This window comes from Microchirus variegatus (assembly GCF_963457635.1).
Source record: "Microchirus variegatus genome assembly, chromosome: 1".
Taxonomy (NCBI): Eukaryota; Metazoa; Chordata; class Actinopteri; order Pleuronectiformes; family Soleidae; genus Microchirus; species Microchirus variegatus.
In genome coordinates this window covers 9,123,495-9,255,429 of record NC_139802.1, presented here as the reverse complement: position 1 = coordinate 9,255,429, position 131,935 = coordinate 9,123,495, and the positions used below count along the sequence as shown (strand labels likewise).

Sequence of the window (131,935 nt, the reverse complement as noted above, 5' to 3'; positions counted from 1 at the left end):
TCAACAAGTAGAATACACAAATGACATGTTCTTTACTTCTAAGTATAAGAGAAATTCATTGTTGAATGGCACAAAAAAGGTGAAGTAGCGATTTCTTCTACCTGTAAGAGGTCCTGTTGTTCCCGAAATGCTTCATAGCTAATTGTGCTCAGGGAGAGGTGGCCGATGAGAGTTTGAGTTTCTTCTAGCCAAGGTGAGACTTCAGCGAAGCTCTCTGAGAACTGGAGAAGAAGTGACTGAGCATGCTCTAGCTGCAGGACCACATGGGAATTAGTGGCTGAGGTGGTGTTGCATTGTTCCTGTAACACATCTATTGGGGTCTGTTTGGAGAGGGGGCCGTAAAACAATAAAGAGATTAGATTTGAATGAGTGACACCTTCATGACACAGTACAACGGTTGTTAAAGTCTTTACCTGGAGATCACCTGCTTCTCCTTCATCACTGTAAGTTAGCAGGATTTCAGCAATCTTCACCATCTTCTCAATGTTGAACCTGTGTTGGAGAATCTCAACAGCCAAAATCTGTCCGGGACATAATATGACAAATTACATTCACAGAGCACAAGTCACAAAATGAAAGAAATTACAGACCATCAAATGCAACATATTCATTAGCCACCAGTGTTTGTCCTGACCTTCTGCTCATACAGTTGTTCTGCTATGAGCTCTGGATCCAGTTTAATGGTTTTCAGCTTTTCAAGACCCAGTGCTGTGTTTTTGAACCAGGCCATCTCCTTCACGACCGCCTTTTCAAGCTAAGGAGGACATACCGTAATGTTAGCATATCAGCAATAACATCCGTACACCAGTGAGTTTGTTTTACATTTGAGGGTTGACCTATGTGGAGAAGGTAGCTGCAGTTACGTCACAAAACTCATTTACTCATAATAATTGGGGGGGGAAGAGAAAGAAATCAGCAAATACGATTCAAAGATTGATCAAATCAAAGTTTCAACATTACCCTCTGTCTTTCAGCTGCACATAGTACTGCATCCCCGGCATGAGTCTGTGCTCCTGCTGCCGCTAAGAGCTCCCTCTCAATGCGACCAAGCCACAGGTGGAGGTCTTCCTGGCTGGAGGTGCAACGACTAGAGGCCTCCACGGCCTGCTCCAGCCGCTGAAGCACATCCAGACTGCTCAGACTTAACACAGAGCAGCGAATACGCAGAGCATCCACCCCCTCCTGCACCTGCTGGGATTCCTCCTCTGAATTGAAGGAAACATCAGCATATGTAAGACCAAACCACTTTCAATCAAGGTGAGTCTGTGTTTTTACATTAAGGTAGTAGTGGTCTGGTCGACCCCTTTTACTAATTTAACTTATCTTGCAAATATTACCTGAAATTCCTTCCATCAGATCATGTCCACACTTTTGTATTTTCCCTAACTCCACGGTTTTGACTTGTATCTCTTCACAAATAGCCTAAGAAAATGAAAAAATATCACAGTTGCAAGTATTTAATCAAACAACAAAATGGACAAAGGGTCTTTAATCGAACAGCTTTCTAACCTTGGCACGATCTGTGGCCTCTGAGAGATGCAGCATCACTCTTTCTGCATTTCGTAGTTCAGCCAGAGACTGTTCCACAGATATGAGCCATTGCTGCAGGCCGTCTACTCCCTCCTGGAAGAGCTGTGCCCTGGGCAGAATGAGCTCCAGACTCGCCCTCCTATACCAGACAACAACATTCCCATTGACTGATGAGTAACTTTTGTATCGCACAAACTGAACAAAATGTGTCATGTGGACGTGTGGCATTGCCAGTAAAAGCAGTTGACCTTTGCTCTGCCTCCAGCTGCAAGGCCCCCCACTTCAGTTTGAGAGTGGAGAGCTTGACCTTTGCCTGCTCCCCCTCCTCTCCTGGGTGGGCCTCTATCAACCGGGGACCCTCGGACAACATAGAGTCCACACTATGCAGACGGTCTGTAAGGAGGCGCTGCAAGAGCTGAGAAACAAGACGACATGACTTGTTAAATCATCAATCAAGTCATAATTTGTCAAATTAATAAAATAATGAATTAATATAAATAAAAAGAGGTTTATCAGATGAGTATACACTATTGAATCTATTTAAATGAGCATTTAAAACAGAATTGACCTTCCTATTAGTCAAGTATAACAAAAGTAATCTATATTTGATGTTTAATTTGAGAAAAAATATAACAGCTATTTTTCAAAGCCTTGTATTCTGTCTGCATTTGTGTCAGTGTAGAGGACGCCCTGTCTTCTGTATCAAGCTCACATTGTCAGGAGTCAGGGAGGTTTCACCTGATCCGAGGAGCTCACAATGGGTGTGATTACAGCTGAAAGGTGAGAGACTTCCTTCTTTTTTTCCTACCCCCGGGGGAATGTTCACAATGACTCACTGTGGCCATGAATGCCACCCATTCTGACTGAGAAGCACTGAATTTATACTACAAAGGAACCAGTTGAGCATTTCCATGTCCTCGGCATACCTTTACATAGGTACACCTTTCAGGTGTATTCATCCTACTATAGCACTCAAAAACAATGAGGTGCAGTAATATTGCTGATAACACACCCTTTGTTCTTGGAGCTGTGCTTTTACCACTTTGACCTCTGACGATGGGGATTTCTGATTGGCCGTGAGCTCTTCTATTTCACCGATCCACGTGAGCAATGCATTCAGGCTTTGAAGAAAAGTCTCAGGGTCTGTTCCCACATCCCTCAAAGCCAAGGCAGATTTTGTTCCCTTGAGAAAGACCATCACACGAAAAAATTAGCTGAATTCTGCTTAAATGAAAGTATGAGAATGTTTTCAAGAGGCACAGGACCGGTTTTGCTGTTGATATGTTGATACACATGGACAAAAGAGGAATCAGTGAAACATACCCTCCATTTAACCAGGCTGGAATCCTGGTCTGAGCTTGAGTGTCCATTACTTTGGAGCTGCAAAGTAAAAACAGTCCACATATTGCATCATCGAAAAAGATTTTGCCACTGCACTGTAGAGAGGCAAAATAATGTTTACTTTTTTCATTTTTAAAAGATAGAGATGGAGAATAGAATGTCTGTTTTTGGTGAGGAGAGGAAAGAATGAAATGAATGTTTTGGGTGGTTGAAAGTTTGTGTTTTTATCAACCTCAGCGAGTTCCTCGGCCACTCCATTCAGGACTCTAACAGTTCTGGTGACTATGGGGTCTCCTCCTTTATTTCCCGATGGATATTCAGTCACTTCGACAATTTCAGTTACGACCGTCTCCGTCACCTCCGTCACCTCTGTAACTTCACGCGATGCTAAAGTCTTCCAGGACCATGGACTTCCTTCTCTGGAGTCTCTCCTCTGAAGGCTGGCCCTCCTCTCTGGAGTGTTCTTGTCCGGATACGCCAGTGGAGATCTGGAAAACTCCGGAAGCACTGTTCTCCTTGTTAATGTCCCGTTTCGGGATGTTTTAATTGGTGAAGGGCTACTGTGCCAGGCGTTATCAAGAGTACTGTTACTCCTGATTGTGGACGCTGGAGAGCTGCGGAGGGGTTTGTCAGAAATGGGCGTGTGAGTCTCCTCATCCCGCTTATAATCAATGTCCTCTGTCTTTTTCTCTCCATCCTTCTCTCCTTCCTTGTCCGTACCATCTCCGGACTTGTCTTTGACAGCCTCCTCGTGTTTAGCATCCCCATGCTGCTCTGGGGATTGCCACTCTCTTCGTCGCTGGTAACACTTCTTCAGGAAGTCCTCGTCTGACCTCACCTGCTTGGACTTCTGGCCCAGGCAGCTGGGCCGGCTAATGAGGTTACCCATAATCCTTCAGCCCAGAGGCTAGTGAGGTAGTAGGCGAGGTAAGGGCCCTCGGCCATACATGCAAGGGGGTCGCCAGCTACCTAAAATAAGACAAGGTGGCTCTGAGTCATCATCACATCAATCAATGCATATTGTGCAACATCAACAAAACGTTTTCTTTAAAACTTTGCTGCTTCAAAATCATTAACTGATGCTCCCTACAGCTAACAACGTCAGAAAACAGTCTCTATACCAACCAGTCTCTTACATCCTTTATTTCCTGTGCCAATTCTGTTCTTTTTCTTGACACTGACAGAGTGGAAAACTACAGCAGAGATACTTGGCCTGGATATTCTCCCATCCCTTTGTCTGCCAGACACATGGCTCCCTCTGTCTCAAATCACCAACTAAAATATTCAGAGTTTGGAAATCAATGTGACAGGCTTGTCGAAGGATCCCACTGTTTACCCTGGCACAAGAGAGCTGGTGGCAGACAGCCAGCCCCTGTCTTTAAATCAGCCTCAACCAGTCCAGGGAAAACTGTTAATGATCCGATTGAATATGACAGCCATAAAAACGCAGACATCACATCATTCCTCTGGGGTGACAATAATTGGGGAAGTAGAACCACAGAGTGGCATACAGCAATCATCTGTACACCTCAGTGCATTGTAAGATAATACAATCAAATTCATTGTATTTTTGTTATAATGTATTTTCCAGATTATTAAAGACTTCCCTCTGTGACTTCATTATTTTGGCAGATTGATTTAAGTTGAATGTAATTGTATTGGCACACAGAAGCTGAGGTGAGCCCATCAGATGATTGCAGCGGGGGTTCCCTGTTAAGATTGGGTCCTCCCTCTGAGTGGGGTTGGACTTGTCCATTCAGAAGTCTGAAGGTTGCTTAAGGACATGCTGGGTGACTAAAGATCTCTGGGGGGTTTCATGGGTCAACACATGGGATTTTATAGCCAAAATTGATGACGTATATTTATACTGCTCTACTGTTCTCTGCCTTTAAGCTATAGCAATATCACACACATCAGAATAAAATCTGATTAATTGCAGTTGCGATAAATCACACTCTAAGAATGACCTACTTTGATACGATGACTCCATGTGCATTAGGCTAGTGATTGCCTTCATCATGCAGTCAGGAGATTCACAGGGGAGTACACATTCAGATCAGGGAGTAGAGCCCAGACAAAGCCCCAGTACCGAGATCAATGATTACCCAGTTAGCTCAGATCACTGCCCAGCAGTCTCCTGAGGAGGGCATAGAGATTGTCTGTGGCCATGTCCACACGAGTTAACAATTCGAGAGAGAGAGAGGGCGTGTCGTGTCTGGTTACTGCATGTGCGGTCATTTACTAAATTACAAAGTCGTGACAGCAAATGCTGCACATGCATATTCTAACATACTGTATATTAGTTTAGTATATCTACCAGGTACCTAAAAGGTGAAGGCTGAATGTGTTTTTTTTTGCTCCAGCATTAAAGAACAAAACAATACCCTGACCTACATAATCTGCCATCATAAGCAAATCCAGCCTTGAGTCTACTGTATATCGGATATGCACCTTCCTAGAAGGATGATACTAGAAAGAGAACCAGGGAACTACACAACCACTCATCCTTTTAATGTATATGGGATGACCTAACCATCCCATCACTTAACCTAGTTTGAAATGGCCCTTAATTCAGCCCGGCCCCTTTCTCTGCTCTCTACGGTGATTTATGATACATGACTGAAGCCCATTTCCTGATGAATTTCATTATTACATTAACATAAGGGCTTTCCCATGGTGTGGGAAAACAAAGGCCTTATTTTTGTTTTTGTGGACAAACAACAATTATTATTGATTTATTTGTTAATCTAAATATATATTTTAAAAAAATAGACATGTTACTAATGAAATCTTGTTGAAGTGATGGAACTATTTGCATACGTAGCTCTTTATGGGTCAACCCTTTATTACTATAGCAGAACAATTAACATGAGTCACAACAGTAGAGACCCATGATGTCATAGCACTGGTGTGTCAGTCAGAAGAGAAGGACCTGTCGTAGTAATCACGGTAATGGTTCCTAATCAAGAAGGGCAGCTGTGCTTTCACCCATGAGACTCATAACATTTTAGGGAGTATATTGTACAAGGTCACATGTGCATCAATCTAACAATCCTCTAAACAAAGAACAAAGCATGTACTGTACATATAAATAATACTGGGATTATGGTGAATATAATATACAGTTTGTGAACGGGTTTGTCTTATAAGACGAATAATAATAATCTGAAATATTTAATGAAAAAGAAACATCTAAGAGACAATTTAGAAATGAGTCTAAATCCAAATCTACTCACATTAGAATGATCCATTCACACTGAAGTTATCTGCTCTGCATCCATTTCATTTCCTGTCCATTCACTATCACATGGCTCCCTAGATCAGTATCAGTAAAAGTCCAAAACCAAACTCTCTCTCTCTCTCTGTGTGTCCTGCCTGGGTTACTGGCGGTTTTTTGGCCGTTTGAAGGTTATGTGAACCACACTTACCCTGAAGCAGAGTTGAGAGCAACAGCATGAGTAAAGGAATTCAGCCAGTCCTCAATCACCATTCAAAAAGGGGAGGAAAAAAAAAGAAAAAGTCCAGCTTTGTTTGAGCATCCTTTGAACGGCCTCCCCGCTCCAACATCCCAACGTGAGGGCTCCTCACAAACACACACTTGCATAGTTCACTCATTCACACATGCTCGCATACAAACACTCTTTCTAAACACACTCACACACACACATGCCCTGATAACTCATGCTTTTTCCGTTGCCCAAAGTCACAGGCAAACAATGTCCTCCTCTCCCCTCACAGTGCACCCCACCCCTCCCCTCCTTTCCCCTCACATCACATCACTTCTCCTCCCACCAGCTCTGCTCCTCTCCCTTTCTTCTTTGTTGTGGGAGCTGTGATAGAGGAATTCCTCCCTTGTTAACGCCGCTGATGGGATAGTGTGCCCAGATGGAGACAATGTATTCCAACGGCTCAGTTGAACTCCCACAGTTGCCAGCCAAGAGCAGTTTCCACATGGAGGTCAGATTGTACCGGTTCCACCAGCACTGCTGCTGCTGCTGCTGCTGCTGCTGCTGCTGCTGCAGGTTGATCCTGTACCAGACAGCCAGGCGGCAAAGTGCCCCCTTTACCTTCCTTGGGCTTTTTTTTCTCTCACTCTCTCCCCCTCCTCATCCGACAAAGCCCCTCCTCTGGGTCTGATTGCGGCTTAGAAACTCCATGCTGCTTCTGCTTAAAAAATGGAGTAGGTGGGGGGCAAAGAAGGAGAGGTTTCTAAAGATCCCTGGGCTTTCCCCCCCCCCAACATTCACATGTTAAGTGACAGCTGCCTCAGCCCTTTCGCTCTCTCGGTGGTGAGGGAGAGAAGTGCAGGCTACAAAAGAAGGGACCCACACCCACTCTCTCTGCTACCCACCCTCTCACACACTTGCCACCATCCCCCTCGCAGTCCCCTCTCTCCCCATTCAGCGAGCCAGTGCAGCAGCCTCCACAACAGCAACAAAGACGCCTAATTACTGTAAAACATCTCAGATTACTTTTCAACTCTCTCCCAGCGTCGCAAACCCAGCACACAACAACAAAGAAGCAGGAAACAAACACAAAACAGAGAGCATTGGGAAGATAATACCGATTCCTTTCTCTGCTTCTGGCATGGGAAAGCAAAGGAAGGACCCCTATAGTGAAACTCTATCACACACACCATTTAAAAAAAAAAGTCACAACATTTGCCTTATACCAAGCCTACTGTATGCAAACATCACTGCAACAACAGTCGCGTGCATGTGCTTGTGTTTGAAATGAACCATGTGAACTCTTTTTCAGATAAGAGCGAAGGCATTGACGTAAAAACCAGAAACTACCTTTGACATGTTGTAATGTGGAGATGGAACCAAACTAACAAAGAAAAACATGGACACACAGTTCACTGTCTTACAATCAGTGTCTGTGCCCCAAAACCATGCTTTCATTCTTTATTCATTTCCTACTGTCCTTCTCCAGTCAGCCAAATAATGAACCGATCCACTGATCCACCAAATGCACACATTCATGTACAGTGAACACACACACACACTCTTCTCACTCTGTCACACACACACACACCTGCACCTACATCCGAGTCTGCAAGGTCATTCACCAGAGTGTTCAAGGACAGGTTACTGAATGAGAAAGTCTTTTCTTTAATCTCATCTGGTTTATACAGTATTTTCACATAATATCACATTAGCCTATAATGTATAATATTTCTAATAACTACAGATGTGGAGGGAATATTCACGTGCCTGCATGCCTATTGTAACGCAAGTATATTCTCATCATTTCCTCATAAACTATCATAAAATCAATAGCACTCTCTCTGGTGTAGATGGCCTAATGTGTTACACGTGGATGGAAATCTCTTTGAAGCCGTCTATGCAAACCTAGTTAATACAGTACGAGGTGAAGTGATTTATTATATTTAGGTGTAACTCATTTAATAATAAAGTACTTATTTCCAGTGCATTTTGAGTGAAACTCAAGCAGGCTGTTTGTCCATGGCATATATAAAATGACACGTAGTGATTTCTGATCTTATAGTCATTCGTATAGAGGATGGTTAGGTTCAGATTCAAAACTGACTTGATCATAAATTCAGGGGGAAAATCAAGGGTATATATGGTAAGTACATTATAAACTAGAAAAGCACTCGGAGAGCGCAGACCTCTGCCAAGGCAGCTCAGCCCCCCACAAAATAGCGATTAAAAATAGGGATAACATCTACAGATCACTCGAAAATTCGAGGAAGGATTTGGATGAAATTTTCAGGAAATGTCCACAATGTGACCAGGAACAAGCTATTAAATTCTGGGTGTGATCCATAGACGCTGCGCGCCGGCAGGGTGTATTTTGTAGGTACTGAGCTGCCTTGGCGGAGGTCTGCGCTCTCTGAGTGCTTTTCTAGTTTCGACTGCAGATTTCACGTCACTGACAGGATTTTTGTGAGCTTCTAGAGGAGCTTATGTCAGTTTGGTACAGACTGATACCAATTCGAATGCACATTGTTGACAATGTGACATTACACATTGTTAAAATATGCAAATACACACTGCTCGGACTCAAATCTAAAGACTATCTAATAGACACCGTAGCGTATAAGTCATTAAGTGATTAAGTTTAAGTTCTTGAACCAAGCATGCAACTCTCAACGCTCATCATCCAAAAACCTTCAATGAACCATGTAGAAGTGGTAAAAATTAGATGTTGAACCTGCCCTAAAGCTGCTTCAGAACATTTCCCTCCTCCAACCCTGATTTGTGCAAATAAGGATTTAAAACAAAGGTGGGTTGAAAAAAAAAAAAAGTACCTGTTGCTGTGACCAATGAGTGAGTGGATGAAGTGCATAGAATTACCTCTTTAAGATCAAGTTACTTAAACTCTGAGTACTTCAATGATGAAACAAGAACACCCCCCCCACCCCCGATCTTAAACTGTACCACAAATAACATCCTGCACTTTATCTCACATGCGCCACAGCAGATTTGCAGGGAAACACACATTATTAACACTCCCTACAACTGCATAACAAATGAAGCGCTAAAAGATTCACAAACTGGCAGATAGATGTTTATTCGCTTTACTCACAGAGATAATGTCTTTAGCTGTTTAATGAGCGAGTAGGGCCCACATTCCCGGTACGCTCTGAAAAGGAGCTGGCGGTGATGAGGCAACGCTTTGCCAGGAAGACATTGTTGCAGAAGCACAAACACCTGATCCCAGCTTTCATCGTCCTCCAGCCTCTTCTGTACTAATTGAGTGATTTTTGCCAAAGCCCACTCCTCTCCATTTCACAGTAGGTGCACATAGAGTCTAATCACAGCTCTTAAAAACAGACAACAGCTGATGGAGCTGGAGAGCAAACGGCACACTGAGCTATGCAGTGATACAACACGCTGCTACTGAGGGGTAAAATTTGTGGCTCATCTTTCCGTCAGCATTATTCGTCTAAAATGAATTAAATAACGCAGATGTTTTTTTAAAATGAATGTGATTTCAAATTTGTGCCCAATTAAACTTTAAATTTGATCAAAGATTCTCCGTGTCAAAGGAGCAGAGAAGAAAAAAGATGAATTTTCCAGGCTTGTTTTTCCCCTCCTCCGCCATCTCAACCTCTCTTGCAGCCTTCAAATTAAATAAGACCTCAATGGCTCCTCTACAGAACATGGTAATTAGCCCTCTTCATGAGAAATGAAGAAAAAGAAGGGGGTCTCTTTTCAGGGTCAGACCAGAAGCACCATTCAGTGTGCACACTGTCATTTATCACCAAAAGACGTTGCTTCCAAGAACAGTGGATGAAAGGATGATGGGCTCCCCTGTTGGGTTGCCCGGGCCCTGCTGAGCTGCCTGGAAACTGGAAATTACAGTCATGGGTGAGAGGAGGATTCAGCCACTTGGGGATAGAGGAGTTCAACCACATCATCAGCTCGGCTTTTGATTCAACTGCTCTCGGGAAGAAAGGATTTACAGCTGAAAGTCTACATTTTCCATTGAGTAAAGGAAGACGCGAGTAATAAAGAAAGAGGCCCCACACACTGCCATTAACATTGATTTATAGTGTGAATAATAATAATAAAAAACTCTTTTGAGAGAGATTACCTAAAGAGCTATAAGATGGAAATCAATTTAAACAAGAGACGATCGAGTGAGTGTGAGATTTAAATCTATATATTCACTCCTCGCAAACAAAACAAGCCCCATCCTTCCCCAAATGTTATGATGACATCATAGACTGGAGCTGCTGTTTGCTGGCTGTCAGAAACAGAGAGAGAAAAGACGGTGATCTCTCACCCCTGTTTCTCCGCCTGGTCAGGCCTGTGTGTACAAGGCTTATTTGGGATGCAGCATCTGTGACAGAGCCAGGGAAACCAGAGACGCTTAAAACACAGAGAGCTTTTATCAACAAGAATGTCATCAGCAGACAAGTGGGGGTGGAGGGGGACAAAAGAGGAACTTTTCACCTTAGTTTGACTGTCAAAGTGAAGAGATGTCTTTTTGACTCGTCACCAACATGACGTGCTGACGTGAACGTTTTTTTTGTTTTGTGGGACATTACCTCATCGTCCCATCGACAGAGCTCAAATTCCCCTTCATTATTCATGTGCCAAATGTGTTTATTTCACATGAATTAAAAAGCAGATGCCGCAGCGACAAAACATCCTAAATGAAAACGCGGCTATGAGGCTATGAGTTGACACAAGCGAGAAAAACAAAAGTCATCTTGAAGTTGATTTAAGTTCATGTAATTTTTTTTTTTTTTAAATGATCACTGACAAACTGCAAAAGATGAACATGGATATTATGACACAAAAACTATGTAACAGATATTAACCCTTTAACCCCAAAGTGTATCGATGTCGACGCGCCGGCACAAGCGCAATTTGCATTGCCGTAATTACGCGCCGGTTTGTGCTGTCGGAAAAATGTAATGCCAGTGGTTTCTGAAAAGCTGAGAAGTTGCACGTCAAAGCCAACGTTCGCTTATTGCATTCATTTCTTATGTCTTTGTCACTAAAAGAGGAGAGAGTTGGGAAAAACACCTGTACATTTCTATTTTTGGACATTGAGACATTCAACAAATGTGTTGTACTTTTCAAATTTCAATTTTAAAACGCAAAACCTGGTGTTTCGTGTACAATTTCTTCATATAACACTATTTTAACGTGCAGTAAATTGTAAAGAACTGGTGAATATTGAAAGTTATTCTGGGGAAAATAAAATAATAATGGTTAAAATAAGCACATTTTGGACATTGGGTTTGGTATTAAAGGGTTAATAGTGTAAAGCACATGAACAGGATCATTTATCACCGAAGCCCCACTGTGTGCCCAACACCGGAAATGACATCTTCAAAAATTAGAACTATAAATTAAATTAAGATTTTAGCTCTTATAGATGCCATTTGAGAAGTCATCACTATGTTGGTCAATATTGTTAATGTCTTTCATGCAAGAGTAACCCTGGAATTATCTGCATTTACACCATGATTGGATGAATTATTGATGAAATGTTTTCTTTGCTGCACATGTTACATTTAATCTTATACCAATTAATATTAATACATCCTAGACGACATACTGTTGCACATGGTAACTGTGTATAAAAAGTTATTACACATCTCACACTGACCTCAGCTCTGTTATTCCAGAATGTTTACTTGATGTATTTACCATTATGAGATTATTTTGTCTCATCATTTCTAAAACTGTGATATCTAATACTGTATGCTACTTTGCAAAATGTAAATTATGGGAAGTGTTTGACTTCTTACTCTCCTGAAATCACCAATAACATGATCATTTCCACTTTTACTTCATTTATCATATTCACCAAAAAACTGAGATTCATGTGTAAACACACATACGTTCCAGTGTTGATGGGGAAAAACTGGTTTAAGGTGTAAAGGGCATGTGTTAAGGAGCAGGTGTGTTACGCTCTCCTGTGTATTGTTGAAGAAGGTCTGTAAATATGGGGGGGCTGCTCAGGGATGTCCTCATTCTTGCCGCTAACTAACGAGTCCCTTAGGCCAAGACTGGGACCAGCAGTGCGGCAGACTAACAGCATTACCATGACAAAGGTCTGTGGTCGGATGCAGTATGATAAAGGCATGGTAGAGATGAAAAGACACCCCCTTATTTCACACACTCTCGCTGGGGGTCAGACTAAAGCTCTCCAAAGCGTTCAAGCTTTCATGACGTGATAAGACATGCCTGTGCATTTCACAAGTCAGTCCCCAAGGAAACAGGAAAAAAAGAATTTCAAGCAAGAATGCTTCGCGTTTTTAAATTTAACTGTTCAATAATCTCTTCTTGTTTGTACGGCGATCAACAGCTTCTGCAAAGGTCATATAGGTTCAAACATGCATCATATTCTGACATATTCTTCTATTTCGATCAGCTGACAGCTCCAACATTCACTTGCAGCAATTGAACACTAGTGTTATAATGTAACGTATTTGTACTTTACTTTATTTGTATTTCTAGCAACGTCTACTTTTACGAACTCCACTACATTTCCATTAAGTATCTTTGTTACTTGTTACTACACTCTTAGAAATAAGGGTTCCAAAAGGGTCCTGAGGTTCTACCTGGAACCATTTGCTTCTGAAAAACCCTTTCCCGAAGAAAGGGTTTTTCAAGGGTTCTTGGTAACACAAATGGTTCCAGTAAGAACCATTTTGATCCAGAGAACCCTTTAAAACCCCTTTCCTGAATAAAAGGTTTTAAAAGGGTTTTTGGTGGAATCCTCCAAAGGGTTCCAGGTGGAAAAAAGGGTTCTCCTATGAGGACAAGCCGAAGAACCTTATATGGTTCTACTTGGCATTTTATTTCTAAGGGTGTACCAAATAAAATCAGAAGAAGAAGAAGAGTTGGTAATGGCCTGTATTTATATAGAGCTTTTCTAGTCTTGATGAGCAATTTCACACTATAGTTATCACCCATTCACACATCTTTCATACCCATTCACGCACTGCAACATGGGGTTAAGTGTCTTGCTCAAGGACACAAACAGACTAGAAGAGCTAGGAATTGAACCTACAACCATTCAGTTGACAAGTAGTAGTAGTAAGGTACTTGTACTTTTACTCAAGTATCCCTTTTAGGTACTTTATACAAAGATGGGGAACACACACATTTTAATGCATCATAAACTATACATTAATTATCTTTAAAAATATCAAACATTCTTCATAATTTTTATTGTTGTTAACCCTAACATCTTATTGGAGACGGTTGAATTAAGTGCACTCGGCTAAATCAGTACTATCAGCGTCTTAAGTGCTTCATTACAGAGCTGCGTCATCATGTTAATGATGTGCGCTCGATTGGCCTTTAGGTAGCGCTGTGTAAGGAGAACATTCTTAATTAAAAGGAAGACTATCTAACTGCTAAATAATGCACAAACATCCCAAGATAAAACATCCAGTTTCTGTTTAATGAGCTATAATTAGCAGCAAAAAATAGACTGGAAACGAGAAGGAGAGCTTGCTAGCCCATATTAGCTGTGGTAATGCTAATGCTAGCTTGTTAAACATGTTGACCTTCAACGAATAAAAACACACGTAATGTTTGAATTAAGTGAAAACTAAATGTGTAAAAAAAACACCTGGCCAAAAAGGTAATTAGTATAGTGGGCTGTGACCTTTAGTGTGGCTAATAGTCCTTCTTTTTTCTACTCAAACAGGAAGAAAAAAAAAACCAGTCAGTCTTCACAAGTCCTTGTATAAACATTGATATTGTTGGTTGTTTGATAAAATCTACAGTTGTCTGAGATAAGAGCTTAAACTGTTGGATGTAAGTGCACCTCTCACCGTAAAGATCCTGCTTTTCTTTTCCCTTTTTTTTTGTCCCCTTTGCTTCTTCCTACCATCAGGCTCTAATGTCTTTTCAGTGTGTTCGCTCATGTGTACATCGGGCCTTCACTGCCAAGCACTTCTCTAGCCGGGGCTGTCCACACACACACACACACACACACACACACACACACACACACCAGGCACAATGGAGCACGATCCCCCAGCCCCACTGTTCCCCTGTGGCCTAAAGAGGTGTCCCTGCAGGAGTGCAGCAGGACCACCTTGGTATCCATCTGACTGAGCATGTCAAACTTTTCAAAGACCTCCACAGTCCTTGTCCTCAAAGCATTACAAAAACACTTGCCCAAAACACAGCATATTTAGAGAGCTGCTCATTCTACTTCCCAAACAATTACACTTGAACCAACCTTGATTCCAGTAATTTAGTTAACTAGTGCAGTGCCCGTAGAAAGTATGTATTCCTGTAGTGGGAGCTGAAGAATGCTTTCAGTTATGGTAATGCATGATTAGTAGTAGTAGTGGCTGACAGTCACAACAGCTAGCTACTCTAATGCTAATCGAAAATGAAAACATTTGCGTTGCGCCTAATGAGGTTGCACAGTGTTTGTATTATGTTAGCCGCTAGCTAGCTCACTAGCTCAGCTTTGGAAACAGGTTTGCCAAGTTAGCTGCAAAGCAGTAGCATGCTAATGCAAAATTAATATGTGCTCGCGTATTGGTGAATGGACACCGACGTTCGTCGTTTCAGTATAACACCATGTTCTGCGGTGAACCGTGTTAAAAAATGTCTCACCCATCCGTGAGGACAGCCTCTTCACTCCCACCTCCCCGCTCCAGACAGCGCAACTGCTGCTGACGAGCCGCTGCCTGCCTGGTGTAGCGTGATAAATCACTGAAAGTGCAGTGTGATAAATCAGCGAAAAAAAATATATTCCTCCAAAAAATTGAAAGCAAGGATGCATCATGGATCAGGCCATGCTCGACCCATATCCAAAATCTTATGACAATGTGACTCACGGTCATCGAGATATGCCTGTCACACGCAGACACACAGACGCAACTTGCTTTATAGATAGATGAGCTACAAAAAAATTCACTGGCTCCAAAAATATGATAGGATCCGCAAAAAAAATCAACATCTTAGCTTTGAGCTCCAGCCTCTCTGAGCTTCTAAGCATGACCATTGAGACCCATGATTTGATGATTTTTCCCCGGATTTATATGCATGTTCTGTAGACTTGACATGTTGCACAGATGGGAGGACGCGAGATGTGGTGAAACGGGGGAAAAAGACAATAGACAGACAGATAGACAGACAGTGGACACACTCAACTGACCCTGGGGTCTGGAGGAGGCAACCTCATCTCCATGCTCTTCAGCCACTCTCTCAGTGCTTTGATTTGATTCCTGAACTCACTCTGCCACTGACTCACGTCCTCCACATCCATCCTGAAATAGAGAGTGACAATTTTAAAAAACCACAAAAAAAAACAGTCAAAAGATATTATGTACAGCAACAGTAAATCTAATTTAGTGGAAAAAAATGTGTTATGTTCTCTTGCAATCTAATTTATAAATGTCCTCTAATTTAATTGATGCTTTTTGTCTGCACATGTGGGTGCTGTTATAGTATTTTGTTTATTGCTATGATTATGCGAGAACCACCATATCTTTTGGTGAGATTAAATTGGATTATGACCATCTGTGTGTCTTAATTTACTGAGTACATTGAAAGTGATGCAAGCTGTGCAACGGGAACTAGAATTGAATGTTTTTTACTTGAGTAAAATGACTGATCCCTTACTTACTGCAGTAGCAGGTAAAACATTGAACAATTTAATTAAAATATACAACCATAAAAAGATAATACAACAGGGGCTTCTGATTTGAAAACGTCTGCCGTACAAGTCATTAGGGAGGCATCTGCTCTCAATCTGCTGATCTGGAACATACAGTAGGTTTCTTGTGTTGGATGATTCACTCATGAGTCTCACACAATTCATAGCGCTGCCTTTGTGTTGTTGACAAGTACAACACAGTCTAAGCTGGGACAGTTGACCAGCTGTCGCCACAGACTTTTGGTGGCCGTTTTTGATCATGCAGCAAAAGTGACTTCAATAAATGCCGAGTATATATATTATAGTAGTAATTTATGCAACGTACAAAAATGATCATATCCATTTGCATACCCATATCTCTGATCTTGTGATGTAGGTGTTGGTGATCCAAACAAAGTGCTTTCGTTATCCTGAAAGATAAAGAAATTATCCTTTTTTTCCTCTCTTACTATTCGAATGTTTACAGGTTGAGGTGACACCGTTCATTCCTGTCGCCTAACGTGCTCAGTATATTGTCTACGAACTTACCTCACTGTCCAAGGCTTCATATGTGGGAACAGCAGAAGGGGGAAGGGTCAGATCTGAGTCGTCAGGGGAACTGAGAGAAGAATTCTGGCAGGCGAACGTCCTGTTGTCAGACTCCTTCAATTGTGGTATATAGAGCAAAAGTATGTACAGTAGCATTGTATAAAGGCACTAAATGCAAAGACTGGGTGATGATAAGGTGTTGCATGATGTATTTTAACCTATTTAACTGTGATTCTCAGTAATTATGTAATGTTTTAATCCTGATCAGACTTGGATTTTTTTCTGAAGGGAGATAAGTAACCACTAAAATGCATTGACCTCATTAATAATATTAATTTACTTGCCATCTTAAAGGCGAGTTCAGGTCAGTTTAATGCTGCCCTCATGTGGTCACATACAGTATTACTAATGCTGCTAATGATTGAACTCGTTTGCAAGTTCCAGGGTTTAGTTATCATCCCCACATCATCGGAGATAATAATATAAGACATAATATTGATGTTTTTCTCCTCTTAAATAACATCTTCTTAAACACTAATATATTGGAAAATCATGCCATCACGGGTAAAATGTGTATACAATATGACATTACTCTAAAATATGATCAAATTAGCAGCTCTACCAGTGCTGTGCTCTTTAAACATGGAAGTATAGCAAAAAAAAAGGACATTTTAATGATCTAACGTAACATGAGAAAATAAACATACTGGAAATGTCCTCATATACATCAGAATCAATATATGGATGACAAGAGGGCCTCTTCAGAGCATATTTATTTACAACAGTGTTATGTTCAAAACAATAAATCCACTCGTATCATTCAAAGCAAAAATCTGCCCCCAAAACAGTTAGTTTGTGATTTTTTTTTGTTGCTAATAATAAAGTTAGCACAGTCATCATCAGCGGTTGTCTTTATTTTACATCAACAGTTTCCCCAAAAATCCTTAGAAAAGTTAATGAAACATGCAAGGCAAATCTTTAATATTTCAAAAAAAATCTAATACAAATGTGAAAACAAAGAATAAGGATTCAAAGAGGTAAAAACACAGAAGCTGTGGAAAAATAACTAGAAGCAAAAATAAAGCTTAAAGCTGTTTGCATTTTTTCAGTTTGCAAAAGAACAATTTAATTTGATATAATACATAGATTCATGCAGTGTAGTGTTTCAAATGTGACAATAATCTCAACGTGTCTTTCATTCGTGCTTTGGCTGAACTTGAAGATAATGGGTGGACATAAGACTGGTGAAATGAAGATGTGCAGTTTATCCTTAATCAACTTAACTATTAGTATTCAAGTAATACATGAAAACAAAAATGAGTGAAATGTGTTCCTAAAAAGGCATCCCAAGATGATGTCAGGTGGACTCAGCCTCAGCTTTCTTCAAATGTGATGAGCAATGGAAATTATGGATTTACACAATTGCAGATCTAGAAACAAAAGAAAAATAGCTATGTATTAAAATCAAAATAAACATAAACAAGGCAGCCAAAACATGAAAAACAAATATCGCCAAACAAACAATAAAAAGCTATCTTCATCTTTTACAAATTAATAAAAAAAATGTTATTTATTTTCTCAAAAATGTAGACTTTACCTGTCCTCTTGCATGGTCGTGATGTGGACTCACAAATCCATCCAAGATGAGGGGACCATAAGCACTGGCCAACTGAGTATCTGTGCTCAGATGTTGTCTACTGGACTGAGGCAGCTGTGGGAAAACAAGAGACGAAGCAAGAGTAAACTACACTGACAAGGATTGTTGAACAGAAAAGGTTCATCATGACGGGGGATACATGGGATCATGGGATTGCATTACATGTACACGGCAGGATGAAAGAAGCAGAAAAAATACACACATAAATAAAACTTATTTCAACTTACAAGAACCAAAATAACAGGAGGATGGGTCTGTATGGGAGAGCAGGATCAAGTCTGACATCATCTTGGGATTTTTCAGGAACACTTGTTTGGTGGTGAAAATAAAGAATCCAAAAACTTGGTGTGTATGAATAAAAATAATAATAATAATAATAATGATAAAAATAAAATAAGCAAAAGTCCACTGAATATAGATGAATATAAAGCAATGACAGGAGTGAAAGTAACTCTGCATAATTATTATTCTGGCACTTCTTGTAGTGTCTCACACTGTAGTGTCTCACACTGTCTTTTTAACATAAAATCACGAATACACAAAAAAAGTAGTCTGTTTATATTCTATACAAACATTCCCGAAATTTGAAGGCATCTACGTTTTTTAATTTTAATTCTAGAATCTGTTAAAAAACAACTGAACAGAACTATGTTGACATACAGTATCTCATTACTTCTAAAAAAAAAAAGATAAAAATAGAAAATACTCTTGAATGTCAAAGGAAACGAGGAATACTGGAAAATATTTCTGTTTGACATACATACATTATATATTAGTTTCAGAAAGCTTAAGTATACAAATTTATTTTCAAAGTGTAAAACTATAGCCACTTAAAATCGCTGAAATTTCATGCTTTGCTCTAAAAGTAGAAGCTGACTTTGTCGTCAGTACTAAAATTAAATCTTTATTAATGCTTGGTTAGAGTATGTCTCTGTGAATGAAGCACATGTTTAGACATCTGCTGTATGAGAAAATCAATAAAAACTAGTGACCACATGCAGGGTAGAATAAATAAATTATATTTTCTTTGTTACTGTAACTATGTTTTTTTTCCTGTGAGAAATGCAGATGTAAAGCAACAATATGAATGAAACTTCATTCAGATTGTTGCTTCTTAGTGAAAGGTTGTTAGAAAGAGAAGGAGCTATTTAGAATCTGCGGCCATAGCTAGTTGAAGAAGACGTGAAGGTGGAGGATGAGAGGTTCATGCTGAAGCCGGTGCCAGCATCGATACTGCCTCTCCTTGAGCCTGTTCGGGATCCAGTTCTTGAGCCACTCCGGGAACCATAGGCAGATCCAGAGCCACTCACATTGTAGGGACTGTAAAGGCCTTTGCTGGATTGCGAGGAGGCCTCCAGAAGCCTTAGACTTGATCCTTCCTCAACCATACTTCTGTCCATGGCATCTTTGAAGGAGATTTTGAGCTTGGTTTTTGGACATGTTATGTATTTAGAGTAAGCACCGACATCTCTTAGTTTCTGGGCGGTGCGAGCATCAATTGTGCCCTTCTTGATGGCTTCGTCAATGCACACTCTCCCTTCGACGTCAGGCTCAATGAGTCCACCGGTCAGATACTGAACTTCAAGGAAACGCTGACCAGCCTCATAATATAACCAGCCCTTCTTCAGAGCCTGTGAGGCAGACATCTTTACTTTAGTTCTCGGGTCTTCAAATCCATTGAATGCTTTTTGAGCAAGGTTGAGGCGATCGACCATGACTTTGTCCACAAGACCTTTTTCTGTAGCCTCAGTGACCGGCAGCCTCTCTCCAGTTGTGGGATCAATTATTCCTCCTGTGCATGCCTGGGCCTCCAACAATCTTTGACCTGTGATATTATCCACCAGGTTTCTGTGCATTGCCTCTGTGATAGACACTTTCTCCAGTGTGTCAACGTCCAATATTCCTGCTATCGGGCCAGTCTCCTCTGATGGGTCATTCCATATTACTGCAGGTGCCTTGATGGAGGGTATAGGGCTCATGGGAGAGGAGTAAGAGGAACCAGCGGTGGAACCAAATGAGGAGGTTCGAGAACGGGATCCCCCTATATTTCCAGAAAGCTTGTCAGCGAATTCTGTGATGGACAGATTTCCAGATCGGTATGTATCAAGAGACTTCTGGTCAATGAGGCCACGTGCAAGAGCATCATCAACATCATACTGTCTCCCTGATCTCCTGTCAATGATGATGGATCTGACAGTACCATCAGAGGAAGTCATTGTAATCTCTTCCCATTCACACTCTTGCTCAGCAAGCTCCAAGTAGGTTTGATGGTCAATGAGTCCCTTCCTGTAGGCCTCATACACGGTCATTTCTTTGCCCGTCTCTGGATCTACAATGACAATTCTGCGTTTACGAACTGAGGATTTGGAGGAGGTCTTCCTTTCCCGCTTCTTGTCTTTCAATAGCAAGAGCACCAGGTCTGTGTCAGGATCGGTGATGCACCTTTCCATGAGCTGGAGGTACGTTAGGTTTTCCTCTGTGTTGGGATCAAAGAAACCTTTGGTGTCATCAGACGGATCTGTCAGGATCTCATTCATTTCCTCATCAAAGAAGCCACGTTTGTAGGCCACCTCCACTGGCACTCTGTGACTTTCCTCTGGGTCAATGATTCCACCAGTGGCAATCTGGGCTTCCAGAAGACGGATACCATGGTCTTTCAGAATGAGACCTTTTTTCATGGCCTGAAACAGGGAGATGGTCTTGCCCGAGTAAGGATCTCTATACCCTGTCACTGCACGCTCAGCAGAGAGAAGCTTGTCTTTAAATTCTGTTCCCACAATTCCCATTTTCACTGATTCATTGACAGTCAGTTTAAGATTTTTGATCGGATCAATGACATAACCGGTAGCTGCTTGAGCCTCAAGCAGCTCAAATGCAGTTCCTGGTCTAATCATGTTCTTTTTCATGGCCTGGTAAATTGATAGACGCTCCTTTGTGGACTCTAAAAACACACCAGCAATGCAGCTTGTGCCCTCGAGGTACTTTGACAGTCTCTTGCTCACCTCCTCCACTGTAAGAAGACCTTCGTTCAGTTGAGTGACCGTCTGCTGGTCAATAATTTGTGAGCTGATGAGTTCCTCCATTGTGATTTGTTTCCTCAGACCCTTGAAGGTCAGCCTCTTGTCTCCCAGGGAAAGGAGGCGCAATCCACCATCTAACTTGCATCTTTTTAGCAGTTCTGCATATGTTAATTTCTCCTCTGTGACAGGGTCAATGAAACCTTTAACATCTCCAGCCAGTCTCTCATTAGTTTCCTTGTTGATATAACCACGCTGAATGGCAATGTCTGCCGGCAGATGGAACTGGAACTCAGGATCAATAATGCCACCAGTGGCAGTTTGTGCCTCTAACATTTTCAGGGCATAATCCTCTGGAACAAGATCCTTTTTCATAGCTTGGAAAAGAGAGATGATTTTGGAACTGTATGGATCTTTATATCCTGTGACTGCTCTTTCAGCTGACAAAAGTTTGTCATGGATCTCAGGGCCAACAATGCCTTTCCTGACGGCTTCGTCCACAGTTAGTGTCTCATTCTGAACTGGATCAACAAGGAATCCTGTAGCAGCTTGTGCTTCTAGGAGGCTCATGGCTACTTCTGGTTTGAGGAAACCTCTCTTCATCGCTTGGTATATGCTTATCTTGGAGCTTGAGTCAGTTGTGACCCCAGCAACACAGCCAGTGCCATAGAGATACTGTTTCACATTGGTCATCTCCATAATGTCATGGATATTCCGCTTGCCCTGCTTAAGGAAGTTGTATGTCTCCAAGTCAATGATGCGGGCACTGTAGAGCTCCTCAATGGTTATTCTTCTACGTAATGTCATGTATGACAATGGGCTGTCATTTCTAACTATCTCTCTCTGCTCCATAATCTCAATAATAATGATGATCATCCTTTCTTTGGTGAGTTTACCAGAGCGATATTCATCCATAAGCTTCTGCCTTTCACTTTGTGGAATGAGATTTGAGTTCATGACATCCCAGAGGTTCAATGGTTTATCAGCAAGGCCCTCGATTGGAATATCAACTTGGGTATTGCACAGGTCACTCTGTGTTTGTTCCTCTGTGTAGAGATAGGTCTTCTCCACAATAGTTGGAGACTGGGGTTTGGAGAGTGGCAGAATGTACAGACCTGTTTCTGGATCTTTCTGACATTTGTCTTTGAGCTGCCTGTAGGTCACGTTCTCATCACTTTCTGGGTCTGAGAAAACCTTGTTTTCATCTGATGGTTCAGAAAGGGTCTTAGCAATTTCTTCGCTGAAAATGTTTCTGTCATATGCAACATCACTTGGGACACGATGGCTTTTTACAGGGTCAATGATACCTCCACTGACCATTTGTGCCTCTAACATTGGCATGGCTTGCTCCTTCAGGATGAGATCTTTCTGCACTGCTTCAAAGAGGGAGATTTTGCTGCCAGTAAATGGATCTTTATAACCAGTTACAGCTTTTTCTGCAGAGAGGAGTTTTTCATGTAGCTCTGGACCGACAAGGCCTGCTTTCACTGCCTCATCAACTGAGAGGCACTGGTTCTTCACTGGATCTACAATGAACCCAGTAGCAGCCTGAGCCTCGAGAAGTGAAAGACCTGTGTTGTGTCTGAGGAGCTTTTTCTTCATGGCCCGATAAATGCTCATTTTCTCTTTTGTTGGCTGAAGGAAGATACCAGCAACGCTATCAGATCCTTGAAGGTATTTATTGACCTTGGGATTCTCACTGACTTGGTTAGGTGTTGTTTTGCCTTGTTGAAGGAGCTCAAAGGTGGGTTTGTCAATGATTTTGGAATCATACAGAGAGGCTGCTGGGACAGGAGCTCTGAGTCCCTTAAAGCTGAACTGTTCTTTTTTCTTGGCCTCTTTCTCATCCACAACTGTGATAAAGATTTTGATTATCCTTTCAATTGTGATCTTTCCAGACCTGAATTGTCTGAGAAGGTCAAGCCTTTGTTCCTCAGTGAGATATTCAGAGTTGATGATTTCCCAGATGGTCATCTTTCTGCCTTTAAATGGTCCAGAGTCAAGCTCAACAGTTGCCTGAGCCATAGCCTCTTTTGCCTGAGCTTCTGTGTATGTTGGCTCCTCCTTTTCATTGATTGCTTCATCAGAAAGTGGAAGAAGCTGAAGACCAGTTTTCTTGTCAGTGACACATCTCTTGAAAAGCTGTGAGTAGGTGACATTTTCTTTAGTGTTGGGGTCAATGAAGCATTTAGTTTCATCAGTGGGATTGCTCAGAACCTGCTTCATTTCATCATCGAAATAATTTCTCTTGCAGGCAACATCATGTGAAATATGATAGCTTTTTACTGGATCAATGATGCCACCTGTGGTCATTTGGGCATCAAGCAATCGCACCCCTTGTTCCTTTGGTATAAGGTCTTTTTTCATAGCCTGAAACAGAGATACGGTCTTTCCAGTGTATGGATCTCTGTAACCTGTAACAGCTCTCTCTGCAGACAGAAGCTTTTCATGCAGCTCGGGACCAACAACACCTGCTTTGACAGCTTCATCAACAGTGTACTTCTGATTATGAACAGGGTCAACTACGTATCCTGTTCCTGCTTGGGCTTCAAGCATAACCAAGGCAGGCCCTGGCCTCATAACGTTCTTCTTCATAGCTTGGTAAAAGGACATTGTCTCCTTGGATGAGTCAACAACTACACCTGCAATGCAGTTCGTACCCTTCAGTGCTTTACGGACATGATCCTTTTCAGACACCTCTTTGACTGTCGCTTTTCCCTTCTGCAATTTGTTGAATAGGTCTTTATCAATGGTTTTGGATTCAAGAAGCTCAGCGGCAGGGACAGGTGCTCTGAGACCATCAAATGCAATTTCATTCTTCTTGTCTTTCTCCTCTGCCACAGTTATCACAATCCTAATGAGTTTTTCAATAGTGATTTTGCCTGTCTTGTATTGACGGAGAAGGTCCCTTTTCTGGTCCTCAGTGAAGTACTCTGAATTGATTATTTCCCAAATGGTGACGTTCTTTCCCTTGAATCTACCAAATGGAACAGACACCGCTGTTTTGCTGAACATATCCTTGGTCTCCTCCTCTGTGTACATACTTGAGCACTGAGCAGCCTTATCTGTAATTGGAAGGAGTAGCAGACCTGTGTCAGGGTCAGTGGTGCATCTTGCCATTAGCTCAGAATAGGTTAAAGGTTCCTGAGTGCTGGGGTCAAAGTATCCCTTTGTGTCATTTGTGGGGTTCTGCATGACCTTATTCATTTCTGCATCATACTGTCCCTGCTTGTAGGCTGTTTCATTTGGTACACGGTGACTATTGATAGGGTCGATGATGCCACCAGTTGCAAGCTGAGCCTCAAGGACTCTGATGGCATGATCGTGATCCATGAGACCCTTCTTCATAGCTTCAAACACAGAGATCTTCCCACCAGTGTATGGATCTTTGTAGCCGACAACGGCCCTCTCAGCTGAAAGCATTTTGTCATGTAATTCAGGGCCAATCAAGCCCTCTTTGACAGCCTCATTGACAGAGAATTTCTTGTTTTCAACAGGATCTAAAATAAAACCTGTGGCAGCCTGTGCCTCAAGAAGGACCAGAGCTGTGCCTGGAGTTATCTTTTTCTCTTGCGATGCTTGATAAATGGACATCTTTTGATTAGATGGTGTCAAAACACCAGCAATGCCATGCTTTCCTTTAAGAATTCTTCTTAGAGGTTCAGTTTCACCAAGCTCTTGCACAGTGGTTTTGCCTTTTTGTAAGTTATCAAATTCCTTCTTGGGTAAAAGACCAATGTCATGAAGTCTGCTTGCAGGTACTTTTTCACGAATGCCGTCAAAAGCCAATGGGTCTGGTTTCTCAACACTGTCTATCACATCACTGACATTCCTGCCATTGTAAACTGTATTTGTTGCCTCAACCATTGTTATAGTTTCTCTAGTTGGCTGGTCTTTCTGTGCTTCCTCAAGCTGATGCAGCTTGTCACGCAATTTCTGGTTCTCCTCTGCAAGAATCCTTTCCTGTTCTAATCTCTTATTTTCCAGTTCTTGCATTGCCTTTTGCTTGTTAAGCATCTCTGTCTCAGCCTCTTTCTGCTTATTTAGAGCTGCATCCATGTTAGCCTGGAGTTTCTTCTTCTCCTCCTCCATCTGCTGTCTCTGCCGTTCCTGTTCTTCCTTGAGAGCCTTGGCCTTTTTAACCTCTTCCTCAAACTGACTCTCAAGCTTCTTTTTCTCATCTTCAATGAGTTTCTCCTTCTTCAACAGCATTTCCTTCTCTGTGAGGAATGTCTGCTGGAGTACTGTTTTCTCGTGCTCCATTTGCTTTTGCTGTGCATCAGCAATCTGATAAAAAAAAACAAGAGAAAACACAAGTTAGAATATGATTTTGGCGTTGTCCACATATTTAAGTCTTTAAATATTTTATAATATATATAATATAAATATTAAATTTCTTAAATCTTTTTAAACTGTTTTTATTAATAGATAACAACTTTGACAATGCACTCTGCTTATGCAATATATACAAATATAAAAATTAAATAAACTTGCGTGATCTTAAATCAGTGTTTGACACACAATTCTAGTCTGCCTTCAGTTGGACAATTGAAGTTGACTGCTTGTATGTAAAGCGCATGGAATGATATATTTGAATTTTAAATATACCGATGACCTTCTGCACTAGTAAAATATTGTAGTTGTTCTAACACCTAGCTCTTGAAAAGCATTGAGAGTAGAGGTGCAACTAACGATTATTTTCGTCGATTATTTTCTCGATTAATCGATGAATCATTTGGTCCAGAAAATGTCAGAAAATGTTAAAAAACGTTGATCAGTGTTTGTCAAAGCTGGAAATTATGATGTTCTCGAAAGTCTCGTTTTGTCCACAAACCAAAATGATTCGGTTTGAATGATTTCTTTGTTATGTGGAGCAAAGAAACCAAGAAAATATTCACATTTAGGAAGCTAAAACAATCAGAAATCTTGTTTTAATAATGAAAAAATCTTCAAACCGATTATCATTTATCAAAATAGTTGCCAATTAATTTACTAATCGATTAACCGTTTCAGCTCTAATTGAGAGCCTCAAATAAATCAGCAAGACACAATGGGTTCTTTGTAAATATGAATACAAATAAATAGGACTGACAACGTCCCAAAGCACTACATCAGTCTACATACAAATGTATGCAAATTTAGATTAACGTTCATAATAATCATATGGGTACTCTTTTTCAACTTTCCCTAGTGCATTTTAATTATAAAGAATAAAATAGCAATCCACACCATTTTACTCTTATGATAATAACATGGAGACAATGTAATTCTGTTCTCTGCCACAAGGGGCAGAGAGGTAAGTCTCAGGATGGTTTTGTGAAAGAAACCACTATACATAGAAGTAATGACCTTTTGTTCAATTATGCATACAAGTGCGTGTCATGGTGATGTCAGATGGAGAGTCTGGTGACTCTGGGAAAAGGGTGTTGTCGAATGTTACACTTTTATGAAAACAAATATAAGAAACATAATTAATTTTGGCACTTTCAAAAAAATTTTTTTTAAATTCATGTAGTTTAATATGGCATTAATGTTGTGTTCCTTTATTTTGACCTAAACTCCAACCAGGTTGTTGAACTGAAAGAAATATGAAGCGTGTCTTAAAATGGGCAAACATTCCAGGATGTGAAGGCACATTCACGGTGTGATCTGCATGAGCACAGTGCACTGTAAATATTTACATTAAAATCATAATCAAAATCAAAGGTGATATCGTGATTAGTAAAATCAGAGAAGAGGATAGAGGAAATTGAAGAAAAGTGTGTTAGTTTACAGACAGAATTTACAATGACATAAGCTGCTCTGTTATGCCATTTTTGACACAATACCTCTTTAGACTTATTTTGAAGTTCTTCAGCCTCCTTTTTCAGTCTAGACTTCTCCTTTTCTAGGTCTGCGATAGATTTGCGTAAATCATCTGCCTCTTTGCTGGTATTAAGTCTGGCGACTTCCAGTTTTTCCACTACAGTAACTTTTTCTTTGGTGGCTATTTCAGTCTCATGAAGACGGGCAGCGATTGTATCAGCTTGTTTCTTGAATTTCTTCGCCTCCTCTTCAGCTTTGGCCTGGGCTTCACTGAGCTGAGAAACCTGAAGCTTGAGCTTTTCTGCTTCAGCTGTGATCTCTAATTGCCTTTTCCTCTCTGCTCCAAGTGATTTCTGGTACTCCTCCGTTTCTTCATCCAGGCGTTGCTGCATTAGTTGCTTATCCTCCAGCAGCCTTTGTGCCTGCTCCTGAGCCATGTCCTTTTGCTTTTGGAGCATTTCTGCCTCAGCTTTGAGTCTAGATGCCTCTTGTATGGCCTGCATTTTCTCTTTGAGCATTTTCTCTGCAAGAGCTCGCTGCTGAGTGAGGTCGTCCTCTGCGATCTGTCTTAACCGTGCAGCCTCTTGGGCTTCTACACTGACTCTAGCAGCATCTTCTGCAAGCTTTTTCATATTTACAGCTTCTTCTTCAAGGAATTTCTGTGTGTTATCTTTGTCTTTCTTGATAAGGCGCTGGTTTTCCTCTTCAATCCTGAGTTTCAGTTTGAGTAGTTCCTCCATCTGAACTTTAACTTTGAACAGCTCCTCCTCCACCTGGGCCCTTTGTTTGACAGCATCATCAACCTCATCCTTCAAGCGTTGCAGTTCGTCATCCAGGACAGATTTTTGATTATCAGTTTCATCTAGCTGAAGTTTAACCTTTGTCAGCTCTTGCTCCACTTGGAACTTTTGTTTTAACGTTTGCTCTGCCAATTTCTTGTGCTTTGTCATTTCAGAATCAGCTTGCTGCTTCTGCTTCAGTGCTGCGGCTTCTGCTTGTGCTCGTTTAGCAGCTTCAAATTCAGCCTCTTTCCTCAGCCTCTCTGCATCCTCCTGAGCTTGGGCTTGGTTTGCAGCTTCTTCCTCTGCAGCTGCTTTTTGCCTTTCTGCATCTTCTGCTTGTTGGCGAAGGAGGGCTGCTTCTCTCTCTGCCTTCTCTTTTGCAGCCTCGGCCTCTTTGGCAAGCTTTTTTGCTTTCTCATACTCTTCCTTAAACTTCTGTAGCGTGAGACTGTCTTCCTTTTGTTGAGCAAGGACACTTTGGACTTGCTGCTCAGCTGCACTGCACTTCAGGGATGCGTGTTGGGCTGCAACGATCTGATTTTCTGCTTCTTTGTCAGCTTCTTCTTTCTGCTTTCTGGCTTCTTCTGCTTTCTTTTTCAGACGGTCAAGCTCATCTTGGGCTGCCTTGCGTTGTCTGGCTGCCTCTTTCTCTGCAGCTGCAATCTTCTTAACCTTCTCCTCAGCTTCCTTCCTCCTCCTCTCCTCTTCAAGGGCCAGCATTCGCAGTTTCTCAGCCTCCTCCTCTGCTCGGAGCTTGCTTTGCTGAGTCTCCTCTGCAATGTTTTTCAGTTTGTTCAGTTCTAGCTCCAGATCAAGTTTTCCAGAAGAAGCCTTTTCAAAGTTGAGCTTAAGAATTCGTATTTCTTCTTCGACAATCCGCCTCTGTTTGAGGGTGTCATCCACAATGGCCTTTTGTCTTTCCATTTCATCCTCTGATGATTTTTTGAGTTGAATTATCTTCTCCTCTATTTCTTGCTTGTGCTGGTTTGCCTGGTCTTCAAGAGCTTTCCTCTGGTAAGTCTCATCCTCAGCTTGTCGCCGGAGTCTCTCATTTTCTGCCTCTTTTTCTTTAAGGGCAATTTCAGCCTCTGTTTTTAAACGAGTAGCATCACTGATGGCAGCCAGCTTCTCCTTGAGAATCCTCTCAGCCTCCGCTCTCTGACGAGCAGCCTCCTCCTCAGCAACTTGTCTCTGGTGCTTGGCCTCTTCTGCGATTGCGCGGAGCTTGCTTGCCTCATCAGCCAGGTCCTTCATCTTGGAGGCTTCAGCTTCAAGAAGTTGTTTGCTCTTTTCTGTGTTGGACATGGTCTCCTTCTCTGCTTTAGACTTGAGTTGAATGAGAATGTCCATTTCACTCCTCACTTTGGCCAGTTCGTCCTCCAGTAGTTTCCTTTGCTGTTGAGCTGCAATGACTTCATTCTTGAGGCGGTAAAGTTCATCTTCAAGGAGGGTTCGCTGTTGTTCTGCATTGTCAAAGTCTGCCCTAAGTCGAATCAGTTCTTGTTCTGCGGTGAGTTTCTGCTGAGCTGTGCTCTCGGCTATCTTTCTTTGCCTCTCAAGTTCATTCTCAGCCATATCTTTCTGCTTCAGGGCGGACTCTTCAGCTTTGGCTCTCTTCTTAGCCTCACGTTCGGCCTCCTCCTTTTGCTTCTCAGCATCTTCTTGAGTAAGGCTCTTTTTGTGAGCTTCTTCCTCAGCCTGGAGTCTCAGACGAAGAGCTTCATTAGCCTTCTGCCTCCATTTCTCAAGCTCTTTTTCTGCTTCTTCCCTGGCATTTTCTGCATCTTCCTGTTGTTTCTTGAGATGTGCTGCTTGTTGTTGCAGCTGAAGGACTGCACCATGCTCCTGTTTGAGTGATTCTTCTAACTTTGAGGTCTTTTCCTCAAATGACGTGTGTCTGCTGTGGAGCTCAGCAGCAGCACTCTTCTGTGCTGCCACATGGGCTACTTTGATTTGTCTTTCCTTTTCAATCTCGGCTTGCTTCACCTGCCTTTCGGCTTCCTCTGCCTGCCTTCTGAGATTTTCAAGGTCTTCCAGGGCTTTTTGCTTTTGCTTAGCAGCTTCTTTCTCTGCCTCAGATTTGATTTTGAGTTGCTCCTCTGCAATGTGCTTTTTCTGGGTTTCTTCATTGACTTGTTTGCGGAGTTTCTCAGCTTCCTCTTGGGCAGCCTTTCGGAGTTTCTCAGCCTCAGCTGCTCTATCGCGGAGTTGCTGGAGCTCAGATTCCGCAGTAGACTTTTGTTTCACTGTTGTTTCAAGTTGGATCCTAATAATTCGGATTTCTTCCTCAATCTTGGTCCTGCTTTGAAGCGCATCATCCACCTGTTGACTCTTGTCCTTGATCTGTTGTTCTGACAGGTTTTTCAGCTCATGTAGTTCCAGCTTGATGTTGTGTTTTTGTTTTTCTGCATCTACAGCAGCAATTTCTCTCCTGCTTACTTCTTCCTGCATTTTGAGCTTCAGCTCTTGAGCCTCTTTTTCAGCTTTGGCAATGGCCTTTGCATGAGCTGCAGCTAACTGCTTCTGTTTGTCTAACTCAGCCTGCATCTCGGCCATTTTTTTCTGTTCTTCCGCTTTGAGTTTCTCTGCAGCTTTCTGCATTAGTGGAAGCAAATGGTAAAGAAAGGATTATAATCAAGCATGATAGATTAAAAGTAACACTTTACATTAACCAGCTCACAACAGTGTGGATTAAAGTAGTGATTACTATTGTAATCACAGCCTAACCACACTGGAGCAATTTAATGTTCTGCATTACCCAGGCAATGTTAATGTTAAAATTAGCTCAAAGAACAATCAATGGATGCAAATTAGATGCACAATCATCAAAGTGATGTTAAATTCACAATGCAATTAAAACAATTCATGACAAGACAATTCAAGGAAAAGATGGCGGTGACGATGACGATGATGTATAGGATTAATGTATGGAAACAAAACGTCACTTCACAACACAGCAAGGAAATCATATGGCATGCAACTGTAGCTGTAGCACTAATGATAGTCAACTCAAATGTCGATCTTTGTTCTCAATCTTACTATATACCACAGTCAGAAACTTTACTTTCATGATTGTCTAATTTTGATGTGTATGTTATCGTAGATCATCTCTGTGCAAACAGCTTATTCTTCTCATAAAAACCCTACTGTTTTATGTTAAGAGTATTATTCACACCATTTATTTATTTTTCATCCCATGCACTGGGGGGTTCTTTAAATCACTTTTTTGCCACAGAATGGAATGGAATGTAAGCATAGTAGGTTCATACAATATAATTGCCAAGTTTAGAGCATTGTAAATAGGCTGACAATGCTTATGTAGAGTCAATAGTGACTGGGGGACACTATGGATGTTTGTAGTGAGGCTGCAGTGAAAGAAAAGTTGCATGCTATGAAAAGCAGTTCGAGACATACACAGATGTTAGGGTGACAGAGGGAATGGATGTACTACACAAAGTACTTGAAAGACTCTGAATATTTTACCTCTTTAATGCTCAAACATTTTAAGCATTCATCATGGCAAAGCACTGGCAAGCAGTTAAGAGAAGCAAAGGAACAAACAAAGCATTAGGGTTAGAATATAACAGAAAACTGTAAACTTGTGTTAATTGAAACCAAAAAAAAAAAGGAGTTGCTGAAGACCATGATAACCAGGCTGAACCAAAGAGTCCCTGTTCTGATTTTAAATTAGGAAAAAATAGAATGGGCAGTGGAATAAGAAAGAAAAGGAAAATTAAAGGAAAAACAAGTGAAAGAAAGAACCCCATGTTTAAACTCACCAATGGCACAATACACACAATGGATGGAAAGAGAGTTGCTTATGCATTTCTGTGCATACGCTGCGATGTATTTGATTTGGACATGTAGGGTCTTGATGGCAACTAAATAATAATTTATTTACATCACTCTATGTGATGGTTACAGTCAAACCTCATACATGATATTTGTGGCTACTTATTTTGTTTTGTACAGCAAACGAATGTTTTCATTTGCTCTCTTCTGTCCTCAAATGTTTGTTCAGCTACAGCATGCCAATGTTTCATGCATAACTAATGCAAAGGAACTGTTTGTCAACCGCACATTAATATAATGTCTGTGTGGGTGCATGCGTGCGTGTAAGACACACAGAGAGAGGTGTGTGCATGCATTTTGTGGTCTGCGATAAAAATCGTTTGTCGCTTGGTCAATATTTTGTTGGTTGGTTAGCTTAACGTTAGAGTTTAGTTTGTTTGGGATCCTCAGCCAGTTGTCACGCACCTCCTCGTCCTCCAAGCGGCGCTGTGTGTCAGTGATGAACTTGATGTACTGACTAGTCAGCGTCATCAGCTCGCTGTACCTGGTCCTCAGAGTTACATACTGATACAGGGAGAAACAAAAAGCTTTTACAAGTGTGTTATTGTCGGGCTCAATGCACTGTTTGACCAATGCACTATTAAATAAAAGTAACCTTTATCCAAATATAAACACTTTTTTAGAAACTGAAACAATATGATTTTAAGAAATCATACCTCCTGAATAATACTGTCAGAGGCAGAATCCATTTTGGTTTTCTTCATGGGAGAAGCGAGAGGCTCCATGTGAGCTCTGTAGGCGACCAACTGGAGTTCATAATCCTATTTGATGAAGAAACCGTCTCCAAACATCAGTGATGCCACAGACACTTTTACTTAACGTTCCCAATTACTCAAAAGCAATACTTACCTTGATGGTATCAATGTATGCTTTAGCATATTTTTGACACTCATCAACTTTGTCTTTGTTCATCTCAATCTCCTCCAGCAGTTTCTGTTTTTGAACAAATATATGTTTAAGTTTTTTTTTTTATGAGACTTCATAATTCCATGTAAAAAGCTTTTTAAACCATGCTCCAACATAACAAAATAACCAAAATCACACCTTCTCCTGGGCAAGCTGATCTTTCAGAGTTTTGCTGTCAGTGATGGACACAGCCTGGATCTTCTCCTGCCTTTGCTTCGCATCACCAATCCAGTGGATCAGCCAATCATAGCTCTCGCGATAGTAGCCAAGCTGACGGCCGAGCTGCTCTAGCTCCCTCTGTCGGAGGTCCATCTGGGTGAAGACAGCCTTCCAGCGGTCCTGAAGACTCGACAGAACCTGGCGATAGTGGTCCAGCTCGGCGTCGCGCTCGCTGTGTACGCGGGACATCTTGTTACTCACGACAGAGGCTTTTTTCAGCTCCTCCTCCAGGGAATCAAACACTGGCTGTTCATTCTCAGCTTCAACCCGCATTTTCTATGGGTTCAAACAAGATTAAGAGAAAAAGTCACAAGCCTGATCAAATTTATAATGAAAAACTAGGCTGAAAGAACAGTTCTTTGTGTATTTCATATGGAATCACTTCCTCTAAATGCATTAGTACGCAGTTTACCTTAAGCTTTGCTCTATAATTCTCAACTTCCTTGACATCATTGGGTACTGTGTGAACATCACGCAGGCAGTCCTCATACTGCTTGAGAACTCCCTCAGCCCCCTGTGTGTTGCGGATGACCATTTCCACTGTCTTCAGTCTGCGATGAGAAACAATAGTCAAATAAATAAGTATGACATTGGAACATGAGTGAAAATTCTCTTAAGCGCAGCAGAACTGTGGACTCACTTCTCAAGATAAACGGAGGAGAGCATATAGGCGTGATCCATCTTCTGCACAGTGATGTCAAGTTCTGAGCGCAGCATGGGAGCTGAGGCAGGCTGCTGAGGGGAGCATAAGACCTCCTCTGTCCTCTCAGTCACCTTGTCAAGGTCCTTCTTCAGGACCTCGAGCTCCACCTGGACTTTCTGTTCAGCAGAGGAAGACAGCGAGAGTTAACACTATGCAAAGAGACTGAGTGAGAACAGCCCAGATTCAAAAAGCAGCAGCAGAAAGAAGATGACACATTTCTTGCGTCCTCCATCCTAACTACAGTAAGATTCATTTACCTTCTGCTCTGTCGACTTCTGAACACATTCTTTCAGAGGCTCCTTATCCAAAGGTTTGCGTATGCGAGCCACAGTCCGAGCCTCGCAGTTCTCGATATTCAGACGCAGGTCTTTGATCTCAGACATGTAGTTCTTACACAGGGTCTCGTCTTGTTGACCTGTGCAGTGAACATGTGTATTTGATCAGATCAGAACAGAAACAGACAAAATCATTTTCAGCCTGCAGGTAAGCATGAAGGACCAGAGGGCCAGTAATGCAAACTTAGTGAAAAGATTGAAAGTAACTCAGATTTTTGTGCATTTGTAATTTAAACTTGTTTGTTTCAGTAAACATTCACATTTTCAGTCCAATGTTTCACTGCAGTGCATTGAAGCTTGACTGTACATGCAGTTGTTCATTTGTTGTGGCTGAAACACAAGCAGCTCCATGTGCGCCATAGATCTACAACAAATGGTAAACAAAGCAAGTAATCACGCTATAATTGATCATGTCGCTGCAAGACAAGAAGCAAAACATACTCTAAAACATACTCCAAAAGACACTGGTTCTATTCGGTGCAGATCTGCAAAAAAAAATGTCATGCTATCACACAAGATACTACTGTAAACACTTCTGGTATATCTCATCCAAGGCTTGAAAGCGTGTACACACAGTACAGTAGCTGGTGAGCTTTAGCTTTGACTAGCCTTACATCACTCACCTTTCAGCCTAACCATCATTTGTCCTGAAAGGTGAATTGACGCATTATGAAGTTGGTATAAATCCCTTGACATAACCAAGAATAATTTTCAAAAAGCATGTTTGGTGCTTAGAGAAGCTTTTTACCTTTCTCCATGGAGCGAAGCAGGCTGTTGAAATGCTGGGTCGACCTGTTGTAGTCGCCCTCAACCTTAATGCGGTCCTCGGGGCCAAAGAGCTCTGAGTCCTGGCTGTCGCGCATGAAGTCCTGGTAGTGCAGCTCCAGGTTCCTCATTATCAGCCTATATTCCTCTGGTTTCATGGTCTTTAACTGCACAGGATGGAGGGAAAATGGTTATGAAGCCAGGAACTTGAAGATACTATAATTTGATTGATTTAGTTATGTATTTGTGGTCATGGAGCCAGATTTCATTGAGAATCATGAAATATAGATACATTCTGTTTAGTGGTGTTAATACTCACCATGGAGATGTTCCAGGAACGTATCTGGGTATAGTCTCTCATCAGGTACTGCCATGACAGAAGGCTCTTCATGTCTATATGGAACATCTGCCACATGGTCACCATCTGCTGATGACCCCCATCCAGACTAGGCGAGGGCACAGAAACAAACAGCATAAGTATTACAGCTGTGGTGCTTAGCTTTTTTCATGTCCGTTACATCAAGAAATTGCCAAATAAGCTCATATAATTATCTTTATAAATATCGGCTCCACACAACTACAGTACAGCTACATTCCCATGGCACAAAGTGGATTTCACTGCTAAATAACTCCGGAGGGTGACAAAAATGACATACTGTAGCTTTACTAAATAAACTTTTATATTGAGATTTTGTACTATTTCTCTGAGAGGACAAAACACTTCACTTAATGGGTTACCAATCGGACATGTACTGTGTTTGCTGTCTGTTATAAAACAGAGTCACAAATCAAATTATCTGAGGCAGCAATTGTTATAAAACCACAAGACCACATATCAAAAAACTGTTCTTTTGGTGTCTTGGAAATTATTGGTGACTGAATCTGCTTTTTTTTTTTTTATGTGTTCTCACCTGGACACACTGTCCACAGCCTCCTTGTTGACTGGAGGTACAAGGAAGCAGACAGAGGGCACCACGGCCTCATGACCAGAGTGGTTCAGGACCTTCCACTTGAAGGGCTGGGAGTTGTTGAGGAGAGCACACTCATCTCCTTTATGGACAGTGATCTGAAACAGAATCCAAGTTCAGAGGCTTTAGCGGACTCATAGCTCACAGCTATGACCATTCGGGGCTGTCTGCATTCAGTAGGTTTTCTCACCTCCTGTTGCTTGAAGTCACAGACGGCCTGAATGGGCAGTTTGCCTTTGATGGGGGTGGTGGGGTTACGCGGCTTTAGCTGGATGATGGACTTGGCTCGCTTGTTCAGGCCGGTCACCATGGTCTTGAATTCATTCAGCTGCTCTCTCTCTTCCTGTAGAAAAGAAGTCAAGTCAACTTAATTAGAATAACAATATTTGAAGCCAACAGATAAAATATAACCAGGCCAATTATGCATTTTAATGATTAACACCAGGTTATTATATTATATACTATGAAGTTCATGACTGTAATCATACATAACTTACCATAGCATCCTGTAGTAGATCCTCCAGGCGTGTGGCTGTTGTAGAGCGATCACAGCTGTATTTCTTTTTCATGGTCTCTTGCATTTTCTTCATCTTGTCCTGAGCCTCTTTGACGTCAGTAAAGTACTGCAAGGATATGGAGAACAGGATATATGTTGATGCATGTTTCATTCAGGGCCATCGGATGTGTCCACTGATGTCTTTCTAAAGAATTCATACCTGATAGTAGGCTGTGTTTTCTTTGAGATGAGCCTCAATGCAGCAGCACAGCTGCAGGATCCAGCTCCACTGAGTCTGCAAGGCAGCTGTGAAGGCCTAATACGGATCATAAGGATAGGTTGAGGCATCACTCAGAAGGTTTTGTACTTTATGTAGATTTCAACTATCTAATGGGAGTTCAAGAGAGTAATTACCTCAACTGTCTTCTTGCCAGGATGTCCATCCCTGACAAGTTTGTCTCCCAAGGTCTGGATGTCATTGACCTTCTTCTCCCTAAGCTCCAGCTCTCGCATGAGACCCTGAAAAATTCACATGAAAAGTTCATTACAACCTAAATAAAATGTGTATGAATTAATGTGCTGACTAACTATTTATGAAAAAAGAAACACACAGAGTAGTTATCTTTTTTAGCAGTCATGTTGGAGTTTCTGTCACTCCAGTCAAAGTTGACCTCCTCCTCCTCTTTGTCATTCAACCACATTAGTTCCTTAGTGGAAGCGCTGACAAAGGCATGGAGTGAATCCAAGTTCCTCAGACGGGACTTGGAGGAGTTCTGAAAGAAAATAAACACCAAAAATTCACCAAATTATTAAAAAAACGAAATATTTATATTCAGCACAGTGAGAAACATTTCAATATTTCTCCCAAATCAATGAATGAAATATGGAATTATTCACCAGTAGTTTGCCATACTGAAGGTCCAGTTTACCCAGGTATTCTCTGTATGTGCCCTTACTGACAGGAGAGAGTTGGTTCTGCAGTGCATGAGAGATGCAACATGGTTACTTTAACATTTTTTTTAACTGTAAAATTAACACCACAGTGTGAGCTCTCATAGGGAGACTACCTCGTCTGCTTTAGCTCGCTCTATCTTGGATCGGAAGTCCTCCACGGTCTGATGCAGGCCTCTGTGGCTGCCGAGCTGGGACTCCACAGTAGGAAGATCAGATCCCCACTGAGATTCATCGATGCGCCGCTGATTCTCCTCTACCCAGGCCAGCAGGTCTTGAACGTAGCGCAGAGTCACATCGTCCAACTCGGGCCGTATCTTTGTGGTGGACTGCTGGGAGCTCACCAATTTGACCTGAGTGGTGGTCACAGTGGACTTCAGACGGAGGTTGTAGTCACTGCGCAGGTTCACCAGGCGCTCATGAATGCGGTACACCCTGTGGACATTAAAGACATCATCTTACTTTATGGACCAATACTCTGAACTGCATTGTATAAAATGGACACTATTAAAAGTTCAGTTAAATGTAATACAGGCAGCACCCACTTGCGGTACATTTCATCAGCCTGAGGGTGGCGCCCATCCTTAAGGATCTGCACATCATTGAAGAGGAGGCGGATCATTTTTTCTGCCTGGTCCAGCTCTCTTTCTACTTCTGCTGTGTGCTGAGGTGGTTTCCCTGCGTTCATCAGACGAATGTCCTAAAGAGAGAAGAGCCAAAAAGAAACCTTAACATTGAAAGGTTCATCTTTTTGTAGTAAGTAAAACAATGAAAAATAAATAAGTCAGGAAAAAAGTATTATATATTATATTTAGAAAAGTATTACATATCATACTTAGGTCTATATTTTCTAATCAATACCACTCACCGTCTGAAGCAGGGTCTCCAGGTGGCTGAGTTGGTCATTACACAATCCAGACTCCATCTGGACTTTACTGACAATCCTCTGCAGCCTCTCAAGTCTGGATTAAAAAAAAAAAAAAGTAGAACAGATAAGAATTATAGGCGTTTGTTATTCAACATTTTCAACTCCCTCCTTCCAAGACTATCTTGCGTCTTGAATCTTGAGCTGGCGACATATCAGTCAAAACACTTACAGACTTTTACGTTGTAGCAAATACTCTAATATGTAAGGGTCAGTCACAAAGGCCGTCTCTAACTGCACATTAGAGTTCCAGCTTGTGGAGAGATTGGTTCTCTCGTCTCACACTGCCATTATGTCCAATGGAAAAGCCTCAGAGTAGGATGAAAATGTCTCTGTTTCAGTCTGCTTATTCAGTCATTCCTATTCTCAGAGCCATAAACAAGGCTATTAGATGACTGAATAATCTTGTGACATGAGCCGCACAGCGTGCCAGGCATAACTCAACCGAAGTTCAGTAGAAAAACATATAAAGTATTTAATCAGACCTCATTATAACTCTCCAGTCCAATCGTGAATACAATTTTTCTCATTTTGATTTGATCAACTTCACAAAGCAAGAACTGTTTTTCCATCTTATTCTGCTTTAACTTTGAAGCTTTAGTTACAGTACACCACCAGCAGGTGGGGTGGTTCTCTAATACCAGAACTGACCATGAAAACGTGAAACAAAACACCACACATACAGAAGGAAGGTTATATCACAGTTACCAATGATAACAGATTTAGTCAATTTACTCTTCTATATTATTATTATTATTATTATTATTATTATTATTGTCCATACCTCTCAAACTCTGTCCTCAGCAGTCGCTCTCTCTCCAGGATGGCAACGTGGAGTCGACCCCATTCTTTCTCCACATCGATGGGATGGTAGCTTGGAGGGACCTTCACCTGACCTGCATGCACAGCACTCTGCAGCAAGGTGGAAGTATAACATACAGTATGAGTCATTCTCATCAGAAAAGGGCATTACAAATACAATATAATACAAAAGGGTGTAGAGATTGGGTCAGCTTGCCTCAAAGGACTGGTAGATGTGTTTAGACCTGTTCTTGTCGGTCTCTTTCACTGGCAGCTCTGTCTCTTTGAACTTCAAGAACTGGCGCCACAGAAGCTAAATGACAAAAAATACACATATAAATTAACAATTTAGATTTTCCTTTTTGTTCATTTGATGCTCTATCAATGAGTCAAATTTAAGCAACATCGAATGTCCTGCAAACCCTGAGGCAACATTTGAAGGCATCATTTATGCTTCCCCGTGACTGGTGTTAATTAAATTCAACTTAGAATAAATCAAATAACATCGTTGGAAGAAATTGCCTGGGAAAAGAATTTACTCAAAATAATTTATTCAACTGACTGGATGTAGGCTTTTTGACTGGTGTTTTAGGGAAGTGCTGATGCTGCTGATAATAAGACTTCAAAGACAACTGACCGCAAAAAAGGGGACAAAATAGAAGTCACGCTATGCTTTTATTCTGTAGCAGTGACAGGGAGTGGTAGGGTGGTTATTCATCTGAGGATTAGAGCAAAACATTATGTTCGTTTTGGCTGCTACCATTATGTTCAGCAAGTCTGTTCTTTGATCAAACAATGGACGGATGCAAAAAATCTTATATTATTAAAATCATTATTGACAACACCCACGACTGAGATGTAAATCTCAAAATCTTCATTCTAGAGGCATAATATTCACATAATATCATCACATCAGCTCACCTCGATCTCCTCATAGCTGGCGGGGAACTTTCTCTCCTCAAAGATCATGACATGGTGGCGCATCCACTGGAGCAGAAGAGTGACCAGCTCGTAGTATTCCTGCCAGCGCAACTCCAGCTCCTGCAGCCGACACAGCAGAAAAGATAGCTGATAGTTAAAAAACAAACAAACAGCAGAACTCTTTTTCCCTACTGCATTACCGTGTTTCGATTCACTCACACCACACACTAAACTCAATTATGGAGCAACAATATAAGTGTTGTGTGGAGTGGACGAGTAGCCAGAGAGCAGATAATGCATAGATGGTGAGAGTGGGAGAAACAAAATGTGTGCAGTTGTAGGCATGTCTTTAAAAATGATTAAAAAATATATACAATATATAATAATATTTTGGACTTCCGGTGGCGCGCGACACAGCATGACAGCTTAGAAACAGAGCTCCGGTACCAGCCTTTTAATTCCCCCTAATTCAAGCGTTTTTGCTCATTCAAATTGATACACACTGAATAAGAATGGATGGGGATAAAAGTAGGAAATGCGGATATGGGTTAAGGAACAACGCCGATCGGCAAATCGACAAAGAAGTCGCGGCTAGCGAAACTTTAGCAGGTCAAGATGGCGGCCCCGGAGAAGGCGATACTTTGGCCCTAATCCGTGTAGCCGTGGGCGAAGTCATGACCGCGGGGATGGCAGCGTTCCGTGCCGAATTGAAAAAAGACCTCTCCGACTTCCATGCCAGTTTTCGGGAGGACATTAAAAAACAAATGGAGGATTTTTCCACTGAAATAGATCGGAAAATGCAAGTTACGGAGGGCCAGATTGAGGGCGCGGTGAAACGCGTTGATGAGATGGAGGAAAACATGGCCGATATGGAAAGATGGGACATTGGAGTGAAGGACGCCCTCAACCAACTGCTTCGCGACCAACGAGCTCTGCGGGATAAAGTGTCTGATCTTGAGGGTCGCTCCAGGCGCAACAACGTTAGGATATATGGCGTCCCGGAGGACGCCGAAGGTACATCCGCTGTAACCTTCGTTGAAAACCTGATTAAGACCGAACTCGGAGACAGTCTGCCCTTAGATAGGGACCGTGACCTGGGTATAGAGCGCGCTCATCGCGCTCTGGCACCAAAACCGCCTGCAGGTGCCCCTCCACGCTCGATAGTGGTCCGGTTCCTCCGTTTTTCAGTGAAGGAGAAAGTTCTCCATACAGCTTGGAAAAAGGAACTGCGTGTCCAAAACAAACGAGTATTTTTTGACCATGATTATGCGACGGATGTGCTAAACAAGCGGAAGGAATATACACCCATCAAGAAGGCGCTGAAGGAGAGGGGAATACGCTTCCAGACACCACTAACCAGGATGCGCGTCTTCTTTGCAACGGGCACCGTCATGTACAACACTGCGGTGCATGCTGCGGAGGATCTGCGCAAGCGGGGATTTACCGTGGGAGAAGTTACTCGCGGGACCAAGAGTGCAGGTGTTACGGAGGAAACACTGGCCCAGCTGCTCCCTTGGGAAACAACGGAGACCCGTCGCGGCAGAGACAAGGACCGACACCAGAGGCAGATCCAGGAAAAACTAAAGGAGTACCGCAGGACGGAGTCGGGAGCAGCACAGGAGGACGGGTGAACGGTTTAACTGTCTTTTTTTTTTCATTATCGGATCTGACGGTGAGATAAGTCACTCGCATATTTTTATTTTATTTTTGCATGGTCTGCTTCTTTTTTTGTTATATATATAAACCCGAGGATTAAGGCTACCCTCTACAAGGATTAATAACATTTAAACCCCTGTCCAGCATTTTCTTTTGACTTAACAAATACACTGTACAAGGCTGATACCTACGGTGCGTACAGACAGAGAGCCACGAGACTTTCTTTCTTCTCTTTTTTCACACTTTTTGCTACAGAGGGGCCCCACCTTGTGGCCTGCTCCCCTCACTGTCGAGGTGACATGTCACCTTACTTGTTGGAAGCTCAGTTTGATGTTCTGTTTTATAGTTCTAGTTTTCTTGTTCTACTTTATTTTCTGTGTTTTGAGGTCTGGGATATTTCAAGTGCAATGTGCGGTGAATACACATAATGCAATACCAACACTATAACATACTGTCATTGAATGTAAATGGGCTGAATAATCCGATCAAAAGAAGTAAAATGATAACTAAATTAAAAAAGGAGAAGGTAAACATTGCATTTTGGCAAGAAACTCACCTTTCTGGTCCTGAACACGAAAAACTAAAAAAAATGGGCTTTAGGAACTCTTTTTACTCTTCATTTAAAAACGGAAAACGGAGGGGAGTTGCTGTACTAATTTCAAATTCGACCAGATTCGAATTTATATCCCAAATAAGTGATAAAGATGGTAGATTCATTCTCGTTAAAGGAAAAATAGATCAAAAAGAAGTGACCCTCTTTAATGTGTATGCCCCCCCTGGGAGTGATAAATCATTTTTCAGAAAGGTGTTTGATTTGATAGCCTCTGAAACATATGGGACTCTAATATGTGCCGGAGACTTTAACATGCTACTTAAACCCCTACTAGATACAACAAATAGAAAGAGAAAAAGTAACACTACTGAGAAATATATAAATAAAGTACTAAAAGACCTTGGACTGAATGATGTATGGCGGTTTGTGCATGGATCGGTCCCAGGCTACACTTTTTATTCTGCGCGACACTCAGTTCACTCTAGAATCGACTATTGCTTTATGTATGGTGGGGATTTACATAGAGTAAGGGATTGTAGAATGGGCCCGAGAGACCTCTCGGACCACTCTGGAATTTATCTGACGTTACACTTAGACAGTAAACAGCGCAAAACACTGTGGAGACTCAACACCGGTATGTTGAACGATCCTGCTTTTAGGAATTCAATAGTGTCTGATTTAAACTCATATTTACAGGATAATGATACCGGAGATGTGAATCCTAGTATTCTATGGGATGCAGCTAAAGCCGTTCTCAGGGGCAAAATCATAGCCAGGACATCAATGTTAAAAAAGATAAAAGCAACAAAATTATCAAAACTGCAGGAAGAATTAATAGATTTAGAGCGAACACAAATTGTCAATAAAGAGTCCAGTATCATAAATAAAATCAGAAATTTAAAGCAAGAAATAGATAAAATATTAAGCGAGGAAGTTGAGAAAAATATTAGATTTATGAAGCAAAGATATTACGATTCAGGCCCTAAAGCGACAAAGCTGTTAGCTTGGAGGCTCAGAAAACAACAAGCTGAAAATACAATCCACAAGATTAGAGACCCTGTTACAAAAAAGATTACTACTAGTATTGATGGTATACAAACGGCTTTTGAAAATTATTATACATCTTTATATTCTCAAAAAGAACATAGTAATGAAACGACTATACTTGAATTTTTAAACTCCCTAGACCTTCCTGTACTTGGTAAAGAAATTAATGATAAACTTGTCTCCCCAATAACAGTAGAAGAAATAGAAAAGGCTATTACAAGTCTTAATGCTAACAAGTCACCCGGTACCGATGGTTTCCCCCCAGAATGGTACAAATCCATAAAAGAACATCTGCTCCCTTTACTTGTAACCTGTTTCAATTATGTTTTAAAAGAAGGCTCTCTTCCCCCTTCTTGGAACGAGGCTTTTATATCAGTCATCCCTAAGGATGGAAAGGACAGGACGGAGTGTAGTAGCTTCAGACCTATTAGTGTTTTAAACACGGATTATAAACTTTACGCAACCATCCTAACCAAAAGAATGGAAACTGCAATGCCACTATTAATAGATGAAGACCAAACAGGTTTTATGAAAAATAGACAAACTCAGGACAACATTAGGAGAGCCTTGCATATTATTCAGCAAGTTAGGGAGGAAAATATTAGCTCAATGATCCTCAGTTTGGATGCTGAAAAAGCTTTCGATTCGGTTGGGTGGGAATTTCTCTATTTAGTGATGAACAGATTTGGCTTTAGTAAAGATTTCATACGCTGTATTCAAGCTCTTTATTCTTCTCCTACCGCAAGAGTAAAAGTCAACGGGAGTCTTTCCAACTCTATAACTTTGCAACGTGGCTGCAGGCAAGGCTGCCCAGCCAGCCCTAGTCTATTTAATTTGTTTATTGAACCTCTAGCTCAAGCAATTCGGCAGGAAGACGGACTGAAAGGCATATCCATGGAAGGTGAGGAGTACAAAGTAGGACTTTACGCAGACGACGTATTAGTCACAATCCTGGACCCGGACTCTGGCTTACCTATATTAATGAAAATGTTAGAAACATATGGGACACATTCAGGTTATGTTCTTAATGTACACAAAACCCAGGTCTTGACATTTAACTATACTCCTACGCAAGACTTTATTACAAGGTATAATTTTAATTGGAATTCAACTCATATAAATTACCTTGGAGTACGTCTACCTAAGGATCTCTCACAACTATTTGCTATTAATTATAATTCAGTTAATCAAAACATATACAATGACCTCACTAGATGGGCCCTCCTCCCTCTCGACTTTGGCAGTAGAATTAGATCAGTTAAAATGAATATTCTTCCCAGATTACTTTATCTTTTTTTATCGATTCCAGTAGAAATTCCCCAGAACCAATTTAGAGAATGGGATAGGCATATTTCTCGATTTATTTGGAATAAAAAGAAACCAAGGGTAAAATTCTCTACCCTCCAGCTGCCGGAGGAAAGGGGAGGCATGGCACTCCCATCCTTAAGAAAATATTATTTGTCAGCTCAGTTGAGGCCCTTGGTATATTGGTGTAACCCATCCTATGTTGCCAAATGGAAAACTATGGAGTTATCTTTAACGGATTCACCAATACAATCACTGCTTGGCTTTGTTGACGGGGAGAATGAAACTATACAAGTAAAGAATCAGTGGGTTAATCTATCACTAAAAGTATGGAGGGAAGTTGTTAAATGTTTTCAACTCCAAAGAGACATTAGACAGCTTAGATGGCCAGCCTACGACCCTGACTTCATACCAGCACTGCATGATCATAGGTATAGACAGTGGGTATATTATGGTGTTACTGCTATCTGTAAGACCACTGAAAAGGGCGGGTTTAAAAGCTTTACCAACCTATGTCAAACATACGGGCTGGGCGGACAAGACTTTTACAGATACTTGCAGCTTCGTGACTACTTTTGTAAAAAGATAAGAGGTGCTAATTTAAGAGAAATGCCAACTATTGTTCAAATATTTATTGATGCATATAATTCTGGGAACATCAAAGGTCTGATAAGCAAGTTGTATTGTGGTATCATATCTCTGAACAAGGACTCTACAGACTATGTGAAGGAACGATGGGAAAGAGAACTGAACATTGTAATAACTGAAGACATATGGCTGAATGCGTGGACAACACAGTTTTCCTCCACCAACTCCCGGACCTGGAGGGACTTCTGTTGGAAAAACCTGATTCGTTTTTTTATCACCCCGAAACAGAAGTCTAAACAAACTGGTACCCAGCTAGGCTGCTGGAGGGACTGTGGGGACATTATGGTCGATCATGCCCATGTCTTTTGGTCTTGCCCACTTATTCAGACTTTCTGGAAGGGAGTGGCATCGATTATTACAAAAACATTGGGCTTCAATATCAGTGTAACTTTCTTGTCTCTCTATCTTGGTTATTTCCCTAATAAGCTAAGTAAAGATGATGCATACCTCTTAAAGATTTTGCTGGCAGCAAGTAAAAAGGCCGTCACAAAGTGCTGGCTTCAGAAAAATGCCCCTACTGTTGGTCTCTTTGTCAACACTGTTGAGCAGTTGCATCTTTTGGAAAGAATGACTTACTCCATACGACTTCAAAAGGAGTTGGGTGAAAAGCGATGGAAAAAATGGTCCGTTTATTTAGCTAGTCAGACAGATTTGGTATAGACATTGCACCACAAGCGTTTTTCTTTTACGCCTTGGAGATAGGCGAGATTGCCATGATTAAGTGATTATCCCATGACCTCCTGTTTATTTTTATTTTTATTTTTTTGTGTACGTGTTTGCTGTTTCTGTTTCGTGTCCTACATTATTATTCTTTTTTTTTTTCCACAGTTTATATTGTTTGGATAATGTGAAAAAATACTTACAAATAAAAAGTTTCAAAAAAAAATATATAATAATATTTTTCATTTATTTTGGAACAAGACTATATTACATCTTAAAATGTTGGATTATTGTCTAGATTATCTCGATTATTGTCAGCAATAATAACAATGAGAGCCAAATAATCAGAGAAGAAGAAGAAGAAGAATATAAACTGTTATGTTTTCTTTCTATTAGATTAGTCATTTCTTCATTACACTAACAGGTGTCTTGAATAAAGTGAAGACTATTTCCTGTTTACTGTTTAATGGAAGCCGGTGCTACCTCACTGCTTTGGAACACGTTTAATTATTATTGCCACACACACACACACAAAATCTAGTTAGATGCCAGATGTGCCATTAGGCATAATAGACACGACCAGCATGTTTTACGTAAGGGGATTTGGTGTAACATATTGGCCAATCCCTTTGGCTTCACCGCAGGCCACACATTTCATGATACTTGGTTTCACAAGACTTTCATTTCTGAACCATCTGAACAATGGCAGGAAAAAAACAAACAAAAAACGTATTTGGGTATAAGCAGAGACACAATTCATAAAAGTGCTCACATGAGCTCTGCCATCGTGTACATCAGCCCCCCGTGGCATGGCATCGTACAAGGACGAGACATAGGTGATGATGGATTTCTCATCGGGGTGAGCGACGTCGACATCTGAAAGTACATGGTGAATTTGTTTGTTAATTTTTTTTTTTTTTTTCAATGTTGCAAATAAGAAATTACTCAGAAAAACTGACGCATAACACAACAAATCAAAATAAGGTCAATCGAAATATAGCCAAATACATCTCAGGCCGCTGCAGTTTAAGGTAAATTAAATATACCACATACACCAAAGAAATGATGTCCGTGAGTAAAATGAAGCATGTGTCAGTTAAAGTGTGTTTTTTTTGTGTGTTTTAAAAGTTACCCTCAGGATCCAGCAGGCGTGTCACTCCCAGGTCTTTCTCAGCCACATTGAAGGCCTGTTCCAGGTTCTCCACGTTGGTCTGTCGGTACACTCTGCCCATGTCGATGAGCCTGGGGCTATGAGAACACGAACACGTGATCAACAACACTGAATGCTGTCATCTTCCGACATGTCACAAATCTTTGCCATTAAAAATGAAAACTTACTCTACATTATATTAATTCATCAACTTTGTGCAGGCCTGCTCAGTTAATTGGTTCTTATGCTGCACATAATTGGCATCAGTGGACACGCTTTGTAAGCTGTAACAGAGCCCACCTGTCTGCTCGCCTTTTTTGTCCTCTGGGTATTTGACTCTTTGGCAGACATCATTTGGGAGTCATCTAAAGTTGAAATGCAATTTAAACCACCTAATATAATTACATATTTTTAATCTGCAGCCAGCCACAACTTGACTCCCAAAAACACAAGATTACATGTCTCCATAGTGCACAAAGTGCAACACAGAACCTCCGCTACTTAACACATACAAATGCATTATCACATTTACAAGTTTGTGTAATAAAAGTAAGAGCAGATTCATACATCTCTCTGAAGTATAAATAGCCTGCATTTTGTCCATAAACAGGAGAAGGCTCCACGGGCTTGATTTCCCTAACAAAGAAGTGCTTCGTTGGCTGAGGGGAGCCGATTGTGCTCTGGGACTCTTTTCCGTAAACTCCAGGAGACCCACACCCATGGCCCAGTTCGTCAGCAGTGGAGGTTGCACCTGAGCTTTGCGAACCCCACCCTGAGTCACAGGAGGATCCCTCTGATGGAATATCGTCACACAGCATAATCACACGTTTGTCCCCATTACTGACGGATCCTGACGTGCTGCGACTGAAGCCCACGCTTCCTTTCCTCTGTTTGGATTTCTTTCTTAAGCTGAGCATCTTAAAATCTGCCAGCGAGGCCTTGTCCAGTGGTACACAAAAATAAATAAATAAATAAATAAATAAAATTACAGGCTGAGTCGTTTATTTAAGCAGATCTTCTGATAGATGGATGGCCATATTAAAAATCCAATCCATTGTCCATCATCATGTGAAATTAATCCTTCAGCAGGGCTGCTGAGATGAAGACGACTCCTGGCCCTGCAGCCGATACATTACTTGCAAACTGATGTGTAGCCGTGTACATTTAAACTGCGACACAAAGCCTGGACACTGCGGAATTATGTGTTTGAGTGCATGTTCTGCGACTCAGCCCACACTTTTAATGTCACAGACATTCAGTATCACTGCTACAGTGCCGCCCACAAACCACACCCTAACATTCATGAGAGGCAGCATTAATTTGACTGCAGGTGGAAAAAAAAGAAGGTTTAAAGAAAAAGAAAAGTAGCTGGTATGTGCTCAGGTTTCAGAGAACTTGTCCCTGCAGGTATCCGAAATACAATGTGCAAAGTATTTTCGTTTTCTCTCATCCAGTACCACTTTTTCTCCGTTCTTTTCTTTTGTTGTAACACAGATAAAGAAAACCAGCCGAACCCAAATTGTTTTCAAAAGTCTTCCTGAGAAATAGATGCACGTTCGTTTCCCAGAAGACGACCACACAAAGCACTCCTTCACCACTAATTCTACTGTAAAGACACAAAACAGCTTTGGAGGAATTAGCATATTTAGTGTTCAGCCGTTGATACACCAGGTTTTACTTTTCAATGCCGAGTTCCTGACTATTTAATAAGCTAATACTTAATAGAGGATTTCTCATATTGACACGGCACAAAAAGATGTTCAGTATTAGTCATCGTCAGTGCCTGTCAGTGATATTCCTACCCTAAAGCCCTGAAACATAGAACTTAAGTGGCACCGAGACAGATTATCAGAGCAGCAGCAGCCAAGTCCAATAGGTCAAAAATGGGGAAATTAAAGCAAAAAACTATACTTTTTGGCCTGTATAGAATAATTAAAGCCTTGCTACATCAGTTTCAGCAAGGAAAGTGCATCTATAAAGAGGTTGTGCCCTGTAACTGCTTAAAGTAACTGTTTAAAGAATGTAATTATATATAAAATGCATTATAGCATTTGACATCATGTTCCTATTCCAATGCACTCCCTATTTAGAGTAGACGTGTGCTTTGTAGTATAGGACAAACCAGGATTCTGTTTCTCTCCCCTCACACTGATGTTACCCACGAAGGAACGTGACACACGAGCAACAAATGGTCAACACTTACTAGTGTTTGTGTATGACGGCGTTGAAGAGTTTGCCATCCCTCCAGCTGGTGGAGAAGTTGTCGCAGCGGATGCCCTGGTAGCCGTCAGTCATCCTCTGAGACCAGAGCAGCAGCTTCTCCTTGGCCGTCATGTCTTCTGACTGGCCGTTCACCTGGATGTCTGAGATCTGAGACCACACGTATGGACAGAGTGTGAGCAAAGAGCGGGACAGACAATCTGTAGCATGTACACCAAGGAAATGTGAAAGAAACTAGTCGATTAGTGGAAACCAAAAGATGTCATTTAAAGTGAATTTCTTGACACCAAAGATTAATTATACAACCAATTTAATACCATTATGATTTCTTGACTTCTTTCGGAGGAGCTGTGTATAAGTGAGCTGTGTGCTTATGAAGTTATTGGCAGACAATATGCAGCAGTAAGCAGCAGTATTTCTGTCTGGGAAAACACTGCTGTGGTTGTGGCATGAGGATTATATGTGGGAAAGATGAGTCACAGGCACTGGGTTTTTCTATTTTGTATGCAAGCAAATGTGTGCTCTTGTGTGTGTGTTTGTGTGCACGAGTACACTTTCTCTTCCTCCCATTTGAATTCAGCCTGTCAGCTCTTGGTGAGCACAGGAAATGCAGAAGCTGACCAGAGAGTATGGGGTGAGGCTTGTGAATGAAGCATGTCAACAATTTTCTTCAAAGTGGCCTGACACACCCCTTGTCCCCTTGGGAGTCGTATGGATTTTATTTCCGGTCTTTATTTGAGATATCCTTACTCATTTAATTCTTTCATTCGATTCATTTTGAGAGCATTTTAAGTAATGCTCTTCCTCAAATCCCTCTCCCTTTTTCTCAAATATATCCCTGCTGATGTTCTTTGATTCTAACCAACGTTGTTTGTTGCCACATTAAATTCATCAAATTAATTTAGGGTAATCCAATTTCAGGATGAGTGGGAAACTCTACACTCACCTTTGTTATCTCTGACTCACCATCATGCCCTACTCCTCTCTATTCTAAAGGAGTATAAAGACATTGAATAGGATCTTCACCAGGTCACCTAACCAAACTACACCATTCTTTGCTTTGTTTCCCCACACTGTATCTGAACATGAATCACGCAATAATAGTGGGAGAGGCTGGGCCTAGCGTCTGCCTGGTGACTCTTGGCATATGGGGATGTGGTTGTGAGTGTTGCATGTCAACATGATCTCCATTTGGTCTGACTCACCCTTCCCTAGGGAGTCAAGGTGGAGTTCCTTTCCTGTCTTTATTCAAGAGTGTGCACTTTCATTTTGAGAGCATTTTCTTTTTCATTTTTCTTCCAGATTCGGTAATTCCTGCCCCTTGTTTTCTCAAACAGAGCTTTGCTACGTGTGCACTCAGATAAGCTGTTGCTGCACAATGTACTGCAAACCCAAAATGAACGGTCACACACTTCTAAAGATAGGAAACAAACTCAGAGTGACTCATACTTACGGGTTCGGGACACTTGCCGGTGCTCAATTTCTTTATACTGTCATATCTGACACTCGAGGCTGTTAGTGTATTAAGATGTTATGATTCTAACACCTCTAGGAGCACAAGTCAAAATGATCCACCCATGATTAGAAAACGTCTTTTATAAGAAGAATTTTCGAAGAGCAGAGTCCACCGTGATCGTTCCAAGGAGACGTGAAATGGCAGCTGACAGGATCAGATCCCAGAGACAGGTATAAAGGGATAAATAAATAATGAAACACAACACTGACAGAGGAGGAGACCTGGAAGTGGAGGATGATGGTCCATATTAACCCCAGGGTCAGCTTCGGGTTTCCATCTGCTATGTCATCATTTCTGATGTTCACCAGCTTGACCTGAGGAAACAAAACGATTCCAGCTTCACCTAAACCCATACAATCTCATTTATCAGGTCATTATTTGAGGTTTCATTTCATAAGTCATACCTGCCGGTGTTTGAGGAAGTCCAGTGCTATCTGTACATTCTGCAGTTTGTGGAATCGCATTCGGCCTTTCTCTCTGGGCTGTGGAGGACAGAGGAGAGATCAAGAGGTGCCTAGTGAGACTTTAAAGGCGGAGATCAAGTAGTCATAGATGATCCATGTAACATCCTCGTGATGGTGTTGGCAGGGGGGGAGCATTCAAACACAACTGGAGAAAATAATTAAGGGAAATTAGGGGAAAACACAATTTTACAAACAATAAAAATGAATTGGAGACTCTCAGATAAAAAATGATAAAAAAGATTTACAATATTCTTGGGAAATAAATTGAAATAATAAGACATTTCTTTTCCAAAATGATGGTACGTCTTAGGTTTAGTCCTGTGAGAATTTGATGAGTTCATTAAACAGTTTATTATTGTAAACAGCAAGATTAGTTGTATAAAGCCAAATTAATTCAGATCAATAGAGCAAACAACATAAAGAGGAAATGTACATGCTGTGTATATATATATATAATATTTATATATTGTTTATGTGCAGCAGCAATATGGTGAAAAGCAAGCCTGTCAGTGAGGAAAAAAAAACAAGGAGGCTTGCAAAACAAATACCTCAACAGCACAGGTGAATCGTCAAAGAAATAATAGGATGACAATTATAAGTTACCACTCACCAACCGAACGCTCCTGACCATGTCTCTCTCCCTCGCCTAGCCCCCGGCAAGAGCGGGGGGGAGGCGAAGGTCAGACAGCAAAGAGGAGAACACACAGACGACGGTAAAAGGGAGGCAAACGGAGGCGAGAGAGAGAGGAAGAGGAAAGAAGATGCATAGATCAGAAAGGAGTACAGTGCACACCGGTCAAAGTGAGGTTTATGTATTAAGGCTATGGAGGCATTCAGATGATGTGCAGAGCTGGAGCGACGGGAGAGAGAGAGAGAGAGCGATGATCGTTCAGATCTGAGCCATGATTCTGATGTGTAATAAAAATGAATCAAATATGGTGCTCTACACACAGCAAAAGAGATCACAGACTAGAGAGCTCTTAGATCTTTGTTAAGCAAAGTTCAGCTCAGGCTGAGCCTCTGACTGTAATCTTGACGGTGATTAGTGAAGATTTATTGCCACACAATGAGATCACATTCCAGGTTAACTTCAGATAAGTGCAACTTATGTAACAGGTCAGGATTAGAGGTCGGTAAACAGCATGGTGATACTTACTAGTGTATCCCCGGACAGGACCTCCAACAGAGAGATCAGGTTATGTCCATCTCGAAGGTCTTCGTACAGGTCTGTCACATGTCGCTGTGCCTGCCAGGAAAAACAAAACCAAGAAGCAGATGTCACAAACATTCAAGATGAGGTTATATTACTTAGCACTTATCTTAAGACACCAGAGTTATTCAGACCAGTCACCCCTCTCTTTTTGAGTAGAATTGCTCTTTTGCAGCTGTCAACTAGAGGATTTTGGCACAGCCTGCTGGTGCATTCTATGACAGCCAAAGCATAAAATCTGCGTTTGACTTCTGCATCAAATATGGCTGTCTTAAAGTCATTGTGCTACAATTTATGTAGACAGAATGCTGCGCAGTTATTGTGAAAAGAATTGGCGTTGCAACCTACTTAAACACAACTTGGTGACACTTCGAACCAAATTAGGCGTCAAAAAAATGCAGGCTAAATTACAGGTTTTTATTTCAGGACCTTAAATTACAAGTGTCTGTTGTAAGATGCACTTTGTGTTGGTGTTCTAAATCAGTTATCCAGCTGTGTTACATAAGTTTTCAGTTCACGGGGTTCTCTGCACCAGTACAATTCTACACAGGTTAAGAATGCATAGCCGTGAGCAAGCCAAGCCTGACTCATACTCCAGTTGACATCCAGGACATGACAAGTGATAGATGGGACTAAAATCAGTAAAACAATCAGATCAATGAAGTGACAAAGGTGGTGAATGCAAAATCTGCTCAAAGCAGAGACATATTTATTTTAATGATTTGATTCTTGTGGTTTCATTAACTCATTAACTGACATTAACTAGCAGGAAGGTGTTGTGAGACAGGACAGGAGGAGAGGGTTGGAGGAACAGTTTCCATGCAAGTCAAACACTGATAAAACATGCGGCGCCGTTTAGTGCGGCTGCTGCTAGAAAATGGCGGTACCTACCTCTGCCCTCCGATGCTGTATGAAGGCGGATGATGGATGGGTGGGATGAGTAATGGAGAAGTGGAAAGAATGAAAGAAGAGGATAAGAGCAGCAATTAATGAATGTGAAGATAAGCACAAGGATTAGGATGGAATGGAGTATTGGATTATTTGACGACAAGTGTGATGACAAAAGGCAGAAACACTAAAGTGGCTTTCTTTTTTCTTTTTTTTTAGTATACCTGTCAAGAATCAGTACTGTTCTGTGTGTGTTTGGTCATGTGAGGGGAGGAGAAGGTAGAGGCCACGGCCCTCGAATGGAATGAGAGCTAATTTCCTCTTGCAAGTCCCAACAGTGACTTATTTATGTTGGCACGTACAGTATTTTCGACATTAGTTAGTCCAACATTTCATGCACACTTTCCTGCATGCAGAGTGAAGATGAGCACTGCCTGAAGGTAACAAAATAGTGACCACTAGAGGTCACTGTCTACACAATGGAAAGACTTCTACTGGCATGTTGTGGAATTGATGGGTTTGTTGCACATAGTGTAATTTTATGTCAGACATTGACTTATGCTTGTGTAGTTCTCACAATTGTATTCTTTAAAACAGATCCTGCACTCTGTCTCCTCAACAACCTTCTATTGCCAGTCCTCAATCACTACATATAGAAGAGGCTGTGGCTTTGCTGCACACAGTAAGCCCTCAGTGTTACAGCAGCAGAGAAGTGGGTAATAAAACTACAAATTGCACTCTCCCAGTCAAAGAGAGCAGCTCTGTAAACACTTCAAGGTGAAAATCATTAGTGCTCACATGGCTTCAGACCAGTCCCTCCTCATTGTCTGGGGAAGAGGGTGCTTAACATACCTACAGGTTTACGTCATGTTTACATCACCCTGAAGTCTGAAGGCCCTAATTTCATTGATACGTATAATCTGAGAACTAATTGCAGCAGTTGTATTTTTTAATCTCATGATTTGTAGTTTTTAGATAGGTACTTGGTAGGAAACAGATTTCTGCTGCGTAGCGGTACGATTTCTCTGTCTCGCACAATATAAAAAGATTTAGAGAGCAGGGGAAACCACTCTTAACGGCTCCATGTGGCTGCACCCAACCCATTGTTTGCCCCTGTCAAGCCAACCATTAAGTCATTAAACTAGTTTAACGTCAGTTTAACTTTAAAGGAGCACTCTTTAAATTCAGACTCGGTGTTAACATTTTCCCTGTCAAATGGGTCTACTACTTACAGAAGAAAGAAATCTATAAAAGCTAGAATTCATATTTTGAAAAAAAAGATTGGGATGAAGGGATTTCTGGTCTATTTTCTGCATGAAATGGAATTTAAATGATTGCTTTATTTAATTGTATTATTCAAAAATGTTTTCCATCACAGCCTGGTACTGTCACAGTGTGAGGTTTCCCTAGTATGATTTAAGTTCAATTTGAAAACAAACTCTAACGCTCAGATTATGCAAGGCATGATGAGAACAACTGTGGTTGGTGTGATTACTTGTGCAGCATTCCTGCATCAGCACACGCCTCTCAGTTTGAGACGGGAATGAATGCAGGTAGCCGCTGTTTTGACCCGGGAGAGTCTGTGCAGCACATGTGCTACCGTCAGCCTTAACCACCATGAGCTCTTGGCTGAGACTAGAATTTGCCTTTTTAGACGGAGCAAAGTGAGTCCAGATGTCGACGACTCACAATTCACAATGAACACTCAAGAGAAACAAGAGCGAGGAACTCCCCTATACGCTCTCATGCAGCGGTAGCCGAATATGTTAGCGCTGCACATCCATGGAAAGGAAAACACTCTTTGTGCTTTTTCCTCTTGTTCCATTTGTGGAGGGGGAAAAAAACATGAATGGCTCTGTGTCTGTGGAGTGAATATACAAATAATGTGGAAGCACTTAATGTCATGAGGCTATAAAAGTGTTGCTGCCAATGGGAGTTTTCTGGAAGAAAGGTGGCACAAGCAGGGCTATTTTTACTGCTTTGTAGGCAGAGTGCATTGTGTTGCGTGGTCATTTTTCACCCCTAATGGGGAACTCATGAGTGACTAGAATGGCCTGTTTGACTTTACCCTCATCCTGACCTGTTTACCTCCTTGAATGTGAGAAGCAAGCATTGGAGGCCTTTTCAGGGCTTCGCTTTAGAACAAACCGTGAGTGGACAAGTGCTGACGGACGGCTCATGCAGTCTCTGAGCTGACGACAGACGGGACTGCTGGTGAGCTTCACCATCATGTGAAACAATAGGTGACGTATTGCTAATGTATGTTTATGCGAGTGTGGGGCTGGGTGTAATTTCTGGAGAGACACTTTCAATGCACAGGTGAGGGATGGATTGCTTTTTACATAATGGTAGCCAGCTGTCTCCTAAAAAAAGTTGCACATCCTGGACCTCTGGGAGCTTGAAAGCCTAACTCCATGTTGTACAGTGAGCTCCTGATCCACTAACTCCTAAATCTACATCTTCTCCCTCTTGAATATTGTTTTGACTGCTATTCTTAGTATTAAACATGAGGCACACATGGAGCGTCTTGCCAAAAGAAACTCCAAATAAGCACAACTGTAATTACTGCATAGCCCCTGTATTTAATGCTAATGTATAGATCAATCACCTCTGTTGACACATGTACTGAGAACTCAAAATAGAATGTTGTGGTTGACTTTTGTGGACCACAAACAGGAACGTACACCTTTTCCAATTCTCTGTGGTTGTCAAGAAAGCAGGTAATTGCATGTTGGGAAAGCAAAAATTGTGCAAACTTATTAGCGGAGCTCTGTTTATTCTGCAGCACATGTACATTGACTGTAAGAAAATGAACCTGAAACACGACACTGAGGGCATGTGAAGGCAAGATAGTGAGCATCGATGCACCTTTTGAGTGCAATAAAAGAAGAGGCTAAGTATCGCAGGTTGAGGACAGGCCCTTACCTTTATCAAGTGCTTATTCACCCATTTTGTGAAGGTCTTCTTCTGTACTCGATCTCGTTCATCTGCAGGACAGAGAAAAAGGCAGCTGTTAGCGACATGCAAAGGGTAAGCAAATATTTGTGTACATTTAAGAAGTTAAATATGCAGTAGCTTCATTGAAAGTGGAAAATAAAAACAGGTGTTTTTTTTGTGACGGACAATTCACGCAGCAAACCCAGTTCCATGTTTCCTTTTTTATAAAAGCAGTAAACAAAAAGATACCAGACTTGGTTCAGTTCTGTAGGATACACAGGATTTATCACTGGGTGGAAAAACACCACCTGGCTGTGCATGCCTGCATCTGACACAGACTGTTGGCAGATGCAACACCCATTGTCTGGGAGACTAAGCACTTGGAAGGCCGTGTCTCACTCCAACACCTCTGCCACCTGTGCTCTTCGACAAAGGAATAAAGGATTCCATGACAAAAGCAACATGTAGTGTCAAAACACTCGGCATGATCACCGCAAGACGTGGCATAACTATTAGAGAGAGCAATTCCCCAACAAGAGACAACAAGCTCTTGGTGAAGGAACACGCCTACTGAGACAACAAACCCGCATACCTACTGCGATGTGTCCCTATTGGCGTCCAAGGCGAAAAAAACCATGAGGTGTGTCACGGGAACATTTAATGTAGACACAGTAGACGGATTGATGACTTTCCAGTTCTCTGATGTGAACTGATCGCAAAGTTGCGGTTTGTGGAGCACGCATTTTAAATTCACCGTCGCTGACTCACGCACGCCGTTTAATAATGAACCACGGATGAAAACACAAAGCTCTCGCCCCTTATCAGTTTGAAGGGTATGATTTAACTTTTTACTGTACAGTGACACACCCAGCGACGGAAAAGCAAAGGGCAGTGATTCAGCTTGGACATAAAATAGGCACCCACCGGCTATGTTTGTTTTTCTCAGGAAGAGGGTGTCAGCAATAACTTCTGCAATTAGGAATACATTTCCTTGGAAACCTTATACGGACACCAACAAACCTTTACCCTCCTAATTTATCATTTAAACCAATAGGGACTGAGCCTCACTTTGTGACCTCTATGTTCCATTTCCTGTTGAGGGGGTAGATGTCACACAGTGGAACCCCGATGACTGCTTAAACACGCATGAATGCGCACACACTGGGATGATTCACAGACTTCCTTGCAGACTAAAAGCAGTTTCCCATGAAAGCGGGAGTCTCCACGTTCTCATGTTCACACTCAACACAAACGCAAAAACTCGCACAGATACAGAGAGGTGTGGTGTTTATGGTCCACAAATGCCCGTAAGCTGATAGCAGGACAGGAAAGAAGTGTAAATGCAGTTTTTCATACTCCACTACTTTACAGCGGAGACATTTGTTTTTTTTGTAATGCAGGAGAAACAATACAATTTAAATTCTACTTTCATTTCAGTGAAGAAACTTAATATTTATATATATGCATGCTACATAAATACTGAGAATGGGCTTTTGCTGCCAGTTATAACATGAGTATCCTCCTTTAAGTGACTGTGTTGGCAAACACTGGACACTTCACTCCACACAGAAACACAGCAGGTCTGTCATTTTAAATCATGTTATAAAGCTTCAGATTAAGTCCCGACACTCAACGTGCAGGCAGACGACTTTACTGATATACATTACAAAGTCTTGCCATAAAAGTCTCCAGGCTCTTGCAGCCAAAAGTCTACAAACTCAATGTTGTCCAATGCTCAAATTACATTAAATGCTTCCTGGAAGAGCACTTCATTGTTGCCCTGCAGCTTCTCACACACATGGTATACGAACTAGGTTGTAATTAAGGTTTGCAATTAAGCTCGTCTCCATTCAACGCTGCTGTACTAGTACCTTTCCTGCCGTCTGTAGCCTTCAGCATCCCTTGGTAATAACCATCTTCTGTGTGCATCCTCTCTCTGCCCATGCTGTCAGAGGAGAAATTCCTGTACCTCTGCTGCGGGGACGTCATTGTCACGGCTTGACAGCACACAAAACAGTGTAATCCTGATGATACAAGCTTCCTTGGTTGTTTCCCCCTTTTCTGCTTTCCGCTCGTCTATCTGTCCCTCTGACCCTCGGTTTGTCCCCGAGTATGCAGTCCTGTGGCTACAGCTCAGCGCGTCACCAAACCTATGATTCCCTCCCTTCTTGCCTCTCTATCTCCTCACTCCCTCATCGGGTTCGGCTCTGCCCTTCTTTTCCTTTCCCTTTTCTTTTTTTTTTTTTTTCCTCTTACCCTATTCCTTTCATTAAAAATATGCTGCCTGTGGGCTATGAAGTCTGGGCCTGTCCATGTGTGTGTGTGATGTGCGAGAATGTATTTAGTGGGTGCCGGTGTGTGTGTGTGTGTGTGTGTGTGTGTGTGTGTGGAAGACATAGTGGGTTGAGCTCTGAACACACCCCTTCCTCTTGGAGTGTGGGACGAGGTAGGTGAAGGAGAGGCGGGGAAGGATGAGGTGTGGTAACTTGCATGTACAATCACTTAATCACTTCATTTGCGCAAGACAACGCGCGGACAAGCACACGCATACTGACTCAATAAAAAAATGTAAAAACATAAAAGTTAGTGCTTCATAATGTATTAAACAGCATTTAATGAATAATTTACAATGCACACCCAGGATGTTAGATAAGACTATCCTGTAAGAGCCTAAAAAGGTAAAAGGCTGTACAGATTCACACACATACACACAGGTACATACACGTCTCATTGTTAATCATCACAGCATTCCTCAGGCATTTCTCATTAAGAATTACTAACTAATGAAAAAAATAAATAAAAAAGATAGTTTTGGGAAGGGCAGCTCTCTACAGTAGATATCTGGCCACACCCAGACCATCACTGATTTTTCTGAGAAATACCACAGCTTGAAATTCATGTTTGAGTGCACACCATACATAGGTGAATGGCAATTTTAATAAATCATTCAGCTGTAATGAAAAAAAAAAAATAAATCAATGTTTCACACTGAAAACCTCAAGACCACATTGTTGAGTTCTGTTAGGTCTTGTCTCTTAAGCTCTCGATGGTGTTTTTACTTGAGCTCAAACACTTTTTGCAGCCACATTTACCTTTTTCTCAGCCTATTAATACATTTTCTGCTTTGTGTTGTTTAATCCAAATTAATTACTTTAATTTAATTGAATATGACTTCTCTCTTTCTAGGGTTCCCCACTAGGTTTTTTCTAGGTTTACTGACTGATCTGTTCTGAACTGTACAACACTGCACACCATTCACATTACGTGACACTTTTTTTTTATTAATCAGTATTTATTGAAAGCCTTTTGATTTATTTTAAATTTGTGGATACTGCTGGGATTTGTATTAAGTATCTATCTGATTTGGATGCTCCTGATGCAACCCTCCCATATATCCTGGCTTAAGACACCGGCAACCTTTCAGCACAAGCCAAGTTACCTTAACCTTTAAATAAAAATGCTCTGATGTATCTTGATGAGCAGTGAGTAAAGACTCAGGAGAATCAGCCGGCAACATAACTGTAAAGTTTGCTGTGGCTTATAAATAAGACACCACAGTGACAAAGTAGTGGCATAAGTGAGTGCATTTCTTTGCTCCTCCTCCTTTTATGGACGAAGTATGGCTTTAAAATTACTTATTACTTCGTGTCACTCTGCACATTCTAGTCTGACAGCCTGTATTTAATAACAGTTTATCAAAGGTATATTTTCATGTTTCTCCATAATGGTCCCACATACCACTAATATATCCTGGCTGCTTAGCCTGAGGGCAGGAGGTTGGGCATCATTCCCTAATTCAGTCATGCCGCTCCAGCCCCAGGAGGTGGCTCGGGGTTTGCCACTTTCCCCCCACCCCGACTGACACCAGTTTATCAGGCATCTAAAAGCACTTTTTCTTCCAGAGTACAGGGTTTTGAAAACCACCTGTATGAACACGCAGGTAGTTAATGTGTCAGTGTAAATGTGCTCTAGCGTGTGTGTGTGTGTGTGTGTGTGTGCATGTTGACTCATTTGAGCCACGTTAGCAAGTTTGGAGACACACCTTTGTAGTTCCGTACAGTGTCTCGGCAAGCAAAGGAATTAGGGAGTGGTATGAGGGAAGGCAATTAAAAGAGGAAAAGGTGTCATACATAATATTCATTCTTTTATACTTTTAGAGGCTTAAACTAACTATAATACGATGTTTGGCTTCAATGAATGAGAAAGTTCAAGCAATTATGCTTAGATTTGAGCATCATTCCCTGATGTAGAATGGAATAAACAAGCATATATGGTTATGTTTTATATATTATGTTATAAGACGTGTGGCATCTGAGATGCAGAGGCAAGTCGAGATGGTAAACTGAGAACTCCAGTGATGTACCAACACCCACGGTATCTGAGCTGCATCTCTCACCCACATGGGATACACTAGCAGGAAACCCCAAATGTGAACAGCCATAGGATGCAAGAAAGTGTGGAACATCTTAGTCATCAGACCTTTCCTCCAAAAAGGAGGCATATCATTAAGGTCTCAACATGCTTATTACTTTTCTCCCTCATCTGGCTTCATCAAAACCAGATGGGAGCACTATAGGGCTTTTTATATGAGCAGGGAGAGTGTGTGTGTGTGTGTGTGTGGGTGTGTGTGTGTGGAGGGGGTATTTTCTTTCTCAATGATAAGCTTGAGGTTTGAGCTGTTGTTTATGATGACAGGGATGATTTGCCGCATTATGAAGCAAAGCAGACACTTCGCTGCATCTAAAAGCAGAGAGAACACAGATTGAGGTCACATTGTGCATGGATCGGCCTGTGTGTTATTCATTGTGGAAATGATGCCAGCTACTGCACGGATGAAAGGTCCTTTTTGTCAGCCGCAAATGTAAAAAAACATTCTGCTGCGTTACATTTTGAGTGCACCATCCTGGTGCTTATTGCCCCACTTGACAGAGTTTACACACTCAAAATAGAGCAAGAGTGGAAGCATGTCAATGCAGACACGACATCTGACTTGGAGAGAATGGAGTGACAATTGCTGTTGCATGCTGCGTCGATTTAGCCCCACAACCACCTGTTGACATGCTGGGTATAAACAGAGAAAGTCAGTATGCAGGTGAATTAAACAGTTTAATCATGTTTAATTCAGGAGGTCAGTTCGGATCGGCATGTTTGGCTTCAAAAGAAACATTTCAAGGATTAGGATCTAATCATATTATTATTATCCGTGCTGAAAGTGCATGTTTGTGTTGTCATTACGAGCGTGTTAGCGTTCTGCTTAGACTAATGCCGAGGGTAAATACAGTCCTGCAGTGTGGCTAGAGCGGCTGTGGCCGCAGGCTCCTCTTCGCTGTGTTGCCAAACAGTCAATTGCCTCATTGTGAAAATGATGTGGAGTAATAGTCACACACAAATCTGTCCACTGACACAATGAGAGAGTTCGTGTCAGTGGTTCTGAAGACTATATTCCAGGAAATGATTTGTATCAGAGAGAGAGTGAGAGAATGATGGTTTTGTCCGTTACAACTGGAGTCTGTGATTTTCATCGACAAGATTGCAGGCCGAGAATTTACAGGATATTTAATGGTCGTAAAGCCTTAAGCAATTAGTGTAATGTGGACTCTGTCCTTTACAATCAATGTGTGAATACTAAACAAACGTAAAGTTACATAAGCTGACGCAGGACATCATAACTGCATCATTGTATATGATGGACAATGACATTTTAAGTTGTTGAGGGCTACAAATGTGGATTAATGAGACTCCTAACGAATGCAAACAAATCAGAAATGAATGGAATTCTAACAGATTAGGTTTCCTCTCCTCTATTTCCACCCCTTTTTTTTATCATCACTACTCAACCGCCCGCCTGTTTTTTCCTCAATCAATGAGGTTTACTGCAGTAACTGGCCATCGCAGCTCAGGGGGAAAGGAATGCTGATAAAACTAGGAGCAGTTCTAAACACACCCAAGATTACCAACTCAATGAAGAGGAGGAGGAGACGGGAGGAGAAGAAGGAGAGGCAGGGCAAGGTAGCTGAATCATAGCACAGACGAGATCCAATTTCATATGTATGAGAAATTAAAAATTAAAACAACAACACACAGGAGGCTAAATGTCTTAATGCTCACTCTAATCACAGGGATGCTTTTGTTTTCATTGCTTTGCCGTGATGCATTATACAGTTTCAATTCAATTCAATTCAATTCAATTTCAACAGTGATCTGCAGCCGTACGGCCCACTGTAGCTGAGCTGTAGACGTCAAAATTAGATCTGACGATGAAGCTGAAAACCCAATTTAACTCGGACTCAACGAGCCACGGCAGCTGGAGTTTTAAATAAAGCTCAGTGCCCGAGTGGCAAGAGTGTCTGTGGAAAAAATCCCACATCTGAGGATTGTTCATGTTTAATTTGCCGATGTCTAATGGGGACACAAATAAATGAGGAAGTTGAACTGACACAGCGGAGTATATTTAAAAGGGAATGTGGCTCCCTCTGCAGGTGAGAGCAGTGAGATGACTCAAAGAAAGTGCAGTGCAGAGAAACACTTGCATGCAGTCAACTGTAAAGTGAGTGTGTAATTAAAAAGGCAAAAGTTATTAGGATGCGAGTGCTGAGGTGGTTTTTCTCAGTGGTTTTCTAAATATAAAGTGTAGGTCAAGAACAGGACTGTGATTGGATCACGGTTTTTAATTATCATATGGAAAATGGCTGTTTCAAAGCTATAAATCTAGCTCTGCCAAGACTAAGGCTTTGGTTACGACCAACAACTTTTCCCTGCTTCATTTCACAGTGAATTAAACTCACTTTTCTTTTTTTCTTTGTCACTCATTACTGTGCTGTTTACTACTGATGTTATTCTCTTTTTGGATGTGTACAAAAACAAATAAATACATCAGATAAACGCCTATACTAACGCCTTAGGCTATAAAATATTTGCTAAATAACCAGAGAAAAGCAGAGAAAAATGGCAATTATTTAAAATTAAGGCTGCAAGTACCAGTGAAACTGCAATCCACTGCTTACTTCATGAGTTCTTCTACCTACTATGCCTTTAAGTTCTGTCCTAGCAACAATCCAAACTTATATTTTATTCAATTCAGAGAAGTTTAAGTATAAAAAAGTCATCTTTATGACTAAGTCTGAATCACAGTGTGTACAGAATAGGTTTCTGTGTTTCCCTGGCGATCTATTAATCAGTTACTATTGCATGCGGTATTTCCATACTCTATCTGAGCCTCGGCAGTTTCCAAACACCCACGAAAATGTGGAAAAAAGGGGAACATGAGGGACGTTTCTATGACAACGGGTATAAAAACGACAACACCATGTGCTTCAGCGGTAGCTGTGGCTGACTCTTACTCACAGACGACGTATTTTTAGACACAAAGAAGAAGGATTCTCCACAGACTGAAAGACGGACGTAGAAAGGAAAACACCATCCTTCACCCACCTCACTCCACTGTAACTGTAACTGAAGGCAAAGCAATAACACTGCTTGGCCACTAGATGGTGGAAGAATACAATCATGCCTGATGACATGCCATGTGGATTTTGCAACTGAGGCACTGTGCAATCAGACTTTTAAAACAAAACATCAGTGAAAGTGGACTAATTAAGCGATTTAACTTTAGTCAATTATTCATATTATATACGTAAGATCCACTTATTTAACAAGAGGTTCTGTAGTAACATATTATTATGTTATTAAATGTGTTTTTTTCAGGAGTTGGTTGTTTAGGCAACTAGACGAGATTTCCCCTCCCATCCAAGACGCTTCTGTAACACAAATTACAGGTTGCCGTGATAAATTACATTTGAGACGTTGTAAACGCAGTAGATAATTATATGTGAGGCATTGATCTTCAGGTATAGGGTAATATTCCATTTACAGCCTCACACTATCATTGCGGTAGTATAGACACATCTACTACATTTACCCATTTATTTCAGCAGGACATTATTATAAGATTTTACTTTTTTACAGTAACCCAAAAACAATCATCTATCAATTGTAATCTCTAGTAAATCTAGTGTTTTTTTTTTATTTGACACGGTATAGTATCATCAGGCACACTTTCAATGCAGCGCTTCCTTCCATCATAATGCAGGTGTGTCAAGGTAGTTGAGGATGGTCTTAACATATGCATTGCGTGAGATAATTACTTATTTTACTACAGATTTCATTGCTACAGCAGGAGCTGGAGGCAAAAATAGCTGCACATGTCCAGTCTCTCATGACTCAGTAGTAACAACCACATGCTTTGCTGTAAACACCACATACTTGTCTTTACCCACTCCACACGTCTCCACTCACCTGCACAACACATTTTACTGTACAGATATTTCAACCTTTATTCATAAGACCTCATTCCATTCAAATAATTCCCTGTCTTGTATTTCCACAATGAAGCCATGACAGTTCGGATGTGCACTATAAGATCCACTGGTGACCCTGCGCTCCGGACACACCGGTGTCAGCTGGTATAAGGAGACTTAAAAAAAGAAACAGGAACCACTTTTTGGAAGATGAAAGCCGGACAGTTTTCTCTGGCCCTCCATTTATGGACAAAACAGAAGGTAGCAAACCGGTAATCCCACTTCATTTGCGTATCATCGTTCATCGCAGACTTTTTGATCTTTCATTCATTTAAGGCATGAGTACCATGTTACTAGATCCACAAAGAAGGACCACTTTGCTAATGAATGCACAGTAATATACAAAACTCAACCTGAGTGCACTGTCCTTATGTGAATACACATCATCGTTGCTTGACATTTTGTCCCGAGGAGGTGTCACTGTTGTCAACAACAGACACTAGTTTTCGTAAATTTAGAGTATTCATTTTAGAGGTCAGAGATTAATGGTTTAATGTCTGTTCAAACGAAGGAGTACATTTCAGCTGACACTCAGCCACCCACACCCACACACACACCTACCGTCACCTGTCAACTTCAGGGCATAATGATTTAAGACGGGGCACAGCTGAGCAGTTCCTTCAGGTCACATTTAAAAGGGAAAGTGACCTATAGATGTCGTGTTCTCTTTTTACAGCACTCTGACCCCTGACATAGGAAGCTCTCCGATGTGTCACGTACTACACTGGCCGTAAACACTGACAGAGCAGCATTTTATTCATTAATTTTTATCGATCGAAACTATTGTTGCCGACCCCAGAAATGAAGACGCCTTACTGGTGAAATGTCTTCAAAAACAAATCCAGTTGCCTTTATCTGCACTCTTGAAGATCTGAAATAAACTTACTCAACACATGTATACTCATATGAAAAGTAAGTGGATTAAAAAAAGCACTTTATAGCAACATTTTCTATGATAACCACCTAACACATTCATAATTATTGATCAATCCAATAATCTTTAACTCCATCCACAGGTAACAAAATGTACTTTCAATGGGGCCAGACTGCTTCTACAGCACGTTTCCAGAGTTTTTACTGAGCTTCCTCCAGCTTTGTTACTGTTGTAGCAAAGCATATTTCTTTCTCCATGACCTCTGAGGAAAGAAGCTGAACTCAAATAAACAGTGTCAAGAAAAACGAGAAAAAGAAGTGACATGCAACCCTTATAGCCACATGTTTTCAATTTTACATGTGCTGCATACAAAGGCCTTAGCCATAAACTTTAGGTAAACTGCTGATGTCACTGTTTACTATATGGACCGTATGGAACATATGGAGTGCCAAGAAGAAAATGGATGGATATTTCACGTCCCAGAGGTACATGAATGTACATTAACATGAGCTCTATATGAAAAGCCTACATGTGTTCCATGTGGATTTTTGTTACTTGCTATTGTAACAGCAGAACTGGATCCAAAAGAACTTGACGGGTTTCTCAGGGAGCCTCTGAGACAGAAGTCCACTGTTTATGTTATGACTCATGCCTACTGGTTCAGCAGAGGCACAGGCAATTTAGACTAATGGAAACAAATACACACACACACACACACACACACTCACTCATATAATGGCGTACAGTAAGGGGAAGCTCTGGAGTGGAATTCTGATTGTGGCTGTTTCCAGGAAGAACACTGGCCTTTCCACAAACGTGGCCAAAGCCACAGTCAGAACCAAACCACAGTGGCCCACACAGCCCAACAAGCATCTCCAAATCTTTTGCATCAAATTCGTTTTGCATCAACAAAAGTGGCAACCGGTCATGAATATGAACCATGTTGCAACCAGGCACATACAAGCAGTCCATCACACTGGTGTCCATGTGCTTTGCTGTATGTTCCTCTAAATGGGATCATCATTTACAAACTGTACATCATGTTCTAGTGAAGACCATTAAACTCTAGTGATTAAGACCATAAATTCCCCTGGAAAATGGTTTATGACATCATAAATCAAGTGAGAAGTAGGCTCATTCTTCCACAAACTTCCGTGCAAACTGACTTCTTTTTTCACCCGCTTTAGCTAATCCAATTTTTGTTCCTGGTTGGCTACTTTGGTCAAACCTTATGCAAAAACCAGACAGGAAGCTACACTTTCACAGCATTGTAAAACAAATCCATTCATTCATTTTCTACCGCTTTATCCTCCACATGAGGGTCGTGGGGCCAATCCCAGCTGACATGGGCCAAAATTACAATTCTTAGCCTAGCTCCTGTAAAACAAAGACAGAGCATGAGCCTTTTATAGCTAAAAGAGACACCTGTTTTGAGCTCTGTGCCTTAGAATAACAGTAATAAACATTCTTTACTGACCAATTATTCCTAAAAAAAGAATGTAACTTCCTATCAACAGGTGGCTCAAAAAAGACGAGCACATTTATCAGTGAACACAAATGCCTTGCTCCACAGTATCTACAGTCTGACCAGGCCACGCCCCATTTCCTCATGATCTGGGTTTGGTTTGGAGAGAATGTTAAAATCCATGTTCCCACCTCAGCATGTGCCGCACACACGACACTTAATCTACAGCCTACAGTGTTTTCCGACATAGATAAAATCCCCATGGTCTCAGTGCTGTCATAAGTGACAGGTCAAGCTGAGGAGCAAGTGAATGAACTGTGAGCTGTCATCGGGCAGAAATGACAGCAGTGGACGAGGGGAACAGTTAAGACCAGAAATCCCCATGAAGAGCACATAAGCAGGGGCAGCAGCTGCATTTAAGTCTGAGGCATTTAAATAAATTATAGGAGCATGCAGGACATTCATATCTGTGTCACGGAAACAGTTAATGTGTATTTAAAAAAAATACATTTTAATCTTAGGATATAGTTCCAATTGGTTGCTCTAGATTTTCCTACAGGACTCTTTTTATCTTTACAAATATCTAAGGTGTCCAAGGTTATGCTTTCATTAGAGGATAATCTTGAGGAAATCTTTACACATGAATTAGTTTTTTCATGCTTAGTGCTGGTTCTAGATTAGATTATGTTAAAGAGTTAAAATTCAACTCCTGATAACAATTACAGTTAACCCTGAATACACTGTAGAGACGATAGCATCATGAACATTTGCACATTTCCTGGCAATTCATCCACATATGCAAATGTGCTGCAACTGACACGAGAGCGCGTGAGGCTAAAAAAGACAAAGTGAGGGACTAAGAACCTCCAGTGTTTATTACAAAACATCACAGGATCAGACGGCTTACAGTTTATCTGCTGTATTAGAGGGCACAGTCTGCTGGGATTTCTTTGTGTAGCGTACCGATGTATTATTTCTTCAGCGTAAATCCAGGATGAAGTCATCACGGTGTTGCATATTGAACACGCACGTGTATTCATGGCTATTGTATTTGGGCATCTGCTGTTTAAAATGGCTTTCAGCTGGTTCAGAGCCAAGCTTTGCCTCAGACCTGGCATCTGTACTAGGTCAGTGCCGTGATACTGTCAATCTTACAAAGTGTGTTAGCACAAGTAAGATGAGAAGAGACACTGGGTCACCCTCAAGCAACAACACACACACACACACACACACACACACACACACACACACACACACACACACACACACACACACACACACACACACACACACACACACACACACACACACACACACACACACACACACACACACACACACACACACACACACACACACACACACACACACACACACACACACACACACACACACACACAAAAATCTTTCAAGTTTGGGAGGGACCTGACAGAGCCATTGTTCTTCATCCATCTCAAACAATAGGAAAATATTAACGCTCAACTGGGTGGAGTCTGCACTGGTTGATATCTTTGCACAATCGCTGTAGCATGAGCCAAATCAAAGGCATTCCCACGAACATCACTAGAAGGCCTGGTGGCTTCTTCAACCTATCACGTAGCACGACAACTGACAGCTTCAGCATTTACACATGAACGTGACTAATGCAGAGGGTAAACATGGCACATTTGAAGCTATGGGTAAGTAATATGAACTATTCAGGTCAGTGTTTAGTATAGTTAGCACATGTAAGCCACAAGACAAACAGACATTAATGACAAGCCAACAGGTTAAATTCCTGTTCGACAGGCAGACGAAGATAAGCAGCAGACACAACCCACTGCTTTATGACTGCAAGTAGTAGGTGTTACTCTCCTTGCTTTTTCTAAACCTAATCTGCAGCTCATTTACCTCGCCATTTGTGTTTTCGCAAGTGCCAAAATATAATCAAAGAGACAAAGTGCCCCAAAACCACCAGGGTGGGGGAGAGTAGGTGCTGGGGCTTAAAGGCATTTGTTAGGCCAGAGAGACATAAGGTAGAGGAGATTAGGGGATGATGATTCTGGGCCACTGCGACAGGTGGGACTTCTCTCTGAGGGGAGGTGTGGGACAGCATGAGCGTGCGGGGGCATGCATGGCAGCAGGGACATTTTAAAAAAAGGACGCCCTGGGCAGGAATTCCTGCTGTTTTCCCCACCCGACGGCTATTACTGAAAGTCTTATTCTGGTCAGCTTTTCCTGATTGTTCAGCTGTTTTCTGACCTTACTGTTACAAGCCGGACTTTACTGCACTTATGTACTATACTGTCTAGGGTTAGCGGCATGGGCTGTTTTACAATGCTTTGCAGCTCCAACTGAAACTTTATTTTGTTTTTTCCTCACATCCCAAAATACAAGACCAAATAATACTATCAATACTTCCATATCCAAATAAAGGTGACTACTATTTCCAAGTGTTGCCCACCACAGGTGTTTTCCTTCTTATCTGGTGACCCGTTGTGACTAATTTCATCTCATTTAAATAGCGACTTTATGGTATCTGGCGTGAAGATGGTCTTAGTAAGTGTATTCCTATCAGATAACAGAAATGAGCCAAGCCCAATAAAGCAGTGACAGCCATTAATATTCCTATAACCAGTCCAGCCCGTTTCTTATTTGTTTATTCTGCCTTGCAAGGACTTCAAAATCTCTATTGAATATGTTTTTTATCGTATCAAATCAAATTACTAAGCTGATGGCACAAGAACTAAAACTGTAATGCAAACCACAATTTGCTTCATTTTGACAAATAACATTACATTGACATTGTACAGACCAATGACAATTCTGCTTTCAGAGCACTCTGTTCATCCATGACACACACACTTTTTTTTGAATAAAATGCACTCTTTACAAGTTGCCCCCACTTGTTGACAGTCGTCAGATGTCAGACAGGAAAGACACCTCTTTTAGGTGACAAGGGGTGGGTCAAAGGGAAATGACATTTCCCCCAATGCCCTCACCCACTTCAATCCACATGCCATCAAATAAAGGAAAATACAGGACACAGCCAAACTCAGTCATAACTCAAGTCAGTCATACTGTGGACTGGGTTAAATATGGAACACAATCTGTGCTGCAGTGGCCGTTGGTTAAATGTGAACGTGCGTGACTGTCTGTGTTGTGTTTGAGTGAGTATGTGTGCGCTCCCCAACTGGGAGCGCGACAAGAGCCCACACGGTGGGTTTGCCAAAAAAACCTGACAAGGAGCCAGGCAGACAAACACAGTTAGACATCGACAGACAGACACACACACCACAGCAAACCCCACTCTGTAGACCTACCAGGTATGATCTTCATTTAAGAGACGGTACAGGGAGGAAGATGAGAATGAGGGCGAAGGAGAAGAGAGCTGGACAGAGGGGGAATGAGGAGGACGGGAGAGGGTCCTGTTTGTTTGCTCTGGACTGCCTCGTTTCTCCCCTGGGTTGAATTTTGACAGGCTGCGCCTGCTGCTTGGATCTGTCAGCCAGCTCTCCCTTGGCAAAGGGAGGAGGGACAACAAGCAGGGGCGAGGGGCTCAAGGGGCCCGGGGAGGGTGTGGGTGACTAGAAGTGGTGGGGAGGGCAGGAGCTGAAAGGTTATAAATATCCACCAGAGCCAGATGATCACACACAGTCACAGTTAGAAACTGATAGAAGTGCTCTGGTGGGCCACTTGGCCGCACTCGTCCCTAGAGACATCCCCTCATCACAGACACAAGCAGACCCCCCCCCCCTCTCTCTTTGATGATGGTGCTGGTAGGTTTATTCTCTGGCATTATGTCACATCTCTCAGTCAGAAAACAGGTCTCCTGTTTCTGAATCCTCTGAGCTACAACATGATTTACACTTGCTATTTTCATCATTTCATCCACACTCAGAAAAGCTGACTCATCCCCCAATACACCAGATGAAGCAAGGTTTGCTAAATGATGATTAAACATCTTATATATAATCTTTTTTAATGGTCACTCGAACATTTTAATACTGTTGTCGTTTGAATGTCATCTGATTGTACTGGATCCAATATGACACCAGCTAAAATGAGATGCTTACTCAATTTATTAACTTCTAATAAGATGGGCTTAACTGGATATTCTCATTGGTATTATGGAAAAAGTACAGGTGAGAACATAAAGTAGACATAAATAGGAATGAAGTGATTTAATCTGAAAACTGAGAACCCACCCTGATGAGATATTTACTCAAATCCAATTGCCTCAAACTAAACGTCCATCACCAAATACAAAATGAGTGATGACTGCAGCTTCCACTTTGCATCCCCTATTGGTTTAGGGATAACGACAATGCACAACATTCTCTAAATATAGTAACTTTGAATATATATACACACGGCTTCATCAACTGTTGTGCTGACAACTGGCTCCATTTCTTGGTAATGCTAAAAGCCATTCCACTCCGTGTCTGGAGAGCACGCAACATGGACTGTATGGATGGACATGATATGTGAAATTAAGACAGCCATACTGAGAAACCATGGGGAGGATTTACAGAGGAATGCAGCAGGGAAAACCTCCTTGTGCATCCTGCCTCCATGAACCTTTCCACTCAACAGGCACCTCATGCACACATCATTCATGTCAGAACACACAGCCCAAAAGGTATTCAAAGCTCGTGTCCACAGAGGAATACTCCCACTAGCACAATCTACTCCTAAATACTGCAGAAGCTCCATTTTGTAAACAATGTTTTTTTTAAAAGTAATCTTGATTTAGTAGGTGGTAAAGTGTCTCTTGAGAAATTATGCCATAATAAAGGTGAAAACCGAAAGGCTAAACACTTGAAATAACTTTAAAATGAGGATAAATACACCCTACCAAATATTGAAACGCTGGAAGCTTTAAAATAATAACAACAAAAATACTCAAAACTACAAAATTGAATTCAGAGCCTGCAATAAAAGCCAAAGTGTGCCTTGGGAAATGACTAATGTCATAACCATGCTGGCCAAACTCTCAATGTGTTCCACATGTTATCAGTCGTTCTGTTCCCAGGGTTTGGTCGACAATTATAGAGTTTCTTTTCCATCTTCATTCAAGAATTTGTGCATTTTTTTAATTTTGAGTGAATCATTTGCAGACTTTAGAATGGGTTCCATGCCCTGCAACATTGCAAATGTGCTGTGCACCTGCTCAACGCTGTGAGAACAAAACTGTTATTAAGCAAATATACTTGTTGCTTCACAAATGTCCATATCTTTAAATTCTAGTCTGTTTCCACGTGCTCAAAGTGCTGCTGTACACTCCCAAAACGTATGCTACCACATTTTGTGCTCATGGTCTTGGAATTTTTTTAATGACTTTAAAAATTCCCCTACCAATAGAATGGAACATCGGACAACGACCAATGAAAGTTCCTCACTTCCTCACTGTGGGTGTGTCCATTTCTTCTAAGTTTGCGCTTTATGGGCGGTAACTGCAGAACCTGATTTGGTGGATCAGTTGCCAGTATGGAATGTAATTTATTACAGTAACAGTGTTGTGATTTTCTTCACATTCACACGCCATGTTTATGGCATGAAGGTACATAAATTAACTGTTTTCTTATTAATGCCTACTACTTGTTTTTTACTTGACCGTCATCTAGTCAACTCACAGCTTTACTGTTTGTTAAATGTGTATCTTATTCAGCATTCATTGAAATTCCAATAAACAAAAACAACAAAAAAATAAAGGATGCTGTAAGTAAAGCAATCACATGAGTGATATTTCACTGTTGGACGTCATATGTGTCACATGGGTTCTGGACTGTTACATTGATGTTCAGCGTTTGCTAATTATATTTTAACAGGCAGACATTAAATCTGATATCAAACACGGCAGTCGCCAACATGGCAATACAAACTGCCAACTAAACTGTATCTGTTAGAAGATCAGAGTCAAGTGGATTATGGGAAAGGGTTTTGCTTTGGTTGCTCATTACACTGTGTCATGACCGACTTGTCTTCGTCGCCAAAGACAAGTTTTGAACTGTTTACTTGGAGATGACAACTGCAGTCATACTGTGTTTATTGTGAAAAGGTTTCTTTGACGTGAGTCAGTTGATACTTAAGGTCTGACACATGACAGTGAAAAACTAGAAGTGATTTCACAAGTGGAGGGAGCAGTAAAAGATAGGACATGCAAGGTTGTTTGTTTACTCGGCGCAAAACACTACTGGTGGACGGCAGCAGAAGCAACAGCAACGGCAGATTTTTCAGCAGCCAACTCACAACACAAGCCATTGATTGAAATCATAACTTCTGAACATCTAGTCTGTTCGCAAATTCTTTTCTTTCTCTACTCAAAAAGGTCAGACTCGTAATTCAAGCCCTCAGACTTGAGAATGGTCAGAGTGAGTCATGACATCAAAATGATGTGCCACCATAATGAAAGGCACAGAGCTGCAGCATATACTGTAGCTGTTCATTTAGCCAATCACGCAAGAATGCACAGGCACGATTTCAGAGATCAAATCATGGAGGACCTCAGTGGTATGTCTGGGACGGGCTTTAGTCTAATTTGCCCTGGTGCCACGTGTGGGCATTGTTTAAAAAGCTTCTCAACCATGTCCAGGTCTTTGGCATCTGTCATTCAACAACCAAAAAATCCAAAAAGTCACAAAATCTCAAAGTAGATCAAAGGCAACATCCATGTGCAAGTTAGTTTTTCACATACTTTCCCTTACTTCTCTGTTCCAAGCCAGTGATTAATAACAGAAAACCAGAAAGTGTAGCAGCTTAAAAGTACTTCTCAACTAAGACTGCTGCACAGCTATTTAATTAGGTAACATGCCATGAATACCACACTCTGTGAAATAACAGCAATAAAACACAATAACTGTAAATACCAGTTTGAACGAACACTGCTCATCGCTTTGTACAACCCGCCTCACGCAAAGCTTCAAAATCATAGTTTTTTGTCTATGGTGTGATCTGAAAAACACATTTTTTTGAGTTGTATCCAAACACATTGATCGACTGTTGCATTGGAGCATTGTGTCAATGTAAAAGATGCCAGTGGTGGAAAATGGACAGCAGATGTCAGCAGTGGGTCAGCAAATACTGTGGTCTTTAGATGGCACTGCTGTGTCCTTATCTGCTAACTTGCATATGTTGTTGTAGCATATATGTGTGTGAGTCATACTCACACTTTAATCTCACTGAAAAAGAGGCTTGTTTTTTCAAATGAGAGTCACAGATTGTGTAAAGGAATGAAGGTTGCAAATTCAATCCAGATATGCTGTCACATGTGAAACCAAACAAACACACCCATAGAGTTGTGAGCAAGCTTTTCCAACTTTCTGACTCTGTCCATTGCTCACACCCACAACAGACAACACCCATGTGAATTCCCTGCTATAAACCCTGACAGGGATTAGAGAAATGAGCATGTTAGCCAAAATAACAACTTTTTTTTTTCACTTGGCAAAATTGTGAAATATTTGCATTCATCCAAAATTTGAAGTCACATGAACATGCTTAGGCATCATGATTTAATGTGAGTAATGCCAGTTTCACTTCAACAGCACCAACCACAGCATCACATGGTACCCTTTTTTCCTGGACATTTTACAACTGTTATTTTCCAGATCCAGCACAGAAACACTGCATTCAGTGCTGCATACACATTGCCTACATAACTCAGATATCCTACGCATACCATCACATCATGGTATGCTAGGGACTTGCTTATCTCACATAGTCTGGAGAAAAGAACAACCACAGAAGATGAACTGATGCCAAGAACACAGTATTATTGGAGAAAAGAGGAGAAATGCTCCCAACAGCACCACACCTCCCTCTTTTAGTCAGTCAGGCTTTAACTCATGCACAACTATCTCTGCAGGGAACAGGCGAGGCTGGATCTCAGAAAACAGCCCCACCTTGTTGGAATGACTACAGGTCTGTTTAATCACATTTGGCCATTTAGAGAGTGCACAGCTGAACTTATTACCCAACAAAGCATGAATTCTCCCACCCAAAATAAGTCTGATTTGCAGGTCTGATTTTCTCAGAAGAATAAGTACTACTGATGCATTGGAATTGTGGAAAAATAAAGTTAAGGGTTTAATTGGTAGTTTTTAGTTTTTTAGTTTTTTTTAAAGCAAAACCTCCACCTGTAACCATCTGTGGAGGAGGAATCTATGTCACAATGGCAGTGTAAAATCTACCAGTGCATTACTGGGTGAGCTGTGGCAGTGTCACCGATACCTCATCTATTTTAACACACAGATAATTAAATCACAGCGACATCCCAATGGACGCTTCTCACCATCACACTAAGACTCTTCCTAAAGAGAGACCAGTTCACATCACAAAATCGGAGCTGGGCTCTGTAACATGCAACTTAAAGCCATAAACTGTAATCAAATCACCCCAAATAATACTTTGCAAGAGGAGTCGAGGATAATTACAGAATGGGAACTTTCTTTGGAACATGAAATACAATAAGTGGCTAAGCACATGACAATGTAGAAGTGTATTAATAGAGCAGTTCCCAAAAAGCCTACCAAAGACCTCCCATACTTCAGAGAAAGGTGGGGACCTAGGTACATGAGGAACTACATCACGTGCACAGAGAGACAAGGGCATGGCAGGAAGTGGGTTCACTTGCACACATTTAGACAAACCTTCAATGAAGTTAGGCCATGACTTCTCCTCTGGTGCCTCCAGTGAGTGGTCCCAGTCCTCATCAGGTGAGGCTCCTCGCACCTTGGTCGGCGTAGCCTCAAGCAGAAGTGCCCGCTCTATGGCAATCTCTTCCAAAACATCCAGGTCCAGTTCCTCTTCTTCCTCCTCGGGTTGTACAGGTGGTGGGGGTGACGCCCCCTCAGCTGCTTGCGGACTGAGAAGCTGCCTCACCTCAACAACCTCCTCTACCACTACAATTTTCTTCCTCATGGCGGCCTCGTCAATGTCAGGGCTTACAGACTCACAGGTGTCACCTAGCTGAGGTTGGTCAGGCTGAGCAGCTGCGGGTGTGTCAGTGGCAGAGGGTGTGTCCTCTTCCAAGTCCCTCTTCTTCTCTTCCTTCTGCTTTACGGCCTCAGAAACAGAGAGCCTTTCCTCTGTGCTGCGCTCTGCTGCCTGACTGGCTAAATGTTGTGCAACTCTGGGAGGCTCCTCTTGCTTGACTAGTGGGCTGGCCTGTGTCTGAGCTACAGCTGCCTCTGCTGTTGCTGCTGACGCTAATTCTCTGGCTGCTGGTGCTTCCCTCGCAGTGCAGGATGTTTTTGCTTTCGGAACCTCCCGCTTGATTTTTTCTGCACAGAGCAGTGCTGGCTCCTCCTCCCCTTTGTCTGCTGGGGCCTCAGAGAGCACAGCTGCTGCCTGCCTGACTTCCTTACTGCACATTCTTTCAGGAGTCATCTTTAAAGAAACATTCATTTCAGTCAGGGCAGAGGCAGTGACAGGGCTGTCTTTAGCTTTGGCCTCGGGCATTGATGTAACGACAGTGGCCGGCAGTGCTTCTGCTTCAGGCGAAAGGACAGGCATTGTGTTTATGGTCTCTGTATCTGGTGTTTTTGCCTTCTTTTTTCCTTTCCCTTTCTTCTTACCCTTTGAAGATTCCTCTGCACCTTTCTCTGTGCTTACTGGAGATTTAGTCTCAACTGTGGCTTGATGCGACTGTGGGGCAGAGATTTTCTTTTCAGGTTTGGAACTTTCTTGTATAATCTCAACTTGAGTTATTTTTTGAACGGTCACTGTTTCAACACTTTTAACATGCACTTCCCCCGACCTTGCTGGCTCCATGTGGAACAAATTAGCATTTAACTCGCCTTTAGTGCACAATGGTCCCTGGGTGGTTTTGACAGTGCTTTCTGCAACCTTCTCCTTTGCCTGTAGCTCACCCAAACTCACCACTGGGGGCACTGCAGGGTTCTGATCAACTGCAGGACATTCTTGTTCAGAAATAATCTCAGATTGTTTTGGGACTTCCTCCTTTGGCTTCTCAACCAGTTGCTTAGAGATTTCTATTATTTGTGGCCCCTCTCCATTCATTTTAACCACAGACTTGTGTTTCTCTACAGATAATGCCCCCTCAGTTTTAACACTGTTAGACTCAGTTAAAGTCTCTGAAGTATTCATTGGTTGGACGACAATTTCTGTCACCTCCTTCAGGGGGTTGTCTTTAGGATTTTTTTCTTTCTCAGCCTTTGCATCCAGTGCTTCCTCAGCGTTGACACTCATGGGTGTTTCACATGGGGATTTATTTTTCTTTCTTTTTGATTTAGAGCTTGCTTCAGCCACTTGTTTGATTTCCTTGGGATCATGTGCCAACACTTTAGGGATCTCTTCCAGCACCATAATTTCATCTTTTGGGATGTGAGAGATGACCTTCACGTCAGTTTTCTCCTGTTTTGTAATGATCTCTTTTACTGTGGCTTCCACCTCGACGTCGTCAACATTTGCCATAGATGATGGAAGAGTTGACGTACTAATTGTACTTGTGACTTCAAGTAACGAGAGCTCAGTCAGTGTAGTAGTTTTCAGCACTTCAACAGCTTCAGTCTTAATTGAGAGATTATCTGAGGATGGAGTGGTGTTCGTGGCTTCATGAGTCACTTTAAATTCTGAGATCTCATTTGCTTTATAAGTGGACACTACTGGCTTGCTGGTGATACTGACAGGTGGAGATGTTGTGGTTTCTAGAGTATCAGATCCTCCTCTGGCCATTTTCTTGGTCATGTCATGATCAATTTTTGTTTCAATCCGAGTATTCATTTCTGTGGGTCGAATAGATTCCACTTTCACCTTTGCCTTCTGTCCCTTTTCTTCCTTGACATCTTTATCTGCAGGTCTTGTAATCACAGATGTGGTGATGACAGTATCAGTAAGAACTCTTGAAGTTTTCTGAGCAGATAGCTGTTCAGTATCTGTCTGAGGCTTCACATCATCAGTTGGGGTTTCAACTGTAGTTTTCATCTCGGATTGAACTGCATGCATCATCTTTGTTGTGGTCACTTCTTTTGCACGTTTACCAGCAGGCTTTGTGATGACAGTAGTAGCAATGGCAGTGTCATGTGGAAGATTGGTTGTTTCCTGAGCAGCAGCCACTGTGACAATGGTTTGGGGTGTTACAATTGCTGCTTCAGCTTCAACCTCAGATTTAATTGGACCCACAATCATTCTTTTTGTCTTTTCTTCTTTGACGACTGTAGCAGGAAGCATTGTGGTGGGTGAACTGCTTTTGCTCATTTCTCTAGACCTAAATGAAGATTTCTCATTGGAGACAGTGAGCTCCTTTGTTTTAAGCGTAAAGGGTTCAGATGGAATCTTCGATGTTGCAACACCTGTAGCCTCAGTGACAGCAGGCACACTTAATGGCATTGCTGCTTTGGAGGACAAGGATGTCTGTGCTACATCATGTTTCAAAGCTGCTGTCTGACCTGAGACAGAACTTGGTACCTTTTCCTTCTGGACCTCAAACACTCTTCTCTCATATGATGTTGTTACAGGCTTTTCACTGCTCATGTCAAGTTGCTGACGAGAGACTCTTTTCACTCTACTCTCCTCCACCATTGCAGCTTCACTTCTGAAATTCCTCCCTTTGCGGAAGAGAGGCTGGTCCTCCCCTTCCCATGATGCTTTTGGCTTGGCTGGTTCTGCAGCCAGCTGACGACCCCTGAACCTGGGGGTCCTATCAGAGTAACTTTCCTTTTCCCCAGGGCCCATCATCTTATGGCGGTAGCCCTGACGCTCAACAAGTGCCTCCTGCCTCTCTTCACCCCTTTGTCCAGGCTTGGGTACATAAGATGTAGGACCTTTCACAGACTGGACCCGTGCAGCCTGGTGAGCAATGGCTAGAGTGGTGGCTGGCTTCCTCACCCTTTGCAGGGGCACAGGTACAATCTCAGGGGGCAAATGGAGGTATTCACGCAGGCAAACAATGCCCTCATTGGTCAGGTACCAGTAGAAGTGCCTCCAGGCAAATGTCTCCTTTACATAGCCCCTGGACTTAAGAGAGCCCATAGCACGGATTACCTGTAGATTGCTGACACTAGGTACCTCGGGGTGCTTGATCTGAGGCCTCTTGTCCTTCTTGGCCACCATAACACCATCTCGAAACAGGACCTCATAGATAGCCCTTAAGTCCTGCAGGGGCATCAGCATTCCAGCAACCATGGTGCTGTGTTAAAGAGTAATCTATCAAAGTAAAAACGAAAATGCAAAATAGGGAAAAAAAATTATAAAATGTCTTCTGTGAAAGAATCCAGGGACAAAACCAGCTGTCACGTGTCTCTCAATTCAATTAGAAAAAAAAGAAGGAAAGAACAAATCCTTGGGATCGTTTTTCTTACTTCCTTTTCCTTGTTTCCTCCTTTGGATATCTGGCAGAAAAAGAATAGTCCTTTGTGAAATCTAACTCAAACAAAGACAGAAGTGTCCTGTCACCCCTGCATTCAGCGTGGCTGGGAATGAACAGTCTCCGCTCTGGCAATGGCAATGACAGAATGGAAGTGAGGCAGCGTGTGAGAGAGTGAGGGAGAGCGAGAAAGAGAGTGAGGCACACTTTTCAGTCCGGCTCCTCCCACCTTCTCTCTCAATTTCTTAGAGAAAAAAAAACTGGCATGGAAAAAAATTCTCACTAAAGTAAATAGTACAGCAGGAAGTAGGACGCAATGAGAAAAAAAAAGAGATTGGAATAAAAAAAGAGTTAGACTCGGTGAATAGTGACAGCCGACATATGAATGAGTCTGTGCACATGTTCTGCAAATCTGTAACTTTTACAGAAACACCCACCCACACACGAACGTACACACCTCCTATATAGTACACATAACTCTATAAACACATCGGCTTAAACACACCCTTCGGCAAGTCACACAAACCGGCCCAAATGAATGGACTTTTCTAAACAGAGATTAGTTACTGTGCAAGGAAGAACAGCCGGGCGCTAAGCAGATACGTCACTCTTGCGGTGGCACAACTCGCTGGGCGTCCATGTAGGTTGTCGAGTACAAGGTGTCTAGTTTTACACATTTCTCGATCAGATATCACTGAAGAGCTTTTACTCCACACACACTGGGTGTGGTTATATCTGCAGATATCATGTCACACACGTCTTTGACTGTGTAAAGTATAGTCTGGTGACATTTGAAGAACAAATTATAGGTTATGAATCATCATAAAGTGTATTTTTGGTCACTTTTAACAGAGTCCTTTTTTACAAATGATGTACCAGGCAGGATATGAAAAGACAAGAGCGTCATCACAAACTTGTTGTTTGGTGCAACCCATGCCGACTTAATCCAGCATAAATAATATAATGTTTGATGCTATTCATATCTGTGTTTGTTTGGAGTCTCCAGGCCACCAAGAGAAGGAAGCTACGTAGACTAATAAGGGTTTCTCATTGCAGTTCATTATTATAGTGATGCAACAGGTTGTAAAGCTCCCTAAACATGTGTTGCTACTTCAGGCTGCTAACATTAGGGCTTCATCTCTCAACTTAGCCGAGAAACAAGAATCTCCCCTGCACAACTATATAAAGAGCTGTGCATTATAGCTAACCTTTTCAGCCCTCTGAGGAACATATCAGATTTCTGTCCCAAGATCACTTCTCTCTTCAGTACATCTGTCTCCCGTTCGTCTTTCTGTGTCAGTCAGAGTCTCCTCTAATGGTCAGTTCAGCGAAAGCCCAGTCGGGAGGAAAACTGGCCATTGTTGGGTAGAGAAAGGGAGCACGTGTTCCCTCGCATAAATGAAAAGACAAGAATACACAGAGGAGTTAGGAGTACGCATACAGCACTCTACTGGAACATGGTCATCCAGTTGTGACATTACAGTGCCAGAAAATGGGGCAGCAATTCAATTATTATGCATTTCCCCTGCAGTTTGAAACCACACACACTATTACACATCCAAACACTGTCTCAAAACTGTTTTCCTTTCACCATGGCAACAGTAAAATAGAGTGAGCCAGGACTGAGAAAGACAATTATCCTCTTACAGGGCTATAGTGGAGTAGTGGGACATAAATCTGTTGTCCTGGACACCTGCACTACACCATTAATCAAGACACTGTAATCTGAAACAGAACTACTGGAACATAGTAAGGCTTTTATCAACAATTATGCAAGAGAACATTTACTGTGTGAATTATTAAATATATAGTGTAATATTTAAATAATTAAAATAATAAAAGTGATACACAATGACAATTAAATATAATAGTACAGTTAATTCCGTTTTTGGCAATTACTGTAGAATCCTCCCTGTCTTTTACTAATGCTGTCATGAAAACAATTCACTTACATCTGCAGTCTAGTCAACCTAGGACATGATTGCCCCAGGACATATCAGTATGAACTCCACCCATGGCAGAAATTCACTAAAGCACACCTCAACACCATAATGTTTTATTATCTTAAGCAGTACAGGTGAAGTTAATGATTGGGATGGAGGGAGTTTTGAGACGGCAAGAGAGAACAAAGGGATTCTCAGGTTCTTTGTGCAAGAAAGGCATTCCTTTGTATTGCGAAACGAGGGTTTCATCATTGAGCGTTATGTACGCGCATGTGTGTATCTGTAAGTGTGATAAAGTCACAATCAGGTTCAGAAACATTTTTATAATTCATCCTATTGAGCCAATTCAACCAGGCAACAACTATTATTTTAACAAATAAAACAAATATATTGTTAAAGTGTCCATACACCAATTGTTAACAAAAAAACCCTCTTTATTCCAACAGCTGGTGTGCCAACAGTTTTTGCCATTTATCAGAGAAATACTACATCCATTAGTCTAAGTCTGACAAATCCCTGACATGAAAGTGGTGTCTCTCTGTGCAGGTTTGAGATAATGTTTGCAAGTTAAATAATTATAAATAGACTCTCAAAAGGTAGCAGGATTTACAATCGTTATCAAATCTAACTTTGTTCAGACTTAAGACAGACACTGCTGCATTATGCGATCAAGTGAAGCAATGTATTCGAGAAAAAGGAACTTTGAGAAGTGTCTGAATACTTTTCTTGTCAGGAGTTCCTGCTTCAAAGTTTTAGACCTCCACATATCCCAGAATAAACTTGTCACCACCAACTCACGGTGGCTGGTGAGTGACCCACTATACAGTATACTGTAGGTCTACTACTCTGAACACGAGCCCTCTATTCTATATCACATACAGTATAAGCCACTCTATCTACTGTACTTCCAGAGATAGAAAAGGTCAGCAAGGCCCTTGTTACTCTTGTAATCTACAATACGTCCTTACTAGTGGTTACGGAAGTCAAATGTGTGCCAAAACTATATAAGACAAGTGTCAAGTGATGATGTCTCTGCTAAAGCAATATTTATAATTGTGATATTTGAGCAACTTTTCATGTGAGAAAATTCAAAGAAAAATAGTTCCTCTTCTTGTTTGAATACTAAAACTTCAACACGCAAAGCTATGTATTTGAAAGGCAAATAAGGTCTTTTCTGTGCTACAAATCATGACTCGCACATTTGAATTTGTGACTAATCATTCTGCAATGTGCAAGGGCTCCCCATTATATCTGGACCAATCTATATTTGGGCCTCTTCACCAGCGACAGTCATGGCAGAAAATGAATTGTATTTTTGGGTTGTGCTTCCTTCTCGTTCGCGTTTCCTTGAAAGACTAATGTGGCACAACAAGTATTTAGTTTAACTTCATTAGTATGTGCTGGTCCAAGGTGAAGGACAGTACAACCTCACAAAACCTGTTTTTGGCCATACTTCCAAGAAGTCATGTACCAAACTAACTATGACAAAACACAATAGATGCATTCATATAGTTACTATGTACATATATGAGTCTTGACAGGCATGGATGTAAAGTTCAACTCGACGGGTTGGTGGCGAAATACAACTGAGAGGTGATAATTCAAGTTATTTGTGGAGCTGTGTACAGTCAGGATAGAGATGACCCCTCACCACAGGTGACAGCTGTGTCCCTGAAAGAGCTGATGCATGTTTTTTTTTTTTAATTATAGACTCTCTGTAGTAAACAAATTGATCACACATTATATTTTTGAATAGAGGTGGAATTCCAAAACCATACCGTTTCAAACATTCATGGTCTCCAGTGGATGAAATCTACTGCTCTAACACCACTGTTTTGTTTTAAGTGTGTTGTCCTGATAATTGTTGCGTAGATGCGATTAAATAAGTTACATATTTGTCGTTCATCATTTAAATTTAAAGTCTAAACAGTCAGGATGACGTATGTATATTGTACAACTTTGCATTTTCAGGGGCTATATAAACAAACTTTGCACACTAGGCTTTTGTAACATGCTGTCTAATGGCATATGATGGTCACCACCCTCACTGAACCCTTACAACAACATTGGCAGTTATCACTTCAGCATCGACAGAGTCAATTAGAGCTCAAGCAGAGAGATCAAGTGGATTTTGAAATGCAAGAAGGATGAAGCTGCATATGGATTAACCCCACTTGTGTTGCTGAGGTCTCTGGACAGTCCGTGTGCAACTGTGATGATCTAGTGGGGTCCAAAACCACCAACCTGTGCACATATAGAAAGAGTCGAAATAGTTTGGGAACAGCTATAAGTAGAAATGGTTCCATGTGCTGAAAACTGTACCATGAAGGAGCGTGCAAAACCACAAATTAGCAGCAGACAAGGAGGCCCTGTATGTGAGGAGCTATAGCGAGCAGAGAGAGAGAGTCAGATGTGTCTTTGGCATGTATCACTTTAGCTACAAAAATAAATAACTGGAGAACAGAGGTAAACAATGGGCAATTCAGAGCAGAACAAAGAATTATTGTTTTTCTCCTTTCAGAGACATGAGGCAAGAACAATAGACAATATTCTGAAATCAATCAAGACACTGGAAACTGTTCCCGTTTCGTTTTGCCAACATGAAATTGTCTTGCCCCATAAATATCTGGAGTTATATAAGACTTGTTAAAGGCAACTGAGGAATAAAAAAAAGTTGTAACTTTGTGCAAAGGTTTGTGCAAATAATTACAGTTTATTTTAAGGAATGATTGAGCAACATCACAAGCATAACAGTCGATTGTGTGGGTAGAGGAAGAAATGCCAGCTCCTGGCTTCTCTCTCACCAATATATGCATGAATCCACATGGAAAATCTATAAACTGCTGTGTGCTGGGGTAAAAAAATGACAGGCAACTCCTTGTGTTCTCACATCCCGGAGTCACAGATTACACTGACTTCTCCTTTTCCATAGTGGAAAGAAATGATTTCACAGATGCAACCCCTTTGCCCTACTTAGTGGGTAAAAAGAAGATGAATTGCCCAAAAAGACTTCTTAGATATTGCCACTCTAACAAGCTTTCCGTCACTGTGTTTCAAACATCACAATGGTCTGACAGCCCCTTAAACGTGGACAGAAGCATGAGGGAGCCAGACTGAAACCAGGAGCAGTTTAGTACTGTGACAGATTTCCTATGTCCTGTGCACCGCAAACAGCCCAGACAATGGAAACTTTCCCTTACTAACGCAGGATGCTAAAGACCTTAAAACTGCAACTTTTTTCACATCTATCCAGCACTTCAAGAAGAGTGCTGGATATTTCCTTCTGCATAACATTGTGCAAGATGGAATATATTATTGTCATCCCGACATAAAAATGAAAGAAAACAAGTTTTGGTGGTTCATTCTGCAAAGCTGCCATTGGCAACAAAACCTCAATGTGGTGCAAACAAGTTCCAGCAGTGAAATCTGAACAGAAAATTTGAACCAGCCCTCCACACTGTTAGTCTAGCAGGATTGCCAAGTCAGTCAAATGGCAGCCAGGGATCGGAATCAGCATGCAAGAGACGTATTGCACCATTTAGGTGTATGAAAGGTAGACGTACTGTTGCACAAGAGAGATCCATGACATGCACAACTCCTTCAACTCAGTCGACCAAAAATGGGAACACTGATTTGTTGCCTGTAGGAGGCCGCACCTCTTTATGTCATACATGTACAACCCTCAAACAAAGCAGAGAACTTACCTTTTTTTGGGCTAAGCCAGAACCGATCTCCAAGTGGATCACCACTGTCCATGCTGCTTTGATATAACATGTTATAAAAAAAAGGCCTGAGCAGCTCCACCAAAAAACGCAACACCTCCCTTATGCTTTCAGTCAGAACCTCACTGCGACTTGGTCATTTCACCCTTGTAAAACCCACAGCAAGATGGGGCAAAAGAGAACAAGACAAGGAGTGGAGGGGTACATTCAGGGTGGGGAGGGTCTTTTTTGAGAAAAAAAGAACAAGGGGATCTTTTCATCACTGGCCCATAAATGCAGAGAAACATCTACACTATAAATCTGAGGGCCCTGCCAGGCTGAACACATCCTCTCTGCTGCCCTGGATACCCTGCCTCATGTCTCACACATCCGAGAGAGTCCAAGCTTTATTTTCCGGCAACACAGAGATACACACTGGACGCCTTGTTTGAGCAATCTCACAAATTACAGCCGCAGAGTATGAGTGAGATGAGGGCTGGACGTGGGAAGAAAAGAAGACAAGAAAACTAGATCGAGAAAGACACAAAACAAAGAGACTAGAGCCAGGCGGCGAGATGCACCATCAAAGCAATCCAAAATACGCCCAAAACAAACTGCAGTTCAGTCCCTTTGCATACTTACTCTGTGGTTTACGGAGAACAATTAGGTCTTTTGTAGGTCAATAAAAAGCAGTGAGTAAATCTGCAGTCACATACAGTAGAATGAACCCAAAGGAGAAACAGCCCAAACATGTCGAGCTCCAATGGCAATTCCATTTCTGTGTGCAAACAACCAACAGGTGTTACAATATTTGCCGAGCTGAAGTACAGGTAACAATTAATGCTAGTTTAAGTCTAACCAGGGTTAGAAAGCAGGAGTGCACTGGGCTTCAGGCTAACGTGTATAGGGCACTAAACCTGTCAAAATATACCAAGACATTTTGATTTATTTGGGCCCTTTTACTTGATCTTGAATATCAAGGATTTCAGCTCAGACCCACTGATATAATAATATAAAATAAAGGCTTTGAAATTATCACACTTTTACTGAGAAAATTGTAATCTATTTTTTAGATTTGATGTACGATACGCATGCTTTTTGTAATTAATATGTGTATTTAGTATATTACAGTAAGTCAAATAATATTTTTTGTTCTTTTGAAGCAATACATATCCTTCCATCCATGCATGACTAGGTGAAAGACAGCAATACGTCTTTATTTCATACATTTTAATAGTATCTAGTATTGTACGGACAACCATCATTCAAGCATGTTATTGCAGTCACAGAAAAAGTTCTATAAATATTTACCTGTAGTTTGTGAATTGATACACAAAATAATATTTGCCATGACAAAGGAGATATAAATTCTCAACCTATGAGGATGGTGAACTTTATGAATCACTCTTCATTATGGAATTTGACCTTCACAAAATGGAGCCACAGTCTGGTTGGTGTGAACAGTATAAAATGGCGGTAGGGAGTGCAAGGTGTGGTGGTGCCAACTAAAAGGGACCAGAGTGCTAGCGCCACACACAGCCTGGTGAGTGGACGAGCTCATGTTAGTATAAAAGGAGGGAGGTAAAAAAAAAGAGAGAGAGGTAGTGCTTCCCATTGTGAAAGCATGCCCTCAAACAATATAAAAGTCATGTTTTTAAAAAAAACAAAAAAACAAAAGAAAAGAAAACTAAACTGACTTCTGAATATTTGCTCCATGAGTCAGTGTCTGCAGGCCCCATTATGGGTGTGGCCATGCTGGACTTTGGTTGCTGTAGCAACACAGCCCACATGTTAGGCAAATACCATGTGCTGTCCACGGTTGAGGTCCCAAGGAACGCGGGTCTGCTGCCACTGCCGTTGTTGCTGGGGGCAACAGGCTCAAACAACAAACCTGGACACAGGATCCAGAATCTGGCCTTCCTGTCTTGCCGTGTGGATTTGAATTGTAACCTGAAGAGGGTGTGCTTTATTTTTAGACGGGCATTACTGACTTTCAACCTCTGATACATTACAAACAAATAACACAGGTGTCTTTGTGTGTATATGCACACACACACACACACATTCACACACATAGAGAGAGGTGATTTATCATCATCTCTCCCATAAAACTGGTCCATCTGGAGAGCATGAATCGGCCGCATTCTTTCTTCCCTCAGAGCGAAAGAGAAAGAGGAAAGACATCTGACAGAATGAGCTGCTCCTTTCACAAAAGACAGACTTGCAGCAAATGTGTTCAAGTGCTTGGTGCTGAGTAAAGAAAAGGCCTATTCTCCCCTCAGCATTTAATACCAGACACAGACAGCCAGTGACTCATCAGTATTATTAATTCTGCAATTTTCATGAACTGGCTGTGACTGAGTGGAACCACCCACAAGATGGTTCTTGTTAAAGTCTGATATGCAGGAAAGAGGCAGAACAGCTGGAGCAGTGTGACATTTTCTTTTTTTTTTCTGCATTTCTTTGGAGCGTGAAGTGTGTGTTTATCTGAAGCAAAAAAAACACACAAAAAAAACACGACACTTTAACGACACTTCCTCAAATCATTCATTCCACTGAAAGGTGAGGACAGAGCACTACCCCCATATGTGCAAACAAACAGGCATGGAGTCAGATTCAGGTTATGTCTTGCTCTACATGCTGTCTTTGCTTTGTGTTCATAAGATACTATACACTGCGTGTCACATTATAGGACTTCAGCGGTGCCCTGGTTGTCTGGACAAAATAGTTCTGCAGTAGATTATAAATACCGACACACAAAATAAATCCGACATGTAATTTCATGCAGCAATATAAGGATAAAGAAAACTCATAGACAGGAATGCATGTCCTAAAACAACGCAGGGCATGATACAGAAATATTTTGTATACAGAGCCTCACCCAGTGGGTGGAGAGAGATATGAGAATGTATTACTATCTCATACTAAAATATGAGATAGTACATATATATGGCTTACATACATATATGGCTTTTATTAGTTTTAGAGTCCAAGACATAAATGGTGGGTAATAACACCATCATCAGGAGTTACTCCACTGCTGGAGTAATAAAACATCAGGTGATCATTGTTAGACTGCTCCAAGTACAATTCACTGGAAGCAATAAATGCTTGACCACTAAAGAGAAAAAACAGCTCATGTTATTTCAAACAGGCTTTTCATAGACAGCACGTTCACCATCCAAGTGTCCCAACTGCTACAGGAGATGGGATTTCACTTTACTCTGTACTTCGCTCTGGATTGGCTCCACATCCTGTTTTCCACTGTGACACCTTTCCACTAAACCCTCGGCTTTGAACAATGGCCAGATTTCCCTTCCCGAAGTGTAATAAAAACCAGCGAGCAGGTTCCTGCTCCAACAGTGAACAATGCCGTAGATTCATTCACAGCACATGAGTGCAGACACACAAAAGTCAAGAAGAAGTCCAATACGAAATCCTAGAGCGATAACAATCACTTTGCCCTTTAGGGCATATGGTCACTGACACAGCAGCAGAGTGACTTCAGCTAGCAGGCTCTCGGGTTACTGACGACTCTCAAGAGGTGCTTAATGTTTTTGCAGCTTCTCTTCTCATGATGTAGTTCTGCAGCGTTCAAAAGGTGTGGGCCTGCTTTGGTTGCTGGCACCGAAGGAAACTGCAAGAACAGTACACCCCTGTGGCAAAACCGAAGCTTGCAAGTGTTTCTTTAAGATACGCAGGAGAGAAATTATTCATAATAAAAGAGTATCAAATGCTGGCCTGGCGTTTGAAGAGAAACGCTAACCAGCTCAGTCACCTTGAACAATTAGCTACCTCTCTTTGTGAGGCTGCCAGAGAAGCCACGTGAGATGTCATTAGATCTTAGGAGAAGTAATTACTCAGGCCTCAGGTGACGAAACGTGAGCCGGCGTGCAGTGAAGCCCACACGAGCACGACAGTTGACATCATCCGTGCTAGTCACCTGCAGAAATGCAAATGTTAAGAAACAACAACACATACTATCGCGATACGACACTGAACTCATAATCTCAGGACGACATAGTCTCTGATAAGAAATGTGTGCTGATGCATTTACCACTCAGCTATTACCAGACATTTCTAAAGCATAACGCGCCAAATGCATGGCAGACATTCACGTCCTTGTCACATGTTGACAGTGTTAAACCAATACCGAGTATCACGTTGGCTCATACGCTGGAAACAACACAAGTTTTTCTACTGTTTTCACACTGACCGACCACACACACACACACACACTCACAAATGCGTTCCTGACATTTTTACTTTGCAAGAGAACATCAGAGGAACTGAAGCATCATTGTTTGCCCCTGCCATGCTAGTCGTCAGTCACGCCCACATACTCGCCAATATCAGATTGTATTTCTCCCTACTGACAACTTTCAAATTATAGTTTATATACAGCTGATATCTCCACACGTGCAGACGTCTAAAACTCTCTGTAACGGTTAAAACACACCGAGATCGGTCACTAAATACAGCTGCTTCTGAAGCAAAGTGAGTGGAGTGACCTGTTTTGTTCAGGCCAGGCTACACCTAGGTGTTACAGCTCCTTTGTGGGTTTATCAGAGTGGGTGTAAAACATTCCAGATGGACTTCAGAGATAAAATGATGGCCTAGAAGGGCAGGCCCTGACCCCCAACATAAAACCTTTCTGTGTGAAAGTTTGTCATTCAGCAAATCCATCCGTGAAGCAGAGCAACAAATACATCGTTGAAACATGTGTGACACTTTGACTGATTTGGTTTCCAGTACAAACACAGTCACAGAGAGTTAATCAGCACGGTTGTGACAACTCGAGAACAGAAAAGTGTTCAATTCACGCAACACAAAAGCACAGAAGAAGAAGAAGGAGGAAAGGAAGAACTTCAGCCACAAAATAAACATCACAAATGTCATCCCATCAGTCATGATGAAGAACTAAATGCCTGTTTCCTGTGTGTAATTGCATTCCCATGATCATACAGTTGGGATTAATTTAATCCGAGTACTTATGGGCTGAGAACTTCAGATGTTCCACACCATCCTTTGACATCAAGGAAACCACAGAATAGACGAAATGTGACTCACCTAAGAGAAGGAAAAAACACAAAGAGGAACAAAGTTTTAGTGTAATTAAAAAAATACATTTTCAGAAGAACATTGGTATTACATAAAAAAACGGGCACAACTCATGCTGCAGTAACTGAAATCACTAAAACACAGAGAAAAAGATGAAGCAGCGTCTCATGTGTGTTGCATTCTGAATAAATATCTGACATGTGCAAACACTTTAGTTTAATGACTCGAGTGTTCTCTCCAAAACGCCAGTGCACTGAGGTTTCAGCGGGTGTACTCCGTTGAACACAAGGTTAACTGGCTAATATCACCACCTACTGGACAAACTGAGAACAAATCACAATATAATGCAATCAAGCACATGACTGAGGACTGCTGCTATGCATTACAAAGCTATTTAAAGTTACGTATGCTTTTATTACGTATCAGGCAGCAGGTATGTGGTAAATATAGACCCCTGGCATTTGGGTGAGGGTTAAGAGTTGGAAGGTTACTTGTACTTGTGTTTCGTACAGTTTTAAACACCTACTTCCTTTAATATATAGAATATAGTCCACTGCAGATAATGTATTTACACCACTAAAAAGATTATGAATAAAAACAACGGAGATTATGATTTTATGATACTATAAAATTATCATATTTATACAATGCAGGACTTGTATTGGAGTATACAGCACTTAACATTATTTGCGGGTTTTGCAGCCACAAAAACAAATAGTTCCCGATTACTTCATTATCATATTTATCATTTTATGTAGTTATTAGGTCGACAAAGTAAACAGAATCTGGTCCGAGCGTCAGGATGTGCACAACTCCCTTCAATAGCACCACTGTCCCAGATGAAATTCCAGACTTCAAACTGTATCTTCTATAACGGGATCATCCCACCACCCTGCTCTCCACAGCCACCACCCACATCGCTGGACAGACCCCCATTGAGCGCCCGTACAGTCCCCAGTGCATGTGGGCTACATACATGAATACCGGCCTGTTTCTCATGTATCACTAACACTGTGCTTAAATCATCACCTCATGACATCAGTGATCAGGGAAGTAGCTGCCATCTAAAACAGGACGCATCTATTGAAATGGTTTTCAACAGCTGACTATCACACAGTGTTTATGGTGAATATTTGACATCATACAATAAAAGTTGTTGTTGACGTGGGAATAATAACATTTTAATGGGTTGGTTTAAAGGCTTCATAGATTTACATTGCACATTCTTTTATAAATGTCTGTGTCTTCTTTACAGCTTCACAGACAGATTAAATCTAGGGATGCAGCTCAGAACTTTAATTAATTTCTTAAGACATTGATTAATTGATAAAACTGACGATATCAGTCACTGTTTTATGAGATTTATTTGCCCTTTTTTCTCAAAACACTTAAAATTTGCTGCAGATTAATTGTCTGTTTCACTTAATTGCTCACCCAATATCATTATTAAGAAAAAATATAGTATATTCATTGAACATGACAGCATTAAATCTTGTTGAGGTGAGGTTAATGGCAGCAAATGAATGAGAAGGAAGTGACAACACAGAGTGATTTGTAAAACTATAAAAAGTAATGTCCTGGACAACTTTTTATGATATCATCACATTTCTAGGTAGCCTGTTTCTATGAATAAAGTAGTGCAGCATAGTGCATAATTAGAATGTGACACACACACAGGGAGAGAGAGAGACACTATATATTAAACACAGAAAACAGGATGCGAGGGGAACGCAGTCACACTTTTATTTGGAACATCCCATCATCATCACATTTCCTGAATGGTTTACTACCGCATAGTGACGATAAAAATAACGTACGCCATTGACACGATACTATACCTAATACAGACACAGGACACAAGTTGAAGTCTTGGAAACAATCTTTGACAAATGAATCCTACTGATGTCCAGGATTGATTCCAAGAAGAAGTCAGTGAGATGTGTTTTACATCTCTAGAAAAAAAACTTTTTGTAAGGTGGGATATAAATAAAAGGAGCAGGTGATCGATAAATTGATATTGACTGTCTGGACGATACAAGCTGAAGACACATCTACAGCCACTGGCTGGTGTTTTTGCAATAACTATAATGAATGTTACTGGGTTTCTTTATACAACCACATCAATCTGATGCTATTTCAGTTTTATTTCTTCCACATTTCATGTCATTAATTGTTACATTATACTATAAAACACACCAGCAGTAGATCCACGAAGCATCGCCAGAGAACTTTAAACGCTACCTTTGCAAAAAGAAAGAAGTTGAAGCAGTAACGCCTCCACATGATACTATTCTGGGTCAGAGCATGACAACCACATAGTACATCTTTGTTTCTCTGTAGCACCCTAGTGACACTTGAATGTGACTTAATCATAGTAAGTACAGTAGACAGTCATGATTAATGGCACTGTGAGTCCTGCTGCTGCAGGGGGAAACTTGTTGCACAGTACAAAGCATTCAAGTGACCTTGACCACAAAAATCTGATCAATTTATCCTTGAATCCGAATATGTCAGATTTCCCTCAATGTATTTCAGTAAAAGTATGTTTATATTGACCTAAAACGCCTGACCACCAACAGTTATACTGCTGAAATTTATGAGAAAATTGAATATTTTCTTTCAAATTGTTCCTGGGATATTGTATTTACATAGTCAAACTCAACCGCAAAGTAATCTAAATGTGATGCTTTTCAGGAATTCACTGAAGTTTGAAAATCTTGCTCTTCAAATAGGAAATGGGTTTTGTTTATCGACAGACTCCAAAACTATAAAATATTTACGATTCTGATCTTTTTTTTGACAGTCAATATGCAAAAAGGATGAGTCGTTCCAATTACGTATCATATCACACTTGCAATATCTGTCAAAAGAAAATCACAATATTATTTTTTGACCAAATGTGAGGTCATGAAGACTCATGTGCTTTGGCCACTGAAATGTATACAGATTATCAACAAATTCCAAGTGAACTTTTGTACAAGATGTTCTTGAGATATTACATGGACAATAATGAGACGGATGGACTCGGAAACAAACTGCCTCCAGTCACAGCTCTAGACATAAAAAAATGCACACTGTTTTACTGACATTCCTGCTTTAAACACAGTTAACAGGCCCTCTTGGGTCTGTGTCCTGAGCTCACCTCTGCAAATGACTGTTCGGCTGCCAACTAGGGGTAGTGAGAGGAACCTGCTTCTGTTAAATAGCAGCAATATCCAAACACATATTTGAAAAATATGGGCAGCAAACACACACACACACACAAAGTGGAACACTTCTCCCTCTGTAGGAGGTCTTCCTTGAATCGTGCCGCAGCCTGATAGAAGCTCAGTGGGGACTTTTCCTTCAGTAATCCCAGAAAAGTATAAATTGAGACAATCTCTCCCTTTGTGGGCTCTGGATTGAGAGTCACCTGCATGGCAGCAGAGCGTGCACACAGGCTGCTGAAACAAGGACATAAAGTGGCAAATTAAGCTTGAGAGTGACAAGGAGGTGGTAAATCTGCACAGGACCAGGTGGCCACAGTCAGGATTCATTTACTCCTCAGTAATACCGCTGAAGGTTTAATTCATCTTTATGAGACCAGTTACAGCTGGAACTTCTGTGGCTGTACAAACAATATGTAGTCATACATCATATGAGTAGTTCCAGTAGGTCTGTGTGGTTTTAGCGCTGGACTTGAAAAATAAGTTGTCTCACTTAGGGCAGGGTGATATAGCCAAAAATGGTGTAAAACATGTATTAATATTGATAATTATGGTGATTAATGTAAAAAAAGAAGACCTACTGGAAGAAAAAGAAAACCACAAGGCATCTCGATATACAACTTTTGTTATGTGCTACTGAAGAAGAATAATATCAGATAATTATTGTAGAAGGCGATATACAACTGAAGATTGGCTTAAAATGCAAGACTTGAGATGGGGTCTTTTGCAAGGATGATGGAGGACAACTTGTGTTTAGATCGATGCGCGTGCAAAGTACAAGCTTTCATTAAATCAGTGGATCTGGCGGTGAGGTCAGATGTAAACAAATGACCAAATGACAGATGCTGCAGTGCAAGCAAAGCACCGCCAACTTTGTTAAAGGTAAGTATTAAACAGAGGATTCATGTGCAGAGAAAATAAATGCCTAACTAGTCACCGCCCATATATGTATATGTATATATATACACATGTATACATACATATATACACGTGTGTATATATGCATATATATACACACACACACAGTATATACACATACAGCCAAGCAAGCTAGAACATATTCCTCTGTCAAGTAATACTATCTGACGTCCGACAGCACGTTTTTTGTGGAAAAGTTCGTGAACTAATGCATCCGGCACTGATACGACGGGTTGAGTTACATCACCTCTCCTTGAAAAGAATAAAGCAAACTACAGACAATAGAGAAATAACATGTTCTGAGTGTAGGTATGAGGACAACAAACCTATAGTCCCTTCCATTAGTCTACGCACACAATCATTAGCAGCTTTAAAATGTGTGTTCCTTACAAGCACAGACAAGAAAAGCAAATAGACTACACAAGCTGAGTGACACTGTGGGAAAGAAGAAAAAAAAAAACATTATACAGCCACTGTTGAGAAAAGTTCTTCTTTCCCAAGTGTTTGTAGCTTTGCAGTAACCACTCCTTTAGCTAATAACCCTTTATGTAAAATGGTAGAAGACTCTCAGATTGTACAATGTTTGGATAATAAAAACAACTCATATCTTTACTCTTTATCTGATTTAATTATATTATATTCATTGTTAATTAATTGTTTTTCTCTTGGCTCTTCAATCTCCAACAAGGTGAGTCTGTAATCCTATCGGGGGCAGTCCTTTCAGAGAAAAGACTTCCCATGCATCCCCTCAGGCTTTGAACATATTCGGCTTTACGGCAATCCATTCATTATAGTTGCACAATGTCATAGCTGCTGGATAACTCAACACTATCAAATGTCAATACACACTGCTGCTCAATTTATTCTGACAATGTGACATTACTACACATTACTCCGATGCAGGTAAACACTGATGTGGGAGATGTTTCGCCATAAACTGGTTAAAAAGTCTGGTTTCAACACACATTATCTGGTGTTCTGTGCAGTTTTGTACCGATTCTGATCTCTGCGACAAGTTAATTACAGTCAACAAAAGCCAAAGTGTTCTTCAGAGATTTTCCACACACCCCACACACAATGCATTTACCGCTATTACAAATGCATTTTTTCCCCACTCTATCAGTGGAAAATCTATTCATATATAACATAAAGGAAACACTGAGAAAAAAAACTAAATCTGTTCCACAATAAAGCCCCACATTGATGCAAAAATCCTGTAAATCCAGTGTTGCCACATAAAACAATCCTCTGACTATCACGTTACGGTACCTACAAATGTTCAGATTGATCAAAAAATTTCAAGAGATAACTGTCCGTCAATGTTAGGGCAAAATCGGCCAAATTTAGTCTTACAGGCAGCTGCTGATTCCGACAGACAGACAACTGCAGTGTGCTTGTTGCTGTGTTTGTGTGTTACAGTGCGACCCATGTGCAGTCCCTCCCTCAACAATGTCCTCTCCGCCTGCTCTCCACCTGTATCACTTTACCTTGGCTCCACTACCTTGCTCCTGTCTCTCTCTCCTGTTTTAGTGGCACTTCTCTTTCAGTTGTGCACAACAGAGCGTCCTACCTTTGGTGGAATAGTAGTACTCCATGGTGAAAGTCTGCAGCAGAGTCCGAGAGTCCAACAAGAGACACAAACTCCCTCTTTCTCCTTTTAGATCTCAGTGTGTCTCAGCAGATCTTTGACTTTCTCTGTGTTCTTTCTCCGCTCTCACTTTCAAACACGTCACGTCAGCGTAGATCAACAGAAAGGGAGCCCCCCCCCTTTACAGGTCAGAGCCGCCCTCCATAGCAATACCTCTGTTACTCTGTGTGTGTGTGCGCGCACACATTAAAGTGTTTGCAAAAGAGCTAACATTTCAGAGCGACAACAAAGGCAAACAAGGGCGTCGCGTTAAAGGACACAAAGAACACGAGTGAAAGGCAAAAAAATTAAATCTGGCACAAACATGTTTCTGTAGTGAATGACAAAATAATTGCAGCCAAATTAGAGCATTCATGACGTTAAGTGTCAGGGTTTTCATGCAGCTGCGTGTGAAGTATCGTGATGACATGTCAGGGGAAGTAATGTAAAAGTCTCGTGCTGTGCAGAGGAAAAAAAATACTTTCAGGCTACGTCTGAAAGTGACAGCAGTCATTTTGTGATAAAAGAGACAAGAAGACCACAGAGTCAGTGCGGCATTCAAATGCACTGGAACTGAGCCACACACTGAGGACTGAGTGAGTCTTTGTGTGGATATATATTGTGTGGAAATAGAGGAGGAGGATGTGTTGTCTGAGTTGTGTAATGTACTATAAAGTGAGGGTGTGTACGCCTGCAACTGTCAATGTTTTATGTGTATGCAATCGCTTATCAGGTCCTCTAACTATGCTTAAAGCAGGTTTGTTATATTGAATCTGGTGTTTGTGGATGCATAAACACTTCCTAACATTTCCACTTAAGCATTTACACTTTTATCCAAAGCGACTTAGAGTCTTGGAAAGAAATCCATTATATAGGAACAGTGGACTGACAGAGGGTGAGAGTGCAGAAGTGGATCAGTGCAGGGGAGGGGGGTAAGGTAAGTGCTCGGAACACTAGCTGTTAAACACTTCTAATGATTTATAACCAACATGTAGCTTAAATAGATCCGTAATACAAGTGTCTAACTGAAAGTGCTCTATGCAAAGGATTAATGATTAACACATTAACACTTAAATTGCACCACACATATTAACCCAACCTGAAGATATCAAGTGGACCCTGGGGAGGTGACTGGCATAAGGCCTGAGGATAAAGCTTCAGTTACAAGTGGCTGCCACTTAAAGTTATAACTCATTCTGTTAAAAGAACCTAATGGCACTTTCTTTTTATCTTTTCAGCTACTTATAGCGCTGCATTGTAACACCTATGTTAGGTCTTTTAAAGAGCCCTTGCTTTTTAGTACTTGCTAACAAACCTGCTAATCATTGATCATCATCCCTCCCTTTCTCAACTGTTTTACCTTTAACTCACCTTTCTTCCAATCCATCGCATTACTCCTCATTCAGTTTGAACCTGTAGACTACGGGCCAATTCCAATTCCTATCTTAACCCTCAATCTTATCCCTCAAGCTCAACCCTTAATCTTAACTGGCCCTCAAAACCAAGTGTCGAGAGTTATTTTGTCACTTAGAAATGGGACACCCCTTAAATGCAGATACGTCTTCAAACTGTAGGGGGCAGAATAACGCGAAAGCTGCGTCCAGTCTGTCAACTCCAAAAAAGAAGAAAAAGAACACATTTACGTCACAATTATTTATTACGATCCGTATGTCAGTCAAGTTATTAGGTTGTCAGTTAGTTATAAGATGATAATCATACAAATACCACAACCACGGACATATTCAGCTGACGGTTAGCGCACACCACGGCTTATTGAAAAGTAAACGATAGCAAACAAATTTTTCTGAGAATCGGGACAGCACTTACACTAGCGGGAGCGCGCATTTTTGAAATTGAGGGTTAAGCAAGGAATTGGAATTCACGTATTATTTCTCATTACAATTTCATAGTATAACCCGACAAAACGTTATTAAAATAGGATTAATTCAAGGATTGCATTAAGATATGTAAGAATGACATGGCCACCATACAAAAATGCCACCTGTATTTAAAACTAAAACTCAGAAAAAACAATTATCCACACCACCAAATATAGTATTTTCTTTTTAAAGTGCTGGACAGGTTCAGGACCCAGATTTTCACCTTTTGACCAAACAATTAAAATGAGGGTGTGTGAGCAAAGCCCTTGTGTGCCCTGATCACATTTTCCACCAGGGAGACACACCAAGTCATGTCACATATGCTGAGCTGTGGCTCACCCTTACTATAATGTGTAAGGTATTTCCCCATGGGCCTCCCCAGCACCAAAATAGCTCAACAGAGAGGGGAAACTACCGATGATGCATTTCCCTGCAGGGATATAAGGATAATTATGTCGCAGGAATGTCCTGAATTGTGTACACACTGCTTAAGGCATTGTGGGGACGGGTGTGGGATCAGATGCGATGAAGAGTCCGTGACAAAGAAAGCTGATGTGTCAAGTTACTTAAGTGAGGATGATAAAAGTTTTGGACAAATTGTCAAAATGGTAGAGATTACAAATTATGGATTAAGTGGTGATGAACCACAGCTGTAACACTGCTGACAGATTAATAAACAGCCAAATCTTTTCTTATAACTCCCACAGAGTTAAATACGAGGAAATGCTTTTGGGAAAAAAACAGAAAGGCCATTCCACAAGTCAACAATAACAAGTGTCCCGTCTCACAGACCACACAGAGAACTGTGTCCGTGCCAATCGCTGTTTTTCTATCTCATACTAGAACATTAAAATCATCCAAGGTCAGAGTGTTAAGTAGGTGAGAGTCCATATAATGTCTGGTGGGACTGAAGGTGGTGAAATATGGAGAAGAAATTATTATTATTATAGTCCAAGTTTTGTTTAGTTTTATCAAGTTAAGAAGTTGTTGTACCTAATTTATTTTTAAAAAGCTAAGAAACTTTTAGAATGAAACAATTCGTCCATTATAATCAAATTATACAGCACTATGAAAACATTGTTCATGAATATTCTACATTTAAGCAATAATATCACCAGTAATATGGCAAACAGTGTCCTGCAGCTCAACCATTTTTTTTTTTTTTATCAAAAAGACAGAAGTATTTCACATCATGTTTCGAGATCAGTTTACATTCCAGCTGTCTAAAATTATCCACAAGAACCACCATTATGTCAGACGGTCAACAGAGGAAGCTCATTATTCAGCTTGGCATTCCTGGATTACCAATCAGGGAGAATGTTTGAGTCACTTGTATTTACTTTGAGTGGTTTGTTGATAATGTAAAAAAAAAAAAGTAAATCCAAACAAAAACTCAAGACAGACAAGTGAATGCTTCTGAGGACTGGTCAATGAGTCACTTCCCATCTGGGATAACATCTAGTTTAAGAAGCTGCTGTTTTGTATTCAGTCTCTGTGACCAGACGACCCGTGGGATAATATACCACAGGTTAGATTTTCCCATGCATAGAAGCAAACACTTTTATGACTGCTGCACATCGTTCCTTTAAGTTCAGAGTCCACGAGCAGCAGTTCTTTGTCAAACTACAAAAAAATCAAACTGTCCTCCCCAAATATCTTTCATGTTTTCTAATAAACTTGAGACCTGAGTCTCATCTCACTCCTCTGACACATAAGCGTTTGTCCAACAGTTTGTTTCCTTTTTAGGCCTGTTTTGGCAGCTGGTTGTCTCTGACCAAACATGCATTCATTTGAATTTTATCCACGCTACAACAAGTCGACATATCTCATCCAAATGAGTATGGCACACCACTGCAGTATAGTTTATGTTCCATGTATCAACATTCTGCATGAAGGAGAGTTCAACTTCCCGACAATTTCAAAACCCTCATTTAAAAATGTCTTTCCTTCCTGTCATTGTGCTCCCCATTTCTTGAGCTCTTTCAGCAGGATTCGGGACATTAAAATGGATCCACTACAGCAGCAAGACACGACAGTAGTATCTGAAAATGGCGTAATTTCAGTACTAAAGACTCTCAAACTAATAGAAAAATACATTCATAAAAAGTTATCACAGAAACTATCACAGATTATACAGTGTTGCATGCAGCTCAGTAAAATATAGTAGTTATTATCACTATTAAGACTATTACAGTGGAAATACAAAAATGACTTTGAGTTACTTGTTACTGGATCAGTTTTGGGACCGAGTGCTGCTAAAACATGCAACACAAAATGTAAGTTTATGATTATGAGGCATATTAAGTTTACCGTTTAGCAGGGGTGAGAATCACATGGTACCTCAACACAGGATGCACAGTCCACGATGCCAATAATATCACAATTCAACGATTCTGTGATAATCAATGTATTGCAAGACGATGATATAGCGATACATCAGGATATCTCACAGAAGAAAACAAAGCGTCAGTGAAAAATTCAATTAAAAAAAAGCAGGATTTCTCTACAGCATAGAGAACAAAGTGCATAAAGTCTATGTATTGAACGTGGATGGGGCAAATCTGGCAGATGGAACGGTTGGAAAGTCGAGCCATAATGTGTGGAAGCCGTTCAACTAGGCACTCATCATGAATCTGGAGGTCATATGACAGGATTTAAAACATTTTTTTAGACATAACCCTCACCTATGGGATCATAAGAGGTATATCTCTAGCCATGGTGAACAGAACTGAGTGATGACTGGATGGAAAATTACACAGCAAGAAAGAAAAATGCACAGTTTTTTCAGAATTCCATAACCTCCTCTCATGTAACAACAAACTGGCCTCAGAACTGCAAAGTACCACACCGACAGGGTTAGGGTTAGGGTTAAACACATACTGAGCATATACTGTAGTACCTCTCACTCTGCTGTAAAATGAGTGATGCATTCAGGAACCGAACAGTGGCGTCTCGTCATGGCAGCAAACACAGGCCTCAAACTGTCCTGAATGCAAAAAAAAAAAAAGTGTGTTCCCCTGTAATCAGCAAACTGGAGATAAAAGAACCAGCCAGTGTGTTACTGGCACTGCTTATTGTTCACATGAATGCACCGTGATGGCAACACAGCAAGTGGCACTTCAAAGAGAGCTCATTTCATGCTGATCTGTAAACATCAACACAAGAAGACACGACTACGAAATATAATATCCACTCATAACACCTGTGTTCATAACATTTTACAATTCTTTTTTTGTGGTTTGAATGTGAGATGTGACATTAAAAGACCTTCATCACTGTCGGGTTACAAAGACAGTCGTCTCTTACATGTTTGAGGTAAACTGCCAGGCTGGAAAACATTCAAATGTGCATGACACTCACTCATTACACAATAACCTGGAAGCCCCCGTGCCATACCCTCTGTTTAACTTACATCACTCCAGACATGACAAATAGCACAGTGTGTCCCCTTTGCCACTGATTCTATTGGTCAGGAAACAGTGGTGCAGCAAAGTATGACAGAAGGAAACCGAGTGCACGTAAGCGGCTCTTCAGGTCGGAAATGGCGATAGAGGGGCTGGAATTCTTTGGCCAGTGGCGCAGAAACAGGGGAAATGAAGGCAGGAAGACATAGGCATAGTGTCTGTGTAAGCGGTTACGACCACAATACCTACAAACAGGTCAGGGAATTCCCTGTTACTCTGATTAGGGAGGGATGTTGTGTACACACTGTGTGTGACTGACAACGGCAACTCAAAGAACAGGAAAGGCCATGCCTGAAAGCAAAAAATAATGACGTTTTACAATCATAAAAGAAGATGAGGGAGCCTGAAATCTGTCATCGCGCTCCCAACAGTCAGAAAAGTTTTTTTTCCAAATAATTCAGCTATTGCAATAGAGACACATTTACAGTCCCAGCAACATTTCCTCCACAGCAAAAGTTATTTCATTCAGACAATAGCGAGGAAATTGCACACACACGCACAAGGGCCACGCCCTGTGTCCTCCCATCACTGTGTTAAAGATGACCTGAAGGGCCCTCAAGCTCCTATCGAGGTCCTATATGATGAGGTTATATTTGTAGTCACTGAGATACATGTGGCAGGAACAAACACATTCTTCAGTGTGTCATTGGCCAGATGTATATCGGTTTGCTGAAATAAATAAAGGTGAATCTTTATAAAACCCATATTGGTAAAATGCCATCTTATCGTCATAATATAATATCCATAGCATCAGTCGTGCTCTTCTTTCCTTGCGCAGCCTTATTACCTTCTCATCCCCAAAGCCTGCACTTCCTTTGGTCGCTCATCTTTCAATTTTCTACTCTCTTCTTTTAAAAACTTAGTCAGGGCAACAGTGCACGACTGCTGCTTCTGCATTTAACATTTATCTATTTTCACAATGAATGGTTTAATATTGTTTTGTTGTTGTTGTATCCCTCTTTCTTTGTTTGTTGTTTCTGCCCTGTTTCTATGCTGCCTCTTGGCCAGGTCATTATTGTAAATGAGAACTAGTTCTCAGTTGACTTAGGTCAAATAAATACATTAACTACAAATGCTCCAATTTCTAGCATTGGTGGGGTTTTTTTCATGGCTTATGTATGAAATATATATAAATAAAGTTATAAATGTAGGTTTAAATTAATAAACCTAGTCCTGTTCAGTAATAGATAGGTGCTGAGTGATGTAGGATGTAGTAGGATGCTCCAGCTCATCTCCAAATGTGCACAGCAGCTGTCTGTGGATATATGTGACAAGGTAAAACGTCAAAATGCCTCTGGGGTTTTAAGTTATAGCTGCAGATCTCCCCTGAGGAAGAGCAACTGATACAGAAACCATTAGATGATGAGACACAGGGAGCTAATGAGAGAGTGTAGACTGTGTAAATCTGACAGGCCTTGCACACATAGCATGTGCACTGACACGCACTGTTAGAAGCATGTGATATTATGTCGCTAAAATCCTTCAAATTCAATTCAAGATATCTGATGAATGAGTGTGTCCCCACACTGAAGTCGCTCGTAGGCCTCGTCTAACTTTTGCACCGTGGTGAGATCCAATATATAGTTTCCTTTTAGTGTTACTGTGTGAAGAATCACATGCACCAGGAAAAACCAAAGTGTCAGACACTTTATTTTGAGACACTGCTGAACCTCGATGCTATCATCTCTAGCATTGTGATGAGAAATGGTGTCCAGCATCTCCCACTATCTGCTAATTCTTTAACTCTGGGATTCAAAATCATGCATGAGTACACTCCACAAGAAAAAAACAAGCTGGCAGGCATCTGTGTGTTAAGTCAGGGTGATCATGAAAATCTATATGACCACCACTTTGCTCTGAACCATTATTCTACCCTGACAGCCACTGCTGTCACCTTATCCACATCCATAATGGTGGGGGAGTGGCATCATGGTACCATCAGATAACTATACATCCTTCCGTTGTCCTTTTAGGGGTCTTATTTGCAAGTCTTGTGATTAATTGATTGACAATTAATCAAATTAGTAGAGCCTAAAGTGACTTAAACAAATGTTCTGTGTCTGATCAACAGCAAATTTTTATGCAAATATATATATGTATCCAAGAGATAAAGTTGTTATCAATTATACATTATCAGAGAGAAAGGTTGGTCTGTGTGAGCAGTCTTTGGTATTGTAGTTTTCTAGTATTACATTGTACTGTATTTGGACATAAGATACATAGGACACAATCCTGGCAAACTGTACAGTATGTCTAGGCTAAAAGCTGTCAAAAAAACATGCCAACTCATACCAGTTACACCTATTAGCTGTGTTTACAATAAACTCTTTTGACATCTGTGGTCATCGCATTCTACCTTCTCATTAATATCAGTATAACTGGACTAACACGCATAAGTTGCTCTAAGAGGTCAAAGCTGACAGGCTGAAAAATACAATGCAAAAACTAAATGATGTCAACAACATGTCAGTCATCTTCCCCATTTTATGTGATAATGAAGGGAATATGTGTTGTCACACACCTGCTGACACACAGTTACAGGTAAGTCAAGGTAGAGCTGCCCATGCATTACCTGCTATACCACATCTGACTTTAGCTGAGACGACATGATGTGAAACTTTGCATGGAGTGTTTGCATGGCAAATGCGAGATCAGCGCATACATGAGTGAACTATGAGTAGCCCTTTATAGTTTGGCATATTTGAAGCACTCACTTCTACTTACTACTTACTTCTAATCAGTCAATCGTCAGTATTTGTGTCTTCAGAAGAAACAGGACATAATGAGAGTGATACGGTTTCTTTTAAAAACCTCACACAGGTAGGAGAGAGAAGTCCAACACAGAGGTGAAAGGAGCTTCTTCTCTGCTTCTATCCACAGTTAAGTTCAACTTAAAAGTTATCTTTCATTTTGGAACAATAATCCAGAAGCGACGTGTCTACTCTGAGATGGGGATGTGGTGAGCTTCTGCTGCTTCTCAAAACAATACCAGAGTGTGACACCCCTCCCTGTCTGCCTTCCCACAGAGACACAACAACATAACAACCTGCCCCCCTTCATTCTTTCTTGTCCGGCCAGTTCATTTCATGCGAATTCCACATTATGCACAGTCAAGAACACACAAAAATCAGAATGAAGAAATACCTTTCAGAGATGCTATCTCATTTTGAATAGACCTGCAGGTGTCCATTGTGAGTTCCTGGCCTCCGTTTGAAGACTAATAAGTGAATGTGGTAAATATTGATGAGGATTGAAAACTCCCCTTTTTCCCCTTTGGCACAAGTGATGACAGCTCTAATTCTGAGTAGATTTCTCTGTCTGATGTGTTTTAAAGAATGAAAGTCTGCTCCATCTCTCTCTGGTCGCTTTCCTTCTGTCCCTGCTACTGTAAGTCCACTGACCAGGACGCTGCACTGTTTTGGTTCCTGTGGCACACCATGTGCGCACACACACACAAACCTACTTCCTTTCAGTCACACACACACACAAACATTTTGTATGTAGGAATCTGAACTCTCCTCCCTTGGCCCCTCCTCTTCTTCCTCTACCGCCTTTCTCAGTCAGTCACTGCACCTTTACCTTAGCCAATCGCAGAGGTCAACAGCTGCTAGAACCCAGCCCTTCGGGATAAAAAGTGGATTAGCTATCAATCACTCCACTCGACGGGCAAGACATCAGGAAGGAATTTGTGGAGGATACAGATAAACAGGAAGCAGAGGATGGAAGAAAGTTATATTGATTTGTTGAGCTTGTGTGTGTGTGCATGTGCAAGCAGAGCACGCCCTGCTTGAGACTCCTACTCTCGCATTCCGACCACAAACAACTCCTGCTGTCCAATTTCTAACCAAACTAGCCAAGTAATAATAAAAATGAACATATTCATCACAGCAGTCACTTTGACGAAGCAATGCATTCATGAAAAAATACCCACAAGTGACAATGCTGTCAATGTTGCTAGAAAGTGTCAAAAATATATCTAACAAAAAACACACATTTTTAAATGATGTCACAAAGCTTTTGTTATTAAGGTTCAATAAAGGTTTAGGCCCCTAATTATTTGGTTAGGCTCAAGGAAATATTATGGCCTGGGTTGAAATACACATTTATTTACAATAACTCAATGCCGGCCACATGGGGGCAGCAGAAACGGACTGTCCACACCATTGGTATTTTTTTTAATCAGTTTTTATGACAAATGTGTTCGTAAGGAAGTGCTAATTTACACATCCATCAGAGAGAGAGGGTCATGTTTCAAATTACACCGCAGGCTGCGTCGTGAGTTTAATCAGGTCTACGTCTATGACAGCTCTTGCTCTGCTTTGGTCTCCACCGACTACTCCAAGGGAAATAGCTGTAGCTGTAACAGCCAAATGCTTCACCATGTTCCCTCATGTGGCTCAAACACAAATCTTCTACAGCAATAAGACTCTTCATAATATAAAGTTATCAATTTTTTTTTTTATTTATAATAATTAAAAATAACAGACACATGTAGTTCAGCCATTCAACAAATTATCCTTTGTGTGACTATTCTTAGAAAACCAATGCTTCCTTTGTACGAAGTGTCAAAGCCCTGCCTGTTCATTGACGTACAGTCTGCAGTCAAAGCCAAAGAAAATTAATTAAACTGTGCCAAATCAAAATCTACCAGACTACATGATGGTAAATCAATGCATCCAGTAATGTTTTTGTTTCCTCTTCAGTCTCAGGTCAGACAGCAGGCTGCCTTGTTGCAGAGCTATTTGATTTAATGCCTGCATGGCTTTTTGTCCATAATAGAAGACGTCGGAAGGAAACAACTGATGCTTTTTTTGGCGGGAGGAGAAATGGAAGTGTAGTAGTTCTGCCTTGTCAAGGGGAATTCAATCATGTGTACTGACACACTTTTATAAGAGTGCACAGCTGTTGGAAGTAGATGTAGCAGTCAGCAGTAGTTTCAATATTTATATATTTTTCTATTTTTTTTATAACATACTAATAGAGAGATCCACATAAACATGTGTGCATTTAAAAATAGTGCCAGCTTTTTTTCTACTTGTTCTGGCTGACATCAGTGGCCCTCTGGACCTGTGCCCATCGCCGCCTTTTCCATGGCTGACTCTCGTCAGTGTGGCATGTTCCATATTATTACAAGCACTTTCTACACTGACTAGACAATGAGAACTGTGTACATAAGTAAAGACATTACATGTTAAGATTTCAGTTTCTTCTGCAGAAATGGGGTACATGTTGTACACACCCTAAACGCATCTCATACTTCAGACCATGCAATTATAACAAAAGGACTAAACACAAATTGTGACAGTGACAACATCCATGTTAGCAAAACTCAAGTAAACTCAGGGATTTGATTTAGTGGCATCTAGAGGTGGAATTGCATATTGCAACAACTGAATACTTACTGTTCAAACATAGTGGTAAAACACAGCATACTCTGTGGAAGACTACCCACTTCCTATGAAATATAAATGTCTCATTCTAAAGGAAAGGACACATAAGATATTAATTTTCCAGGTGATAATAAATTAATTAAAAGCACACAATAATATATTGTATGGCTTTCTTGAGTCCCTACTTAACTTTTGCCCTTCGCCTGACATTTGGAATGCACAGACGCTTTTCCTCTCGTGTCCATTTCAAATGTTTAACTGAGACGTAAAACAAACTGCAGACCTGCAGCTGTTCATATGGTTACATACGGCAACAAACACAGCTTACAGTCTCAAACATTAACTCTTCAGCTGTTCAAGGTTACGGGGATGGGACCTTCAACCACCAGCAGCATTTCATAACTAGGTATTTGGAAGAACGAGAGTTACGAGTGGGGCTTTTGTCGTTCTGCTCCGGTCTGAGCCTCGCTGCAGTTTGCAAGTCCAGCACAGACTTAATAGCAGGATCCTGCTAATCTGCACAGGAGTTTAATAGCAGCCAGGCAGACTGTAAATTGCTGAGATGTCTTTGTTGCCTGCTTAGGGGATCTTCTCTGAACCTCCCACTGACAGTCAAAGTCACCGTTCACTGCATCACTGATGGGTTTATCACTGCAGCTAGATTAGGCCGCCTCTTGCATGATTCCTGCCTGTCTCTGTCAACTGTATCAGTGTGTGTGTGTGTGTGTGTGTGTGTGTGTGTGTGTGTGGGTGTGTGTGTGTGTGTGTGTGTGTGTGTGTGTGTGTGTGTGTTTGTGTGTGTGCTGTTATTGCATTCTATGAATTCAGCCGGCATTGAAATATTTTTATGCATGTGTTCACTGCGTATATTGTATTCTAACCCTGTTTTCTGACGTTTTACAGCCTTGACAGTTCTCAGCTCAGTTGCACGCAAACCCTTCAGACTGGTAGCCCTGATGCAGCATCCAGACAGAGCATTCCACCTGTCTGAGGTCATCCAGCCACTCAAATCTCCTGTCCAATGTACGAGATTAGAGGCCGAAAGCAGCAGTCAGCAGAAGAGAAGCCTCCCCACTGTGTGAGCCAGTGGACTGAATACAGCAGATCGCAGCATGTGAATCCAGAAAGTGGTGTTGTGAAAGTATTGCGTCAGATTGAAAAAATAGTGTCTGTGTTCTTCATATTTGCCACATTTAACAGTCCCATGTGTTGTGTGTGTACAAAGCTGAAAAACAATGTGTAGGAGAAGAGAACTTGTTGTTGACAGGCAATGATCTAGCAGCTGTTTCGACCTCCTTGCTGATTCCTCTGCCATGCTAATACACACAAAACTGGTGAGGAATTCTGGGAGTTAAGGCAGAGAAGAAACCAATGACCTATGCAGGTTTCCTCCTACATGCCCCACCCTTCAGGACCTAAGACCAGGACCCAAGGGGGCTCTAAACTTGTGTGAGACAGCTCCTTGTAAAGAGCCTCCTGTTTTTTTGGATAAATTACAACAGTAGAGGCGGACACTGGGAGGTTCTGCTCTAACTCACATCCTATTTTCAGAGTCAAGAAAAAGAAGGTGTGTGATTAAAGTGAAAAACTTTCCGCAGTGGACGGGGAGTGAAATGGGGGCTCAAAGGTCCGCCGCCGCCTACTTTGTGACTCACTGGCTTTTACTTGAAGCGGATCCAAGACCATCACCAAAGGGATGCGGTCATTTGAGCTTTATTTAGACTCAACTATCAGCTACTGAGAGACTGATCCATGGCTTCATTAAAAATGATCTTAGAATCCTCATGCTCACCACAAGCATGTTTAATATGAAACTGGACCTCAACCTAATCATCTTTTTCAGCTACTGTCCCTGAGGTCCAGTACATCAGCTTGAAGCTTTTTATGTCTTGGGGATTTCAATAAAAGTAAATTATTCTGTTTACATTTTCCATTGCTTTGTTTTATGAGGGCTCCTGTTATGAGGGCAGTGATCCACTAGGGGCTGTACTTAGCAATCAAGTTGAATAGAGTTGACAGGAAACTACATGTCGTGACACTATCAGACCCAGAGTAGCCAAGACATGTTTATTAATCTCCATTTCAAATAGATGAAACATTTAATGTGTCAGGGCATATATTATAAATGAATGGAGCACAGTGTATTTCATAAGATATTCACTAAACACATTGTGTTCCTATAGGGAGCAGTTGAAATCCCCAGGGAGCTGTGAGCTGAATGCTTACATAAGGCTGGAAACACAGGGTGTGCCATGCACAGCATCCACTGAGCCTTATGAGAAAGTAAATAGAGCTGGCAGTTTGTGTGCATGTTATATTTTTTTATATTATATTATAATATATTATTGTAGTTCTTCAGAAAGAGTACTCATTTGTAACTTCCTTTCCATACCATCATGTTTAATATTCCTTAGGCTAAGGTCAAAGTGGAACTCTTTCAATATCACTAAGAATAACCATCTGAGAAGGAAATTAATATATTTAAATGAATTATAGGTTATTTGGTCACTTCACTAATAATTTATTAGGTAACATTGTCAGTAATAGCTTGAACAGAACACTTTCAATGTACCATTGAAGTGGCAGAGACAGACAGGAGTGCAATATAACAGGTGTTCAGCAGGAGTCAAAGTGACAGAAGGCCTCTACCTGTCTCATCTACTATTGAGAGAAAAACCAACCACACAGTACCTGATTAATGCTAAGCGCACAAAAGGAGTGCACCATTCCTCTCCATTACACTGTGCTTTCGCTTCCTCTTAATTTCTGCTTTCAATCTCCGACTCCTCTCGGTTTCACAGCAGCGCTCCATCTCTCTCTTTCCAATCACATCTCTCTCCCACACTCTCTGAATGCCTCATCATCTTTTTCTGTCTCCACTATGCATGACGGGGAGTTTTCTCCTGGAGGCGCCACACTGGCTACTGCCCGCAAGTCTTAGCTCTGAGTATAGTCCGTGGGACCTCTGTCCTGCATGTCTGAGAGCTGGACACCAATTCTCCCACGCACTTTCACCAGCTTTCTAAACATTGACACTAGCATGCAAGTCTCAATTTATCGACGGACTCTTGCAAACTACTGCCTCCTACTGTAAGATCTTGTGCTGATTTAGTTTTTACCTCCTGTGTTCTTTGTGTTTCTTGCTTTCTCTTGAAGCACTCTGTAAACTCTAGGGCATGTGATAATGCGATGTCGTGCTGTGCTATACAGTTACATATTATTTTAATATAGTTGAAAGGTGCAACAACATTGGCCTAAGGACAGCTTTATGTAATGCAGGCACCACCTCACTGACTTCATGTCGTATCAGGTAAACAAACCTCAGTCCTTACCTTCAGCTGTGAGTTCTGGTTGTTAAAGCCAGAGAGATAGTGATTTATACCATACCCCCCCCCCATGCTTCCATAGTCCTGCTTCACATCAACCATACTCCTGCCATAACTGTGAAAACAGTTTGAACTGCAGAAGAATCAGGTGAAATATTACACACTTGGCCCATTCCACCCAAAGTTGCTTTCAAGCTACAACTGAGTTTACAGTAGCTGTGTCAAAGTGCAGCTACTGCACTACAGGAAGGGCCAGAATTAGCAGTGATTTGAACTTTGAGATAAGAAAACAAACAACACTAAACAGGCAGCTTTTTTCCAGAGTTGTTTGACCTGTGGCAGAAGCGAGTGTGGCCACACCCCTGAGACCAAGAGATCGATGGACACAGAAACACACGAGAGGCACTGTTTAGTTTTCCAGTGGTCTAACGTCCTTGACACATCTTTATCTATGACACACATCATACGCTTTTTTATGTAACGCCAGTTTGTCTGCCTCTTTTTGGTGATACAGCCCCACCATATATGGCAGTGTCTAAACTGCATCTTCCGCCGAAGCCCAGAGGAATATGACCGTGGAAGGTATTCAAAGCTGCAGACAGGCATCAGGCCAAATTAGATCAAGTGATCTGCTAACAGAGAAGAATGTAACAAGTTATTCCTTTAGTCATGTTTGCCGTCAATAATGTGAGCGTGTGGAAAGAGGGGTGAGAAATTTAATGTCACTGTGTTTGCATGTGTGTGCACGTGGGGCACATCCCCCACCCCTCCCACCGTCAGCTGTGTGAGGTGACCTGCTGTAACATTCCTGGCCCGTGCGGTGACCGTCACACCGACCGGCTCCGGTTGCACTGAATACCACTGACCAGCAATAAACTCATTGACTGTCAATGTCAGGAAATGACAGGGCTGACTCACACATGCGCAACCGCCCTTTTATCGCTGTCTGTTAATACACACCATCACACAGTGAATAGTGTGGAAAGGAGTGATTCCATTATTACTCCCTTTGAGTGCAATAACCCTAAAGTCTATTCAAGTCCTACTGGCAATAAAGCTGAAATATTCCCACTTGCCTCTTGCTTCCAGAGGAATCTGGATGGTGGTCAATATGAATAAAATTACTCCAGCTATCAAAAAGTTCTTGTCTTCCCTCAACAGAGTGCTCCTTCAGAGTGGACAAGCAGATTTCTGTTAATTCCAGCGACAGTGAAACAGATGGTCCTTCAATTACTGTAAGAGTATGTCAAACAGCTCACACGCTGTCAGCTCTCCCCAAGTGTCTTTCATTCAAGCTCTCTCTAAAAACTGGCCTACGCTTACAGTGGCAAGATGGATGCGGGGAATGTGGTTCCAAAAAGGAGAGGGATTATATTCAAGGTCAATATACACACTTATAGCAGATAAAACAGGTTTTTTTAGCACTTAAAATGACTTTTCAGCTCTGGATGTTTGTACCTATAATGCCAGACACAGGAAAAAACACACATTGTGCAAATAGTAGTTCTGTCAAACATTAACGCGTCAACGGTGTTTAACGGTGTCAACGTTAACGCACATTAACGCGCGACGTGTTTCCATGAAGACTGACCGGAAAAAGACGTGCGTGATGTCATGTTTACGTAACTCCGGATTGTTAAAATGAGTCTCTAAAGTAACGCTAAGCTTTAAAAACAGAGGCACACATATACAGTACACAGGTACGCTGGTGATTTGTAGAGCTGCTCTTTTCGTTCAATAAACCGACCGCTCCAGTTCGACTGTAGACACGATAATGGCGCTAAAAGGAGCTAATGCAGCTAACAGAGCTAACTGGTAAACGGTGCATGGACTCTGGTGTCACGGCACGTAAACATGACGTCATGCGTGTCAGTCGTCAAGGAAATGTGTCGTACGTTAACGCGTTAACCTATTGCACAGCACTACCAAATAGCATAATATGCAATGTGTAGTTTTTACGGACGCACAATATTATTGGTGCAATAATAATATTGGCAGATATTGGCTTTTAACTTTATTATCAGATATCGGCAAACACACCTACTTTCAAGAAAAATCCATTTAGGGAAATCCATCTATTGTTTTCTGTCTCTTCTGAGTTTTAGCTGCAGTAATATTTTGCAGCAGTGGTAGCATGTGTGTTTGTGTCTGCGTGTGTTTGTTTTGGAGCCTTGAAACTACAATCCCTTCAGACTATTACTGAGTCTAATAAAGCATCCCAGGCCTGCACTGCAGCACAAAGCCACAGAGTGTTTTGTCAGAAACAAACCAGGTGTTAGAACCTCGCTATTTTTTGCACAAATGTGTTTTCCACACATTTCTTTCCACCCGAGACACAAAGCCATGTGTTTCAGTCCTTGTAAAAATCAGAGAGGAAAACTCTAAATGCTTCAACAGCACAGCACTCGCTTTGTGTAAAGAGTCAGCTGTCAAAGACTTCTAACACGGTTGCTTCCTTTATACAGTATATGAGAGCTGTCACTGAGTAAAAGAGTTAAGCTGCAATTATTCTGCTGTCATGTTAAATAGAAAGCCAATAACACTCACATTTCATGATGTAGCACCTACAGGTCTGATGTGCAGCATTAAAGAGTGACACATTAGATTATGTAACAGATCTGTCTGGCTTAGCAATGTCATACATTCAGACAGGAGCATCACTGTGATTGATGGAATTTAACTGGATTTTACCAAATGTATGTTTCGGTCAAATTGGCGTATCTAACATACACACTGCAACAAGTTTAAACTTTAAGTCCAATGCTATTTAAGATACAATTAATTTAATTTAATTTAATTTAATTTAATTTAATTTAATTTAATTTAATTTAATTTAATTTAATTTAAAAAATAAGCACACTGGCAAGGTCTTCCTTCTTTTACCTGAATAGATTACCTTGAATATTAAGCCAGTTGACTCAAAACATACAACAGGATCAAGAGAGATTGTACATAGTCTCAAGTACGAGCAAAAATTCCTTTTTAAGCAATCGTGCTGCATTCCAAAATCCCAGCAATTAAGTAGGTGGGTGGAATGTTGATATTCCCACTGGGGTCACTGACTAAACTACAAAAATTTGACCAGCACTGCATGAAACTGGGATTAGCCGAATTAATTACTAAACCAGTCAGTTAAAACAAAAAGTCCCAAGTTTCTCTGGCACAAATTTCCTCACTTAGAAATCATTTGTATTGACTCAGCTTTGAACTAGTCCACTTAAATGCAACCAACTCCTGGATCTGCACCGGTTCTTACTCGGCCCATATCCCACCCATCCCTCCACAAGATTTCATGACAATATGTGATGTAGGTTCTCCATAATTGTGCTTACAAACAAACAACCAACAGAGAGATACAGGAAAAAAGAAATGTATATATGTAGGTAATAGTCATTAAAACTGGGTTTTCTTTCATGAATCTCCCTTAAGGCTTTAAATGATACCAGTTTCTGTTCTGCAAATAGGTATTTGACAGGAGGGCTGAAAGATTAGACAAACATCACTGAAGAGATTCTCTTTCGTTCTCTTTCCCTGTCTCTCCCCATATATTTCCTACACAGTCAAGTTTATAAAACCCTGCCCCAGCGTAAACTTTGACCTGAGCTGCTGAGCCAGGAATCACTGCTGTTTTATCCCAGGCAACAGGATGCTGACACACATGAAAAAACATGAAATGACAAAATGAAAACAAAACTGAAAACATAAGTCTATTCTCGTAACACAGACTATTGGCTACAAATGTTCCACAGAGAGAAAAAAAAACAGTGAGAGTTGAATGTGTCACTTCATTTTAGCTGCTGTGTTTAATGGAAATGGATCAACAGAACGTTTTTGCTGTAGGCATTTTCCTCTTTGGTTTGCACCTCCACACACACTGATTCTGCAGGTTTTGCAACCGTCCACTTTCCATGAGCGTCTCACCTGGCACTGACATCTGTCCACAGCTGACCTCAATATGAATTCAGCACTTTGTGTTTATAGTAGCAGTAGCCAGAGGGACAGTTGGGATGGAAAACTAACTGTACGGGTTTCATTCATTTTAGCCCTTACAAGGTACATTTTGTAAAGCTGTATTTTTTGCAGCAGGTGACATATCTCTTTCCCTTATTAGGAGTATATGACTCTAGTTTGATATATGAGTCAGATCTCAATAACTACAGGACTTTGGAACAATTTCAACAACCCCAGGCAAACATTTTAACTTCTAAAATGGAAAGGTTAGTGTAACAATTGTACATAGAAACATACTTATGGGCAGCAGTGGCCTATATTCAATTTCTGCCAACAAACCCTTCTAAATGTAGCAGACTGGACCTTTTAAGTATGTTACAAGGAAGCTACATTGCTATGTGCAGGGGAAAAACATAGGTAATGGTGGTAGCCAATACAGTAAACACTAGCCATGATTAAAATATCTCTTTCTGTAAGTGGAATTTCCTGAATTCATACAATTACAAAGACTACATTCACATCTACTTGTTGTAGGTCAAGTGCTTTTCTCGAGGCCACTTGAGTACCATTTGTTTTTACTGGTCACGTTTTCACCCTTGTCATTCTGTGGCTGCTGCTGATGTGAGCCACATCTCAAACATCCTTTACAGCTCAGAAAGCTGAATTAACTTAAAATACATGACTGGCATCAGCACAAGCGTCTGACCTGTCACACTCAACAGGGTTTGAAATACTGTATACATGACTTCAGCACTCGTGTACCTCTTTTTATACAGTATGTGACACATAAGCACACAGTTCACACTTTGTTCATTCATAACACATATTACCTAAAACAAAGAAATACACTGTAAGTAGAAGGCATTCATAGTCATAGTCATTCATAAAGATAGCTCTTCTATTAGCCTTCCAAAGCAAAGAGTCTCCTCAATGATTCATTCATTCATAAATGTTTCATTCTGTACAGCCAATGAGAAGCTAGAATGAAAATTACCCCTAAACGACAATCAAGTATGCCAAAAATAACTGCTTAATTGGCAGACTGAATGTGGCCACAGCTATATTTAGGGGTTATTTTAAGCCTTGTGGGGCATAGGACAAGGCCTTACAGGACACTGGGGCAAAAAGTGGATTCCAGCCATGGTTGCCCACCCATCAGCAGTCCATCCGACATGAACCGGGGCAATCCCCTGCCGAGGTCACCCAGCAACATCAGCTGTTACTGCCCAAATTGCATCAGAAGGAGGAGGACAGCTCTTCACCATTCAGCCACTTACAATTTAGAGCAAGCAATGAGTCAATATTGCGAGAGAAGACTGACTGATTATCACTTTTTAAACCCATTTGGTAAAATGTGTGAAACTGAAAGAAAATGTAAAAATGCCAACACTGAAGGAAGCTTTCCCCGACAATTTACAACCAACTGAAAGTGCTGCCCGGGATAAGAAAAGGTCCATAAATGAACGTTTATAAAATATCTAGAAGGTGTCAGTGATAACATACAGTAGGCAAATTTTTGCTTTTATGGCTACACAGTAATTTTACTATTAGCCATCTTTCTAGCATTCACAAAAGGTTGCTGTTACCATTCAAATGACTGTTCATTTCTAACTCATCAGTCCAGTCCTCACACGGTGTCATTGTAAAGTGGATTTTGATGCAATAATGTTGTTCTTCTGAAGATTATTGCTTCTGGACTGTTAGTGGGGGAAAAGACCAAAAATCAGTTCAGTATGTGGACAAAATGGACAAGGGCAGCTATGTAGGACAGTGTGCTTATATTTCCCAAGAGTAAAGATGATGCATGTAGCAACACATATATTGATGCTGTTGAATACCTAGACACCTGCAGGTATAGATTCATCAGTCCCTGATGTTCTCTGGTATTTTTTTCATGATTGTAATGAAGTGGGTGTATCAAAGTCAGACAGCTCACTCATTGGCTGTGTCATCAGCGTGCCTTAATAAGGAGAGCAGAATCTCAGAGCAGCACAGATGAGGCAGGAACACGGAGGAACGTCTGGAAAATAAACACCTGCCACAAAGCTGGCTCCTGCTTCCCGTTATCCTCCTGGTAAAAGAAACGGCACTAAAAGCACACAGACCTGACGAACCCACGCAGAGCCATGCACTCGTATAACAAATCCATTCTGTTGCTCCTATGGAATTTTTAAGTTGTTAAGACCAGTTGTTGCCCTTCTACCCTTTCCAGGCATCTTCACAATTCTTTTAAAAACCTGTCCGAATCTCACTTTCCACTCAGTCTTTCCACAGTATCGATGCCAGAACCCCCTTTAACAGATCCTGTTTGGCCTGACAACAGTGCATATCTCCAGTTACAATCCAATTATATACAATGAAAAGGCCTCAAGAATCTACTGGTGCAGCCACTTTATTTGGCAACAGCTCACTTTGTTAGCACCAAGTGTTATTTATTTATTTACTTTACGAGGAGGTCTCCTTGAGATTAGAATATCTTTTGCAAGTGAGCTTGACCCAGTAAATGCAGGGTTTTTTGGGGGGAGGACAGTGTATGCCAAAACATTATTCTATGAACAGCTTACAGGTGTAAAGCTTTACAAAATTAGATATCTACACAAAACAGAGCCACCAACAGCGAAAAATCCTGCAAATGTGCTGATACAACAAGAGCCAATTAGCTACGATCTCTCGAGAAGAAAAAAAGGAAAAGAAAACTGGGGCAATATTTATGGAGGAACTCTCCCTCTTCCTTATGTTCTGTTGGAGCAGAACAACATGTAGTGGAAGGACGAGAGAAATATTATCATCATGTCAGATGCATACAGGAATGAGCTTTCAACTAACATGCTGTCAGATGACGCTGCTGAGATGACAACATCTTGACAGATATCAAGGACAAAATCAGTGGGATGAAAAAAAGTGCTGGGATAAATTGATTCCAACTTCATCCTCAACATATTCAGTTAATTCCCATACCACATGGACATTTCCAAAAAAAAAAAAAAAGGAAAACTATGCAAGATAATCCAGATAAGGCATGCTGGTCCGCACACTTGAGGAGAAAAAGGGATGAAGGGATCAAATGGGATGAACATTTAAGAGGGAAAGCATGAACTCCCTGCACAGTATTAAAGAAATCCTCAGTTGCACCTGTTCATGTTCTCTGTTGATACTGGATAACAATCAGCGCAGCGCTGAGATTTGACCCACACACCAGTCTCACCAAGTTCAGAGGTCAACAGCAATGGGTTTGTTGCTGTGGTCACATATCAAAGGAAAGCCCTCCTGTAAATCCACTGGACTCTCACACACACACACAGGCAGCATGGAGACACACATGTGCGCCAATCAATAACACACTCAGCAGTCAAGAGATGCGTCGTGCATGGCCGTCGCTCTTTCCGACCAATAAACGCACTCTCTCTCAGCGCACTCAGGCGCACACACGCCCAGCAGCCAGTGTGATGAAAGACACAGCAAGGTGCATGTGCAAACAGTCACATGCCTGCACCTGTGCAGTGTCAATAAATGTGGAAAAAAACAAGGGAGTTGAATGAGAAAGAAAAACACAACTCTTCCATGAGCACGTGCAGTCGTATTACTGTCATCTATGTAATGATGAGTGCCGGTGCCCACCTTTATACTTCTCTCTGACGTTTTCATATGCTTGAATGAAGTCTTGTTCCTCTGCATTCGGAGGCAGGTAGGCAGGCTCGTACATGGCCATGCTGGCTCTTCTTCTTCTCCTCCTCTTCCTAGTTTCCCTCTAGGTCAGCTCTTTCCTCTCAGTGTGAGGTAGCCCGTGTGCTGTCCTACGTCTGCTCTGTCTCTTTCTCTCTCTCAGCTGTGTGTGAAACCTCCACAGCTCCCAACTTCATTCCACAGCCCTGCGCCGTGCCGCCACACCCCCTCCCCTCTGCACTCCCGTTCCTCCCTCCTCTCTAACATATCCTCTCATTGCCCGTCTCAAAAAACCTGATAAAAAAAGGTCAGGCCCCTCCTCTTAAAGATACACAGACTGAGGCAGCAGGCGTACACACTCACTGTGTGCTGCTTTCCAAGCACAATGTCATGAATTAGACTGGTCTCACATGGTTTACTCTCCTTATCGTCACACAAACGTCACATAGAATAATTAAAATGATATTATGTATGTTATATCAACATCATAACACTTTCTATGGTATAAGGCCCTAAAAATGTTTTGTTTTTTTACAAAAACAAGCAGCCAAATAGCAAGTGTCCAAAAGTAATGGAATCAACCATCTTCTACGGCGTTATCCTCCACAGGAGGGTCGCTGGTGCCAATCCCAACTGGCATAGGGTGAAAGGTGGGGTACAACCCTACTACATACATATAGATTTCCTCAATGTAATTTTTTTAGACACTGTGGCAAAAGGTTTTCACGCTTTTTTACCCTTCCTCCTCTAAATCATGTTTCTTCTGAACTCTCGTAAAAATATTGAAGCTCCATACGATACAGCAATCCCATCACATTTGAAAAGGAAGCAGCAGGTTGCTCAAGGACGTAAAGTCATCACAAAGAAGATGTGTTGCAGAGGGGCTCTCCAGCTGGGAGCTGTAATGTTTTCATCCGATCTGTGAGGAAAGTTGATTCCTTCAGAGCAATAAAATGCAGCGTAGATATGACCTTGATCAGCTGTTAGTGCAGCCACTGACTATTGAAAAAAACCCAAATGATGACTCACCTAAATAAGTTAGAGTAACAAAACCTTGTCAACTACACATGCCAAGACATCATCTGTTATTTTAATTAAATGTAGTTGCTTAATTTCTGTGCCAATATAATACAGATTCCCACAAAGTGTAATGAGTGAGCAAATGAACAATAATATTATTTTGGCACAGAAGGAAAGTGCACACTGTTATCTATAAATCAAGTCAACTAGTCAGTGTTTGAATTAAAAAAATAAAATAAAATAATGTCAAGGAGCTTTATGATGCCATGTCTCATTAAGCCTGTAATATTTACATGCCGGTGTGTGTAGAAATCAGTTATGGCAGGACATTTCCCTGAGAGGAAACAAGATAAGTCCACTCCAAACACTCTGCTGCTGCTGCTACAGAAGTGTGTCTAATCTTTACGCTCACTCTGACAGCATATTTTACTACTCCTACTGCAAAGTTCAGAAACAGAAATTTTCTGAATTTTAGATTTTACTATATAAGAAGTTACCTAAAAATATGGACATTATTCTCATCCATATAAATACACACATTGTATGGATACTAAAACAGACAGGGGTTTGTCAAGAGGCCAATATTAGATTGTGCAACTAGTAAAATAAGTTTTAAAAGCCCAGAGAACAAACAGTACACTGATAAACCTCCTCCTCCAGAGGAAACATTTAAGAGTCAACAGTAAAACTGTATAGGGTGAGGTGCAGCAGAAGAATGACATCAACAAGTTCACTCTGGATTGTGACAAATCAAACTGCACAGAACTGTAAAGGGAGAACAGAGTCCAAGTGTTTCCCGGTTAAACAGCATGTGACCTCAGTGTTGTGTTGCTCCTAAATGGAAACTGGTATAGATGTTTCAGACTACAAGTTTAGCACATTAGCCACAATTACCACTCTATGACACCAGATCATACGCATAGTGATGACAATTAGAAGGCACTTTAATTTCTCGCTGTGCACATGCTGGATCATTCTGGGTCTCGGTCCACTCCCAAACAGCTGAACAACCATGGCTGGCATTACGGCACGTGATCATATCAGTGTGCGTCACATAGAAGCTGAGGACAGACAGGATAAAAAAAACTGTAAAATGCATGTGCGTGTTCGTGTCTGTGTGTGCGTGTGTAGTTTTCACAGTTTAACAGGTGCATGTAGACACACAAAGTTTCCATGTACGGGTGTATATGTGAAGTGTATGTGCACTCACATCTCAAGTAAAAATAGTGTTTGTGTGCTTCATATGATACTTTGCCTGTGAATGCTCCCAGTGGATGACTGCAAATACAACAAACAGAGGTGGGAAATTAAAGACATCCTCTTCCACCCAGACTTCAAATATCAGACTCAAGGAAATTTTAAGAAAATGTTGCCATTATTATCATTAGGATTACACCATTAATTGTGATAATGTAATCCTATATGTTTCAGAGTTTTGTTTTAGGGATGGGAATCGGTATCGGTCCAATACTGGTCAAAATCACTGGATCAGATATCGGAAAAATAAAAATGTAAAATCTGATCCAACCCAAAAAATCCTATATATATCGGATGCTTCACTATTATGGACAGACAAATCAGCAAAAGCATTTGAGCTCAGTCATGTTTGAACAGTTAATTCCTCTTTTTGGGAAAACAATATTTGCTACACAGTTGGAGAATTGTGGCTTTGAAATGACTCTGCACAAATATGTTGTTATTGTTCATAAAATTTATGAACAATTTAACGGTCTAAAATGACTGTATCGGACTAATAAGCATCGGTAGATATTCGGATTTGTGGTATCGGACACAAAAAAGGTATCGTATCATCCCTATTTGTTTTCCTTCTGGCTAGTAAAGGATCCATTAAACGATTAAACAAACAGCCCGTTTATTGGATTCCAATGCAGTGCTTAAAGCGAAACTATGCAGAGTAAATTGGGTTTTTTTTTCCCCACAACTTTCATACATACATGGTGGGGACAACTCGCAGGACAAGTGATGCTGCATCTGACATTATGTCTCACCACTTTATTCTGAGAAAGGAATGCCAGTCTTTACAAATAATCACAGTGCATCATTTGTATGTTCATCCACAAAGGGAATTATTGAATCACAACTCATTGCTGATGTGTAAACAAACAAAACCATGTGTGACGCACACACACCTAGACAGGAATTTAATACTAAAGTTAACAGCTAGACAGATAGTCTGGCCGTGGAAGAAGGCAAACATCTACACCCTGTTGATGGTGGAAGTTATTTTGTCAGTAGCAACATTTTTTTGTCCTTGTTTTTCCACCTAACATGACCCACAATGATTCATTTGAAACAAATCACTGTGTTGTCTTACTGTTAGTAGACAAACTATAATCAATAGCAGTGCAACAGAGGAACAAAGTCCAGGAACCCCTCCTCTAAAGCACAGGTTAAAGAATGCAATGTGGACACATGGTTCACATAAAAGCAGGCAGCATGTCTCTGTCAGCCCTCCAGACCTGATGGTTGCATGCACAGCCTGCCCCGGTTTCCCAGAACACCTTGCTCTTTTACTTTCCTGCAAAGTATCAAACGTCTTACATTTGGTCATCCTTTATAACTGTTTTTTATTCAGGGAAACTGACTAAGGATGTGACTGTGCTATTTTACAGCAAACATTAATCAGTAATATCAATTAAATGATAAAAATTTAAACAAAACTAATCCAGGGTAGAGACAATGATACATTTTATAAATCAATGATGAAGAATATTATTAACACTAAAAATGAGTAGATGAAATTCTGGGCAGAAAAAAAAAAGTTAGAATTTCAAAAGTGACATTATTCTCATGTACAATTTACACCTGGAGATGAAAGGATCTGCAGCCATAAATGAGAGAGTGAGACATTTGTCAAGCAGCAAACCACAAGGACAAAGTTGTTACCCCGTTTTAACCCTGTGACATGACCTAACCACATGCTCTTTGTACCTAAATCCAACCACAGGATACTCACTCTGCCAAGACCTGATCACATTCATAACCAGATAAATCATTTGTTGCAGTATATGGCAATCATAGTGCAGTAATTGCAGTAAAATCATGGGCGGTACAAGAGATGAGCCTAAAAACAAATATAAAAAGCTGGCTCCCTCTTCTGGATTTCCACAACACAAGCATGTGTGATGCAGAGTAGTGGCCCGGTTACTCTGCTGCAGCTTGTTTGGATCTGCCCACACTCATTTGCAGAACATCAGAGCAACAGTGTGGGTTCATTGGCCTTACCTCGTGCACTGCGTAATAGAGAAGGGCATAAATGCCACATGTGGAATTAAAAAATGTTCTCTCTGATGAAATAAGGTGGAGCGCCATCACACCAGGGACACAAGGACCACACTATGTAGTCAATGTTATTTGAGACGGGTGTGGGAAATGAGACACATTTTTCCAGAGTCTGTGATGACTCTCCAGAGTGAACACTTTCTGCATTGCAGCCACTTAAATAAAAAGTGCCACCTGCTGGGCAAACTGGATACCGCTGTTTGCAAGAGTATGTTAGCGGTGTTTGATTAAGGAGCTTGATCTGTGGTTAGAGGTCATTTAATAAGCTATTGTGATTTTACACACAATCCCAGCATTTTTAATTTACACATGACATTTCTTTAGAGAGGTTCTCATCAGTGTGTCAAAGCAACAGTCCGAAACTACCAGGAATTATATTCTTAAAAATATATTCTAAAATTAAATTTGCTTCCATGAATGAAATGTATGAAAATTGACACTCTAGAGAAGTGACTGAAGTGTGTCTGTCTGGTTGAAGCCCAACACCTGCAAAGAAAAGCTGTATTTGTGGTTTAATTACAGCTCTGAAGGCCAACAGTGAAACACACTCACTATGACTATCGTGATAACAAAATAATTATCTCCTGGAAATAGTTTATTTATCTGACACCGTACACTGCATCATGCACACTGAGTCCATTTGAATATTTGTTAAAAGTCTGTAAAAATGTCGAGTATATTATGTCAAGAGTTTTATGTTGGAATAAGACCTATTTCTGAATGATCTTGGGCAAAGCATGATGCATGCTTATTTGCTTAACAACAATGATGAAACTAAAACATTTCTGCTGAAATTTTGATTTAAAAAAAAAAAAACAAAAAAAACATTTGGAATATTAGGTGATACGGAGGGAGTTCTGACCATACCGCGAAAGTATACAAGTTCAACACCCAGCCCTAGTCCATATATTTGTCTATTATAGCTCGTTCAGCATGGCATTGAGAGATTCCTCACATTCATTACACCGTGTTCCTGATGTGAAGGTCAGTAGTTAACCACATGAGGGCAGGGTTATGTTGCTGAGAGTCCTAAGGATGCTGTACATTACCCTCTGCGCAGGATCAGAGATGACCTTAGACCTCTCCTGTCCTCCTGTACTGACCCCACAGAGATATAGTGTGCAGTATATCTCTCTGCATTGCCAGTCTTACGTCACACCAACTGTCTCAACTCATTGGTTTGTGAAAGAGTGTGCACTACCCCCATCGTCTTCATAGCCTAAATATCTCTCAAGAAACATTTTTTATCACAATTACAATTCTGGTTGTGATTATTCCAGGGGGTTCTCGTGTTACTTCTGATGGAGTCCACATCCTACTGACAACTGCTAGGTAATAAGATCCAGGTATTTCACTTCAGTCCTCACATAACACCAGGTCTTACTCAGCTCTCATTCTAATATTTCAAGGCCTTTTCTCACAGCAAAGTAATTAGAACAGCATCCACGCTGCTAAAGGTTTCTTCATAACAAAGTCAGGGATCTGCATAGATGGAAGCAGTCATCAAGCTTATGTATAATGCTCACATATTGTTTTGTTCCACAATGTAGGTACAGTATAATTTCAGTACTAAATGAAGAGCTGACCAGAACAACTTCAAGAGTGTTTATATATCGGTAGTGGGACTTGCTCGAGTTTAGCTGAAGACGTTGAAGATGCTTCACCTCTAAACGAGAGGCTTCTACAGTTCTGGAACAACATTTCTGAACAGAACATTGGTATCAAAGTTAGAAAGACTCCGTCTTTCCCATGAAGAAAGACTCTTCTACTGGACACAGCCTGAGAGGAGTACAGAGCTCCCTCTCTGTGTGCCCTTCTCGGACTTGCTCATCTATATCGAGTCGGCCAGTGAGTCAGTCAGCAGAGACAACAACAAAAGCTCAGCCTCACCCATGGTTGCTGACACAGCCCGATCTGGCCTTCTGATGGACAGAGGAAGAGAAATAGAGGCTGTGTACACAGGCCTATTGTAGGTGCTAAAGTTATCCTGACTTCCCCTCTGCCCAGCGGGAGCCCGGTTGCAAAATAAACTTGATCAAACACTGTGTGCTGAAATTAGCACACAGAAAATAAGCATATGACATGGCAGGGGTCTTATTGTACATCTGAATTCTGTGCTGCAAAGAAGCAGTTTTATTTGTGTCAGACAATCTCCATTTCAATCATAATTTTATATTCTCCCCTACTGTATGCCATTATTACTGATACATGATGAACATCAACATGTTAATGATTAGCCAGTATTGAATAATAATAATCATTTTAATTCACTGCATTACACGGGCATGAGTCAACAGCATTGCTACTACATTAAGACTTATGCCAATGAGAAGTGACTGATTGTATTTTAAATACACATCAAGTCAAGTTTAGTTTGGACATTATGATTCATTCATAATTGATTTTACATGAGGCCTCATGCTGGCCATGTACTGCGGAAATGTATCTGCCGTAGGCAGTTAGCACATCACATCAATGGCACTGCCAAGCCATAGTGTAAATAAATAATGTTCTTCCAGCTTCTCTTCAGCACAGACCATTGTTCAAGCTAAAGGAACCACACCTCACACTTTGAAAACTGCTCCTATTGTTTTCCGAAAGAGTGTATCCTGCTCAGTCGCTGTGATGAGGGTAAACAATGATGTTCCACTAGTGTACAGACACGTGTGTCACCTACAGTGACACTTACAAGGTTAATTGTATCTCAACACATAGAAATCCTGTTGTCAGCCATTTTAACTAACACTCAAAGAAGATACTTTGCACAAATTTACTGTGTAAGAATTTATAGTTGCTATTTCATTGTGATGATGTTATTATTCCACCTCTGTTTGGGGGGGGGGGGGGGGGAGAAAGGATGCAACATCCTTCTGCCTGCACACTGCATCCTTCATCTGAAAACAGTACTATCAGACCTGAAAGAGGGAGCGTTTGTGTATATACACTGGCAGCGCAGGGGAGGGTGGGAGCAAAAACGATTTATCCTGTCAAACGGATGGTTTTCTGAGCAGTAGAATTTACTTATGAAGCTTTCTTTGGGCACTGTTTTGGGTTTTCATACTCCAACCTGTTTGCAGCCAACTCGCTTCCTGTGCGCAGTGCAGGAATGTCATGGGTAACAAGCGATGTAAACACCATTATACTGAGTCATTTGGAGCTAATAGCCCTGCGTACTCAGACGCCAGTCCATCGCAGGGCCACATATAGCCGCCCCGGAGAAAACCCATGCACACACAGGGAGAACATGCAAACTCCTTGCAGAAAGGCCCTTGTCCCAACTGGGGCTCGAAGGTGTTCCAACTGAGGCTCGAACCCGGGAACCTGGGTCGTCATGCTGCAAAGGCGGGAGCGCTAACCACTACACCAACCACGAACCCATTGTGTGAACTTGTTACAAAAAAAAAGTAATGCTTGTATATTTATCCTACCTGCAATGCGAATTACAGCCCTCTCAGCTGGATCCAGGACCTCTCCCGAGGCAGATTTAGAGCGTTTGACCCTCTGGTGTTTGGACAGGTTCCATGGCAGGGTGTCACCAGGACAAGGGACGCTGCTCCTCTCATCACAGTTCTCCTCCGGTGGAGCTCGATCCCGTCGTCTGTCTTTACAGGTCGCCATCACCTACCTGTTGGAGGTTATGGAAGGCAGTGTTTTGAGACTGATAGCATAAATACTAATGAGGAATGCAGATATAATATAAACCACACAGTGGAACAGTATCACTCCATACATTTATGCGCATAGCATGTAAAATAGCATACATTCTCACAGCAAAAAAGCCCATGTTTGTCAAAAAAAGCTGGAAGACGTCGAGTAGCAACACACTCTTAGTCCAGGTTACATCAGTGTAGTTGAAGTGAACTGTAAACTTTGCCAACATTGCCCAAGTCTAGAAGGAAACATTCAACAACTTTAAATTTGCCTGCCCCATGCCATGTAAATCATTAAACTAGTGCAACTGCAAAGAACCATGGTGTGAAACAGACACAAATGTGTTAGTAACACTCAGCACAGCCAACACTCAGCTGTTGTGACTGGTTTTCTTCTGTGACCTCACTCTTCCCATGTTTACCTGCCGATTGATATGCCTGGCAAGATAATATAATAATAATTTAAAGCAATAGTGGACTTGATGTTAGCGAGAGAGAGAGAAGGCCATAAAATGCAAAATGCAGAGCTCAGACACACAGTGTACTTTGTGAGATATGATTGGTGACACACAATGATAACAGTGCTCATGCAAAGTGGAAGTGTGGACGTTGCTAGAAGGCATCAAGGACGTTTTTATGTTATCTCTGCATACAATAACAGCAGCAGTGCTTCAACTTAAGAAGATCGTAGAATATGTGTGAATGTGAGATTATGATAATCCGAAGAGTCGTGTAATTATTGAGTGGAGTGGATTTTGTTTGGAAAGCAGATGAAAATATAACCTGTATCACAGTGAAATAGCATCACATGACATCATACCCTTCTATTTCCCATTAATATTTGGAAAAATATATGTTATACATAGCTAAAGGGATATTTTAAACTGAAACAATTTACAAAACCATCCCTAATATTTGCATAACTGTTTGAGGTGTGAAAAAACAGGTGTGTAGCACAGTCTCTGGTAATACACGGTACACACCCTGGCTGTGGTTTGTAGTTTAATGAAAACACAGCCTCTACTGAGGAACCTGTGCTTAGTTAACACACGGCAGTTCACCATGCAATAACTAACAGTAACGTCATGCTATCTTGCCTCATGACACACACTGTCTTTATCAACACAAATACTTCATTAAATAATAAACACACCCACGACACGAGACAAACGTCTGTTCAAGGAAGCAGTTACGGTAGATAATGTGACTACCATTTACGGTCTCATGTCACAGCTGATCTGGGTTCAGAGTTCAATCCTTTTGTGAGGTTATCATCCTGCACATGCAATTATTGTGGCCAGTCTGGAGTGTATCTGGATCATGATGTGATCACAAAACAGGTAATAGCATACAAATGCAAATGGAAAGTACATAATTTAATCAGAGCTGTTTTAATTATTTTGTTTCTGTTTCCACAGTGTTTCAGAAGAGCTGGAAAAGCTCAAACTTATGTCAATGATGAATATAAATTGTGTCAATGATGAATTAAGGTACATTCACTGATGTCATGTCACTTCACCCAGACACTGTGTGTTTTGATATGCATGTCCTTCTGGGGATGAGAATGTTTTTCAGCTGCATGGATAAAACAAAAAACAAATCCCATCAGTCTGAGCTATGGTTATGATGCATTAGAGACCAGACCACACAGTGATGCCGGCTTCATCAAAACGTCATCTTGTGCTTTCCAATTTAAAATTTAACATAATCATTACATATGTGTGTTCACCATGTGCCTTTTGTGAAAATTAAAAAAAAAAAAATCTACACGCAAAACCCAAAGATGTAAATTAAACATGCACATAAACTTACCTAATGCAAGGGACTGCATATGGATTTTATTTAAAACTTGTAATAGGAATAGGAGTGTCATTGAAGTCTGCTATTCTCCAACTGGGGACATTCATTCAAGTGCAATTAAACACCTTCAGACCACAATTTCAAACTAGTGGCTCACCCCAAACACACATGAATCATCAAAGTGATTATATTTATTATCCAAGCATTAAAATGTGGGAAATATATCTATGTTTTTCCTCAAAGGAGCGATTACAGTGAGTTATTCTCTGACTGGTGATCCAATAATGCAATTAAATCCCATGCATGCAGGTTTTTGCCAATTTCAAAAGCACCTGGCAACACAGAGATGACTCATGCTGAAGTTCCGTGAACACTAGGCCAACCTACCAGTATTTCTAGTACAGGTCACACAGTAAAATGATGATTATGCATTTGTCTTACCTTAGTGCTGCTTTGGATCAGTGCGTAAAAGCCCCTGTCAAACAGCCATAAATGCATGTGCCGGTGCCTCTGTCTGCGTCTTCCAGGTTGTCAAACACTAATACAGTCGTGTGTGTGTGTGTGTAGTTGAGTGACAGAGCATTGCACGTGTGCGACGGTAATAATGTCCACAGAGCCACTCCTTGTCCTGTGTGACAGGAGGCAGGTCTGTGTGGAGAGGAGACGTCCCGCCGAGAGGAATCCGCAGTCATCTGCGAAGACGTTCGTTAGCTCGCTCCTTCTCGTCCAGCGAGCCTTCCTGCATGGCGAGCTAACTGGCATCCCGGAGGTAGCTGGGTGACTTCCCGCTTCTAGCCTCCATGACCGCAGAGGAGATACTTGGGCAACTGTTAATGGCTTCTCCACGCCGCGGTGTTGCTGCCGCTGCTGTGGAGCAGGAGCTGCTGTACCGATCGAAAGCAATTAACAGCCTGGCTCCACCAGTCGGGTCTGGTGCTGCGGTGAAAAGCTGCATGACTCACTTATCGTGTTCGATTAGTTAGCCTGGCTGTCTCAGGTTGTTGTGTCTGCAGGTGACCGCAGAGGAGAGGAACTGCAAAAAAATAAATAAACAAACATAATTAGACGATAATTTACAATTCCATAATTATCACACCTGTCACTTTATTAGGTACACCTGTTCAGCTCGTGGTGAATCACATGGCAGCAACTCAGTACATTTTAATTGGGAAAGAAATGGGATTTAAGTGACTTTAAACTTTAAACAATGCTAACAATACAAGCTTTATTAATGTAGCACTTTTGTACTTGTAATTATATTGTTTTTACATGACACATTTACATTTCCCTCTTGTCACATGTTTGAAAAGAATTTAACAGAAGTATAAACGTATATGTTCCTGCCCACAACTCAAATTAAGGACTTTATCCCTTCACCAAATATTTACACAATATACATTGGATACAATGTTCTTAATAGAACAATATTTCTGGCTTTAAACACTGCAATTGTCGTCCTATATCTGATATTGAGACCGACAGGTTTTTGGTGCCTGATGGGCTGATCTGAGTCAGAGAAATTGGCCAGGCTTTTTCAAAATGATAGCGAGGCATCAGCAATTTAAATAACAAATCATTACAAGCAAGGGGGATATCTTTAAATGCCCAATCTGTCAAACCTTGAAGCAGATGTTCTACAGCAGCAGAAGACCTCACATGATTCCTGCCACCAATTGTCCGATTTACATAAAGAGTCCAGTGAGGTCATGCACCTTATACTGTGACCATGCTGTGGCACCTTCACTCAGCTGTTCATGTCACTAGTAGTATGAAACGTATAAAGTAGCACTATCATAATATTGTTGTAAAAGATAAATACAAAATGATCCTCTTCTGGATTGAACACAGGACTGTGCATGTATCATGACTTCAAATTACTTATTTTTAGGCACACTGCCAAATGGAAATGTATTTTTAAACTACATGAGAAACACATGCAATACAAACACAAACACACACAAATGTGCACAAATCCAAGTCATGCCATTTTTATTCATATTGTCCAACATCACAACTACGGTTTGCCTCAAAGGGCTTTGCACTCTCTTACACAGCAACACCCTCTGTCCTTACACCCTCCCATCCTTACACATATCAATCGAGTGAGGAAAAACTACTTCTTTACCTTCTTTTTTTATCTTCCAACCAATCTCTTTAGGTGTAAATATGGGACAAACAGAGCAGGAATAATTTTTTGTCTTTTCCAGTGAATGCAGAGGTACTGACTCGATATATCGGAGCTTGTTCATGGTTTCCTGCTCTCACTAGACTGTGCACCCGCTCACCTCTGCTTGTCAACAACAACTCAATTATCTTGTCGGTGACAAATGTCTCACTCTTTCCTCAAAGGCCGATGTGTGCAGCTGACTGAAGTGACCTGCAAAGGGCATGTGTTTCGAAAAGTAGGGTAATTTATATTTCAATCAAGAGAGTGTTGGCTCTTGAGCATGATAGGGGGTGATATCAAAGCTGAGGGCAGCAACTAAGCATTCTTTAACATCCAGGCACTGGTGGTGACGAGACTGATGAAGGATTAAGAAAGACAATCAGAAGGGATTATGAAGAAGACTTGATAATGATGTTGGGGGATTATAGGTGTACATGATGGCAGAGTGGGAGATAAAAGGCAGAAAGAGACAATATATTTTCAAAAGATCAAAAAGATGATTGAGGCATGCGTGTTGCAGCAATATTTGGACACATAAGACCACCTGATGAACAGCTGACTGCACCAGCTCAGGAAATGTTAGCAAGAGGCATGATAGTTTTTGTTCCTGAGTGATGAAAAGAAAATGTTTCCAGCCACTGAATGAAAAAATACCTTGTAATTTCACAGCAAAAGTTCTCATCTAAAAACCTAAACAAGCACCATTTACTGTGTCTGATACTTAGACATCAGGTCATCCTCTCAGAGAGCGATGCAGGATCACCCGAGGCCTGTGATGGTAGCGACACGAGCAGTGTTTTGGAGTATTTTAACCAATGTCAACTACTCCTCTATCAAGGGTAAAAAGGTTACTAATGAGAGATAAAGCCCAAAATCTCCAACAGAAGTATGAAATATACTGACTGGCTCATTCATTTTACAGTAATACAGTCTCTTACTGTACATATGTCAACATGTCCTGTGATAATATTGCATGTCAGCAGTTACCTCTCCCTAAGTACAGAGCTCGCAGACACTCAATAAGACATGAGTTATTCATAACCCTAGAATAACTGCCTCACAACTCTACAGACAGGTCTCTGCTAACCAGTCAAGTTGCATTTACTCTTCTGTTCCTGATTTATGGCACTTATTGGCCATTAAAGTGTTTCTGCAGAATATTATTGACCATTGACTTTATCAATATGAAATCAAAATCTTAATCAGCTCATAATTGAGTCCAAGTGAAAGTGTGTGCCAATTGTATGATATATGTTACTGAATTGCCTGTCTTTGTATTGTTGAAATTACCTTGTGTATGTGTATTATCTTGGATAATCCAGTCCTTTATTTACTCATCTGTGCACAACAGTTAGCAAGTACCAAACGTAAAGGCCAACATTTACAGCCCCAGATTGAAATGCTTGTTGTGCTGATATCATAATTAATCAAAATACAATTGTTGGTTGTAAAATGTCCCCACAAAGATATATTTGTTTGGTCCACACATCTTATTTCAGACAAGCACACACACACACACTGTAACTCACCTTCACCTGCAGCAGCTATATGTTATTACAAAAGTAACACTGCCCTCCAGTGGTGCTATGAGGAACTCTTCCTCAGCTTCTTTTTACTGCACAAGTGGGACTGAGTTCAAGGCAGGCCATGGATTATTTGACCAGTTCCTCGTGAGAACGGTCGTATTTAAAACCAACGGGAAGAAACTTTATTTCATCCGCAAACCCTCAGACATAACCTTCTCTGCATCAATAAAGATTATCATAATCCACAAGCACTCATCATTCTCAAAGCGTCTACTTCCCTTACCCAACGGAAATACCACCTTAGCCGCCATGAGCCTTTTTTCTGTTTAAAGCATCATAAGACTCATTTTTTATGTCTCTGTGTGAAGGAAGGCGCATATTTTCAGAGCGTGATCATGCCAATGAAGCCATAGAGTAATGACGGAAATCTGGGGGGATATGGCAAACATTATGATCAGCCTATATGATTTACATAAACAATACATGGAAAAAACTGCACACTTCTCCTGAGTGAGTCACTTCTGGAGAGGAGTGCATCATGGAAGAGAGTGTGCAGGCTATGGAAAGGCAGCGGAGGTCTTTGAGATTATACAGTGTGTTTGCTGTAATCTATATAGTGACAATAAAGTGAGTTTATGATGTGATCATTGGAAACTATCACACACACAGGCATGCAGGAGGAAGCGTTAGCCAGATGCGCACACACACAAACACACAGAATCGAAGCATATAGCCAAACAAGGGAGTCCACACTCTACACTCCACACACACACACACACACACACACACACACACACACACACACGGGTCCAGTGAGAAACCACATACACATACACACACAGGAACACTCACTCATCTTAACCACATGCACACGCACACTCCTGCAGCGCATACCACCCCACTATTGGTCCAGACCCAGACGCCACATGCCAGTGCACCTCGCTCCCTGAGCCACAGGCCGCAGGAGGAGAAGAAGAAACAGATGGGTACCAGCTGTTTGGATGAGAGCCCTGGGTACACAGCTACTGTATTGCACTACACACACACACACGAACACACACACACAGGAACACAAACTCATTCAAGTTGTTTAACTGCTCTGTTGCCTATAGCGCCTCCAGTATTTACTCACAAAGCATTTAAAGGTAATGTATTGTTAGTGCTGTGGTAAACAATTGTAGATGTGAGGTCATCGGCCTGAATTCAAAAGCTCTGACGCCATTTGTGTTGGAAGCAGATCCCTGTTTTGCTGTAAAACAGTTTCCCTGCTAAGTACAATGTGTGTGTTTATGGTAATTATGCCGATGTTTCGAATTACGACAAATTCACTGATGTTCGAGTGCCTCACAAAGCACTTAGGGTGCTGGATGCTGAACAATGCTAAATGTAAGAAAAGTGAACGACGAGGACAGCGGGGGGAGAAGTCAGTATGTGTTTGAAGTAGAAATTATAATGTCA

At 41.2% G+C, this 131,935-nt stretch overlaps 1 protein-coding gene across 13 annotated transcripts; it reads right to left on the bottom strand.

Moving 5' to 3' along the window:
- Window positions 1-17,276: 17,276 nt before the first annotated feature.
- LOC310925336 (plectin-like) lies at window positions 17,277-117,096 on the bottom strand. 13 transcript variants are annotated; one of them, XM_083887266.1, is made up of 36 exons: window positions 75,205-76,812; window positions 55,867-55,928; window positions 52,945-52,959; window positions 52,000-52,089; window positions 50,784-50,861; window positions 50,601-50,693; window positions 48,847-49,013; window positions 46,626-46,741; window positions 46,266-46,369; window positions 39,625-39,744; window positions 38,921-39,016; window positions 38,687-38,814; window positions 37,846-37,939; window positions 37,523-37,677; window positions 37,094-37,412; window positions 36,924-37,001; window positions 36,638-36,799; window positions 36,441-36,545; window positions 36,247-36,342; window positions 36,028-36,153; window positions 35,721-35,873; window positions 35,474-35,628; window positions 34,882-35,008; window positions 34,546-34,729; window positions 34,421-34,444; window positions 33,720-33,877; window positions 33,400-33,578; window positions 33,172-33,310; window positions 32,679-33,035; window positions 32,484-32,567; window positions 32,291-32,395; window positions 32,040-32,138; window positions 27,024-30,377; window positions 18,406-25,482; window positions 18,119-18,232; window positions 17,277-17,951 (listed from the first exon to the last, which is right to left on the bottom strand). In XM_083887266.1, the coding sequence occupies exons 1-34, from the start codon at window positions 76,763-76,765 to the stop codon at window positions 19,327-19,329; spliced, it is 15,039 nt and encodes a 5,012-aa protein (XP_083743392.1). In that variant the 5' UTR covers window positions 76,766-76,812; the 3' UTR covers window positions 17,277-17,951; window positions 18,119-18,232; window positions 18,406-19,326. The 13 variants fall into 13 exon arrangements, with proteins under 13 accessions (XP_083743392.1, XP_083743398.1, XP_083743387.1 ...); XM_083887272.1 differs by lacking the exon at window positions 75,205-76,812 and adding an exon at window positions 116,967-117,096 and having other exon boundaries at window positions 18,119-25,482; XM_083887261.1 differs by having other exon boundaries at window positions 18,119-25,482.
- Between the last annotated feature and the right edge of the window lie 14,839 nt (window positions 117,097-131,935).

Bases quoted from the DNA above. Each gene is read 5' to 3' on its own strand.
- LOC310925336 (XM_083887261.1), bottom strand. From the start codon at position 76,765: ATGAGTGTCAACGCTGAGGAAGCACTGGATGCAAAGGCTGAGAAAGAA. The intron at 36,154-36,246 runs GTATGAATTCTT...ATATCCTTGCAG, and splicing joins AAAACACAGCCTACTATCAG to TACTTTACTGACGTCAAAGA. The intron at 25,483-27,023 runs GTATTGTGTCAA...TTTTTTTATCAG, and splicing joins TTCAAAATAAGTCTAAAGAG to ATTGCTGATGCACAGCAAAA.